The sequence below is a fragment of the Lacerta agilis genome, chromosome 11 (assembly GCF_009819535.1).
Source record: "Lacerta agilis isolate rLacAgi1 chromosome 11, rLacAgi1.pri, whole genome shotgun sequence".
Taxonomy (NCBI): Eukaryota; Metazoa; Chordata; class Lepidosauria; order Squamata; family Lacertidae; genus Lacerta; species Lacerta agilis.
The window spans coordinates 36,962,874-37,107,052 of NC_046322.1; the positions used below are offsets into that span (position 1 = coordinate 36,962,874).

The 144,179-nt window shown below is 43.3% G+C and overlaps 2 protein-coding genes across 5 annotated transcripts; one reads left to right on the forward strand and one right to left on the reverse strand.

Moving 5' to 3' along the window:
- The first annotated feature begins 23,431 nt into the window (after nt 1-23,431).
- On the forward strand, nt 23,432-63,157 carry RGMB (repulsive guidance molecule BMP co-receptor b). The gene is made up of 5 exons (XM_033163996.1): nt 23,432-23,527; nt 25,525-25,611; nt 31,738-31,976; nt 43,372-43,883; nt 61,522-63,157. Exons 2-5 carry the CDS (start codon nt 25,607-25,609, stop codon nt 62,185-62,187), a joined length of 1,422 nt encoding a protein of 473 aa, XP_033019887.1. The 5' UTR covers nt 23,432-23,527; nt 25,525-25,606; the 3' UTR covers nt 62,188-63,157.
- A 7,911-nt stretch (nt 63,158-71,068) lies between these two features.
- CHD1 (chromodomain helicase DNA binding protein 1) lies at nt 71,069-114,034 on the reverse strand. 4 transcript variants are annotated; one of them, XM_033164811.1, is made up of 37 exons: nt 113,938-114,034; nt 111,931-112,131; nt 102,749-102,950; nt 101,190-101,294; nt 100,608-100,675; nt 99,042-99,191; nt 97,511-97,773; nt 96,850-97,075; nt 95,803-95,903; nt 95,344-95,522; nt 94,754-94,881; nt 93,692-93,908; nt 89,931-90,020; nt 89,475-89,665; nt 87,893-88,081; nt 87,573-87,735; nt 87,013-87,165; nt 86,829-86,900; nt 86,299-86,448; nt 84,761-84,909; nt 84,056-84,152; nt 83,877-83,972; nt 82,872-83,048; nt 82,574-82,734; nt 81,567-81,608; nt 80,396-80,526; nt 79,485-79,623; nt 78,746-78,896; nt 77,521-77,643; nt 77,298-77,435; nt 76,315-76,572; nt 75,557-75,697; nt 74,569-74,747; nt 73,962-74,058; nt 73,755-73,809; nt 72,859-73,069; nt 71,069-72,135 (listed from the first exon to the last, which is right to left on the reverse strand). In XM_033164811.1, the coding sequence occupies exons 2-37, from the start codon at nt 111,981-111,983 to the stop codon at nt 71,790-71,792; spliced, it is 5,391 nt and encodes a 1,796-aa protein (XP_033020702.1). In that variant the 5' UTR covers nt 111,984-112,131; nt 113,938-114,034; the 3' UTR covers nt 71,069-71,789. The 4 variants fall into 4 exon arrangements, with proteins under 4 accessions (XP_033020702.1, XP_033020703.1, XP_033020701.1 ...); XM_033164812.1 differs by having other exon boundaries at nt 72,859-73,066; nt 113,938-114,033; XM_033164810.1 differs by having other exon boundaries at nt 72,859-73,066; nt 73,755-73,812; nt 113,938-114,033.
- Between the last annotated feature and the right edge of the window lie 30,145 nt (nt 114,035-144,179).

Genomic DNA, 144,179 nt, shown 5'->3' on the forward strand with positions numbered 1-144,179 from the left:
CATTGAATCCTGTGCCGGTGCAGCAGACGCCGTCGGCCTTTCAAGCCCCGCCGCGGACTGCCCCACCGCCAATCGCTCAGCAGTCATCGCAGGCCTTTTACCAGCCAGCGATTTCAAGTCAGCAGCAGCCGCGGACCTCGCTCCAAGCAACGGTCCCGCTTCCTCCATCGCAAGCCGCGCTTTTGCCAGCGATCCAGCAGCAGCAGCAGCAAGCAGCCTTTTTGCCAGCAAACCCTGCTGCCCTGCAGGCCGCGCTCAAGCCAGCAGCTCCAGTTTTGCAGCAAGCTGATTTCCAATCAACAGCAATCCAAGCTTCAATGCAAGCAGCACAACAGCAATTTACCAACCCTTCAGCACCTCCAATGCCAATGCAGATTCCAAGACAAGAGCAAAGCCAAACAATGATGATCCAGATGCCAGGACTTGCAGTACAGAGCCAACAACCTTATGCTCCAACTCCAAGTCAGCCATCTTGTCTTCATCCAACTTCAAGTCAGCCATCTTGTCTTCATAGTCAGCCATCTTCAAGGCATCCAGATGTCAAAGACTCTTTAGCGCCATCTAGTGGCTCGTCATTTGGAAAGCATCAAGAAGATTTAAACTCACTGATGCCACCTGCAGACCCTACAGCAATGCAACCCATTTGCAGAACTCAAGCTTTAGAAGCAGCCTTGGGACAAATAGACTTTAGTGCTGATCCAATGCACATCTTTCCAGTGATTCGTGCTAATGGAGGACAACCTGCAAGATATCAAGCCATCCCTTTTGAAACACTACGTGAACTGCGAAAAGCCATACGCGAAAATGGACTTCAAGCTCCTTATACTAGAAGTTTACTTGAAGGACTGTCCACTAGTAGACTTCTGCCATCTGATTGGAAGTTGATTCTTCGCACCTTCCTGTCACCTACAGATGCTCTTCTGTGCCTGCAAGAGTGGAAAGAAGTAGCAGCCAGACGTGCAACGCCACTTGCCACAGAAGATATGCTCACAGGATCAGGACATTACTCCAATCTCAATCAACAGCTAGCCATACCTGATGCCGCACTCGTCACCATAGCAGATATTGTAGTCAAAGCTTGGCGCAGACTACCCAATCGCACAGATGCTAGCTCAGTATCAGGATTCGCTGCAGTTAGGCAAGGTCCAAAGGAGCCTTATGGGGACTTCGTGGATCGCCTGATTGTTGCAGTGGAACGCCAGATAGAAGATCGTCATGCCAGAAACATGCTGACAAAACAACTTGCCTTTGAAAATGCCAATGATGACTGCAAGAATGCCCTAACAGCAGTTGCAGCTCGTCCAGATGCCACATTGACTGAGATGCTACGCGTCTGCCAGAATGTCGGTACCCACTCCTACAAAGCACAGCTCTTGGCAGCTGCGGTACAGATGCCACGTCAAGACAGCTCTACGCCAGTCAAGAAGTGCTATGGGTGTGGAGGCGATGGGCATTTCCGGTCGCAGTGCGCAACAACGCCAAGGCCTTCTGCCAAGCCGCCAGAGAGATGTCCCATCTGTCAGAAAGGATTTCATTGGGCGAACGACTGTCGTTTGAATCCACAAAATACATCACCTACCTCATCTCCAGTTCAGGGAAACGGTTCTGCGGGCCGCGCCCCGGCCCCGGTAAAACAATAGGGTGCAAGTTCAAGAACATCATGAAGGTCAATCGTCCCAGAAAGGTGAACAACGCTACTCCTTATCCAGGTCATCAGGAAAAAAGAGTGATCCAGAGAGATATCTACTCTCCAGATGTCCAGAGAAAAGATGTGACCTCATCAAGCATTCAGGTTCCAGAGGTTTCATCATCTGCCTTTCCAGTAGAGAACACAGCATTCGGTTCACCTTCTGTTGACCGCCCTTCAGTTCCTGCTGATGTGACCCCTGCTTCACAACAAGCAATCACAGTCAAGTCTTTGATCGCAGAATTGCCTTCAACGTTGAGAAGACATCCTACTGAGGTCAACCTTGCAGCACCTGAGCTTTACTCACCTTTGAGTCAAGGTCAATCTGTCATTGAAGGACATTTGCCCTTGATGAAACAGCAATATCCAGGTAGCAGCCCAGCTGATGATCACTTTCCATGTGGCCAAAGAATGCAAGTGAGTGAGACAGCTCCCTCTTGTGGAAGCTTAAACATCACTCCAGTTAACAATGTCCACACCTTTGTGTCGCCTCCAGCGTTCAAGCTCAGCCCGCCACATCCAAATGAATATCATGGACAACAACTTCAACTGTCTTGTGTCAAAGAAGAAGTTCCATCCTGCCAGTTTGATACACAACTGACTGGATGCCAACAGGTTCAACAGCATCAGCAACTTTTACCAACGGAAGAACCTCAAGTTTGCCAACTCAACGCCAAGCAGCTTCAGAGTTGCCAACTTCAGCAGTGCAAAAAGCCCGAAGCCAAAAAGATGTCTTCAGACACTGCCAACGAAGAACAAGAAGAATCTTCTGTCCCAGGTATACCACTCTTCTTAACAGAGGACTGTTACTTTTCAAATCCATGGTTTGCTCAGCAATTGCCAACATCCATTCGTGGTCCATTCCCAGACACCTCAATTTGCCTTATTTTGCCTAGGATGGATCGCCTCCCTGCCACAGTCACACTGACTGCAGGCCTAGTTCAAATCACAGATTCATCACAGTTGCTGATTCCAGGATTTTCAACTGTTCCTTGTGTCCTGACAAAAGGTTTAGAAATTGCCAGACTTTATTTGCTTACTTCTACGCCTACAGCTCCTGTAGACTCTTTGCCTCCTCAGGCAGCAATGGCGCTAATCAAGATTACAGAAGAACGCCCTCATCTCGTCTTAGAAATGGGTGGACGAAAGATCAAGGGTCTTCTTGATACAGGCGCAGATGTTACAGTGATCGCCAGAAAAGATTGGCCTGACCAGTGGGCAACGACTGTCACCCAGGAAGTCTTCGGAGTCGGAGGTTTCGAACCCGCCCACCAGAGCGTACATCCGATTACCTTCCAGTCAGACTCAGGCTCCATGGTGCAGCTCCGTCCACTTGTTATGGATGTGCCTATCACCCTTTGGGGTAGAGACTTATTGTCTAAAGCAAGAACTGTTGTCCATACACATTTTTGATGTGGGCCTTTGCATCAGCGCCAGTACATGCTCTTCCACTCACATGGAAGGAAGGACCCCCTGTATGGGTCGACCAATGGGCGCTGACGTCAGAAAAGCTCGCTGCAGCAGAGGCCCTAATCAAAGAGCTACTACACCAGGATCGTGTGCAACCCTCTAATAGCCCTTGGAACACTCCAATCTTCGTCATCAAGAAGAAAAGTGGAAAATGGCGTTTGCTTCAAGACCTGAGAAAGATTAACGAAAGAATTGTTCCAATGGGTCCCCTTCAATGTGGACTTCCTAACCCTAACCTCATTCCTAGAAACCATCAGCTTGCAATCATCGATCTCAAGGATTGTTTCTTTACCATTCCACTGGCACCTGCAGATCAAGAAAAGTTCGCTTTCACTCTACCTGTGTTCAATAACACCAGACCAGCTTCCAGATACTCTTGGAAGGTACTCCCTCAAGGAATGGTGAATTCACCGACTCTCTGCCAGAACTTTGTAGATAAAGCATTACAGCCTTTCAGAACACAATATCCAGCCTTAGAAGTTTGTCATTACATGGATGACATCTTGATCCATGGAGAAAAGGTCTCAGAGCATCATATTGAGCATCTTACGCGCATCCTGAACTCTTTTGGGCTTTGTATCGCCCCAGAAAAGGTACAGCGCACTGCTCCATTTCATTACCTGGGTCACAGACTGCTTCAAGATACAGCCCTGCCAGAGATGCCGAGCATAGTCATTCCAGAATCCTTTACTTTAACACAATTGCAGCATCTCTTGGGACAGATAAACTGGGCTCGAAAGTCTCTAGCAGTTCCAACATCTGAACTCTCGCCGTTGTTTTCTGCTCTTAAGGGACATACATCTCCTTCAGATGTTATTCCATGCACTTCTGAGATGCGTCTTGCTTTACAAGGGGTAAACACAAAATTGCACCAAATAGCTGTAGATCGTGTGCCAACAGCCAACTGCGCTCTTTCATGTGCTATCTTCACTACACCAAGATTGCCGACAGCAGCCTTATACGTTCCGGATACCTCCTCAAAGGTGGCAATCGTGGAGTGGATTCATCTTTCGCACACGCCTCAAAGGAATGTGTACCCCAGTATGGACGCTGTTGCTGATCTCCTTGTAAAGTGCAGAGGCCGTGCAATTCGCCTGAGTGGAAATGATCTACTTTCCATCTACCTTCCCTTTTCTCAGGAACAAGTGCTAACTTTGATTCAGTTTTCAGATAGTTTCCAGATTGCTATTGCAGATTTTGTCGGTTCATTCTTGTATAATCCTCCTAAGGACAAAAGATTCACCTTGTTGCAACAAGTAAACTATCACCTTTCATCCATGTTGGTGCTTCAACCTATTCCCACTGCAAAAACTCTGTTCACAGATGGCTCCTCTTCCTATGGTGTCCTTGCATGGCGGGAGGATGGACAATGGAAAACTGTGTTTACAGAGAAACAACTTTCAGCACAAAGATCAGAACTGGCAGCAGTGATTCTAGCCTTTCAAACTTTCACTACAGAAGCGTTCAACCTCGTTGTAGATTCTCAGTATGTATACAGACTGTTATCATCGCTTCCAGTTGCTTATCTGTCTCCGTCCATGGACGAAAATCTCTTTAATTTGTTCGCGCAGCTTCAAGAACTATTACAGAGACGTTCATTTCCCTTTTTTGCTGCACATTTGCGCTCTCATTCTAACCTCCCAGGATTCCTGGTGGAAGGAAATGCAGTAGCTGACGCTGCCCTCAGGACTTTAGCTTTCTCCTTGTTCGACAATCCTGTAACTAGCCATGAAACTTTCCACCAATCAGCAAAGGTTCTACACAAGACCTTCAACATTCCAATGTCACAAGCAAGGGACATTATTTCATGCTGCCCTTCGTGCTCCAAGTCTCCTATCTGCTTGCCATTTGATGCTGTGAATCCTCGAGGCACGGAGGCGAATCAGCTGTGGCAGATGGATGTGACACATGTCCCAGCCCTTGCTCCCATGTCTAAGCTGCATGTCACAGTGGACACCTTTTCAGGTTTCATTTGGGCTACAGCACTGAAGGGAGAAACTGCGAGGCACGTCATACAGCACTGCATGAGAACCTTTTCAGTTATGGGAAAGTCTCAAGCCATTAAAACAGATAATGGCCCGGCCTATGCTTCTCAGGCCTTTAGTGACTTTTGTGTGCAATGGAACATTTCCCTATCTCATGGGATTCCGTTTAATTCGACAGGCCAAGCTCTCATTGAAAGGACACACCTCACTTTCAAAACTCTGCTCCATAAACAAACTGCAGGACGTCACCTTCCAGCCTCGGAGATCCCTTTGGCAGTTGCAAAGGTGTTGTTCACCTTAAATTTTCTTCTCTTTCCACATAATAAGCCTCATTCCCCAGTGGATCTCCACTTCAAGAAAGAAGAACAGCTACCTCGACCTTTGGTCTCTTATCGCCTCTTGCCTGACATCGAATGGCGAGGACCAGTTCCACTCATCACTTGGGGTCGTGGATATGCTGCAGTCGCCCTTGAAGAAAAGGCTGTTTGGGTGCCTGCCAGGTGCGTGCGCCCTTGGAGAGCTAAGGAACCAAGTTGAGAATATCCACCTCGTTGTTTGACTGCACTAGTTTCCAGTGTCAAATGCAGCAACTCTTCCACTATCTTCAACCTATGCCTTTTGTTTGCCTCTGGGCGGCCTCTGGTTCCTGGCTGCCTGGATTTGTTCCAGTTATTCTCTTACCTGCATTCACTAGCAGATCACCTTGATTTGCTTGCTTAACCTTCTTTCTTCTACAGGTATCGTTGTTTCTTCAGAGCTCGATGTTTCAGTACTTTCCTGAGCTCCATGAACTTTTCCTGAGTTCCAGGACTATTTCTTCTACATGGTCGTGTGTAGTCGGAGAAGAAGACGACCGGCAACTCATTCATCGTCTTCATCCTCCTCTCCAACACCATTTTGCAGTTCTAAACCTGTCTTGTACTTTATATTGTACTTGTAAAAATTGCATATTTACCTTTGTATGCTTCTTGAAATATCCGCCTCGCATGTTACATGTGTTTTCCTTATAGCTTGGTAATTAATGATATGGATGTTTATATATGCAAAGCTTTTCTGAAATGGTTTCCATTTAGAGCGTCACAATTTTGATGATATGGAAATGTTTATGTAAGGTTAAAAACATTGTCTTTGTGCAGTTCTAGTCATAGACATATTCATGCATATATGTTTTATTTCAATGATCCTAAATCTCCTCGTTGTGCTTGCAAAAGTTGCAATTCAAAATGTGGTAACATTTATATACTTTATTTGAAATGATTTCCTTTGGTCAAAGTATTGGTCATTCTCAGATTTGTTCAAGATATATATGTCAAGTCTGGTGGTATCCTACCCTCTTGGTACCCCTTTTTCTTTGAAAAAATTCCCCTCTATATGCTACCTTTGGCAGTAAACCAGGTTCCCAGCTTTTCCCTTCACCTTGTTTCCTGCTGTTCATGGGAGACCTTTATGTAGTTGGTTTAATTCCCATCTCATTTCGCTGGAAACCCTTGCGTAGATGGTTTAAATCCTCATCCTGGCTGGGACACCTTTATATAGGTAGCTTAAATTCCCTCTAGTGGCGCAAACCACTTGTACTTAGGTGCCTTAAATCCCCTTTCTGGAATCGGACCCTAGTTCCCCGTTACCTGTGGTCGCTGTGGTAAGTCCAGAATCTGTCTTCCTGAAAGTTCCCTCGATTCTGTAGCCTCAGTGCCACACACCTTTTATGTTTCCTTATCCATTTTTCCTCAGTTTTCCAAATAAAAATTAAAAAAAATGGGGGAGGGGTCTGGGTAGGCTATATAGCCCCAGCTCTAGTTATATTTTAATTTTGGGTCCCGGATCGGGACCTCTCTTATGTTTGGGCAGTCGTTATTCGTTATTTTTAATTTTGGACCTGCATCAGGTCCTCTCTTGTGTTTGGGGAGTAATTTGTTGTTTTACGCTGCACGCGAAAGTATACATGTTTATGAGGTGATTTGTTGTGTTACATTACACATTGAAGTATATATTTATGCCTAAAAGGTTTACAGTGTATCGGATCGATCACTTTTTATGTTCGGCTAGTGGTTTGTTATTTTCATGACTTTATTGCTACATTATTGTACAAGTATTTCCTCTGATGAAGGGGATGAATATTGATGGTGTTGCTAGTGTTTATATCACAGTTTTGATGTGGACACTGTTGGCACTGTTGATGCTCTGCCCTTTCATGTCGAGTTCTATATCTAAACAAATGGTAATGTTTGTGTCAGATAAATGCTTATGATATTTCTAACCTTCCTTTTTATATAACTAAATCAAAAATAATTTAATTTAAAACAAAAAAAGAAAGATGATATGTCGGAATACGTTTCACGGATCCGCCATGGATTCATATTTATTTGATTATTTTATAAGTTTTTCGAGGTCTACTTTTGGTATAATTGCGCGTAAAAGCGAAAGTGAAAGCATGAATGAATAGTGTGGTTCACTTATGAGATTAATCCGCCTTTATTTTGTAGATCCGGTCATGTTCAAAGTTGTTAATGAGCGTTAAACTTGCTTCCCGCCTTTTTGGAGGGCAGCAACAGTGATTTTATTGGTTAAAGTACTAATGATGATGTCACGTTTGTTCCCTAATAAAAGGCAGAGGCACCCCGCTTAGGCAGGAGAAGTTCGTTTATGTCTTTTAGTTGGGTTTTAGTTGAAGTCAAGTTTAGTTTAAGGGGCTAGGAGCGGGCTGGACGGGTTGGATGGGTTTTTCTTTAGTTAGAGTTAGATCGCGGAAGATCATTCGGTTTTAGTTTTAGTTAGGTTCTTTTAGGTTAGCCTAGGGTTAGGCCCGCGGAAGATATTTCGGTTTTAGTTTATTTAGTTAGCCTCGCGGAAGATCGGGCGCGCAGGGTCTTTAAGCTTAGGAGAACTTAGCTTAGGGGACGAGCCTACGCGGGTTCTGCCGAAGCCACTAAAGATACAACCGGTGTCTGTCTTCCTTTGGGGTTAAAAGGGGGAGTAAAGTAAAATTTTTAATTTCTTTAATTGGGTCCGCCTATTCAGAGTCAGGGTATATATTTTATTTCACGAGGCAACTTTTCTTTTAAGAAGGCAACTAGGAACTCACACACCATCAGAGTCTTCAATTGGCTTACTCATTATCCTTCAGACTGTGAGGCTTGGCCGGCGACCGTGCTCAAAAGCACGCGGAACGCTGGCCGCTTTCCCCGCAACTGGTACCTCGTGCATAACCAGTCCAAGGCCGTGCACGAGGAGCTAAGAAGAAATGGCGGCAATATCACAGCAGTTCCAGTAGGTCAAAATACACAAGGAGGCCTTTTGAAAGTCAAATCATTGCCGCCGAGGAAATAGGTTTATAAACGTATATGAAGACTAACCATTCAAAAGGGATAGTTCACGCTGCAACTATTTTCTTTCACAGATGGTGCCAAAAGAACTATGAATATAAGAAGAAGCTGCTGGATCAGGCCGGTGGCCCATCTAGTCCAGAATCCTCTTCTCACGGTGGCCAACCAGATGCCTGAGGGAAAACCCTATGGTTTTCAGAACTGGTATTCAGAAGCAGAGCTGGCCCACCCATGGGGTGGGGTGAAATGGCTGCCTCAGCCCCACTGCTTTCGCCACCTAACCCCACTTACCTGGAAATAAGCCCTTGGGACTTCTAAGTAAACATGGTTACGGTCGTGCTGCAAGAGTATTAAGGACTGCAGCCTTACGTACTTAGGCTGCAGTCCTATACATACAGTGGAACCTGGGTTTTTGAGCATCTCAGAAGCCGAATGTTTCGGTTTTCAAACGCCGAAAACCCAGAAGTAATTGCTTCCGTTTTCGAATGCGCTTCGGAAATCGAACGGCTTCCGCTGCGTGTTTTTCAATTTTTCCAACTGAACTTGCAGCCAGCCCTTTGCGCCTCGGTTTTCGAATGTTTTGGAAGTCGAACAGTCTTCCGGAACGGATTACGTTCAAGAACTGAGGTACCACTGTACTTGAATTCTGTGGGGTTGACTTCTAACATGTATAGGACTGCACTGTTGCTTGCTTGCTCTGTCTTTCACACTGTCCCAAGGGCTCGGAATGAGTTAAACTTTTATAAAATTTAAAATATACTCAGGTTTAAAACAAACAAACAAACAAACCACAACCACACATCTCTGAGAAGATTGAAGATCGGGTTGGGGCTATTATCAGAAGTGTGTGCATATCAGAAAATGTGACACAGTTTAGAATGCTGTGCACAAGTGACTCTGGTTCAAACATCTGGTCTTCCACAACTATGTTACGGAAACCTGAAAATTGCATGTGGTAATGACAGATTATTTGTGATGAGGAATTCACTGTCAATAGTAGATTGCTCCTACAGAGCCATATTATCAGCAGGCATAATTAACGGCAACTCAGTTTATGCCTAAATCTCATACCTATCAGTCTGGCCTATAAGGCATTTTATCTTCATAGATATGACTGATAAAAATCTCTCTTTCAGCTTGATTTAGCACTTCTTATCAGCATTCAGTTTGCATGAGCTGCAAAGTTACTTCTTTGTATTAAGAAGTAGCAACCAACGGCATTCACCAAAATGATTCAGCACATATTGATGACAAGGCTTAGTTTGTGTGTCACTGATATGTGTATTTTAAAACAGCAAATATAATCAGTAGATGGATACTATCCAAACTTTCAAAGTTAAGTGTGCTATATCCCGGAGCTGTAAATGTAGAGATACCACTATAGCATTTGGAATAGTGCATTTTTACTATTTTCTTGTAAATGTAACATAGTGGGCCGATTCAAAACACATTTAAGTATGGCAAGAAGTGGCTTGCCCTTAGAAGGATATCATCTGCACATTGCAATATCATTTTAGGTTATGGTCTGGATGCGCAGAGAACTGCCTTAATGGCCACTCTTGCAGATTATGGGTTGATTCCCCCAATACTCCACTTGTAGCAATTTCTTACCATTCACAGTGCAATCCTCTGTTTGCCTATTATGTTGATTCAATGGGACTTACTCCCAAGAAAATGTGTATAGGATTCCAGCAAATCGTCCCATTTAAGTAGCAAAACTGCTGTTCCCCAATGCAAAAATTGTAGCAACGCCTCCAGGCTCTTGCCTTTTCTTTCCTAGCTGGATCCCTCTCTTCCTCCGCCTCTGATTTCTTGCTGAACCCTTTATGGCAGCAGAACCATTTTATGATGCACCTGGAAATGTTGCCTTAATGAGTAGGGTTGCCATATGTATCGAATTTTGGGAAATCGGCAAAACGGTCCGGGGAAAGCTCAACAACTTTGAGTTTCATTTACTAAAGAAAGCTCAACAACTTTTGTGTCCTGAATTTTACTTCTAGATATATGGCAACCCTATTGATGATTTTTGAGGCAACTTCCTACACTGGGAAAGTGCCATAGTTTAGCGGTAGAGCACATGCATTGCGTCCTAGGTTTAATTCCTGGCAACAGCCTCTGTCAGAAACTCTAAAGAACTGCTGCCTGTCAGCATAAGGGGCAATGCAGAACTAGATGGTCTGAATCGGTATAAGGCAGTTTCCTGTATTGATATCTTACGGTTGTGCTGGATACATATAAATAATCTGCAATGTTCCAGAAGGAGCCTACTTGAACTTGGTCAGTTTATCATAATCTTAACAAACTAGCTCACTTGTACGCCACAATTTCATTATTGATTCTTCCTAAATCGCAGGAGCGAGTTGCAAGTTAATAATCACAATTATGAGTTTAGTGATAAAAAAAACAGTTCTGAGCTAGAGTAAGAAATTCAATTTCAGAGACTTACCCATTCCTGGCCTTTGCAATTATGAAAAGCTCTTGCATTTCAAATCTTGAAGTCCCTCACTCAGCCTTAGATTATTCTGCCACAGGAAAACCCCAAAGACACATATCACTTTCTAACTAAAGTTGTTAATATGAAGTTGAAGGAGCTTTCTGCATTTAAATCAACCTGCTGCAGATTCCCTGAACCTCAATTGCTTTTGAATCCAGACAGCTGCAAAGGAAGGTAGGGGAGAGCAATCACTAACCAGAGTACAGGAATATTCTAAATTGCCAAAGCGTCCCATTTTCATTAAAATCTTACCATTAGCTGAGAAATAAATCAGACAGCAATCCAGCTCTGCAGCTGAATATTGATACGAACCTTAAAATGTAGCATGAAACAGCTGCATGAAAATAATGCTCTTGAGAATAAATCAAAATATATGTTCTAGTTAGTAAATCCAACTCAAGGCCTTTGTTCAAACAAAAAACCAAAAAAAACCAAATGCACCACATTAATACAAGGGAGGAGGGAAGCAGAAAATTAGACATTTGGCTTCTGCTTCTGGTATTCTTATACACATTGCAAAAATTAATCTTCACCCTTCACAAAACTCTGCTGATGTCATTGAAGTTTAACCTCAGGTAACCCAGCTATCACTTTCTAAGTGCAGTCTCAAGGTCACCCACCGTTTTATCTGTGCAATATGAATGTTATTTGAACTGCTGTCTCCTCTCCATAAAAGAATCATGAGAAGAAGCTTTCGGGTTGTTGTGGGTTTTTTTTTAAGAGAAGGATCATTCAAGTTTTATGGACTTTATGAGCAAATTAGATTGCATTGTCTTTAGTTATTGTTATTTCAGATCGTTCTGTTATTTTCCAAGCGACTGAGTTTTATGAACATTTTCATGTTTCATTACCGCTTTGGGAAGAATTTGGGGGGTGGGGTGGCCCTGAAGCAGTTCCCCGGTGATTCTGCATTAGCTGCAGTTATTTGATGCCAGCCTGAACCTACAGGGCCCCGGAAAGAACAGGTTCTCCATCATCCCTTGTATTGGTGACACAAGGCAGTTGGCACCCTCACCTTTGTGAGGTCATCCTTCCTTTCCTTCATAAATGTACTTAATTAATTGCTTTAGTTTATGGGCTGCTTTTCCAGCAGGAAGCTGCATCACTTTCACAGCTGATGCAACAGATTTTAGTTATCTATTACATTTATATCCTGCCTTCGATTCCCCCAAGGAGTTCTAGGTGGTATTCATTGTTAAGTATAAGCGATTTAATTCACACAGAAATGGAAAAAATATGCATGCTTATTGATGGTTTAAAATGGAAAATTGCTAAAGGGTTGTTAGCATTTTCCAGTCTTGTTTTCTAAAGGACCCTGAGCTCCTTAATGGGCTAATGAATAACTGTTGTTTTCTACTCTGTGCTGAGAAAGAATAATTGATCGTGTGATGAAGGTGTGGAGTTGCAAATGCGCCATCTTGCAAGGGTGGTGGCTGTCCGCCATCCGCACCCCGACCCCCTTCTCCCAAACTCCATGGAGTGAGGATGTAAATGAAGCTCTCCTGAAGGGAGAATAAACAGCCTAAGGCCAATGGAGGCAGGAATGCAGGCTGTGGGGAGAGACTGACCTCTGTTTCTAGGTCCGTTTGCATTATTTCTTATTTTCTGAGATGCTGAGCTTGTGTTGGACAGCACAAGACATTGTATGGCTTTTTTGGATGTATCTTTGATGGGAATAAGTTCTTATGCTTCCAGTCACTGTGCAAACTGTGCAAATTCATGAGCTTCACAACCACCATACACAAACTCTTATCAACCATAACAAAATCGAAAATTCTTTCTAGTAGCACCTTAGAGACCAACTGAGTTTGTTCCTGGTATGAGCTTTCGTGTGCATGCACACTTCTTCAGATACCATGTGAGGTAGATTAAGCCGAAAACTGGTTCATGACCATGTGCAGTACTCAGAACTAGCACTCAGCTATATAGCTGCAAATAAAAGCATTTTCACAGTGTTTGTGTGTGTGTGTGTGTGTGTGTGTGTGTGTGGATTCCACCCTTGTCTACTCTACCCACTGTACTACACTGACTGAATTATTCCCCTTCTCTCTAATTTATGAATGCCAAATCAGCATTGATAAGTAAAGGTTGGTAGAGCATGAGACTCTTAATCTGAGGGCCATGGGTTGGAGCCCCACATTGAGCAAAAGATTCCAGCATCACAGGGGGTTGGACTAGATGGCCTTTGCGGTCCATTCCAACTCTACAATTCCACGTTTCTATAATTCTGTTTTTTCTTACAATTAATAATACAGACTGATCCTGACATATCAGCTTGCCTAAGCCCCCTCATATTGCTTTCCCAGCAAACTAGTGGATGGACGGAGATTTGAAACCAGGACTTATTAGCTCATAGCTCATGATCTTATCCGCAAGGCCACATTAGCTTTCTCACCTTAATTGCTTATGAATCCATTTGAAAATCTTATCAAGGCATTAGAGATTTAAATTAAGACAAATAAATAAATAAAGATCAATCAGAGATCAATTAGTTGTGTGAGGCAGTGGCAACAAAAAGAGAATTTCTAGGGATGTAATTAAGATGGAAAATTCTAGTGGGAGGGCAATTAGGAATTGTTTGGCAACGGAGCAAAGAGTTGCCAGGAGCAGCTGCACAACTGCTATCAGTTCATACGTTTTCAAGGTTACTCCTGACACCCATCAATTTAAAATTTTTAATAGCAATCAAATTATGCTGCCATAGGGGGATAGGATAGATGACCCACGAGAGATCTCTTCCCTATCAAATGATATAATGGACTATTTGAGTTGAAATTAATGAAATGCTAACATTGTTGCATGAAAAAAAGTATTAATATTCATTGCTTATCTGACATTCGCAAACTGGAGGGGGATGGAAACTGTCTTTTTGAACACACTATCAATCTTCCCAGGTGTCTCCAGCATAACAAATGTATGCAGTACAATTTAGAGAAGAAAGAGAAAGTAAACATGGCTGATCCTGGATAGAAGTAATGCAACATGTGCTTCATCTTTCCAAGGAATGCAGGTGGCACTGTGGTCTAAACCACTGAGCCTCTTTGAAGGTCGGCAGTTTGAATACCTGCAACGGGGTGAGCTCCCGTTGTTCTGTCCCAGCTCCTGCCAACCTAGCAGTTCAAAAGCACGCCAATGCAAGTAGATAAATAGGTACTGCTGTGGCGGGAAGGTAAACGGCGTTTCCATACGCTCTGGTTTCCGTCAAGGTGTTCCGGTGCGCCAGAAGTGGTTTAGTCATGCTGGCGACATGACCCGGAAAGCTGTCTGTGGACAAATGCTGGTTCCCTCGGCCTGAAAGCAAGATGAGTGCCACAACCCCATAGTCGCCTTTGACTGGACTTTAACTGTCATGGGGTCTTTTACCTTTTACCTTTACCTTTCATATTTCCAGGTCAAATGTCATCAAGAGCTTGCAAAACGAGGTTGGAGGTCTCACCAATGTATTTCAATTAATAAGGCAAGGGTGGGGAACCTTTGGCACAGGAGCCCAATGTGGCCCTCAGGCCTCTCTCTATGGCCCTTGTTACTCTCCTTGGGTAGCACACCCTCTCTTCCCAGAGCACCCCACTTCATGATGCTGCTCCACACCCTTGGGTGCTTTTGCCTGCCTGGAACATGATCTGGTATAAAACTTATGTTTCCTCGATGGAGGGTAGAGGTATCTGTGTGGAACCCAGGTTGAAATGTAACCCGCCAAGATCAGAGTTGCCTCCGCCCACTTTTCCTTCTGGCCCCACCTACCTCTAAAATGGAGTCCTTGGAAGGCTGGCATCAAGGGAATGCAGCTTTGGAGCTTAAAAAGGCCCCTCACCCTTTTCATGAAGCATAGACCAAAGACAAACATCTTCAGCACCTCCATGAAGCCATGGTCAAGATACATGAGAGTTAGCAGCTCATTCCATGCACTTAAAAGGAGATATTTGAAGTTAGCAGTGATGTTCATTTTACAGGCTGGGTCCTGGGGGTGTGAAGGGGTCTCTGGCATCTGTGGGCACCTGGAAAAGTTTATCAGCAGTAGCAGCAACAATAGCAGATGGAACCTTACACTGGTTTCCCAACCACCTCTCACTTTTGATTGGGCAGAAGACTGGGCTCCAGGGCAACCAGGGGGCAACATAATTGAGCTCCTGAGACTCGGAGCATATTGCCCCACAGGGGAGCCGCAGAAAGAATGTACCGGTAGTTGGTCAAGCGAGCCATGGACTCAAAAAGGTTAAAAATTACTTGAACAAACATGGTTCCAACAATAACACTTGGCTGTGTTTAGGCTACATTTCGCAGATAGAGGTATCCCAAGATGGAGAAAAATAAATAAATACAGATCAAAGATAGGAATGGCTGAATTGAAACCACAGAGAGTAGTTGAAAGTCAACAAACCAACAAATTAAAAAAGGGAGCCAATCCAGTACAAGGGACTTTGTGGGCAGAATACCCTGAATTAAATAAATGATGTTTTTTGTTTGATAGGTATTTTTAGTCTTGTAAATTTTTCGGTTTTATTGTAGTGTATTTTTCTTTTTCTTTTTCTCTCTCTTTCTTTATTTCTTTTATATAACACACATTTATTCTAGATGTTTGATAATTTGATTATGTATACTGTAATAACTATCTTAAGTCTAGAAATATCCAATGTATGATTAGTTTGTGAGGTTTTTCTTCTTCTTCTTCTTTCTCTCTTTTGTTTTTTGTATGTAATATATGTTTGTATGTAATATATGGGATGCAGGTGGCACTGTGGTCTAAACCACAGAGCCTAGGGCTTGCCGATCAGAAGGTCAGCGGTTCAAATCCCTGTGACAGTGTGAGCTCCCGTTGCTCAGTCCCAGCTCCTGCCAACCTAGCAGTTCAAAAGCACATTAAAGTGCAAATAGATAAATAGGTACCGCTCCAGCGGGAAGATAAACAGTGTTTCTTGCGGTGCTCTGGTTCGCCAAAAGCAGCTTAGTCATGCTGGCCACATGACCCAGAAGCTGTACACCAGCTCCCTCAGCCAGTAAAGCAAGATGAGCGCCGCAACCCCAGAGTCGTCCGCGACTGGACCTAATGGTCAGGGTTCCCTTTACCTTTTATATGTTTAATAAAACAAAACAAAACAAAAAGGTTAAAAACCATTGCTATAGATGTTAAATGGCACTGGGGACAAATTGACAACCCCCCAGTGCTGCAGTCTAAAGCCAGCCCCCGATACTGTGTGCCCCCAGCTCCCGCCTCAGAAACCAGTCCTGAAGGATACCATGGTCAGAGAAATCGCCACGGAGAAATCATATAAGAGTAACAACCTCACACTTCCCCTATCCCTCTTGTTGGTAAAGGGCACCCAATACTGTGACCACGTTCAGATTCCGTCCCATAAAGAGGGCTGGACCAAGTTGCCTTATCCAAAATGGGTGCATCTGCAACTGGGTAGCCAACCAGAAGCAGTAGATCCTGCCAGATACCTAGGACCCAGCGAAATGCCTAAGGATGTTGGGTGTTGCCTCCAGGCCTGGTGTAGCTTCATAATAAAATGATGAGGACTAGAAGCAGGCACAGAGGGATTGGCTGGGGGATGGATGTGTACCCAATACAAATTTGGGAGGTGTGGCCTCATTAATCTCTTGCTGCAAAGTTGATCAAGAGTCTTCTGACCTTCTTAAAGACTAACAAATTTATTACGGCACAAGGACTAGAATCGTGATGTGGAAAACTTTATCTCATAATACATTTGTTATTCTTTCTTTTTTTGAAATCATTTTTATTTGATTTTACAAATATAAATTTATAACATTCCGAATGCATATCCACATATAGAGATTACTCTGAATCTCAAGACTCCCCCCCCCCAAGCCCCTCCATGGATCCTATTGTCAACATTTACAACTGCATATTATTCCATATTCTATATTTTAAATCAATCCATCTTATCTATAGTATTTGTTATATTACAAGTGGGTTTCAAATCCTGCTAATGTTTTCATGTGCATGCAGTGGTCTCCTAGATAAATTATAAAATTTCCCCATCCTTTTAAAAAAGTTTTTGTCCTCTTGGTTGCTGAGTTTTCCAGTCAGCTTTGCCATTTCAGCATAGCCCATCATGTTTGCTATTCTTTAAGGGATTCTCGCTGCTTTTATGGAAAACAAAGTTATCTTTCTTCCAAAACAACTCACCCTTCAATTCTGTACATCAGGATGTTGGATCAGCAGCACCCAGCAGCTGGAGAAATCTTTCTGCTTGCTCTCAACAGTCCACTGTGTACAGAACAGCTCAAAGAAGCCTGTTTATTATACCAATGCTAATGTCATTGTGGATTCCCCCGCCCCTCTCCTGCCTCTAACTTTGAAGGTTAGCCAAAGAAGATGGGCAGCTTTCATTGCATCTTCTGCAATGTTTCCAGTTGCTTAAAACCCAAAGGAAACCCCAGAGGGGATCATTCTTCTAAGTGTCAGAAAGGGCTGGAAATCAGACAAAAATCAGGCAAGGAACGGCTGCCAAAGCCAAGGCCCCTTGTGTTGATGATGAACTGAAGGGGCCAATTCTGGACTGAATTACAATGTGTTTATTTCATTACTGTGTTTATTTTAATCCTAACAAGCTAAGTACTTAGACATGCTGCCTAATCTTCCTTGAGAGAAGGGAAAGAGCGGGTTTTCTCCTTACTAGAGTTCTCTCATTTCCCAAGCCAGGGAAAGAAAGAAAGAAAGAAAGAAAGAAAGAAAGAAAGAAAGAAAGGGGAGAGAGAGAGAGAGAGAGAGAGAGAGAGAGAGAGAGAGAGAGAGAGAGAGAGAGAGAGAGAACCCTCATTCATGACATGATACAGGAAGGGGAAAGGGGAAGATGCTGGAACAGCATGACAAAACAGCCTCACAGGCAAGCTTTCTGGGATTGCTTTGAACTCTTCCTCATCATTATTTCATGCACAGGATAGCTTTTACGCTTATGAGAGGGGAGGGAGAGGGAAGAGAGGAACAACCAAAGTTGCCTTCAGGATTTTTTTTTTAAATCAAAGCTCCTGCTTTACTGATTCCTGCTGCAGTGAGTTTTCAGTCAGGGAGATGCAAGTCTGGTAACCTATACACGACAACTATTTTTCTTTACGTTTACAAACACGCACTGGGCCTGCAGGTGATTTATCAGGGACAACAGATATAGCTATCCTATTTCTGGAAGATAATCATGCATCTTGACAGTGGAGCGCAGGTCTATGCTCTTTGATCTGATCTTCTGATGTCACTCAGACGCGAGTGCCGTACACACCATCCTATGGACTATGGAAGGATGGTCATTCCAAATGTACTCAAGGGAGAATGGGATATTAATGGGGGTTGCAGTTTCCTGAGCTGCACCTTCAATAATTAAGGTGTTATTGGGGGGAGCAGGAAGCAGGTTGTTAAACAATGGTATCTTAGCTCAGTGAGCATGTGGCGATCACCGAATCTTCTGCCAAAGTGATTCCATCAGAGGTTGTATTTATTTAATATATTGCAATGCAATATACAATTTTAAGACCACTACAGTGGTACCTCTGGTTACGTACTTAATTCGTTCCGGAGGTCTGTTCTTAACCTGAAACTGTTCTTAACCTGAAGCACCGCTTTAGCTAATGGAGCCTCCCACTGCCGCTGCGCCGCCAGAGCACGATTTCTGTTCTTATCCTGAAGCAAAGTTCTTAACCTGAAGCGTTATTTCTGGGTTAGCGGAGTCTGTAACCTGAAGCATATGTAACCCAAAGTACCACTGTATACCTAAAAGACCACATTTCCCCATATAAATCTGCCCTGACCATGAGGAACTTTTCTGCATGCCATATCTGAGTAAGGCTTAAAGGTGGCAGTGAGAGAACAGGCTATTCCCCCCCATGCTGTCCCCCCCCAATGTTTTCAGGAATGCTGTCCCTGGGGAGGACTGCCTGGTACCCATATTATCATCATTTTGGCACCCAGCAAATGCTTTTTTGTTTTCCCAGAGATTTGAGCAGCATCAGTAGTAGGCTATTGCAGTATAAAATCTGTTCTTAATAATGTTTGTTTGTTTGTTTGTTTGCATATTAATTTTCTTTACTTCGGGTGTATGTTGATTGCTTTAGGACTATTTTCCGTGGGAAATAAAGTATAAACTCAATAGACGCAATAGATTATACTGTGATTTGTTTCATTCTAAAAGGAAAATGGAACCAGAGAATTAAAATATTGAAACACAGGCAATTATTTGACTATGTTTTATTAGAATATCAAATAAAAGACAACTAAAAGAGATAAATACAACAATTATGCCTAGGCACTGTGCTCCACAGATAAAAAGGAGATCGATACTTGATTCCTAGAATGAGAAAAAAAGTATTAATACATTTCTGGGCATTTGGTATATTTATTGAAGCCCCAAAGAGCTAAAATGCTGTTGCCCGGTTGAGAAATGTGCTGTTGCATTTTTAGGACACTTTCTTAAAGCACCATCACTGCTGGTTTCTCAAGCTGCAGAACTTCAGTGACCTACAAACAGATCAATTTTTGAACCTGGAGTTTCAGGCCTTTTATTAGGCTCCCAAGTGGCTTTGGATACACATATGATAAAGAGCAAAAGATCGTTGCTAGCCCCTCTCCTGCTGTCTTCCCTGCCCAGGTTCTTCTCTTCCTTGAACACTAAACAAGCAGCTCTGCTTGAAAAGGCAGAAGCTCCTCCTCTCCTGTTGAGAGGACATTTCTCCCCCTCCCCAATTATGCCCTCTTTGTATCAGGGGGCAGAGACATTTCGAAAGGCACTAAACCACTTTTATGAAAACTCCTGGCACACCAGCAATAAAGATACACGCCTTTCCAATTATGCTGAAAAAAGAAATCCTGCTTTAGCATATTCAAAACTTCTAAGAACGTTCCTATTAAGACCTATGGTGGCACCATGTTATACAGGGAGGGAGAGAAATAAGTCAAAAAGTAGATTCTGAGCAGGCAAGCTCCATCCCTCATATTGAACTTCCGAAATTAAAGAGCACCATAACACTAAAAATATTGACCAAGCAGATTCCCACCAGTTTTGCATCCAAGTAAGTATAGTTAAGACTGGAGCCTTAATTAAAAGTCTGTTTTAAAAGCCAAACTGCACAATAAATGAGTCGTTCATTTAATGTGGCTGCTTTTGCTTTTGGTAACCACCTTGTTTGGGGATCAAGGCCCAGATAAAATCCTCCCTTATCCCCCTTAAGCTTCTATTTATTTGCATTAGGAGAGAATCTCCAAATTGTGGCATGGGTTGAACCCTTTTCCCGCTCACTGCAGTCCCAATCCTGATTGCATCCCCCTGGTACAAGTGACCACACTTGGAATACTGTGTGCATTTGGGTTCACTGCATCTCAAAAAGGTGTCATAGAGCTGCAAAAGATGTAGGTGACAAAAATGATCAAGGGACTGGAGTGACTCCCCTAAAAGGATAGGTTACAACACTTGAGGCTTTTTGGTTAAGTGGGGGGGGGGGATGATGATAGAGGTATATAAAATTATGCATGCTGGGGAGATGGTGGAGAAAGAGAACTTTTCCTCCTGCTCTCAGAATATTAGAACCCTGGGGTCACCCAATGAAAGTAGATGCTGAAAGATTCAGACCTGACAAAGGAAGTCCTCATTTACACTGTATAGGATTTTGCTGTGGATGGCTTTAAGAGGGACTTAGACACATCCATAAGGAACAAAGCCATCAGATGTGGCTAGTCAATTTGGCTCTTTCTGCTCATAAGAAAGACAAGGCCTCCCCCTCCCCCCAATTAGGAAACAAGTGAGGTACAAACAGTGGCAGCATGGCATACTTCTGCTAAAGCCACTCCACTCCATCCGACTCCTTCTGGTTTTTCTTTTCCATGTCCACCTACTAAACTGTCATTCAACATTATTTGCCTAATGAGCATGTTCAGTTCTCATTAGATTGTTTTTTTTTCTGGATTTCTCCCGCCTCTCTCCATTTCCTCCCTCCATTTTACTAATGTTTTACTAAGTTTTGATATATGCTGCAAGCCGCCCAGAGTCGCTGGGGCAACCCAGTCAGATGGGTGGGGTAGAAACAAATTGTTGTTGTTGTTGTTGTTGTTGTTGTTGTTGTTGTTGTTTTCCGGGGGGGTTGAACACAATTGTGTCCAATCCCAGCTATATTAAATTTATCAAATTTATCCGTGGATGTCTATGGCCTGCCATTTCTTCCATCCCTGGGAACATTTAAAAATGGCTTGCCCAGACAATGAGATGGTTCTTTCTTCCACATATTTCACTCTATTTCCTCTCTCCATTCAATTGCCAGCATCCTCCCTCCTGCACCAAGAATCTCCCAGTGTTCCATGCCACTGAGTTATCATGGGGTTGTTTTAGGGCTTCCCCCCACCCACCCACCCAGTTTTCTTGTTCTTGTGTATCCCTTGAGGTTACCCTGAGTCTGTCAGTATTTCTTTCTCGTGCGTCACTGATGTGGTTTTGGCAACCTAAAGCATGAGAACCATGGGAAGAACTGAAGAAGTATTAGTTGTTCGGGGAACCTTCCCTGATTTGCCCTTTTCCTGAAAGTGGGACAATTTGCTTTGAACAATAGTACCGGTAACTGAGGAAGCTTTTCCTAGCACAATGGTAAAGTGATGGGGAGCGTCTGGTCTTGAATGCCTGCCTGCCATGCAGCTGATATAGATTACAAAACCCTGGCAGAAACACAGGTGGGCACCACAGATTTCATGTTGTATCAAAGGTGCCTTAAGGCATAATTCGGTACAGCAATCTGGATACTTCAAGTTAGCAAGCCAATTAACACACCTCAAGGCAGTGGAGCAATGAGGAGAATTCCTGGATACTAGCTATCCAATTCAGAGAGGAAAAGGAGTCACTGAAATGAAAACACAAAGCCGAAGAGAGGATTACTAGTTTAACATGTCGCAACTGGGTGCAAGTTATTGCCAAAGTTCGGCTTTACTCGGCTTGGAATACAGTACCCTGCTCATAATGCCCCTCTGCCCCCTGCTAAGAAAAAGAAAGAAAGAAAGAAAGAAAGAAAGAAAGAAAGAAAGAAAGAAAGAAAGAAAGAAAGAAAAGATCAACAGCACCAGAACTTATAGTTTCTATGATGCACACAATAAGGGTGAGGATACTCTGTACCTTCCTGACACCTTTGTGGTTGAAATTGTAGAAGCTGGGGAAGGCATTCCTATCCCACAGCACTCCTAGTTATTATATCATGTCTCAGAAATGTTACGGCTTTGTCTTCCAGAACATAACGAGACCTATGGATAATTTGCATGCCTGGCGTCTTATTCCACATACCCAGCTGCCAATCTTTGCCTGCTGGTAGCTGGCAAGTCTTGGGATACTGCATAGGTGACCTTGTGAGTGATCTGCCTCCTTAGGTAATCTGCTTTACTGGGGATGCCAAGGCTGATTAATATCTGGAAGAAGGGCCACTGAGATCCCCCATGTGAGCTGCATTGAGGAAGCCATTTAGGTGTAAGTATATAAAAAAAACCAAGGCTAAAATAAGATAACTGGGCTCTTTAACCCAGTCTGCACCGATTTCAAAACTATTTTTACATATGAAAATGCTTTTAAGCATATGGAATGGTTTTTATTGCTTGTATACATAAAATTATTTTTACATATGAAATTGCTTTTAATTGTTGCTTTTATTTTATTTTTTTCTACTGTAACTTCACTTCTTGAGTTATCTGTTTGTCCCAGATCTGAAGAGGGGGCACAGGAGAACTAATACTTCCTGTGAAATTCAGGAGTGACCTCAGATTCAAAGAACGTGTGGAGGGCAAAGTCTCTGCCTGACTTTCCCAGGCCGGTGAAGATGCCTTCTGAAAAATAAAAATAAAGAAAGTTTACTCCAACATAAGAAGCCCTTGTGAATTCAGGAAAGCTACCCAAGCGATGGTGGTGTGGGAACAAAGGCACCCTGGACTTTCCTTTGCCTTCCGATTCTGCCTTGCTGAAATATCGTTTATTTATTTATTTATTCATTCATTCATTCATTCCGAATGCAATCCGGTTCCAGAAATGAACTACTACTACTACTACAGGAGGCATGGGAATAATGAAACATCTGGAAATAAAAGAGGGACCCTGGAGGGTAAAAAAAAAAAAAAAGTGGCTGGCACTGTCAGCAGAGGAAAGAAAGAAAGAAAGAAAGAAAGAAAGAAAGAAAGAAAGAAAGAAAGAAAGTTGCAAAAGGTAGGCAAGAAAGTCGCTTCCTGTCTCATGGCAGGGACCAGGAGAGGCAGCCAGCTGATGGTCCAGATGTTCAGGTACATTCCAGCGGTTTTCGCGAAGGGAGGGGGCGGCGAGCGAGAGGCTGGGACTCGGAGCCGAGCCTGGGAGCGCTGCCTTCGCCCCCTTCATTTGTTTGCGGAGAGACCGTCGCGCTGTCGTTAAACGCACCTCGCCGCCTGCCTGCCTCCCTCTGTCTCTCCCTCCCTCCCTCCCTTTGTGTCAACGCTACGGAGCGCAGGAAGCCGGAGCGGAGCGAGCGCTTCTGGTGGCGGATCCGGAGACCCCGGAGGAGCCGCACCTCCTCGCTCGCTGGCAGCGCGGGGAACGTCAGCGATGCAAGTGACGAGGCGATGCTCGCGGTGAGTTTCTTTTCCCGCGGGGGAGGGAGCGGGAGGGAGGAGGTGGTCGCGGCGGGAGGGCGAGATTTACTTTCCCTGCCTCTCCTACTCCTTCGCGTCGGGGGGTCGGCCTCTCCCCCGCCTCAAATAGAACCTGGGAAATCACTTGTGGCGGGAATTCGCCTCGGGCCAACCTCACACCTGGAGTTTTCAGGCGCTGGCGGGAAAAAGTGCTCCGTCCATGCGAGGCTCGGAGCGGCAGCCTGGCTCTGTCTGAGCCTCATCCGGCGGCAGGGAAGGGCTGCGGAGAGACAGCCGCGTACCCGGGTCCTGAGCCACACTGCTTTCAAAGGGGAATGGGCGGTTCATTAGTGTTGTGCACGCACTTTACCTGGGAGCAAGCCCAGAGCACAGATTGGGATTTCTGAGTAAGCATTCAAGAGATGGTGGATCTCGACGACTGGGGTGATCAGGTCATGCCTACACAAGGATCCCTTTATACTGAGTGAACCAGAACGTCGTTGCAAGGATCCCTGTATAACCAGCGATCCCCAGTGCCTGCCTGGGTCGAGCAACCGGCACCTGCTGTAACAATAAGGAGCAGCAATCTTTTGTTATCAATAACTGAGATTACCCCCCTCCCCTTCCAAAGCACCTGGAAGAATTTTCTTTTTTTGTACTTGTGGGGAAGGCGGCGGGAGTCAGAGTAGCCAGCTTGCTGCGGAGAATGAAGCAACCACATCCCATTGGTTCTCACCTGTCCGTTTTTATCCTCAAAACAACCCTGAGAGGTAGGCTCGGCTGAGAGAGGCAGGGAGTGCCCACCCAACGAGCTTCGTGGCTGAACGCACCAGTGTGAAACCCGAAGTCCTGGCCTGGCCCTCTAACCACTATGCCACACTGCCTCGCTTTCCTCGGAAGCTGCCCGTGTACATTACCCTGGAATGTCATTCTCAAGGAACTGAGGTCGAAGCGAAAGCGCCCGCAGCTTTTGCTAGCCTTAAATCCAGTTTTCCTGGGAATAAAATCTAGGCTCTGGAGCGTCAGGCTGCGATCTTTGAATTTTCAGAGCGTGGTGATCCCACAGCCCGCTCCTAAAATACCCTTCCTCGCAAGGAGGAAATCTCAAGGATTTCAATGGGCTTCCATACTTCTAAGCAAAGCCGGAGGGAAGGGGGGAGGTTGGTTCCGTAGCACCCTCGGTCAATTGGCAAGTAAAATCCATACGTGGGTGGGAGACACTGAGACTCTTAATGAGGGTCATGAGTTCGAGCCCCACGTTGGGCGAAAGATTCCTGTATCGCAGGGGTTGGACTAGATGATCCTCGTAGTCCCTTGCAACTCTACAGTTCTGGGATTCTAAGAGTTTTCTGAGATATCTTTCTTCCAAGAAAAGCGCGACCATTTCCGCGGTTTCACCAAACTGGGAGGGGAACTGGTTTTTGCCTGCACTTGACTTGACGCTGGAAGGAAGGATGCACCAAGCCAGGAATCAACTGAGCTTCGCGGAGTAACTTGCGTCTGGTGTGTCCTTATCAATTTCGGGGCAGCTAATCTGCAAAGTCGGACCCTACCTTAAAAAAGAAAGAAAGTGCGGGGAACCCCCCCTCCACCCCCAGTCTTCCTGGCAGCCTTAATAACCCGTGTTTTTAGGAAAGCAAAGAGCCTGAATAACACATTAAAGGGCTCTGTCTTCCTTGCTGGAAAGCAAGAGGTTAAACTTTGTTTCGGAGGGACGAGCGTGCTGGTTTCCTGAGATAAATGGGCAGGAAGCAAATTGCTTCCCCTGCTCTCTGGCCAGCGGCTCCCAAATGCTTTTTGCACCTGCTACTCTGCATTTTTGCAGTTCGGCGCTGCAAAAAGAAAAAAAACTCCCCCCCGCGCGTTCGCATCACTTCCTTTCAGCCTGGCTCTAGCAGAAAGCCCCTTTCCCCGGGCCCCGGGAAGAAGGACCGTCTCGCCGCTGCCTTGGTTGTTTTTTTTTATTTACGATTGCTGTTGTTTTCGCTGCCGATCAGGTCCTGAACTGCCCGGCGTCCCATCCTCGGAGATGCAGGTTTGACGACGCCCTCGGTTCGCTCGGCGCTACAAGGGTTAAAGATGATGTAAGTAGCCAAGTATTTTTTTTCCTTCTTCTTCTTCCCCTGAGGCGGATTTATTAAGCGCTGCGTGGTGGGTGCGCGCGTGCGTTTGTGCTCAGACTTCCCCAGATGGCCGGAGGAGAGAAGCAATGGAGGGAGTTGGAATGGGACCCCGGGAGTTCTGGGTTCGAGTTTTACAACTAACCCCTCCGGGCTGAATTTGTCCACACACAGACCCCATCCACCAAGTTTCCAGGATTAAGAATCGTGTGCTGGAAAAACAGTTCTGCAAACGGAAATCGCATCCACAGGGGGGCAGTTGAAGCAGCTCACGTCCCTTCTGGGGGACTAGTGCTGTTTGAAGGAGAAGCCACAGTTTATTTCACTAACGTTCCTAGCATATGCTTGACACATGACCAGCTACAATATCCTTCAGTTTCACTTTCCCCTTCCCTCGGCTTTCTGTTTACATGTTGATGCCTGCTTCCTAGACAGTAACTGCTGGATCCTAAGTGTGAAGGAAGGCTGACTGGATCCCCTGTTTTGCCTTCATTCATATAGGGTCTCCCAGCCTAGCTGGGCAAACCAGGAAGGTGTTGGTGACTGGCTGCAAGCCACTTTCAGGTGGAAAGATTTCACCCCTAGATACTTTAAAAGCATCTACTTTCAAGGGAATCTGTTCCCAAAGAAAAGTGCCCCAAACTGGGACCTTAATGCCTCTTTACTTGTAAGTACATTTGAGGTGTACTTGCCGATAAACTTGCAAATAAACAAGATTATGTTGCTCCTGGCTCTTGCCATTTGACCTCCATCAAGTACTCAAACAAGTCCGTAAGGCAGTTAAGGATGAGAGGCAAATAACCGAGTGTTCTTGTTACAATTTAATGGATTTAGTAGGAGTCTGAAGTGCTCTAGTGCTTTCTGTGGATTTAAGCTAAAAAGCATGTGCAGATCTGTCTTGTTGATGGCAGCGTTTTCTTGCTTTCTCAAAGTCCCGGCCTTATGCAAAGGATGGAGACGCCCTCAGATGGAGGCCAACTCCTATCATCCCTGACCATTGGCCATGTTGATTGAGACTGATGGGAGTTGGAGTCCAGTAATATCTGGAAGGCCACAGGTTCCACATCCCTGTCTTAAAACACACACACATTCTTCTGAGTAGCCATATTTAGGCTTGAAACTGGTAAGCCACACTGAATTAAGTAGGGCCAACTAGTAAGGTGAAGATGGCATTTCCATTCAAATGGCTCCTGCCACAGGAACATGGTCGGTGGATGATGAACAGCATCTACTATTGCAGCTGGTAACATGTGGAACACATGTGGTCCAAACTTAAGGGGGTCCTCCTTCAGCATAAGGAGAAACTGAACTGCTCAGTGATTTATTTCCAGTTTATGGTTTTGTTGGAACTTTGCAAACACATGCCAGCACTTCAAAAACCAAACTTTTTCGTCACAACAGATCTAAATAAGACTTCATTAGTGGATGTCTTTTTTTTATTTAAGTGGGGGGAGTAACCTTTTTAATTCAGGGGTATTATGTTGGCACCAGCATATTAAATAAATAAATAGAATGTATATGTAGCACATCTGTTAACAGTGGCATTTATATCACTGCAAAAGATGCAACTGAAAAGCAACATTTCCCAGCCTCTCTACAACTGAAGGAACAGTCAAGCCCCCTTTGGTGAGATGTAGCTTCTTTTAATGAAAGCTGTAACATTTCATGACCTGTGTGTTTACAATAACTCAAGAGCGCCCTCTACAGTGTGAAGGGCTGCCATGCAGTAGAACGAGAGCAGAGAGAGCCTTTTCCTCAAGTGTTTCTTTTCTCTTTTTTAAAAAGTAATTTTCCTGCATTCAGTGATGGTCTTCCTGTAATCTATGCTGAAAAGTCAACTGCCCTGAAAAAAAACTTGCATTTTATATACTTATATAAGTTGACATATTGATTTTTGCCAACTTCAATTCATTCATCGGTTGGATTATTTCTGGATTTGAACTATTTTCTACATATACCCTAGCCTGAATCTAGTACATGTTACAGGAGTTAACAGAGCTTTAAATAAAGGTAGGGCCCCAACTCTTCCAGTGGTCATACTTTAGAAATGCATAATTGTCTTAATGCAGGTGGAAGTATAGCCAGTGTCTCTTTATTGCTTAATAAAATTACCAGAGAAAAATGGTTTGTGAATCTCAGGCAAAACAGATATTTTACTATTTAGGCAAAGTCATAGCTGTCAACTTTTCCCTTTTTTAAGGGAAATCCCCTTATTCCGAATAGGATTCCTCACAAGAAAAGGGAGAAGTTGACAGCTATGGGCAAAGTGCACTCCTAGGCATATTTACTCAGAAGTATGTCACTGAATTTAAAAGGAGTGACTCAAAAGTAGATGTGTATATAACTGCGGATTCAGTTCTACTGAAGTCTGTGGGACTTGGAATGAAACAGGTGGGCTGTAAACTAGCTAAAATAACAGTGATTTTATAGGATTTTATGGTGATACTAGAAATTTGTACACCTTAAGTGGTTCACTTTGCCTCACAAATGTATCCAATGAATGTGATGACTTTGTTGAGAAGCACCTGGTTTTGAGGCAGTAATTAAATACACTCTGTTTAGTACAGTTTGGTACATATTTACTCAGGAAGGAAGCCCTGGGTTCAATTGAGCTTACTTCCACATAAGTGGTAAAGAACTGAAACAACAGGTTCTCTGTGGGAGTTCATGCATCCCAAAGGCCACTTTTGCTAGTCATTATAACTTGATGGATGTGCAGTGTGTACTGTCCTCAAAACTAGATTAGGGATCTGGAACTAGATGTTGTCTTCAGTTACCAACAGACCCAGTCAGCAGAGAAAATGGTCAGGGCTAATGGGAGCTGAACTGCACTCCAATGTTATGTGCAGGTTCCCCATCCCTGCTTTAGATCTTGCTAGACCACCAGCTGTTATATAAACCACCTGAGTGTTGACTGTTGGGCAATGTTTGTGTGAACGGAGGTGGCTGGTGCCCACTGGGGTTGGAGGGGCAGAATGCGGCGCTTGAGCCAGTTACAGACAGAGTCGACTATTTTTAGTTTCCCCATCATCCTCTTTCCTGCTAAATTATACAAGAGTTGCTGAGAATAAGGAAGAAGTTGATGAGTTCTCCCACTTCTCACTGCACTAGTCATGAGAAATAAGGTGGACAGGTGGGGGCTTATTGGCAAGGCACCGTCCCACTTGCCCCAATGAACCAGCCCCTACTGTTCATGATTCCCTGCCTGTATAGGTAGGTTTGCATTCTCTTATTGGCATGGATATAAGCAACGGGGGGTTGGGGGGACTTCATCTGCTCAACTTGTGAAGTTCAGATTTTTGCCAAAGGCACAGGAACAGCATTGGTTAAAACAATTACAAAACAGATTGCCTGGATTGCTTGCTTGAAATATGTGACTATACTGTTGTTTATAAGTGAAACCTCAAACACTCCCCTCAAATCACTCCAAAGGCAAATACAGTAACTTTAGAATTATGGTGGTTGAGGGCACCTGTTTAACAAGGCCCTTGTGCCCTTACTAGAGAGTCACTGCCCTTGAACTCAGTGGGGGGGTACAGGGATGCTGTGGCTACACTAACAGCAAGTTATTGCCTAAATCAGGTACGTCCAACAGGTAGATCGTGATCTACCAGTAGATCACTGGATGCCTGTGGTAGATCACTGGTAGATCACTGGCTCCCCCCAAAGAAGCTCAACAACTTTGGATTCCCTAAAAAAAAAACTCATTTTTTGCCCTGCACCCCCCCCCAAATGGGGCTTTCCTTCTCCCTAAAAAAAGGTCAACAACAACTTTGATCTGAAAGCCTAAAAAACGGGCCTTCCTCCTCCCCAAAAAAGCTTAACAACTTTGACCTGAACCCCCAAAAGGGGGTAGATCACTGCCAATTTTTAACTCTGTAAGTAGATCGCAGTCTCTTGGGAGTTGGCCAACCCAGGCTAAATGACTTCAGGATTAGGTTAAAGTAGGATCTTCAACATTTCTTCTGGCTCAATTCCAGGCCTCTCATTTTTGCATAACAATTCTTCCAAGAAACAGCCTCTATCCAGGTTGGGGGAAAGAGGGTTAATTAAAAAGAAAAAGGAGCCCTTCTGACTGCCCCAAGGAGATATGCATGCGAGCTGATGAAAAGGAAAGTGTATTCAAGTGTTAAAGCAATTCGTGAAGATTAGAGTCCACTTTACACTTACAGATAAGGAAACTGGATGCTGTTAGACACCCCCCCTCGCTTCCACGTTGTGTATATCCCGCCCCTCTTCGGCAGACTCCTTGTCCGCGTGCCTGGCAGCAATTTAGTACACTGCCTTCAGCCTCTGGATATGAGAGAGACAGAAGCAGCAGCAGCTCAGTACGAGATCAGTGCTGCTAACGTTTACATCACAATCCACAAACTATTTCAATAAGAGCTGCCCTCCTGCCAATAAGTGATTATTCTATAGATGCGGGTTAGTTTCCCTTTAAGTTGCCTTGTCTCGCTTAAGCCGCTTTAATGCACCAACCGTACACCACTTGCTTGAGGGTGGGTGGGGTGGGTGTGCGTATAGCCCTCTCTCCCGATCTTTCTTTCTAGAAAATACGCTCGAGCTAAGAATAGGCAGGTTGCTAATTATAGATTCCCCCCCCCCCCCGCGCACGGTAATATATATAAGTGGAGCTTCCGGTCTCGCTTGTTGTTCTTTACAATTCACCAGAGAAGGGTGATTGTTACGGATTAATTATACCAGTTCAAACAAAACAACACCCTTTTAAAATGAGAACTGGAAGTGACCAATTGGAGGATGCCTCAGTCCTAATGATGACTAATTTCAAAGCATGCTTGCTTAGGATGGCAACATTAAAGTCCAGCCCTTTCTTTAGGGATGCCTGAGGAAGTCGTATGCCCCACTTTCCCCACCTAACAAATAACTTCGCTGCTAAATCAAGGACACAAAAAAAGTTAACAGGGAATTTAACTTGAAGCTGAATCTCTACTGGGAGAAGACACAGCGCTCTCTCGACCCCTTCAGGCAGAATCCTACGGGCAAGCCCCACCCCCTACCTTCCAAACATATTGCTGAAAACAAGCAGCCTTCAACCTTGTTGCAGGGTTCCAATTTGGAAGCTTTGCCTAGTCAACGTTCCAGTGTTAAGAGTATGGGGCTGCGCTGTGCCGGGAACGTGATTGGCCGCTTAAAAAGAAAAAAGAAAAAGTTGAATCACGTGGGAACCCCCCCTCCCCTCGAAAGAACAGTTTAGATTACATCAAGCCAGCGCTCACCGGCCGGATCTCTAGTATAGTCTCGGCAGGAATGTGTGTGCTGGGAGGAAGGAGACACGGCCCGGGGGTGGTGCATAGAGGCGCAGACTTCCCGGCAGCGGGGGGGTGGGGGAATCATTGGAGTGTGTGAGGGCTCCGCAGTAAAAACAAAAAAAAAGTCTCTTCCAGGCGGGCCGTTTCCTCCTAGACGTGTAGGGTAACGAGACGACTCTGCACTAAATCTGCAGCCTGCTTTCCGCTTTTGTTTTGTGCAATTGGCCCAGAGCAAAATAATAATAATAAATAAATAAATAAATACCGATAGCCAGCCATTGCAAACACCTAAGCAATAGTACAGGCTCCTTGGAGGAGGAGGAGGAGGAGGAGGAGGAGGAGGAGGAGGAGAAAAATCTACTCCAGAAATTGGTTTAGTTAGGTGGAGGAGGGAGAAGGAGGAGGTAAGTTCCGGCCTCCTATGAGGGTTGCCTTTGTTTGGCTGAACGGGCTCTCTGAGCCAATGGGAGCGCGCCGGGAGGAGTGGGGCGGGCGGGCGGGCGGGCGAGCCGAGTGTGTGTGTGTGTGTGTGTGTGCAGAGCCGAGATTGCTTCCAGTGGGAAGGGTGTCGGTCTGCTTTTCTGCTGCCAGGTCTCGCTCCGCTCGGGAGTGAGGACGGGGCCGACCATCTCCGGGGCTGCTCGGTTGGCTTTCCGCTCACCCGCTTTGTGTCTCTGTTCTTCTTTCTCCCCCTCCTCCTCCCTCCCTCCATCCATCCAACCAACCAACCGCCGCCTCTCCGCGATGCCGCCCTCGCTGGCCTCCTCGTCTGCTCCCGTGTGGCCTGGCGGCCTCTTTCCGCCGTGGGGTTGATCCGAAGGAGGAAGAAGAGGAAGCGCGGAGGCCCGATCGCCTGCTCATGCAGCAGCCCCATCGCCGCCGCCGCCGCCGCCGCCCCGCCGTTGGAGTCCCGCCGAGCTGCATGGACGGGCATGGGGAGAGCGGCCCCTCTCTGCGCCATCGCCGCCGCCGCCGCCGCCAGGGCTGAGCAGCAGCAGCGCCGCCGCCCCCCGCCTGCCCTCCTCGTCCTCTTCAGCCTGGGGCTGCTCCTACACACAGGTACCGCCTGGGCCCCTCTTTGGACGGGGGTGGGGGGGGGTGGTGGAAACCTCCAATAAAACGGGCCGGGATGGAGCGGGCAGCGACGCCCCGACGGCTGCGGAGCTATGTAGTGAGACGTGTTTGTTCGCGAGTTGTTGGTTCGGGGGTTCCCGTTTTCTTTTTCTTTTTTTAACGGGACGTTTGGTGGGCCAGCTGGGCTGCCCAGATCCGGAGTTGACTTCCTCGGGAGCAAGTTGAAAGCCCGCGATCGCGGAAAGTGCGCGCGTATATGTGTGTGTGTGTGTGTGTGTGTGTAGAGGAATCCGAAGTTTTTGCGCGACCCACCTGGAGCGTTGCAGGCGGGGCGGACGGCTCCTTGCTGAAGGCGCGTGGTGTTCCGAGGCTGTTCTTGCAAGTGGGAGCCGCTTGTGCCAAAACGCTTGTTTTACAGCCCGGAGGAATCTGACACACACGCGAAGGCTTCTCTCTCTCTCTCTCCCTCTCCCCTCCTTCCTCCTCCTCCTCCTCCTCCTCTCCTTTCCGCGGTCTCTGCTTTTAAAAAGCAAGTCTGCGAGCCTTCTCTCCCCAGCAAGGCGGCGGGGAAAGGCGCGGAGCGGGGGAGGGGGCTGCCGTGTCTGGGTGAGTTTGATTGGCACCGCTCCCTCCCTGCCCGGGTGTTTACTAAGTCAGCTCCGAGATCAGGTTTCTCTTCTCCTCGTCGCCGCCGCCTCCTCCTCCTCCTCCTTCGCGACTCAGGAAAGAGAGCTCTCCTAATCTGCAGCTGGCGTTGAAGGATTTTGGGAGGAGAAGGCGAGGCGATCTCGGTGAAAAGTCGTTGCTTTCCCTTCTTCCCATCGGCTGAACTTTGAATGCGGATCTGTTTGCGCGGCTGGAATTCTCACTTTTTCTTTTATTTTGGGGACCCGTGCTCCAATGGTGAAACCTGATGAGTTTTGTTTTCTGCAAGATGCCTCTGTCTTGTCAGCTGTCATGCTCTTTTTTTTTAAAAAAAATGGTATTTCTGTTGGCCTTCCTGTAGGAGCCCAAACCTTGCTGGGTTGTAGCCTTCTCCTTTTCATTTCGCCCAGGGAAGCTTGCTGGGCAAAGGACTCCTCCCGCTCAGGCAAACTCATGAACAAAGGTTGGGTTTGTAACATGGCTTGGGTGGGTGGGGGGGACTTTAAGAAGCTAAAAATAAGTTTGGTGTGTATGGGGAAGGGCAGAGTCTGGTTTGTGTGCAGCAGGTCCCGGCTTCAATCCTTGGCCACCCCCAGGTTAGGGATGGGAGAGTCCGAAATCCCGGTGGGATCCTGCCAGGCAGTGCAGACCTAGATGGACCATTGCCTGACTCTGTATAAGGCAGATATTTCTTCTGTTCTTCCTAGCAAAGCTTCTTACATCAGTGCGTGAAGGGGATCTGGGTCCCCAACTATTTTTCTGATAGGGCTTCTGTGCCTTTAACACTTTTGCTTACAAATCAAGGAAGACCTTTTCCTGTCACTATTCACACACCATAGCAATTTTCAGCTTCTGAATGTCTTGCTTTTAAAATTTTTATTATTGCTTTTCTTTATTTTGGAGGGAGTGGGAGCACCCTAGAAGTTTCCTAAAAATGAAAAGTATCTGAAATCAATAGGATTTTGTGCTGTGGTGTTTGGTCAGGCATACACTTATTTTAAATATTTGCAGGCCACCTTTCTGGACAATGTGCTCCAAAGGTGACAGCAGTGATATAAGATACAATATTAAATTAGAAACTATTTAAAACTACAACAGTTAGTAGCAGTACTTGAAAATATTGTTCAGTCAGTAGAAAGAAACTGAGAGAGGCCCACTCTTGGTGTTCCTTGGTGCAAATGCAGAGATCAGATACTGTACAGGAGTCCCAATGAAAATCTACACAGACATATTTTGTGAAGTTCTAGATTGCACAAAATTATATAGTAATACAACCTTGGAATGCTGTGAGAAGAGCTTACTGGAGACATTTCACAGAGTAACCAGAAAGTGTGAGAGATTTGTAGAATTGTAGAGTTAGAAGGGGTCAATCATCTAGTCCAACCCCCTGCAATGCAGGAATCTCAGCTAGATCATGCATAACAGATGTCCATCCAACCTGTGCTTTAAAATCTCCAAGGAAGGAGAATCCACCACTTGTGGGAGTCTGTTCCACTGTCAAACAGCTCTTGCCACCAGAAAGTGCTTCATGTCGTTTAGTTGGAATATCCTTTCTTGTAACTTGAATTGATTGAGAGAGGTCCTAGCCTCCGGAGCTGGAGAAAACAAGCTTGTTCCATCTTCCATGTGACAGTCCTTTAGATGTTTGAAGGTGGCAATCCTGTTTCCTCTTCAGTCTCTTCTTTACCAGGCTAAACATACCCAACTCCCTCCACCATTCCTCTTAAGGCTTGGTTTCCAGACCCTTGATCATCTTGGTCACCCTCCTCTGCACACATTCCAGTTTGTTGATATTCTTCTTAAATGGTGGCGCTGAGAACTGGACACAGTAATCCAGGTGTTGTCTGTCCAAGGCATAAGAGAGTGGTATTACCGTGGTTGTTTTAAGGAAAGGGTTGATTCTAGTTTTGACCCAATATCTCATTGCCAATGAGATTTAACTATATGAAACTGTATTATACAGCTTCTGATAGAACATACCACTTCTTGAAATATTAGAGGCTGACATTGCTTGAATTTTAAGGAAGAGTGTGTTGACAAATCGGCTCCTGTCCCAATCTGAGAGCAGCACCAGCTAAATTTAGGATTCTGGGTGTAGAATAGCTTAGCTTTCAATACGCTTCATGCTCTCTGTGGTCCATTGAGAGAAGCGATTGCCCTTAATCGAAAGGGAACTCGTGTTTGTCACTTGTGATTCTTATCTGTAGGTTACCAACCTGGCAGCTATAGAATGTGTGAGGTTTTTGTTTGCAGAAGGTGTAGCAACAAGTCAGTACTGAACAAAGAACAAATTCTCTTTGTGACTTCCTTTATGAAATATTCAGAAATATTGTTTCTTTGGATCCAGAACTTCTCTTTCTGTTTACAAAGAGGCCCTAGAGCAAAGTCCTGTCTCTCTTGGAACTTTGTAACAAATACTATGAACCAAAACAATAAGGGAGAGTTCATATGGTGTATTTTTTTAAAAAAAATCAGTTTATTTATTACACTTTAGGATCATAGAACTGTAGAGTTGGAAGGGCCCCTGAAGATCTTCTAGTCCAACCCCTGCAATGCAGGAATATGCAACTGGATCGAACCTGAAACATTGGTGTTATCAGACCACGCTCTAACCAACTGAGCTAACCATATTCCCCCTTCCCCAAGGGGTTAAATGTGGTGTACATGGTTCCTCTGCCTCCATTTTATTCTCACAACAATCTTGTGAGGTAGGCTAGACTGAGAGATGGTGACTGGCAGTGGCACAAGGTCATGCCGTGAGCTTTATGGCTAAGTGGGGATTTGAACTCTGGGCATCCAACAAACACTCTTAAATGTACACCACACACTTGCTGCATTCAACAAGTGTACACTCTTATGTCCCATTGGTACACAGTAGTTGAGTTGTAAACTCAGTTACATACAATATTCAATGAGAGTACATCTCCAGTATGTATATACGTTTGCTGCCAGCAAAAGGAAATGGCTTCAGTGACACTTATTAAGTGCATCACTGAAGCAATTCCTTTTACTGGCAACAAGGCAAGGCATGCTGGGACTGCTACACTTCCTGTTCCCTACCAAGATTAACATTCAGTGGAAAGAGTTGTGGTAGAAAGTTGAATGTAGTTCTACCCTTTTAATCTATTCTGCATTTTCTTAATGTTTAACCAAAACACCAGTTTTTAAAATGAAAAACCCCAACTTCTGTAACATCATAATTTTACTTATTAAAATACTGTAAATACATAATTTTCATTGTCTGTTATTCCTAAAAGTATGTATGGCTTTCTTTAATTTACAGCACCATCCTATACACATCTACTCAGATGCAAGTCCTATAGAGTTCAGTGGGATTAATCTGTATAACTGCAGCCTTAAATGCATTGAATATTTACATTTCGAGGAGGATGAGGCTGCAACAAAAACACCAAGCTGCTTAAAATAGCATTTGAACTGGAAATTATTTTTCCAACATGGTATCTCTGATTCCCTCTTGGGGGTATGTTAAATATACAGAACTGCATCCAGTTCTGGGTTGGTGAATATTTAAAAAAAGTACATTAAAGACACCAGGAACCCCTGTTAAGATTTTCCAACTGGGACCTGCTGAGAAATCCTATGCTAAGGTTGCAAATCGAGGCACGTTTACCTGGGAGTAAGTCCGATTGCATCCCAGGAGATCTGATATACAAGTAAACAAGTTTTTACAGATAGCACTGTAAATGAGAACGTGTACAGAAAGAAGCAAGATGTTGACTGTGGCTACTCCAAGACGATGGCAACTCAGTGGGTTGCAATGGAATGAAGCACCTGTGAGGTCAAGGCTGGTTACATTGCCATCTTTGAACTGGTAGGCACACACCTACAAGTTGCGCACCACCTCAGCCCAGTGCCACTGCAGCTCTGCCCCCTCATGTGCCACGACTGATTAGTGCCACCAGTTGTTGGAAGAACTCCATGTAGGAAAAGTACAGTATTATATTCATAACATGTTTTGATTTATAAAAGAACCCAGCATTCGAATTTAGCCAGGCGCCAAGCACGTTTTGTGACCATGTGCAGATCTCTGGATGCCAGGTTGGCAACTGACATCTCCATCTGGCTGGCCCCTCCAGCTTTCTTAAACAGAACTTATTTTTTGCATTTGTGCCCCATCTTTTCCTTCAAGGGCTACATGGTTCACCCCCTCCTCAGTTAATCCCTACAACGACCCAGTGAGGTAGTCTAAGAGGTAGGTGACTGGCCCAAGGTCATCCAGCGAGCTTTATGCCTCAGTGGGGATTTGAACCCTGATACCCCATGTCCATATAGTTAAAGCTATGGTTTTCCCAGTAGTGATGTATGGAAGTGAGAGCTGAACCATAAAGAAGGCTGATCGCCGAAGAATTGATGCTTTTGAATTATGGTGCTGGAGGAGACTCTTGAGAGTCCCATGGACTGCAAGAAGATCAAACCTATCCATTCTCAAAGAAATCAGCCCTGAGTGCTCACTAGAAGGACAGATCCTGAAGTTGAGGCTCCAGTACTTTGGCCACCTCATGAGAAGAGAAGACTCCCTGGAAAAGACCCTGATGTTGGGAAAGATGGAGGGCACAAGGAGAAGGGGATGACAGAGGACAAGAAGGTTGGACAGTGTTCTCGAAGCTACCAACATGAGTCTGACCAAACTGTGGGAGGCAGTGGAAGACGGGAGTGCCTGGCGTGCTCTGGTCCATGGGGTAACAACTAAACAACGACAAACAACAACCCCATGTCTTAGTCCAGCACTCTAACCGCTATGCCACACTGGCTCCCTAGAGTACTTCTGCCCTATAAATTAAGTAGGCAAATAAATATGGGGAAAGCCAAATGTCCCTTAGAGAAGGATCTGAAATACTTTCCTTGGACGCTTGAATTTATTATACTCTGGATTGTTTTATTTGATGTTTCAATGTGTTATAGCTCAAGCAGAAAGGTAGGTATGCTTCAGGTTTTTTCATACATGGGGATAAGGGAGTAAGGATCAGGGTGAGTAGGCCACCTCCACCTAATTCTAACCCCCTTCAGGCAGAGCTTCTTTCTGCTTCCTGAGGCTCAGTCTCGCAGGTCTTCCAGTTGTGACCTGCTGCTGGCCTTGTCCTGTACTTAGTCATGAAGTTGTAGGCCTGTAATATTTTATTATTTTCAGTACACACCAGGGGGGATAAAAATCAATGATATATGATTTTTTATGATTTAAATTGGATTTATTTGATTTAAATCAGATTGGATTTTTAAAATAAAATGCTTTTGGAGGAAAAATCTTTCTAAATATAGTTTTCTATTTAAGTTACATTATAGTCCAAAGGCTGTTCATCAGGAAATAAGGAATTGTTTTAAGTTTTTCATGTGTGCTAAAACTAAGTCTAAGGTTTGTTTTTTTCCTAATTGTTTAACCACATCAGTTAACAAACATGGATACATATGCTGTAATGTTATTGTTTTAGTTAAATACCTATCCTTCACTGCCTCCCGCAGTTTGGCCAAACTCATGTTAGTAGCTTCAAGAACACTGTCCAACCATCTCATCCTCTGTCGTCCCCTTCTCCTTGTGCCCACCATCTTTCCCAACATCAGGGTCTTTTCCAGGGAGTCTTCTCTTCTCATGAGGTGGCCAAAGTACTGGAGCCTCAACTTCAGGATCTGTCCTTCCAGTGAGCACTCAGGGCTGATTTCTTTAAGAATGGATAGGTTTGATCTTCTTGCAGTCCATGGCAGTCCATGCAGGACCTGGGAGACCAGGGTTCAAATCCCCACTAGACCAAGCTCCTAATTTCCCCCCCTTCCTTCCTTCCTTCCTTCCTTCCTTCTTTCTTTCCCTCAAATCTGCCCCCTTCCCCAGTTTCTTAGAAAGCAGATTCTTCTCCGAAACAAGTGCTTTTATTGTCATGCAATCAGAGACTGGCTGTTTCTTTATTTCTGTTGAGGTAACGAAACAGGCCGATCTATAAATCGTAATGCAGAAGGACATGAATCCGGCAACACTGATTTTACTTTCCCAGTGAACAGGGAAACCAACGACAGCAACAAAACCCCTCAACGTCGTGCTTTACCCTTATTAGGGTTTTTATTCCCTGGTGCACTTTTGTGTTTAATCTGAGTTTGAAAACAAGAGCTGTTGCATTCTGGTGTCCATGGAAACCAGTTAATTAAAAGGGGGGAATGAATGCTATTGTCATTTATTTCGGTTGCTTTCTCCGTTTACAACCAAATACAGACGCCTACTGTTTCTGTCTTGCGCTTCATCTTGGCATTTTGATTAGTTGGGAAATTGCTTACTAATGTGTGCACAACTGTTTTTAAGCAGAGTTTGGATGGCCATCTGTCATGGATGCCTTAGTTGAAATTCTTGCATTGCAGAGAGAGTTTGGACTAGGAATTGTATGGTTCTACAGTTCCCAAGACACCATCCTTTCTTAAGAGAGCAAAGCACATTATGGCACTACTTTGAAATGCTCCCGTGTGATGCTCAAGCAAAACTCATGGTATATGGCTTAGAAATAGCTTCTGCTAAATGAGCATATCCTTAAAACAAATGCAAGGCAATTTAATATGGCTAGCTTTTCACTGGGCAATGTAATTAAATCTGTTTTGAAAAATGGCAAGGCTTTGTGTGTGGAATGCTGTTTTAGACTCTTCAGAAGTTTATCCTGGGTGGAATGCTGGAGAGTATGAAAAGACAAGTGTTCAAGATATTTGAGACTACACCCTTTAGCTGGGCAGTGAGCATGCAAAAAACTGGATTTAATTATGTCAGTGCATAGAACTTCTAGACTAGAGCACTTCTCTCCTTTCTCTCTCCTCTAAACTGCCTCCCCACCAACCCCCCTGTAAGGATGCTCAGTGGTTGCTCCTGAGAAATCAGCCAAACGCGGAACTTCTACAAACTAAGTTCTTTATTGTGCAGTTATTTACAGTGGAGCAAAAGTACAAACGTCTATCTCATCCCTCTGCAGAGTCCGGGAATGAACCCTTCCGGTTCTTTGTCCAACAAAAGAGGCGCAGGATCCTGAACCCCCGCCTCCCCCTTCCATGTCTTTCCTGTCTACGAACTCGGGGCGCAGGAAACTGTCCCTGTTCCCCGCTTTCCCCTTGGTGCTCAGGCTCTGCGATCCCTTCAGAGCCCCTGCACCAATTTCCTGCTTCCAACTCCCCCTCCCCACTGGAGGAATGGTCGCTTCCGGAGGAGGAGGGGGATGACGAGCTGGTGAACAACGGGGTGGGTTCCCTGTACTGCAAATGTTTCTGGGAATCTGCCTGCCGTGGGGTGGGGGGTTTCCTGACAATCCCCCAAATGTGAAAAGCTATCTAACTTTATAATGGAGAAAAGATAATTTTATTCCTTCCCTTCTCCATCATAAGTTTGTATGTGTGTTAGCCAGCTTTATTTTTGGGGGGTTTGAAGATAAATTCCCCAGGTGTAGAACATTCCGATTTCTTTTCAAGTATCCCTTAAAAAAATTAAACATGTCAGAATTGCGTGTGTAAAGTTTGCAGAAGAACACCCTCAAGATTTCATCAGTTTGTGGCGGAAAGCTTAATTCCCTTGCAGCCGCCTTTGGTTTCAAATTAGCATGATAAATTATCTTTTATTTTTAGAAGGGCATGTTCTTAATTCTCTCCCTTCCCCCAGTTGTGGACACAGCCCATCAAGTCTTGCATCTGCAAACTGGTTTAACTGAAACGTGTATTCAAGTAACATGATAAAAGCCCTAAAATTTATGACAAGTGAGCCATGAAATTATATTCTTTATCATAATTAAGTACTTTTTAAAAAATCTGTCTTTTAAAGCTTATGCATAACATATCTCTGTGAGCCCCACAATGAATGCCTGCTTTTCTAAATTACTTAGCTTTGGATCAGTACTTTTATTCTGGGGGGTACTCGAGGGTACGCACTGTGCTATTTTTCTAGAAAAAACTCACCATGAACTCTTAGAATGGCAGTGAGGCTCTAAGTTCCGGAGAGTCCTGGCTGGAAAAAAGCATTGGGTACGCAGTACTAGTATCTTTTTTTCTACAAGAAAAGCATCATGACTAGGATTAAATATGGGCACTATGTATTTTTAAGGAGGCGGGAGTTGCCCCAGCATCCTAAAACGAGTTTTGTACTTTTATTGTTTTGTACTTTTATGTCTAGGACAATGTGTGATGTTCCTTCCCTGCTCACTTTACTATTTCATGTATACAGTTGTACCTTGGTTCTCAAACTTAATCTGTTCCGGAAGTCCGTTCCAAAACCAAAGTGTTCCAAAACCCATAGAAAGTTGTGCAAAATGGATTAATCCATTCCAGATTTTTTTTTTTTTAAAAAACAACAACACCTAAAACAGCAATTTAACATGAATTTTGCTATCGTAACGGGACCATTGATCCATAAAATGAAAGCACTAAGCAATGTACTGCAGTCACACAATCAGTAGCTGAACTAGGTTCCACACAGTCACAAGAACAAAACAAAAAAAGCCACAAAACCGCAAAATAAATAGCAAAAACAGACAAACCTCAGCGTAACACTCAAAACAGAAGTGTGGCACTCAAAAGGGAACATGTTCAGCTTCTGAAAAAAAGTTCGCAAACCAGAACACTTCTGGGTTTGCAGTGTTTGGGTTCCTTTTTAAAAAAAGTTTTTAATAATTTTTTTTATTGATTATTTTAGTTAAACAAAAAAAGAAACATCTTAATCCGACTATATTGTATGACATTACAAATGCAGTGTTTGGGTTCCAAGTTGTTTGAGTACCAATGCGTTTGAGAACCAAGGTACCTCACTTTTCCTGCAAAGCGCTCAAGATGGCACACCGCTCTCTTCTCTTTCCCCCTCCCCACCCCTCCATTTTATATTTGCAACAACCCTATGAGGTGGGCCAGGATGAGGCCCCGCTAGGCCAGTTTTGCTAGGCTACATCATTAGGGAGTGAGCAAGATACCCACTAGCATTAAGCACCTCTGGAAGGGCAGCTAGAAAACTAGTGCTGTTTGGCTGCAAGATTTCCTTGCTGTTCTGTGGCTGAGGTACATATTGTTAGTTGGCTTCTTCCATGCTCTTGGCTGCTTTGCAGCAGGCAAACGTGCTTTAAAGAAGCATATACGCAACAGGGGACCTCTGTCGGGACGGGAGCTCCCTTGCGCATTATGGTTTGGCCATGTGCTCTGCATGCGCCTGTCGGAAGCATTATGTGCATAGCGGTCCCAGAGTGGAAATGGAGATGGCCTATTGTGTTGATTTTACTAGGGCTCTCCTGGCTTGTGGGCTTTCAGTTGAATTAGAGCATGGTCCTGATAATGTCAAGGTTGCAGGTCCAATCCCTATGTGGGACAACTGCAAATTCCTGCATTGCAGGGGGTTGGACTGGATGACCTTCAGGGTCCCTTCCAGCTCTACAATTCTATTATTCTATGAGTTTCCTTAATAACTGAGAATGAGAGGGAGAGAGAGAACACTTTTCCAGGCACTTACTGAGCCAGACTCCTGCCCCCCCTCAAAAAAACCAGGCAGTCATGAAATAGTGTGAAGTTGGGAGAGTCTGTTTTTTTTTTTATTTAAATGTGAATTGAATTGTTAATTTACCACCTGCATTCCATAGCCAGTCTCCCCCTTAGGCTAGCCAGGCGTAGCTGCAGCATGTGGTTTCCGTAGTTAACAAATATTAAGTGTAGTTTTAAATAATTATGGGACTGTGGTCGATAGGGAAGGGTGGGGCAAAATCTCTGTAAAAAAATAAAATAAACCCCAAGTACTCAGCTTTCAGCCATGAAGGGAAGTAAGACTAAATCTGGACTCTCCCAAATAAAGAGTGTGACTTAACAGGTTCTTTTCTTTCTGCTTTGTAGAATATGTGCAGGTTATGTGTACCGTCACATTCACACCATACGTTTAAAACACTGTGACGCCACTTTATTCAGTCGTGCCCCCGCCAAATTCTGAGAGTTGTTGTTTGTTAAAGGTACAGAGAGCTCTTAGGAGTCCCCTGTTCCCCTTGCAGAGCAACAAATTCCAGAGTGGTTCAGTAGTCATTCTCTCTTTCACAGGGAACTCTGGGAATTGCATCTTGGCCAGCCTCCAGCCAAGTTGAATATTAATAGAATCGTAGAGTTGGAAAGGAACCCCAAGGATCATCCAGTCCAACCCCCTGCAATGCAGGAATCTTTTTGCCCAGTGTGGGACTTGAACCCACAGCCCTGCGATTAAGATTCTCATGCTCTACCGACTGAGCCAGATGGCAATGGAAGCTACAACTCACTCATCTGGAGTTAGTCTCACTGAAGTCGCTGGTGTTTTCTTCTGACTGAGCATGGATGAGATAAAGCCCTTTTTGAGCATGCTCTCAGGGAATAACAAAAAAAAGTTTTGCTGAAAGTCCTATTCATGCGTCTGTTAGAGCATATCATATATAATCCGAGGGCCTTCTGGCGGTTCCCTCACTGCGTGAAGTAAAGTTACAGGGAACCAGGCAGAGGGCTTTCTCTGTAGTGGCACCCTCACTGTGGAACTATTTGACTTTTAGACGACATCTGAAGGCAGCCCTGTTTAGGGAAGTTTTTAATGGTTGATGTTTTATTGTGTTTTTAAATATTTTGTTGGCAACTGTGCAGAGTGGCTGAGGCAATCCTGTCAGATGGGTGGCATATAAATGTTGTTGATGATGATGATGGGTGGCATATAAAAAATGTTGTTTGTTTGTTTTGTGAAAAATGAATCACTCCCAGTAACGTCCGCTCTCCTTTTGCCTAGGCGATTGCCAGCTGCAGACGCCGTGTCGAATCCAGAAGTGCACCACGGACTTTGTGGCGCTGACTTCCCACCTGAACTCTGCCCTTGATGGCTTTGATTTGGAATTCTGCAAAGCCCTGCGTGCCTATTCTGCCTGCACCTACCGCAACTCCAAAGTCTGCCGCGGGAACCTGGTCTACCATTCGGCTGTGCTGGGGATCAGTGATCTCATGAGCCAGAGGAACTGCTCCAAGGATGGCCCGACATCCTCGACGAACCCCGAAATCACCCACGACCCGTGTAATTACAGCGGCCGCCAGGGAGCCGGCGAACTTCGCGGGGGAGGAGAGCAGACTCCGCCCACGTACTTTTTCTGTGGCCTGTTTGGAGACCCACACCTGCGGACCTTTAAGGATCACTTTCAGACCTGCAAAGTGGAAGGGGCGTGGCCCCTCATAGATAACAACTACTTGTCAGTGCAGGTGACAAATGTGCCTGTGGTCCCCAGATCCAGCGCCACTGCCACAAATAAGGTGCGTACAAAGGCCTTATTTTCTGCTTTTAAAAGTTACAGTGGGATTTGAAATTTATAGACAGTGGGATTTTGATGAATTGGGATATGGAAGAAAGGACAAGGCGCGGAGTTGTGCCAGGCAGGGAATCCCTGAGCTGGCTTATACGAACCAGGTGGAAGAGCAAACCTGTTAGCATGACAAAATGGGTCATCCCAGAGGAATCCTTTGGCCTGGAGAGACAGATGTTGCCAAGGTGATGGGGTGTGTTTTTGAGGTGACAGGAAAAGAGAGGTGTTGTTTTTTTATAGCAAGGTGTTCTGGGAAGAAGAAGGGAGAAGAAAGACTGGGATCCATCTTGGGCAGGCTGGCTTCACTGCTGGGGGGGGGGGCAGGCCCCTCTTGAAGTGACCATGCTTTAAGATCTGGGCTTCCTCCATGCAGATTGAATTGGTAAATAAGTGAATAAACCAGATTTCTTAAAGCCAAGCCAGTCTCTGACGTGTCTCAGTTCTGCAAAGGAACACCAACCCTGGGTGAGTGCCTGGCACCCCCTGGGATCTTGCAGAGAGTGGTGGTGGTGGCAGCGGCACACGATTTTTGTAACAATATTTTAAATCCGAAACTTTCCTCCCTCCCCCTTTTTGGTGATGGTGGCGAGAAAGTGGAGTTGTTGCATGTGAATGCATGTTTGATTCTTTCAAAAAATGGCTGGCGTGCATGCCCAAGATGCAGACCACCTACTGGGGACATCATGGAGTGGAATGGAGAAGGCACGACCAGAGGGATGAATGGGCAGTAGGAAGCCCAAGTGGCAGCATTTGTGTAGCCAGTGGTGGTTGCACATGGGGAGACTAGAGAACATGTAATCAAAGCATGCTCACGGATAGGTGGCCAAGAGACAACTGGTTTTAAGGAGCAGCTCACCTGCTATGCTGTGCAGAGAGAGACCAAGGGAAGGTCTCTTGTGCTGTGGGCAGAGAACACTGGCTGAGAGTTGATGAAGAATGGAGGGTTTATGAGCAGCATTAAAGTTCTCCAAATCCTGAAGGAAAGGTGTGGTTGGGAATAACTTGGATGGAATTGCATTGCGGTGAAGCACATAATGTTGGTTTACAATCTGTAAACAAGGTTTGGTGGAAAGGAGATCGAGCTCTACTAGCCAGTTTTTGATTGGCTGTGTTGTGCCTGGCGGCTGAGTGCAATTGGAGATGGATTTTGACACGATAGAGCATGGTGCTGATAAGGCCAAGGTCGCAGGTTCGATCTGCGTATTCCTGCATTGCAGGGGGTTGGACTAGATGATCCTCAGCGTCCCGTCCCAGTTCTGTGATTCTACAAATTATTCTGTTCTTTAGCAAGAGTACATACTTGGGATCACACGACAGAGATGTGTTAATTCCAACTGTTAAAGAGATCCTGAAAACGCACTCTGGTAAATGTAAAGTGTGCTGGGCTATGAGAATGTTAAGTTTTCTTTTTAAATGTTTATTATTAGTATTATTAATAAATACATTCTAATTAAATTATACAGTGCTGATGCTAGTGGGCTAAATGGCACTTCTGGCATCTATTGTCTTAAATTTTGTGAGTAGTAGGATTAAAACACTGAAAAGGGAACCCCCCCCCCACCCCCTGTTACGAGGAATATTTCCGACCGAGAAGAGCTGTATGAAAGACGTGACTTGTTTGTATGAATTAAAAAGGTGGAGGCTCTGGGTCACTGCTCTTGGCAGATTTAGTCTGACATTATTCTATTGGGTGGGGGAACTTCCCTCTTGACTCAAAAGATGGCTTTGGCCCATATTGAGCCAGTGTTGCAGTCCATTAAGTACAACGAATCTTAAGAGGCCTGAGTTCAAATGCTAAGACCCGCGGAAGGATCTTGGCAGTTTCCAAGTAGGGGAAAATGGAGATTTGCCTTAGAAGTTGCTTCTGAGAATGACTTCATTAAGGAACCGCTGTTAGTGCCTCTGGGCTTTTGGGCTAAAGAGCAATCTGAAGTTCAGAGTGGTTATTAAAAAACACAAAAGTGACGTAATGCTGCTTCAGAGTGCCAGTGGAAGCATACAATTAGCAATTTGTAAGATAAGTATTTTGGGAAGAACAATATGCTTGGTACTTTTCTATGCATAATTGACCCTTGATGCCCCCCTCCCCCCCCCCGCTTCAAAAAAATCCTGCCTGCCTGCATATCAGCTCCAAGCTGCACACACAATTTGATCTGGGGTGTGTTAATTTTTTAAAAAAAACAACAAAAAACCCTCATGACCTTCCAAGGTGCTTTTTTTTGTAGCCATGGAGTCATTTTATGACCTAACTATTCAACATGCTATCAAGGCCAGTTCAAGAACTTATTGGTGACTTGCTTGGAACCCAGTTATCCCAAGGCCCTCTTCTCATTACTCTGGCCTGTCTGGGATTAATGATCTACTGGGAAGGCTCTTTCCACCATCTCTGAGTGATGCTCATAGTTCAGCAACTCGAGAGAGGCCTTCTCCTGGGTGGTACCCAAGCTGTGGAATGCCCTCCCCTTTGAAAAATGGCTGGCACCAATAGTATTTAGTGTTGCACGCTGGCTACGAACTTAACCTTTTCCACCAGGTGCTTATTTTGTCAGGCCAGCAATAGTGAAATTGAGGAAGAGCAGTTGCAATATTTGTGGTGGTTGTTTTTCATAGAATCGTAGAGTTGGAAGGGACCACGGGGGTCATTTAGTCCAACCCCATGCAACGCAGGAATCTTTTGCCTAACGTGGGGCTCGAGCCCACAACCCTGAATTTCTGTCCCACCATTTCTCAAAGCACCTTAAGGCACTGTACACCTCCCTCTCTCCTTCTCTCTCTCATCCTCACAATAGCCCTGCAGAGTAAGTTAGGCTGTGAGAGAACGATTGACCCCCAAATCACCCACGGGGCTTCATGGCCAAGTAGGAATTTGAAGCCTGGTCTCCTCAGCTCTTAGTTCATCACTCTAACCCAGGATTTCTCAAACTTGGGCGTTCAACTGTTTTTGGACTACAGTTCCCATCCTCCCTGACCATTTGTCATGCTAATTAGGAATGATGGGGGTTGTAGTCTAGCAACAGCTGGAGACCCAGGTATGGGAAACCCTGTTCTAACCACTGGCTTTCGGTAATTTTTTTTATCTTAAACTGTGTCACCCACCTTGGGATCTTTTGCTGACGAAGGCTGAGCTAAAGGTGAAATAACAATAAATAAATTTCCACATGACATTTCGTTCCCTTTGGTGAATGGATAAGAGAGGTTTGAATAAGTGAGCTGTCAGATACCGAAGTGGATGCTCTTCTGAGTGGTGCTGGTCTTTTGTTACTACTTAATGTGGTTTTGAAAGTTGCATTGCCCAGGCTCACAATCCTGGGGAAAAGCGCTGTGTTCAACACCCTTCCTTTTAACAACAGAAGCCAGCAAGCACAAAAAATGAAAATACCACCGTCAATGTTAAGAGGTGATTGATCCAAACCGTCCATCTGTATCCACAGGGATGTTGAAATAGGCAGAAGCAACTAATGGGATGTGGGTGTGTTCATAAAGAGAATTTGACTGTAGGATGTCTGAAAGAGGTTTCTTGGCACTGGTGATTCTATTGGATGCTACACAGACCTTGAGGTTTTGCTTCCATTGCCAGGCAATTAAGGCTTTTATCAGAACACCTTTGTGCTGTCATGGAAGGCCCTGCATGACATACCTCTGAAAGCCTTAATGCATTTACTTGAAACCCTTTTGAGTTCTGTTGCTTAAACATTCCCCTTTTAAAGATGTGTTATTGAAAACTCTTCCATTTTCTGTACAGTAGTTCTTTTCTCATGTTTATCCATGCAAAGTTCCATGAAGCGCCCACCATTTTCAGGGTGGCCCTGTACCTAGCTTAATGACAAGAAGTCAGTCACTTCTCCTCTTTTTAACAAGACATCCCCTCCCCCGTGAAATCTCCCCCCCCCCCTTTTTGCAGTCAGAAGTAATTTATCCAAACAGGACACCTAGTGAGTGAGAACTATCACCTTTTGTTTGGAAGAACAGACTCTTTGAAATTAAAGTCTGCATATTGCAAGTTCTGCTAAGCAGTATGGATTTCTCATTAAAAAGAGAACAGGCTGAATTTAGATTGGAATAAATATTCCCCACCTCCCCCAGAGCAGACTGCTCACTTTGGTTGTGGTTTTAAGCAGCAGGAATTTCAGCAGCGTTCTGAAAGCAAGAAGAGCCCTCTTTCAGCATTAGCCAAGGGGGAACGTATTTACCTAATCTCAAGGAGGGCAATACCATTTTAACTATCTGATAAAAGAAACAACATACACAGTACAGGCCGCTCCCCCCCCCCCTTACGTGGAGGTTACTTCCGTGCATATAAGTGAAATTGCATAAAGTGGGGAGCACCCTTTAAACTCCCCCTCTGCCCACCCTCTCTCCAATCCAGACCCCAAATACTGTATCCAAAAATACCCACAACTAGGATGGAAGCTCTGGGGCTGGCTGGAGACAGCACAGGGAAGCAGTGGCTGTTGCTGCTACGCTACTCCACACATCAGCTGTTAGGCGGGGAGGCTGAGCAGCATAAACAAAGCCCCACTGAACCTCTGGTTTCTTAGGGGCTTTCTCTGCCCTCAATGACGTCCTCTTTGGAGGAGCATCTCCTCGCAAGCTGTGAGGACTTTCCAGCTCTCTCCCGCTATTTACGGGTTTGAATTGAACTAGTTAATTATTTCCCAGCGACGCGCATATATGTGGTCGTGTGCAAGTCAATCACGCGTAAGTGAGGCTGGGCACCTGTATTGCACACTGAAATGAATTTCGATGTTTGGTGACCTTGGAGAAAATAGGCGGGAGCAGTAATTCACATTGTCTGGAGATACGACAGATTTAACCAGGGTGGGGAACTGGTGGCCCACGTTTCACATCTGACTCATAAGGCCTTTCATTTGGACTTCCTGATTCTCTACGAAGCCCCACCCGATGTCTTGAGGTGGGGGTGGGGAATGCCTTGCTCTACTTAATCAATATGCACATTACAAATCAGGAAGCGCAGAATGAACTTTGCAAGTGCTGTATTCCCATAGGCACCAGTGTGGGTTTTTCAGTAACAACTGTGGAATCTCTGAATGTGCTTCTGATCTGTGGTGCTGGGTTTTGGCTGGCAGCAGAAGATCTTCAGCGGGTAGGAGACTGGACTTAAGTTACTCATCTCCCTGCAAGAGTAATACAACACTACTGATTGCCGTGAATTAACACAGCATTGTATAGAAACCTCTTCCTTAACACCCTGTTGTAGCTTTGATGATCTTATGCTTACTTCCCACATCAGGGAAGGTTTAAGAGGTCAGCTCCATTTCCTTTGCAAGGTTGGCAGTACCTTGCAGCAGATGCAGCCATCTAGGTTGTAAACAATCTCAGTTGCAGAAGAATTCGCCTTTCTCGTGGTCTCCTTTGTTGCCTTTTGCTGACTGGCTCTGACTCTTACGGTTTGGTAAATGGCTGTTTTCGTGTCCCTTCTGTGGCAGTTTCTTTCATTTTCTGGGCAAATGTGCATCTCTCTGATAGGAGGCAAACAATTGGCACTAAGAGTTCTTCTTCCTTAGGTGCAGGTTGTGTAACATTGTTGAAATAAAGGAGATTCTTAATCTCCAGTTATGTTCCACATGCCCTTTTTTATCTGTAGAAGACGAGCGTATCTGGTTTCAGGTCAAGAGTGTGGCGGCTTAGCTCAACTTTTACAACAATTTGTTCATTTTCATAGAATTGTAAAGTTGGAAGGGATCCGAAGGGTCATCTAGTCCAACCCCTGCAATGCAGGAATCTCAACTAAAGCACTCATGGAAAGAGGCATGAATTGCTTCTTTTAGTGCCTGTTTATGTGAGTTGCAGTGCTTGGCAACTAGTAATGGAGGCACAATTTACTTAACTGGTTGAGATGAGCTTTGTCTTCTGGTTTCTGTGACATTGAGGCCAAAGAGTTGCGTATTATCCACTTTCTAGAATTCACCTTTGTCATCACTTACTATGTTTCTGTGCAGTATTTAATTTTGAGGAGAAAGGTTGAGCTGTCTCCCCAAAAGCTTGAATTGCTGCTTTCTATGCCGCAGGTGAGGGGTGCAGGTGGCGCTGTGGGTTAAACCACAGAGCCTAGGGCTTGTCGGCGGTGACGGAGTGAACTCCTGTTGCTCGGTCCCTGCTCCTGCCAACCTAGTAGTTCGAAAGCACGTCAAAGTGCAAGTAGATAAATAGGTACCACTCCAGCGGGAAGGTAAATGGCATTTCCATGTGCTGCTCTGGTTCACCAGAAGTGGCTTAGTCATGCTTGCCACATGACCCAGAAGTTGTACGCTGGCTCCCTCGGCCAATAAAGCGAGATGAGTGCCATAACCCCAGAGTCATCTGCGACTGGACCTAATGGTCAGGGGTCCTTTTACCTTTACCTTTATGCCGAAGGTGAACCCAGCAAGATCTTTTCTTGGCAGCATTGTAAATCTAGACTTCTTGAAATCTACAGGGCAGAGCACTAGATCTCTCTGACCTGCTTTCCTGCATTGCTCTGAAGAAGTTAACAGATGGTTCAAATTGATTAGATCTCGCCTGGAATCTACATAAATAGGTAGCAAAAGAACAAGAGAGAGGGGGGAGGGAAGTGGTGGCACTGGCAAAATAAGAAAATAAGTTTGACCTCAGGGTTACCTTCTCTGTCCTTATGTTGGTTTCACTTCCTTGAAGAAAAAAAAAAGGAAATTGGTTGTCTAGTTTCACGGTGTCATTTGAAATGCCAGTTTTGTAATTGCTCACACCTGTGTGCAGTGAGTCACTGCCATATCTTGATGGGATCTTGTTCATTTCCATCCTTCCTCACTTTTCGCTCTTCTCAAGGGATTGCTTATTTCAGGTAAATCCAGGTAACCATCTATTCTGATAAGTAACACCCGTAGGTTCTGTTCTTCAAAAATGGCATTGGGCCACAAGCATATTTCCCCCCGAAAATATCTGTCAGAAAATGCAAGGAGTAAAAAACACACAAAAAAGTTGTATGTTGAGTCAGAGGGCCATTTCAGCATGCTGCATGACGACTGTGCTTTTGAAAAGATAGATAGATATGCTAGCTAGACAGACCTGTTTTGGGATTGCCTTTGACTTGCATGCTAGTCACATTTCCGGAAGAGAATTTGGTACAGTAAAATATACAGTAGGCCTTCTTGGGTATGGCGAGAAAACACCTTTGTGTTCATCAGCATGAAAATGAATTTGCATTGCTTACCTACCTCTGTACTTAGAAAATGCGCCTGGATTTAGGCCTTGTGTTGATGGGACAATAGGGACGCAGGTGGCGCTGTGATCTAAACCACTGATTCTCTTGGGCTTGCTGATTAGAAGGTTGGTGGTTTGAATCCCCGCAATGGCGTGAGCTCCTGTTGCTCGGTCCCAGCTCCTGCCAACCTAGCAGTTCAAAAGCACGAAGTGCAAGTAGATAAATAGGTACAACTGCGGCGGGGAGGTAAACAGTGTTTCCATGCGCTCTGGTTTCTGTCACGGTGTTGTGCCAGAAGCGGTTTCGTCATGCTGGCCACATGACCCATAAAGCTGTCTGTGGACAAATGCTGGCTCCCTTGACCTGAAGCGAGATGAGCACCGCAACTCCATAGTCGCCTTTGACTGGACTTAACCATCCAGGGGTCCTTTACTTACTTTACTTTTGATGGGACAATATGCTCCACTGCATCTCAGGGCAGCAGGTCACTCTGCCCTCACTCTGCCCCTCAGCAGGTGCATGAGATGGCTGCCTCTCTCTTTTCAAGTTTGAGTGCAAACTTACCTTTCTGTAGCGATAGGCGAGGTGCTGCTGGCTCTTTTCTATGGATGCCTGGAAAAACTTAGGCAGAGGGCCTTCTTGGTAGTGGCGCCCTCCCTTCACATGTCAAGGAAATAAACAACTACCTGACTTCTAGAAAACATCTGAAGGCAGCCCTGTGTAAAGGTAAAGGGACCCCTGACCATTAGGTCTAGTCGCAGATGACTCTTGGGTTGTGGCGCTCATCTTGCTTTATTGGCCGAGGGAGCCACCGTACAGCTTCCGGGTCATGTGGCCAGCATGACTAAGCCACTTCTGGCAAACCAGAACAGGACACGGAAATGTTGTTTACCTTCCCGCTGGAGCGGTACCTATTTATCTACTTGCCCTTTGATGTGCTTTCAAACTGCTAGGTTGGCAGGAGCTGGGACCGAGCAATGGGAGCTCACCCCGTCAGGATTCGAACCGCCGACCTTCTGATCGGGAAGCCCTAGGCTCTGTGGTTTAACCCACAGCACCACCCGCGTTGCAGCCTTGTTTAGGGAAGTTTTTAATGTTTGATGTTTTATTGTGTTTTTAATATCCTGTTGGGAACCGCCCAGAGTGGCTGGGGAGGCCCTGCCAGATGGGCGGGGTATAAGTAGTAGTAGTAGTAGTAGTTGTTGTTATTATGTTGGTTTTTATCAGCCCTGAGTCTTCCCTAAGCAAACGTCAAGCCTTCCAAGGAGGGACCTGACAACAAGGAGATCTTGCTGGCGGCAGAACAGTGGAGGATTTCCAGGGCTGTGTACACACTGTTCATTTTTAAAGCGCATGAGTTTCCTCCAAAAAATCTTGGGAACTGTAGCTTAAGAGTGCTGGGAATTATAACTGTGGGGGTAACCTACTCTTCCCAAGATTCTTTGGGAGAAACTTTGTGCATTGAAGCTGTGGTTTTGTACGTAGCCTATGTCTTGCTCGTAAGATCCGGGCACTCGTAAATGTACTCAGGAGCTTCTCGGTCATTGCTTTTCAGAGCTAATGTCTCCTTGATTGTAGTTGTGAGAGGTTGCCTTATGTTGAGGTAGGCAATTAGCCCATCTAGGCCAGCACTCCCTGTTCTAATGGGCACGGTTCCTTCCTGCTGCCTGATGTTCCTCCTCGGTGAAAAATAGGAGCTGGGACTTAAAAGATAGTGATGTACCTTGGAGGCGGGTCGCAGAGTGGGCAGCTTGTGCCCATGAAAATGGCAGTTTCCTAAGGGCACAGGAAAACAAAAACTTTCACCAGGACAACTTGTGTGTTTCATTTTTTAGAAACAAAACACGGGCGTTGAGACTGTTGGCTTGCATGGATTATGTAAATATAAGCAAATTTATGGAAAATTTATGTAATTTATAGTCTGATTCGACTACTGATGTGCAGGGACAATGTGCTCCGTGGGGCACTGGAGCTTCAATCTCTGGCTACTGGGAATCATGCACAGACCCACCTGTGGCATTAGAAGTTGCCTCTGTATTGTCAAAACATATCTTTGAAACCCATGAGGCCTAGAAACTCTTCAGTGGAAAATTGGGGCTTAAGGGATGCTGAATTGGTGTCCCAGTATCCATGCAGTAGGAACATACATGGGTCGTATCCAGCTGACTCCTTCCATCAGCGCAAGAATTTTCCCTTGCACAATAGAGCTTTTCTCTCTGTCCTGAGGTCACCCAGTGAGCTTCATGCTTGAGTGGGGATTTGAACCCTAATCTCCCAGGTCCTAGTCCGACACACTAACTACTACACCACACGGACTTCATAGAGTACTTCTACTATGGGGCAGCTCTATATATTGAGTAGGTATATAGGGAAAGCCAAATGTCCCTTAGAGAGAAGGATCCGAAATATTTTCCTTGAAGTTTGAATTTGTTTGATTCTGGATTGTTTTATTTGATGTTTTGATGCATTGTAAACCACTTCTGAGATTCCCCCCCCCCCTTTAAAATATAAAGCGGTATAGAAATGAAAAGATTATCACTAACAGTAAAAAATTAATACTATTGGTGGGAAAGGTGCCTAGATGGTCCATTATGGCCACTGCAACCAAGGTTTACGGTGCCATTTGGCGATTCGTTTATACAGTGGAACCTCGGCTTTTGAGCGTCTCGTAAGCCGAACGTTTCGGTTTTCAAACACCGAAAACCCGGAAGTAAATACTTCCGTTTTCGAACACGCCTCGGAAGTTGAACGGCTTCCAAGGCGCGTTTCTCCGTTTTCTCAGTGGAATTTGCCGGCCACCCATTGTGCCTCGGTTGTCAGACGTTTCGGAAGTCGGACGGATTATGTTCGACAACCAACGTACCAACGTGTATCTGAGATTCAAACACCGTTTCCTAGGTAACCTTTGACAGGCTGAGAGCGAGCGAGGTTGCTTAGCGCCGCCCAGTGAGGTGACACCGAGTAGAGCTTTGAACTTTGCGCCTTAAGTATAGGACTCGGGTGTTTGTGTGGCGTAGGTTGTCTTAGGAGAGCTGGGATTTATGGCAAGTGCTCCTTACTGGTGAGCTGAGAGGAATGGAAGTATTAAAAATGAATGAGCCAAAGTAGTTTGGAAGGAGAGTTGGCGGGGGGGGGGGGGGAGAAGAGGCGAAATGTTTAACAAAGGCATTGATGTTTTAAATGCACAACAATATTACCTATTAATAATAAATGGTGTGGTAAGAGAGCAAATGTGCCAGAGTAAGTTATTGCAGTTTATGGATTAGGTCAGAGAAACAAGTAAGCAATGCGGATGGTGTTTGGAGGTTTAGTGACTAAAAAAACAAAAAACATTTGCACAAGCCTCCTCAAGGTGGGCCGGTGTGGGGTGTGGGAAGAAACCTTTAAGGGGCAGTAATTGACACAGCAGCTTAGTTCGCAGCTTGGATGGGGTTGTCCTGAGGGGATATCTCCCCCACTCTGCCGAAGACTAGTGTCCTGGGAAAAAATGCATTTGCAGTTCCTGTGTATTGCAGTTACATCCAAGATGGATGTGCTTGCTTAGCTCGTCTAGGGCCGGGCCTACTTGCATTGGGAGCCTGCTAGCTAAATTTGGAAAGCAGTTAGTGTCCATTGGAGAACTTTGAATGCTACGTAAAGTTACCCCTGAACGTTAGGTCCAGTCATGGATGACTCTACATGGAGAGCAGTAAATCATGCCTTGATTCTCTTCCATAGCAAAGACTGAAACAGCACGTTCTGTTACAGCAGTAGCTGGCTGCCTCTGCCAAGACCCCATACCCTCCAACATTTCTCTGATGAAAATAGGAACGTCCTGTTCAATACTACTGCTATTACTAAGTACTACTACTAATATTCATACTCCACCCATCTGACTGGGTTGCCCCAAGCCACTCTGGGTGGCTTCCAGTCAAACCTTGGATCCTGAACACCTCCGTTTTGGAACGTTTCGGCTCCCGAACACCAAAAACCCAGAAGTAAATGCTCCGGTTTCCAAATGTTTTTTGGAAGCCAAACGTCTGACACGGTTTCCGCTTGAGTGAAGGACGTTCCTGCAACCAATCTGAAGCTTCGCCTCGGTTGTCGAGCATTTCGGAAGCTGAATGGGCTACGGAACGGATTACATTCGACAACCGAGGTTTGACTGTATATGAAAATATAATAAAACACTAAACATTTAAAAAACTTCCCTATACAGGACTGCCTTCAGATGTCTTCTAAAGGTTGTATAGTCACTTATCTCCTTGGCTCGGGGGTCCCATAACTCCATACCCTCCAACATTTCTCTGATGGAAATAGGGACGCCCTAAGAAAAAGCAGGACATTCCAGGATCAAGTCAGAATCTGGGATGACTTCTGTAAATCCTGGACTGTCCCTGGAAAATATGGACATTTGGAGGGTCTGAGACCAGCCTCCTGAAATGTTGTTGGACTATTTATTTATTTAGAAAGATTCATAAGCTGCTTGATCACAAAGCTTTCTAAGTAAAAAGATTGCAGCCAAGCTAAAATAGACAAAGCTGTTGAAAAAACAAATATACATAAAATCACTGTCTGTAAAGCACAGATAAAATCAGCAACACCCTTAAAAACTAATCGAGGTAACTACTGTACATTATATGACTACAACTCCTGTCGTCTCTGACAATTGGTGATGCTGGCTGGGGAGTCTGATGTGTGTTGACCCAACAACATTGTGTTGAGGGTGCAGTGTTGGTGAAGGTTGTTTTTATGGTCTAGTCTGAAGCATCCTTGCATAGAAATAGAAACTGTGATAGGATTGGATGTTGCAGTTGGTTACTAGACAATGTCCAATGTTACTTGGAGTAGACCCGTTGAAATGAATGGCCTTAAGTCTATGGTTTTCAGTGGGTGGTATTCTGAGTGTGATTGATGTTGGACATTGCTCTGAAGCAGGGATGGAAGACCTCAGATCCGGGGGCCAAATGCATCCCTCTAACTAACCCGTGAATTCTCCATATGTCATATCCCTTACCAGTCCTCCTTTGTACCTTCCTTGAGAAGTTGTTGCTTGGCTAGAATGCCATCTTGAACTCTTATAATGCCTCTTCTTTTCCTGAATAGAGGATAGGAGTGTCTACTGTAAAGGTAAAGGGACCCCTGACAATTAGGTCCAGTCGTGAACGGCTCTGGGGTTGCGGCGCTCATCTCGCTTTACAGGCCGAGGGAGTCAGCGTTTGTCCGCTTCCACAGACAGTTTTTTTTCCGGGTCATGTGGCCAGCATGACTAAGCCGCTTCTGGAAACCAGAGCGGCGCACGGAAACACCGTTTACCTGCCCGCCGGAGCAGTACCTATTTATTTACTTGCACTGCGTGCTTTCGAACTGCTAGGTTGGCAGAAGCTGGGACAGAGCAACAGGAGCTCACTCAGTCATGGGGACCTTTTGATTGGCAAGCCCAAGCGGCACAGTGGTTTAACCCACAGCGCCACCAGCGTCCTTCTACTGTACAAAGGTAAAAGTTATAAGAACATAAGAATCAGCTGGATCAGGCCAAAGGCCCACCTGTTCCAGCATCCTGTTCTTGCAGTGGCCAACTGTGGAAGCCTTGTAGGAAACCCACAAGTAAGACCTGAGCACAAGAACACTCTTCTCTGCTGTGGCTTTCAGAAATGGTATTCTCCAATCCATGGAAGCACAGCCTAGGCATCATGACTAGTAGCCTTGGCTAGCCTTCTCTCTGAATTCGTCTGCTCCTCTTCAAAAAACCGTTCAAGTTGGGGACCATCTCAGCGATTTCCATAGTTTAACCACACTTCCGCTTCTGGCCCCATTGTCCACTGGCATGTGGCTCCTGAAAGATTGCTTAGAAGGGAATGCTGTCCTTGAGCTGAGAAGTGGTTAGCAAGCTGAGTCTCAATCTGTGACTTCCCTAATACCTTAGGGCAGTTTGAGAATATTCTGTAGACCTGTTAATAATGGAGTTCTGCACCTGATTGAAAAGTTAAATCCATGAAAGATGATTGTTTATTTGCTTGATCCTGGCCTTGCTGGAAAGCAGCAACTTAAAACGTGTGGTTTAATATATTTTTTAAAAGGTCCTTATCCCAAAGGTGGGATGCTCAGCCAAGAATACTAATACGTTTCAGATTATATTGCATTATGGTTTCTAAATTGAGAGAGAGATGTTTACATTGCCCTTTGTAATGCATCCATTTTTTTTTTTTTAAAAAAAAACCTACCCCACTTAATACAGACTTTGGAAAACTTTGCTGCCTTTTAATAGGAGTTGTGTGGCCTGTAGAGACGAGCTGAGCTGCGGAGCAGTGCTGCACTCAGGGCAGCAGGAAGGCAGACAATTGCTTGGCACCTTTTCAAGGCTAAGTGGTCTGTGGACAAAGCTCTACTTCCCTGGGTCTTGTTTAGGCTTAATTCTCACCCTTGCATTTGTTGGTGCATACCAGGAGTGGGGAACATGTACTCCTCCTTGAAGTTGCTGAACTCTCATCAATCCTAGCAGGCATGGCCCAATGGTTGATGGGAGTTGTAGTTCAGCCAAATCTGGAGGGCCAAAGTTTCCCTTTAGCTCATGAATAATAACAATAACAACAACAACAATAACAATTTTATTATTTACACCCCACCCATCCCTAAACAGGGCTTCCTTCAGATGTCTTCTGAAAGTCAGATAGTTGCTTATTTCCTTGACATCTGATGGGAGGGCGGGCACCACCACCGAGAAGGCCCTCTGCCTGGTTCCCTGCAACCTCACATCTCACAGTGAGGGAACCATGAGAAAGCCCTCAGAACTGGACCTCAGTGTCCGGGCAGAACGATGGGGGTGGAGACGCAGAAACCAAAAGAGAGCAGGTGACCTTTTATTTCCTTCTTCTCGTGGTACATGCATCCCCCCACTTAGTGGGACTGCGGTGCTAGGATGTTGGACGAGATCAGTGTTTTCTCAACTTGGGTCTCCAGCTGTTTTTGGACTACAACTCCCACCATCCCTAGCTAGCAGGACCACTGGTCAGGAATGATGGGAATTGTAGTCCAACTGGAGAGCCAAGCTGGGGGAAACACTGGACTGGATGATCCTCAGGGTATCTTCCAATGCTATGATTCTACCCTTCTGCAACCTGGTGCCCTCACTATGTTTTTGGCCCAGCCTGCTTCACCAATAGTCAGGAAGGATGGGAGTTGTGTTCTAGCAACACTTGGGAGGGTCACAGTTTCACCATGCCAGCCCTATTAGGCTAATATTGGGCACAACTGTGTTTGGGTTTTTGTTCTGTTTTTACCCCCACCACCACCACCCCAAAAAATTATTATAAACCAAGTTCCTCCCAAGGATAGAACTAGCTGATTGACAAAACAAAACAAGCCCCTTTCTGTGATTTCTCGGAGAGATGTTCCCCTTCATCATGGCTGTTGTCAATTTTATGGCACTTCCACAGCGAAGATGGCAGTGGGGAAGAGAGTTCTGTCTCTCATTAGAAGTAGTTTGTCCTGCTAATCTCTCATTTCATTGTGAGTAGACTTGCATTTATTTCATCCGGCCAGGCAAAATTAACTTTCCCTCGCTGGGCGGCACTAGCGTGGCTGCAGAGAAGGGTCCGAAGTCATGTTGCTTTTTGTGTTTGGAGCTGCTAGATCATTCCTCTTCCTTTTTTCTGGGGAAAGCAGCTGTTTTCAGATTGCTCTTTTTCTCTCTTCAGAGAGAACTCCTCAACAGAGGAGTTGGCTACACAACAAATTACTTGAAGAGACAATCTCCAGCATATCCTCCCTCAGGGTTCTCGAACGGAGCTTTAACATGATTAATGCCAAAAGAGGGATTGCGAGTTGCTCCAGTGGAGTAGAAAGCGGCTGAATTCATGCTGCAATCCAGACAACACTCAAAAGTCAACTGCTTTCTTCCTCCACCACCACCCCCCCCGAAAAAAAAATCCCCGCTGGTCTCAGCTGTGGCCCACGGCTATGCATTTAACAGATTGCTTGGCTGCAGCTGGTCTGCAGATAGCCGTCAAAGTGATTAAACCGAAGGAACCGTTGGAAAATTCCAGTCACCCAGCACCGGTGGGAACATGTGGTGCTGAAATAATGAGGGTGTGTGTTTTGGGGTGGAGAGGAGGGAGGGGGTTTGGTGGGGGGGGCAGGGCGGATGTCAGGGCAGAGGGGTGTTTAAAACTCTGCTGGTGATTTCACATTTTACTTTTTTCAATGTCCCGTCTTCTGCAAAGGCCTGGATAAGTTGTGCAGACTGATAGGCAACCTAGTTGCATTTATCTTGTGCCGAGGACCTACCTTTCTTGTAGCACAAATGAGGTGGCGAAAGCAAAATGGGAAAATTTGGTCTTTCGTGGAATAAGGCTTTTGTTTTAATGTCATGGTGGGGGGCCCCTCTTGCGTACCTCTTTCCTCGATTTCTTTGTAATCTTGCCCTGGAATGTGTGTGTAGGTCTGTGGCCTTCCCACGGAGGAGTGTTCTGTCTTCTGAAGCCATGTTGGACGGCTAAGGAGGGGAGGGCAATAACAGAGAACAGCAAAGGCTCAAAAATAAGAAAGACTTCAATGGAAGGATCTGAAAATCTCTTTGCCCCTGTGAAAAGGCATAGGCTTAAAAGTGGAAGGGCATTTTGTAACCTTCCGTTTCTGAGTTGGAAGGTTTGCTTCTTCTCCTTTCCCCAACTTTGGCTTCCTGGATTTTGGTGGCACCCCAATTCCGTCGCTTTCAGTGTGCCGAAATCGGGCCTGCAGGCCTGGTTTGGGACCCTTAGGCATTGCAAAGTCTGCATGTTTTTTCAGAGTGCTTTTCCTGGGGTTCCTGTGGGCTGCGTCTCTCTCTCTCTCCAGGCAGCGTATTTCAGTGCAACACGTTACTTGCCTTCAACATTATTTCTCGGTCTCCCACCATCTGCTAAAGTTCTTACTACTGCATAGCTCTCTGAGAACTCCGGGTTCAGGCAACTTGTCTGCATAGGAATACCTGAAGGAGGTTGTCTGCATAGGAATACCCTAAGCTTTAACGTTCAAACCAGTACTTCAGAAAGAACGAAGAGCTTCCCAGTCCACTTCCCCAGGGATGCGTTTATACTCACAGGAGGACATCATAGAATTGTAGAGTTGGGAGGGGCCCCGAGGGTTATCTAATCCAACCCCCTGCAATGCAGCAATCTCAGCTAAAATAGTTAAAGCAGAAGCCCCTCCAATTGCTGCTTAAAAACCTCCAAGGATGGAGATCGTCCACAACCTCCCGAGGGAGACCATTCCACCATTGAACAGCTCTTACAGTCAGAAAGTTCTTCCTGGAACCATTTATGGCACTGGGGGGGGGCTGTCTCACAATAATTGCAGAGAATCTTGCTTTGTTGCTTAGCATGGGACAGGTGGTTGCCCTCAGAAAAATACTTGCTGCTTCATCCCTCAGTGAGAGCCAGTGTGGTGCAGTGGTTAAGAGCGATAGACTCGTAATCTGGGGAACCGGGTTCGCGTCTCCGCTCCTCCACATGCAGCTGCTGGGTGACCTTGGGCTAGTCACACTTCTCTGAAGTCTCTCAGCCCCACTCACCTCACAGAGTGTTTGTTGTGGGGGAGGAAGGGAAAGGAGAATGTTAGCCGCTTTGAGACTCCTTCGGGTAGTGATAAAGCGAGATATCAAGTCCAAACTCCTCCTCCTCCTCCTCCTCCTCCTCCTCCTCCTCCTCCTCAATGTCCCCAAACTCTTCCGGCCATAGGAGACAACTCTGAAGGGATGTTGTTTTTCCTACAGCAGACTCCTGGCCAGTAGCAAAGCCTGAGTCTTCACTAGAAGCACACTAATGCTCATTTATTTCATGCCATTCTTCTTTCCCTCATGAACTGCTCCGTCTTGGAGTAGGAATCCCAAACGCTGGGGATGAACCTTTAGAAAGGTTGCGTGTTAACCTGCTTGTGGTTTCTAGAATTTAGGACAGCCTTCCTCAGCCTGGTGTCTGCAGTCCAAAAAAATCTGGAAGGCATCAGGTTGGGGGAAAGGATAATCTGAAAGTGTTTTTCAAACTTGGTTGTGCTCCTGTTGTGGGACTACAACCCACATCATCCCTGGCCACTGCTCTTGCTAGCTAGGGATGATGTGAGTTGTAGTCCAAAAACAGCTGGAGACCCAAGTTTGAGAAACGCTGGTAGAAGATGTTGTTTGCACCGTGACATACAATTCAGATACACCATTTTTTGATGCTCCAAGACTACTTTGGGGTAAGGTTGGTTTCTGTTTCATTGAACGTTGCATGCTGATAATTGGACTGTGCTAATGGTAGCATCCTAGTGGGTGTTGTGTTTGGTACCCGGCGGCGAATGGAGTCTTTTTGATTGGATTTTAAACGGCTGTACGTAGCCGAGAGGTATGTCGTGTTGTCCCCTGCTCTAATTCTGCTCTTCTTGGCTTCCACCCCCCCCTTTCCTTCTGCAGATCACCATCATCTTCAAATCTTACCAAGACTGCACAGATCAGAAAGTGTACCAGGCCGTGACTGACGATTTGCCTGCCGCGTTTGTTGACGGCACGACCAGCGGTGGCGACGGCGACACCAAGAGCTTGCACATCGTGGAGCGAGTGAGCGGCAAGTATGTGGAGATGCACGCCCGGTACATTGGGACCACGGTCTTTGTGCGCCAGCTGGGCCGCTACCTAACTCTCGCCATACGCATGCCGGAAGAGCTCGCCATGGCTTATGAAGAGAGCCAGGACCTACAGCTCTGTGTGAACGGCTGCCCCTCCAGCGAGCGCATCGATGACAGCGGACACCTCCCTTTGCCCGTGATGGGGCAGCTCCTCCCTCCGGGCGCTTCCAGCCAGACCCGGCCCGTGTACACCTTGGAGAGCGCCACGGCGAAATGCCACGAGAAGATGCTTCTGAAGGACATCTATTTTTACTCTTGTGTGTTTGATTTGCTGACCACCGGCGATGCCAACTTCACGGCAGCTGCCCACAGTGCCTTGCAAGACGTCGAGGCTTTGCACCCCAGGAAGGAGCGGTGGCACATCTTCCCCGACAACGGGGCTGCTGGCCAAGGGCAGCAGCTTTTGTGTCTTAGTCTTGGACTCGTGTGCTTGATGCTTGTTGTGTTTTTGTAGGGTTGTGTTGGGTTCCCCCATCCCCGAGAACAAAGGTTTAAAAATATATATTGTCATAATATATTGACTTAAAGATTATATATGTATATACCATGTATATGAAGGGATGCTTCTGCCTTTCCCACCCCCCCACCCCCCTCCTGGGACACCCAGCGGATTGTACATATTGTGTTAGTTTTTCTTTCCTCATGTACGTTGGATGTAATATTCTTTTTTTGATTGTAATAATTTTTTGCTTTGCAGTTGGTGAAATGTTTTATAATGTCCTTTCATCAGGACCCGATAGAAAGCACTTTATTTTTTATATATTGAATATTTATGTGTATCTAGGTAATATGTAAAGCATTTAGCCACGTGTACATATATCATATCCAGTGCTCCCTCTTAAGTATTACCTAGTTGGACTCACGAGCTTCTGCGGTCCTTTCCCCCTCCTCTCTCTGCTTCGCCTTTTGAGGCATACCCCAAGAAGTTGGCTGGAGGGGGGAAGATAGGTGCAGGCCTGGGATGAGCTAATTCTTCCTTTTGGACCCTGGGCCAGTAGCCAGCCTGTGTTCCATAAGAACGAAAAGGTCCTTTGGTGTTGATCTCACAATTGGAACCTCCCCTTGCTGCATCATTCCTGATGCAGGTGATCCTCGCCCCGTCCTTCCCCTGAGGACTGCTTTCTTGTGTGTGGTGGGGAGAGGTGATACTTTGTGCTCGGGTATTGACTCGCCAAGTGCAAAGTGCATCTCTCACCTCGGTCATGAAGGGCACACACGTAGAAAACGGTGTCTCTGTCTCCTTCCCAAACGTACGCGTGTGAAACCCAAAACTCGCTGAGGTTTTTGGGGCTTGGTCTCTTAATATATATCGATTATATGGATATCTTCAAGTGGTTTGTATTAAGTGTGTTCCCTATGATAGTGGTAGGCCTCACTGGGTTAATCATGTCTGATTTCTCTCGCTCTCCTTCTTGCCCCCCACCCCCAAATGTAGGAACCTTCAGCCTACCTAAATAAGTTTTTTTGCAACAACTACCAAAAAAATCCCAAAGCTTTAGAGATAAACCTTTTAGGATTCTGACTTAGGTGTTTGTCTAAAAAAGGAGAAAATAAGGGAACCCCACAATTCGGTACGAAAAGCTTGCTTTGCCAGCCTATATTTTACATTTGGAGCTTGAGCAGCCCAAGTCAACAGGAGCATTTGCTCGGAGGTTGCCTGGTCATCGTTTCCATTCTTATTTTTTTTGCAACTTGCAAAAAAACAGTAGCTTCTTCTGTTACAAAATTCAGACACCGACAGAGAACGTGGAGGAACCTTTAAAGATCTGGCTGATTTACCAGATTGGTGGTGCATGCGGTAACCCACGAAGCTGCAGTCCACCTTAAACATGTCTGGATTCTACCTCCCACCATTCCTGACGTCGGCCATGCCGGCATAGCTGTCAACTTTTCCCTTTTCTTGCGAGGAATCCTATTCGGAATAAGGGAATTTCCCTTTAAAAAAGGGAAAAGTTGACAGCTATGCATGCCGGCGGAAGCAGATGGCATTGCAACAACACCTGGAGAAGCGCAGCTTTTCTGTCTCGGGGTGCAGCTATGAAAGTGTGCGCCATGTTAAGTCTTTGCGGTGCCCCAAGATCATTACTTTCATACAGCGCAGGCAATCGTATACACATTTCATGTTTATAATGGTTCATTTGTTTTGAGGCTCGATTCCCGCTCCCTGTGGCATATTGCAGCTGCAGTTGGACCTACACCCAGCTCTTTTTCAAAAGGCTCTCTGCCAACTGAGCCATGTTCCCCCCCCCATGCTCTCTTAATTATCCTGGGGGTGAGGAAGCTAAGAGTACTCCCTCCCTCTCCCTCTTTACCTAGGAAAGCCCACTGGGACACATGGGAGAATCTTTGAGATCTAGGTTGGCATCTAGGCGGGTAGCAAAACTCGTGTAGGATCAAAGTGTCCACCTCATTCCGGATTTAGTGAGCAGAGGGGTAGCTGGAATTGCTAAGTAAAGTAAGGTACAGAGCTAGGGCTTAGCTGAAACTTCTCAAAGTATCCCTCCCCCCAAAAAAAGTAACCTTTGGGACTATTGAATTTTTTTGCTTTCTTCTGGATAATTTTTGGCAAAAGGACCTGGTCCTAGATGAATGTGAAGAATTTTGCCCAGGCCATTTTAACTGGAGTACCCAGAGGTGCAACCTGACGCTGACCTGTGGCTGCATCCACCTGTTTCTTTGGCTTTTGGGGTCCTGGGCCACTTGTCTCAGGGCCAGATTTCCTCAGTCTGAAATGCAGATGGCAACAACAAAAGGGATGAGAGTTGTAGTCAACAATGCTGGGAGGCAGCCATGTTGAGTAGTGTTGGGTTAGCCTAGGGCAGTGTTTTCCAACCTTGGGTCTCTAACTGTTTTTGGACTACAACTCCCATCATCCCTGGCCACTGGTCCTGCTAGCTAGGAATGATGGGAGTTGTAGTCCAAAAACAGCTGGAGACCCAAGGTTGGGAAACACTGGCCTAGGGGATACAGGTGTGGATTGCCTTGTTGGGACAAGGCTAAATGGCATTTGTTCAGCAGAATGATCAGCAAACCTACTGACGCCCTTGGACAAGATGTTCCTTTTTAGATTTGCCTCAAATCTAAAATGTGGCCATAGTAATATTGGCCTGCATTGCAGGACCAGTTCAGAAAGTTAAGAAGTACTGAAATAAAGCCAATCGAAAGCTTCATAATATTGGTTTCCTTTGTGGGAATCCTGATCAGTTTTGGGAGAAGAATATTTACATCCTTTTTTATATAATTGTGGGAAAAGTTGGAAATGCTTTCGGGAAAGTTCCTAAGAGAGGTGAAAATGCTGGCCGCTGTGTAAATGAATTGGGCTGGCGCTCAGGAGTATAGCGCTGAATTTGCTGCTTGGTCCTCTTTCCCCACTGCCAGAATGGTTTTAAAATGGCAGTTTCATGTTAAGCTGCCCTTTTTTTGTTGGTTAGGGCAGCACAGAATTTGAAGCATAACCTCCCCCCTCCCCCTGAATCTTGTCTGGAGAGAAGCATTGATGGTCTTAGAATAGGCGGATTTCCCCGTTTTTTTTGTGTGCCAAGTGGAAAGGTATTTGTGAAAGAAGGCCCGATAGACAAGCTTAGAGGTGTAACTGCCGTGTGAACCCATCGTAAAGAGCAGCTGTGTGCTAGCTTAATTTCCTGTGTTCCCAAGCCCCGCGAGTATCTGTGTACACTAATATCTAAATCATAAAGTCCAGAGATAAGTAATATTTCAGAAATGTTAGAACCTGGAGTGTGTGGGGTTTTTCTTTTCTTTTCTTTTCTTTTCTTGTTCCTGCTGTGGGATTTCTTGAGAAAATGTTATTTGCACATGTTGGCTCTCGAAGTCCATCACAGTCAAGAGAGCTTTGGTTAATGCCAAACATATGGATAGTTTGAAGCGAGCGAGTGGTGTCTGGGGACAGCTTGCGCTTAGAAGGAACACTAGTTTTCACAGACACTCCGAACGGCTGGCTGTCTCTCTCTCCCTGAAGGCTTCAAACTTATTTTTATGCTTGAAAGAAATGGGGGGGGAAGGAAAGAAAGAAAGAAAAGAAAGAACCCACAGTGTGCCCAGTCTTTGCAAAGCCCCCTTTAGATGTGGTTCATGGATATACGAATAAGTATACATTTGTGTAAAAAAAGAAAAGAAAAAGAAAGTGACCATGCAGTGTACAAATACTTTTAAATTATTATGATAGAATAAAGCTACATACCATGTTGTGGAATGTTTGTAATGTGGTTTTACTGACCCCTGGTGGATGCTAGTATATGACACGCGAGACGACGGGGTAATGTTCACAAGCTCTGTGTGATGCGGCTGGGCTACAAGGGTTTTTTCTAGAGCCAGCTGCATTGTGCCAAGGCAACAAAGCCTTATCCTGAGCCAAGGCATCAGGCAGTTTTGTTCCGCACAGGATCTCAATGGGTCTTGTGATCCCAGGGATTTGGACCTGTTTTTTGTTTTGTTCTGGTGTGCAAAGCATGTTCTCTGCTGCTGCACTATGGCCTTTCCCAGTAAGGTAAATGGTAAAGGACCCCTGGACGGTTAAGTCCAGTCACAGGTGACTATGGGGTTGCTGCGCTCATCTCGCTTTTCAGGCCGAGGGAGCTGCCGTTTGTCCACAGACAGCTTTCCGGGTCATGTGGCCAGCATGACTAAAACACTTCTGGTGCAACGGAACACTGTGACGGAAACTAGAGCGCATGGAAACACCCTTTACCTTCCCGCCGCAGCGGTACCTATTTATCTACTTGCACTGGCGTGCTTTCGAACTGCTAGGTTGGCAGTAGCTGGGACAGAGCAATGGGAGCTCACCCTGTTGCCGGGATTCGAACCGCCGACCTTCTGATCGGCGAGGCCCAGTGGTTTAGACCACAGCGCCACCCGCGTCCCTCTTTCCCAGTAGCGGCCACCTTTCCAATGCGATTCACTGCTGAGCATGTCGGAATCTGTGTTATATAGAGTCAGGGCATTGGTCATTATGGCTTAGTATCGTTGACATTCCCTGGCAGTGACTGTTCAGGGTCTCACTGATGCGCAGCGGGAATTATTTAAGCAGAGTTTTCATTGAAACAAAAAACTTTTATTAAGTTTAAAATAAACTTCTTCTTTAAAATAGATCACATATAGAACACAGGCTCTTTATACTGGCACACACTGAGAGAAACTAGTCACCACAGACAAGGTAAGTAACGCACACAACACTGAAAGACAGCTACAGACCAGAATGGCAGTTATGGCAGTTAGGCAACAACAGCTGTTCCTGCTCTCATGCGTCTTTGTCACATGACACTAATACGGGGATCTTTCCCCAGCCCTACCTGGAGAAGTGGAGAATTGAACAGAACCTTCCCATGCAAAGGGCCCCACCACTGAGCTACATTGCCTTCCGCTACAAATTCATACAATGTCTCGCTATAAAGGTCAGCACACTAAAGTAAAAAAGTTACTGCAGGTGTCAGCAAGCGTTACAACTCATCCTCAGCAGTAAATTGCTTTTAAAAATAAATATACCATAATTCATAGAATCATAGAGTTGGAAGAGACCACAAGGGCCATCCAGTCCAACCCCCTGCCAAGCAGGAAACACCATCAAAGCATTCCTGACAGGTGGCTGTCAAGCCTCTGCTTAAAGACCTCCAAAGAAGGAGACTCCACCACACACCTTGGTAGCAAATTCCACTAACGAACAGCTCTCACTGTCAGGAAGTTCTTCCTAATGTTTAGGTGGAATCTTGTAGTTTTATTTTTCATGGTTCCAAGTCATTCTTTAAAAACAACAACAACAACCTGACATGGACTCACTTTGATGTGTCTTTTGGTTCCACCTTTAGAGGCCTCCTTTCTCAGCAAACCTTTTTTTTGTCATAAAGATGTTTGAAACAAGGCTGTTATCTTGAACATACTATACTGCAAAGAAGAATGGTTGAAATTAAAGGGCTATGGCAGCATACAGCCTCCATATTCATAGACAATAACTCATTTATTTGCACTAAGGACAAAATGAGCTTTGCCTTTATACTGCTTCAGCTAGGTCTGCAGAAGGCCTCTCTACATGTGCAGAGAGAACATGGTTCTCTGCCACAACTCATTGGGATTGAGACAAGAAAACCTGCGATTTGGGCTTTCCCCATGCTCTCACTAGACTGCCTGAACAGAATAGGATTTAGCTCCCCCATTAGGTGATGAGCAGATTGCTTGCTGGATTCCCACAGGCATCTGGTTGGCCACTGTAAGAATTAAGATGCTGGACTAGATGGGCCATTGGCCTGATCCAGCAGGCTCTTATGCTGTAACCCTGGACAACAGTAAACATGAATGTATGCTCAACGTAATGTAACACAATTTTTAACACATTCGGTTGAACAAAGTCTTGGATTATACCAGGGGTCCCTCAGACCTTTTGGGGGGCCGGGTTATGTTTTTTTTGGGGGGGGGGAGAACGAATTCCTATGCCCCACAAATAACCCAGAGATGCATTTTAAATAGGACACATTCTACTCATGTAAAAACACGCGGATTCCCAGACTGTCCGTGGGCCGGATTGAGAAGGCGATTGGGCCGCACCCGGCCCCTGGGCCTTAGGTTGCCTACGCATGGATTAAACCAAGGACTGCCTCACATCAGTTTGCAGAGCACAGGCCTGCTCATGCCAGTTGCCTCTGCCAGGACTAGGTTCAGTCACTAATTCTGCAGTCATAGTGAAGCATCAGAAAATCCTGATATTGTGCCGAGCCCTTATACAGGTTCCCAATCCCCACTGCCTTATATATGAGGATTGCCTGGGTTCAAAAGCCCAGTGGCAACCAGTACTACTGCATCTCAGACGGACATAGAATTTGGGTTCCATAGCATTGTCTCTTGCAACAGGAAAGAAGAGAACAATGCCATTACTCACTTTTATCACCTTTGCTTCTAAAACATTTGTAGCAATTCAGATCATTTCCCCAACGTCCACTTATAGTTTGATGTAATGCATGCTTTAACACATCTGTGACTCCTGTTGTTTTTGACTCTGTTCAACAGCATTCCGCTCAGCAAGAACACTGGATCCCTTCGCATTCTTACAGATCGCAAGATCTCCCGGGGAATCTCCAATTTCACTTTGCAATAATCACATAGCGCTACCATCCAAAGTTTGCATTCTTGCCAAATCATAACAACCAGCTTTTCAGTTTGGACTCATAGAGCAACGTAAGAATCTAAAATCAACAAAATTATGAAAGCAAGTAGAAAAGGGGGGGTCTTTAAAGGTTTGGGCAAATAAAATGCTCTTCCCCGGGTGATTAAAAAACGCAGAGTTGGCAGAAAGGATTTCAAAGATGGCAAGCCACAGCTTAACTGCCCTATCACTACTGCCACCTGTTCTGCTTTTGACACTACGAGCAAGTTAGCCTGGGCTAGTTTCATCCATTCTCCGAACAGATGGAGAATTCTTGGTGCCATCTGACAAACCGTCCTGCAGCCAATTCCTTGTGTAGCTACTCGCCTTCAGTGAACTCCCCAAACAACCTGTCCTCTACATTCAAGGTGGACAAGTTGTATAAAATTGACTTCAAAATTACCTGAGTTGGTTTTATGCTTTTCTTCGCAGCTTCTCTTTGTTCTTGGTTTCACTTGGATAAATCATTTTGATATCCCAGTCCCATCCCCCCCGTCCCCAGTCACGTTGCTGAATCTGTGCTGAATTTACCAAAGATCACCTGTTGCCAATACAATCATAGCTCATCAAACTGCAGGTCAATGAAAAACAGTTGCTTGCAAGAACCTGTGAATCCTAAAGGTAGGAATTTTGAGTCTGAATAAATCAAAATTTGCCAATTAGTCTCAGCTAATGAAAAATATTTTCAGCACTCAAGAAATTCCATCCATCCCATCAGCAGTGGCTGAGGAACTGAATGAGGCAACTCCCTCACTAAATCAGCAGTTAAATTAAAATGCATCAACAGTAGTAGAAGCCAAACCTCCTTCAGTAGCTTGACAGAACATTCTGAATCCACACCTATCAGCCAATCACCCATTCCCACCACCCTTCTGAGTAATACCCCTCCCCACTCTCTCACTATATATAAGGGTCTGGTGACTTCTGTTTCGGTGTATCTGAAGAAGTGTGCATGCACACGAAAGCTCATACCAAGAACAAACTTAGTTGGTCTCTAAGGTGCTACTGGAAGGAATTTTTTATATTTTTATATTATTCTGAATCCAGCTTGCTGCATACATACTCCATGTGCATTAAGACACAGGGACAACTCAGAATGGTATGTCATCTTATATTCGCTTGAGTCTCCATATTTATAGCAGAGTATTGAAACATCTGGGTTGTAGTCTTCTCCTTGCTCCAGTACAGAAGTACCATGAATTAAATTAACCAGTTAATTCTGGAATGTGCCTGCTCCATAATGGTAAGCATCTGTCAGCTGGGACCATATGCATACAGGAAGCAGCGTGCAGATAACAGTTCCTTGGCCTGATCCAATATTTGGGGGCTGTGTGCAAGTGGTTGTTTTAACCCTTCAATGGTTAGTACTTTGGCTGGATTTGATTTTTTTTTAAAGAGAAAGCCACACACAGCCCTAGCTGCTACATCCCCTTTGGTTGAATTAGTGCCCCAATTTAATTCTTTAAACTGAAACATTTAGAATTAAAATTATGGATAATCGAGAAAACCTTTCCATTCAAGCTGAATTGTAGCAATGAACAGAGCCCTGAAAACAGCACCCAAGAAATTGCCCAGTTCAAACGGCAGTAAACGAAATTACTCACTTCCGTACTGCTTTAGATTACTACTACTATGGTGATCACATATGCTTTTAAATATTCAGCTGACCTTCAAGTAGCATGAATATAGTCAGTACTGTACCAACCAGTAAAATTGCTGTATCAGACCAGAAAGCATATTTGTAAATTGATACTGAGGGTAAAGTAAAAACATTAGCTAGGGTCCTCTGATTCAGCATACATTTCAAAGTTGAATTTTGGTACTGAACAAGTTGTCAATCTCAGTCCTTGGGGAACAGCACAAATAGAAATCTAAAATAACTATGTACTGCTTAGTCTTGCTAAAATGAATTATCTCTAACTAATTGAAATTGTGATGGCCAATGTTTAAACTGATGAAATTAATTGAAATGACTATGCATGTGCAATCTTCAAATCCATGCTCACTTAGTGAGACTTGTTTATGTTATAAAAACAAAATCCAAGCATCACTCGAAGTTCTCACAGTACAACATCAAAGAAGCAGAATCTTAGTTTTTAAAAGGCCAACCAATAATTTAAATAAAATCTCTTATTATATAGCTATGGTAAAGAGGTTCCTTTTTCTGAGTTTTAGTCTAAACAATGACTCCGCATCAGATATTTTATTTTAGAAATTAATACTTTTTTCACATTTGAGGAAGGTAGGCTAAGTCTGAACGGAAATGTCTGGGGGGGGGGAGGAGAAGCTCATTTAATTAATTTACAATAATTTACAGCCATTTTGTAAAAGGGCATTACAACTGATCAAACTGGGGAACATGTGGCTATTTTACAATTATAGGTACAGAATTTAAATATTCAAGCTTGTGATGAAAAAGCGGCAAGGTGGTCGCAGTGTACAATGTAAACAAGTAGCTTTGGAAAGTGAACAGAGTCCTTGAATCTTTATTTTTTTAAAAAAACCAACAACCTCTTGATTCTTTCCTGAAATATGATCACAGGTCAACATGTAAATGCTCATCTAAAAACATAATTTAAATTGTGTTCAGAATAAAACCACTTCGATGAGGAGGAGTTCAGATTAAGATCCAGTCTGAGTGGGGCAGTGTTGAGGTCCCTGTAAAAAGTAAACATATTTTCTTTAAAAAAATGCGCTACAACATTTGTAGCACAGTGCAGCATTAAAACTTTAAATACAAAAATATTTTCTCTTCTGTTGGGATAATAGACCTAGCATACTGGAAAGTAGTAACAATACTGCTACTCATAGCACATACGGTCCATGTCTTTCAAGTCATGTAAGGCAATTGCTGTGTTAGTTTATTGTGTATGGCAAAAAAAAAAAAGTCCAGGAAATGTTAGTCTTTGCTATGTCTTCCGGCTACTCCACATATGTTCCGGTGTACTTTTGTGATCTGATGAATGTTCAAAAGGAGATCTGTGTCCTAAGGGAGATCTGGAGTCATAAGCTCTCTGATCTAATGGTGACCTAGGACCGCTGCTGGAAGCTCTGTGGTCCATTTGCCAGTCCGAGTGATACCTATAGTCCCTCGAAGATTTATGATGGCTGTAGTCTGAACTGGATCGATGGTCTAAGTGTATCCGATGATCTGAGTGTGACCGACTGTCTTTTAAGCTTCCTTCCAGACTGGACCTGTGATCTCTGTTCCTATGGTCATCTAGCTTTCTGTGCTTTCCATCACTGTAGTATCTGAAACACAAAATAAATACTAGTAGAAGCTATCTTAAAAGAGTAGACCTTGTAGAAATGCAACAGGATTTTTTAGAACAGACAAACACACACACACACTCGCTCATTCTTTGAAGAACAAAACAATAAAAGATTCCTGAAAACTAAGGGGAAAAACAAAATGATTCTAGCATCCTGTTGTGGACAGGATAGCACATCATAGCATTGCATCACTTTTCTCTCTCAGCAATGCAACTGTGAACCAAACTACAGGTGACATTAAACTTTCCCCTGCACCGGACCATTTGAAAACTGCTATGGGAGCTGACGGCCCTTTTAAAGTTATATCTGCCTGTTGCTGAAATTGTAATGTACTATGTATGACATTTATTCATATTTTTACAGACATGCCACAGATTGCCTGAATGAACCACAGTTCGGGGGCCCTTGCATGAAACAGATCTTTGCATCTAACCTGATCTTTTAAAATGCAAACTGCATCAGTTGTGGGGTTTGCACACCAACAAACTGCAGCCCTATCACACTCCTGGCCACCCCTTTCCGCAAATATAAAACCGAAAATAGCAGATTCGTTCAAACATGTATCATCATACGTGTTATTGTCCTTCACACAGCCAACAGTTTCTGAGCAAAGAGTCCTAATCATCTCATTAGTAAGAAATATTGCACAAGAATTATGAAGTAATTGGGCAAACAGGGTTCCGTGGATAGCTGTCACGAACTCACCTATCCTGTTTATAGTGATCCCAATCTCTATGATCTTTCCCATTGCTGAATGTGGAATAAGGCCTTTTCCTAGAGTCACTTTTCTTGTAGTTATCACTGTGAAGTCTGTCTTTGTGATGATCGTGATATTGTGATAAGTGTCTGTCAGAGGAATAACTGTCTCTGCTACTATCGTCATGATTCGTATTCTCTTTTAGGCGTTCCACATCTGCTTAAATGAAAGTACAGAGATTTGTTTAGCTGTAAATAGGCAACATAAGTTACCAGCTGCATGTTTTTGAGATCAGCAAATGGGCTGAAAAAGTGAAGAACTAAAGAAATGTATTTAAATAATCCCTTTAACAACATTTAAACAGGCTTTTCCTTTTCCCACACATTCTAAGCCTGATTCAAAAGCACTGAAACTTGCAGCCTGATCTTTAACACTCTTAGTTGGAAGGAAGTCTCACCAATTCCCAATGTTATCATGGCTGGCTGTAATAAACTGAAATTCATGAGATCCACCAATCTGCATGCATTTTAATGATTTGAGTAAATTGCAAGCTAATCTCAAGACTTGTTGCTCAAACAAATAATTTATACATGCCAACTGAGACAGCAGCACATCACTACACACTGATATGCATGTTTAGGCTAGCTTCACTCACATACACATATGCATGTTTAGGCAGCTCTTACAGTCCCCCAGGTTTCAGGGACTACTCCTTTCCCTCAGTCCCCCCCTCCAGTCCCCAATTCTTTGGGGGGTGGCTTTGACTGCTGCTGGGGTGAGGAGTGGGAAAGTCAGTTTCTAGCAGCTCCATTCATGCAATTTTCTCTACATCCAACTTACTACCTAGAACGGGAACTATTGGTTTATTGTATAAAATTTAGCATCCCAACGCTGAGGTTCTTACCTGGATTTCTAATCAAATGTGTATTCACACTACTGCTGATATTCTGGTCATTGTGCTGCTGGAAAAAAAGGAAAAAATTTCATTACCAAATTAAATCGAAATAATAAAGTTCCAAATATGTCTCGTTCCATGAAGTACTAATACCAATGTTAGAATAACACAGGTGAAGGTTTATTTGTTCTGTACTACTTGGCGGTCTATTAATACCTGTGTTTCTTGGCGTTTTTTAATTGCATGTTTGTACAATTTGTGTAGCTTTCTGGCATCAAATTCTGTAAACTTGGAAACAAAAATCCACAGGTTTCTAGAATTGGAGAGAAAAAGGAAGTGGTTTAGTTTTCTAAAAGATCATTATCAGGTCACGTTCCTGGTTCTACGATACACTGTTTTACTTGTACGGCACTATCACTGTTATTGCTTTTATTATTATGGAATGAATTGCATCATATTAAAAACAAAACATAATTTTATTAATAAATCTGCACAGCGAAGTATACCTCAAGCTAGTCAGAGATATAACAGAATTGAGCCTCCATCTAGTGGTTAGTATACAGACTGCACTATGATATAGCACCTATGTAGCTCTGTTGGTTCACATAACTTTAAAATTAAAATATAATTCAGCTGTCATCTTGCAATCTGTAAATGGGCTGAACACATTTTCTGCAATCCATATTTACTACTTTTTCCTCCACGTGGCCATAAAAGGTAGACAATTAAAAAGGAAGTGCCTAGGCATTAAGAAAAGATTTTTTGCAAAATAAGAGGTTTTGCCCATAGGTGCTAACAGGGGCACTTAGAAGAGATTACTTACTTTCGCCACTGCTTTATTTGTTCAGGATTTGTGTACTCTTTTAGACACTCTGTAATATGATCTCCAATTTTGATAAGACACTGTCTAGTATGTTCTAGTTGTTCCCTTTCTGAAAGACCTTTCTCTGGTCTATCCAGCTGTTTCAGTGCTGCTTTGACAGGCCTCATTCTTTCTTTACACTGTAAAAATAAAGAAATATTCAGAGACCTGACATTCTGTCAACGTAACATGACATTTTTAAAAACAAAATTAAAAATTAAAAAATTCCTTCCAGTAGCACGTTAGAGACCAACTAAATTTGTTCTTGGTATGAGCTTTTGTGTGCATGCACACTTCTTCAGATACACTGAAACAGAAGTCACCAGACCCTTATATATAGTGAGAGTGGGGAGGGGTATTTTTAGACATTTTTAGACACTAGACATCTATAGTATGAAGATTCTGCCCACCACTCTTGCTTTTACTGTGTTTTCTAAGAAAATGCAATTTAATTCCAATTTAGCCTTCTGGTAGTGGCGCCAACATTGTGGACCGTGCCCTCCCATCAGAGGTTAAGGGGATAAATAACTATACAACTTTTAGAAGACATCTGAAGGCAGCCCTGTATAGGGAAGTTTTTAATGTTTGATATTTTATTATGCTTTTGTATTTGTTGGAAGCTGCCCAGAGTGGCTGGGGCAACCTAGATGGATGGACGAGGTACAAATAAAATATTTAAATTTTATATGGAGCATCAAACTAAATAATCCATATAAACATATAAAGGATCGTCTACAACTTTTAAAAGACAGTTTGCAGAGTACAAACTCATCAACATTTAATACTGTTATTAAGCAGAGGTAGCCAACATCTTTCAGAAGCCATATTTAACCGATGGCCTAATGAATGCTTTTTCTGCTAACAGTGAATCACAAGCCTCATGCTAATTAGTATGACCAAAGGAAAAAATATTCTTAAGCGTTCACTGTTAGAAATGAAGAAGTCTTACAATACTGAATGTCTTCTGATCCAGTTCTTCAGATTCTTCAGATATAGGAACCGGCTCACTACTTGCTGTTATATGAACAGGCGTGTCTGCTGAAGGAGATTTCTTGCTTTTGTCTTTGCTTTCAGATTTGGACTCATTCATCTAGAAATTAAGAGATTCAAGATTTCTGAAGTGATGTGCTAAATATTCACTTCATAAAAAAAATCATATATAGTACTGCTTGATTGCAAAAACAAACACACACAAAAAACAAACACCCACCATTGAAGCATTAAGGTACATTAAGGTACAGCAGTATTTCACATATAACATATATAGACTGGGTACACCAGGGGTTGTCAACCTGGTCCCTACCGCCCACTAGTGGGCGTTTCAGGATTCTAGGTGGGTGGTAGGCGGTTCTATGGCACAAGCTGAATCCTCCTTCCATTCAGCACTGGTGGGCAGTAAGGAAATTTTACCATCAAAAAAGATGCATTTAGTGGGCAGTAGGTATAAAAAGGTTGACTACCCCTGGGGTACACAATGATGTTACTAGAGAGCAAAATGAAGCATACAAGACTTCCCTTCCTTTTGAGAGCTTAGTCACAATCCATGTGAAGAATACGGGAGAGCAAAGATTGGGGAGTTCCACCTGGTTCTGAGTTCTGCGTCAGGCCTACCTCCCCTTCAGACCCCACCCCTGCGGGAGAGGAACTAAAAACACAGTATGCTTATTATGGGCCCGAGGCGATCTAATATGGCTCCGACTTATTTACCTTCTCTTCTTTTACTTCTTTTTCTCTCTGCATGTACTCCTTTGCTTTACTTTCCTTCTTCTCTTTTGCATCTTTTTCCCTTAATTCTTTTTTGTCCTCTTTTTCTTTTCTCTCCCTTTTCAGCTCCCTCTTGTTTTCCTTGGCCTCTCTTTTGTCATCAGCCTCCTTCTTCAGGACAGTATCTACATCAGATTTTTCTTCATTTTCTTTTTCCGCTTTTATCTTTTTGCTTGGATGTTTTACTGCAGCCATTTCATCCTGGAGCATACAAAGCATGTACATCAAAATGCTAATTTAAGAAGTTCAGATATAAATATTAGAATCATTTAGTACTTGGTCATTCCTTTTGGCGACATATCCCTCCATTTAGTTCTATTGCCAAACTTTTGTTTGCCACAGCTGCTCCTTTTTCACCTACACATTCAATGGAGCAGAGGTAGGTGGGAAAGGAGAGCTTAAGCAGACTGGTGCACCCACTTTCCAATTTAAATTCAATGTTCAGTTTCTTCCATTTACTGTCGGTCTCTCATGGAAGCCTCCCAGAGCTGGGTAAGAAGAAAGGCAGAGGTTGGAAACTTTCTGCCTCATGTGGGAGGCAAGGCCCACTCGTCTCCAGAAAGGTGGGGGTTCTGGGGTTGTTCTGGCTATGCGTGGTTTTAGCTGTACGCTCAATCCCTGGAACCTAATTACCATGCAAGTTGCCTGTCATTTGTCCAATCAATTATACTCTGGCCATATTGTTGCTACTGGTTCAAGTCAAGAGAGCTACAGTAGTTCACCAAAGGGGTGAAGTCATGAGATGAAATGTCATCTGAATTTGTTGCGGTCTGAGGAAAACCACTATTTTCTCCACTACAGCCCCCCCCCGGCTGAAACATGGGGGCTATCTGAATGATAAAATTTAAAAACGGCCAATCAAACAAATAAATCTAACGCTTAAAAATTATTACTTTTTGAACAAATTCAAACTTCTAGATATTCACCTTACTATCTTCCTCTTCTTCATCCTCAGACTTATCTGAAGGTGGTGGTGATGTATCACTCTTTGTCTCCTCCTTAATTTTTGCTGCTTTTATGGTCTTACTCTTCTTAGTTCTCATTTTCCTTCTTTTTGAGCCTCCCTGAATATCAGAAAGTGCTATGTTAGATATTTATTCAAGTTCAAGCAGGTGCACTTAAAAAGATAAAATAAAGAAAATAACTTACTGCCCCAGATAGTCTTTGTGCTTCCTTCCTTGCAAGATCCTTACTGAGTAATTTTATGAGGTAGTCTGCACGGGTCTGCAACTGTTTGGCTTGGGGTTTCTTATCTGGATCATCTGGTAGAATCTGAAAGGGCAATTTAAGATGCTTTTTTCCCCCAAGTACAGAGAGTTTTATCAGCTTGATAGATAAGAAAAAAAATCACTAAACTGGGAAAAGCTGTCTGAATCTAGATTCTTTCAGCACAACTTCTTTTTCTTACCAAAAACGGAACACAAGAGTTCTTAAAAGGCCTAGTTTTCACCTGATCCCTAAAGATATCTAATGAAGGCGCCAGGCAAGGCTCCCGAAGGAGAGCATTCCACAAACAGGGACCCACCACAGAAAAGGCCTGTTCTCGTGTTGCCACCCTCTGCACCTCTCATGGAGGAGGCACACAAAGAATGGCCTCGGCTGATGATCGCAGGGTGAGTCAGTTCATATGGAGAGAGGGGGTTCTTGAGGTACTGCGGTCCTGAGCCATTTAAGGCTTTATAGGTAAAAACCAGCACTGGAAGCTGCCAGTCCAGTTGACCCAGGATCGTGGTAATATACCCAAGAGCTGCCTAGGTGAGCAACCTGGCTCACGAATTCTGCACAAGCTGAAGTTTCTGAACCATCTTCAGAGACAGCCTCACATATAATGCATTGCAGTAATCTATCCTAGAAGTTACCAGAGCATAGATAACAGAAGTTAGGCAATCACTGTCCTGATAGGGGTGCAGCTGGGCCACTAGCTGAAGAGGCCACATAAGCCTCAAGCAACAGCAATTGATCCAGAAGTACCCTCAAGCTACATACTCGCTCCTTCAGGGGGAGTGTAACCCCATCAAGAGCAGGCAACCTCCCATCCACCCTGTCTAGGGAACCACCCAATAAGTGCCTCAGTCTTATCTAGATGGAGCTTCAATTTGTTGGCTCTCATCCTGTCCATTAGCAAGGTAAGCCAATAATAATGAACCAGTAACAAAGGAAGCCCCCTCTAAATTTTTCCAGGGATACCATGGAAAAACTAAAAATATAAAAGACTAAAGTGGGAATGCAGTGTGTGAGAAATGAGATACAACATTCAGTCTCATCTACATGTCTCAAAACAGAATACAGTCCACTTGGCTACCACCATAACCATTCAACCAGCAATTTTTGATCTCCTGAATAACATTATGTTCAGACAGACAGCAGGACTTACCTTGTGTGTCAAGTTGAGATCTGGGTCCATTTTGATCATTTCCCAACTACCGTATCCATATTCATAGATGCCTATTAGAAGATTAGAGTCATCTTCCTTGCCCCAGTCTATATCAAAATGAGCAGCCTTAGTGTGACAAGGAACGGTGTATCTAAATGAAAAACAGCAAGTTCACAAGTTATTTGTATTACCTCTACTGGCAGCTAGATACAATATAATCATTTAAAAAGGAAGCGAAACATAAGTATAATGGCAGTAGTGACCCATGTGTGGGGCAAGCCATGGAGGTACCTTCTGGTACTGCTGCAGATTACCTGGAAGGGCTGGGCGGGGGGGACAGGACGTAGTGACGAAACTGTGAAGGCACACTGGTGAGAGTGCCATACTGGCTCTGTTGGTCCATCTGCATAGCCTTGACCTCGCCACGCCTCTGCCCAACCCCCTCCCAGGTAAGCTGCAACAATGCTGGTATCAGAAAGGGGGGCTCTACCAAACAGGTGATGAGTTTCTAAACAGTCAGGCACTCTAACCGCTATATGACACTTGCTCTGTTCTTCATAGGTCTCACTCCTCAGATCTGTGCATAAGAGTGGCTAGAACAGGAAAAAAGCCACTCCAGCTGTGGCAAAAGCAGAGGGTGCTGTTATATGAATGGAGATATTCAAACCTCTGAGCAATGATGTGGTCAGAACTCCCTAGCAACATACCCCCCCATCAAAATAAAACAAATGTAACAAACCTCTTCCTCTCCTCTGGATCAGAAGGAATGGATTTATGCAATGGTTCCAGCTCTTCTTCATGTGAGATGACTAGTTTTGCATTTACCTGCACTCCTGATATTCGGAACGTTGGGCCTTTAACTTTTCCAAGTCTGCCCCCTTTCAAATAAGAATATAAGACAGGTAAATGTTAGATTAGTTTTATGCATCACTGTTCCAAAATGTGAAGGAACAAGATGCTCTAGTTTTTAAAGTGCCTATGAAAACAGTTGATCTATGGTTTGGAAACAGTTCAGGGACAGAAGGATCTGGTCTCTCTGCAGTTAATGGAGGGCCCTGCACCCCATCTCTTGCTCTCTACTATGCAACCTAATGGAATGGTTGTTGTTAGGTAATAGTTGAAGAGCCAAAAGCAGTATATCTTTTGGCTAAGATCAAGTGTAGAAATATACAGTAACAATACCAAGCACAAGCCATTACAGTGAAATGAAAGCTCTTGAGCAAATTGTCTACCCCAACCCTTTTCATATTAGGGTCACTTAACATGTTTTCTGTCTGTGTCCTCAGGAATGGAGGTTTTTAATGTTTGAGGTTTTATTCTTTTTTTAGTGTTCTGTTGGGAGCCACCCAGAGTGTCTGGGGAAACCCAGCCAGATGGGTGGGGTATAAATAATAATAAAAAATTATTTTTATTATTACAGTTATGAGTATAGCTGGTTTGGGACTAGGAAGAAGCACCATAACAATCATGGGAACTACTGCCAATCCCATATCCCTGCTCACAGGCTGTGTTTGTCCACTCAGGATCATGGCCAAGGAAGGTTGGGACTGCTTGTGTGGGTTAAAAAAAGAAGTTTCACAGGAGCTCACTTCTTTAGTTCTTGGCATGGGTTATAAAGCAACAACTCCCTCCAAACTCTGGAAACTGTACCTGCTCTTTCTTGTCCAGATGAGATATCCTTTAAAGCCTTGATACATCCATTATGTACCAGCTCTCCAAGCCGTCTGAGGTCTGTTTCAGATTTATCCACTAATTCAGCATCTCTTGCTATGGCATCTAACCTGCAACAGAGCAAAAGTATCATAGCTCTCGTATCAGTATGTGAGAAATGAAAAACAGAATATGCAGAATATGCAGAAATATGCTAGATATTTATACAACCTTCTTAATGAGGAAATTCAAGACATCAACCCTCCCCAATAGCCTCTTGTAGTAGCACTCCCTGGTGGTCACAGCAGGCAATAGATGCTTTTTTTTTTTTTTTTTAAATACCTGTTATACCCTAGCCTCCACAAGTGCTCTAACAAGGCACACCTGTTAGTTGGTCATTCAGCATACTGCACTGGCAAATTCCTTATCCATTGTTCTGGCAGTGGCTGATCTACCCTCAGCAATGAGTAGATTCCTCCCACCCAAAGTGTCTAACACACCCAGTGGGAGACCGCTGCTAATTTCAGAGAAAGAGGGTTTGATTATACATAGTCCTTGCTAAGTGAGTAATGTAAATTAGCTTTAGGACAATTTTTCTTTCTTTCTAAAACACACACCTGCTCTCTCTGTGTTAGAAAAATATCACGTTACTGAACATCTCAGGTGTGAATTATGCTTCTGACTTTGCTTGCTGCCTCTTACATCTTTGGAGTGCAAGTCTCCTGTTATGTCCAAACATGGCAACTATGGTCACCAAGCTCAGAACAAGCCAGGGTCTTCAGCCAACTTCAAACCAAGAAATAGATTTCCTGATTTATCATGGAGGGCCAAGCAGAAAGAAGATGGCATGGTTTGAGGCAAGGCTTGTATTAAGCTATGTTTTGATTGTTTGAACCGCACCACTCAGTTTACTGACTCCCCCCAAAATTGCAAAACCACCTTATCTGTGCTCCTTGAATATGCAAGGAGCAGTATTAATAGTTATACCTTCCCATGAACAAATGGATTTTAATACCTAGAATCATATTTGCACAGGAAAAGTCAATCCATCGCCATTTCAATGAATGATCACTGAAACCTCAAAGCTGCTTTTGGCCCTTTAAAAAAATGCAGTGCAGGAATACTTCATTATAATTTAAGAAGTTCCCAGCTGCTAGGTAGGCAAGCTTACCTTTCAAGAGGTCCCCCAAATTTCTTGTAACTCTTGATAAACCTTTTTTTGTAAAAACAAAAGGCGATATGTTAAGTACGTGGTCTTTATATCATATCTTTTTCAAGATAAACCAGTAAAATATGCATGCAAGAAAAATACACTAGGTAAAGTTAAGAAGGGAAAATATTTGGTAACTTCAGTGAATAAAGACAACCTATATAGGATATTCTACTGAAGTTAGCGTGTCCATAAAGAATCTTTGTGAGAGAATATGATGTGTAAATACAAAGCTAAGTTTCAAAATTCTTTTTAAAAATTTGTACTATTTTTCACAAATAATACAAAAAGTATCGATCTTATATGCATTTACTCAGATGTAGGTCCCAATGAGCTTTTTGTGGCTCCCTCATACAGGATTGTGGCTCCCTCATATGGGATTGAAACCAAAGTCACTTCAAAAACCGATGTTTTAGGTTGTCAAAATATGGCAATGGAGAATAAGAATACATTTTTAATTATGAAAGTAACGAGATTCATGTTTACTACAATAAAGTGTCTAATATGTCAAAATAGATTCTATTAAATATTTCCATACACTACCAGATGCCATGCAGAGAGAAAGAGATGCTGGATTACAACCTTCTCTATACTGAATTGCCATTATAGATTATATAAATATTAATTTATTTCAATCCAAAATCCATACTATTTGGCAATACAAGCAAAAGAAAATAATTTTATTTTCTTTCTAAAATGGATTGTAGAACTTTAAATGGGGTGGGGAAGATGCAGGTACTGCAATATAAACCCAAAATTCTGTAAATGTAACCTCTCTATCTGAATTTAAACAAATATGTACCCTCAATTTAATAACTTAATAGAAACGTGTGAAACAGTATTTATCAAAGTAATTGAAAAGGAAGCATGATTTTTAAGACATGTAACATACAAGCATTTCAAGCTTCCAATGAAGAATTTTCCTATTACTTTCCCCTTGTAGATCTTCCCTCCTCCCCATTTCTTACCGCCGAATCTCTGCATCACTAAATCCTTTAATGTTTTCCCGTGGAATAGTCCGTGGTCTTCCACGTTTTTTGGGTCGTTTTCTTTCTGAGATGGAGTCACTATCTGATCCAGAATACCTTCTGTTTCTACAACGTCTGCCTTCGCTTCCGTTGAAGCTGATCTATTTTTTAAAAAAAAAAACAGTGCAAAATTTAAGTGTTCCATATGTGAACCTAAAGCAAATTTCAACATTTCAAATGCAATTTGTTCTAACACAAAACTCAATGGGAAGGAAAGCCTCTCAAAAGTAATCATTACCTGTTTTGCACAGTTTCTCATTCTGGGTAGCATATAAATTTCTTCCAATTCCTTTTGCCTTTCCTCTTCTTCCAATCTTCTCCTATGGACCTCTGGAATGATTTCTTCCCAGTTCCTTGAATTTTGTTCAGGCTCCAGTTCAATGTCATCTTCATCCATATTGGAGAAATTTGCCACCTGTTAAAATGGTAGTTTTGATAAAAGTAATTACAAATGCACACTCTCTCACTCTCTCCAAATACAACATACAGGGCTAACCTGAGCATCATGACCTCAATGGTTCAACTCTAAGCATGATACTCTGGGATCCTATCCTTTGTGCACTCTTCCCCAAATGTGTTTCGGTCATCTTTTCTGATTGTCTGTGTTAGAGAACCTAGCATAAAGTTACTGAGGGCTTGCTAACTTACAGACCAATCTTGTGCATACTAATGTGGAAGTTAAGTTCCAGCGAGTCCAAATATTTACTCTCAAGTATGTTCACAGGATAGCAGCCACAGTGTCAGATGATTATATATTTATTTGTACGCACTATACCTCTCCAGAAACTCAAGGAAGTTTCTAACAACAGTAATAAGCTTTCTTCTTTTCTCTCTGGAGTACATAAAGATAGGACCGTGCAGAGTTTGTCTGAGGCCCAGGGCAGGAGTCTTGCTAGAATAAAGTTATAAACTCGAACAAAAAAGCAGCTGGTCCCTGGTGGGGGGCCCTTGCCTGCTTAGCTTTCCGAGGCCCAGGGCAAGTATACCTGGCTGCTCCCCCCCCCCTGCATACAGGAAAGAGGCACTAAAGTTCTTAGTGAGCTTTTTTAAAAAACAAAAACAAAAAACAAACCAAATCTCAACATTTAAGTGTTTAAAAAGGGACAGAAGTGACTACATTCTTCTAAGCAGATTTTGAAAAACTGTGTCCTGATGAAAAACTTGGAGCTTTTAATAGAAAACATTTCTAAAATGGAGTTGTTTTTAATACTTTTTGGAATTATGGAATGAAAAAGTATAGTACCTTAAACTGGGAAAGCAATTCATCTCCTACACTTAATGGGCCAGTTTCATTTTCCCGTGTTTCAGCCCTCTTCAAGATTTCATCTATGTCCATTTCCTGAAAAAAATAAAATAAAATCTTACCAGTGAAATGTTGATTTGAATAGACCAGCAAATCAAATACAAGGATGTTAACCTTACTTGTGGCTCCTGTTCTTCACCTTCCAGTTCCTTAAAAAGTTCCTCAGCACCAAACTTTAAAATAGCTGACAGCTCCTCTTTGTTAAAAGGAGCAGAGCTAAAAATAAAGGGAACGTGTTACTCTTTTACTCAGCACAAGGCACAAAAGTGTGTGTGTCTAAGATACTAGATGCCCACAGACAATGAGCTGACACATTTAATCAATAACATAAATTCAGTGTTTCTCCTAGAATTGTGTCTTGGTTCCTTAAGCTTCTTAGGTCACCGTAATCCACAGCAATAGGGAAAACATCAGGCAGAGGGATTCTCTTCCTTTGGTTACTGCCCTCCTTTCTTCAACCCTCCCCCATGTTTATCTTTACATTATTATATTTTTCAGCAGTTCTGGGTCAATTCAGTTTGGTTCCTTCAGAACAGTTGTTCCAATAAGGGAGGAAGGAATCAATCTGAAGCCATTTTCTATCATTTGAGAAGGGCAGAAAGGACTGCATGATGGGAAAGCGAGTTTTATCTCAGGTGATGCCTATCTGTTAGCATTAGGAGCCAGGAGATTTAGCCCTGGCATCCTGAGGGAAAGAAGATGACTGGCAAGTTTTGTAACCTTGGCCAAGTCAACACAACTCCCTTAGCATTGTGAAGGATTATCTGCACATTTTTGGGAAGTTGTCTGTTAGGTATGTTTGCAGTTCATCCCCAAAGGTATACCTAGAAGGTGCAGAACCTGTGTGCAGCACAGTCTTTCCTGTAGTGTCCATTCTCTGAATGACAAGGTGATCTAAAACCATTTTCTTCTTGGCTCTTTCCAGGATATCTTCCTCTACAGATCCTTTAGTGACTAGCCGATAAATGTTTACCTGTGAACAACCAAACAAAAAATAAAGATTTACGGGAATCACTAAAGTAATAGGAAATAATGTGAAGTTTTGTCACAAATACAATCATACCTCAGCTCCTGAATGCCTTGGGAGTCGAACGTTCCAGCTCCTGAATGATCGAAAACTGGAAGTGATTGTTCCGGTTTCCGAACTTTTTTTGGAAGCTGAACGTTCGGCATGGCTTCCGCTATTGTTTCCGGTGCGCCTATGCAATAGGAAACCAATCGGAAGCCACACCCTGATTTCCAAGCATTTCAGAGGCTGAATGGACTTCCGGAATGGATTCCGTTCAACTTCGATGGTACGACTGTATATTAAATTTAAAATGGCATTCATATTTTTAACTCCTCTTAATTGTGTAATGTGCTTGGAGCAATTATGTGACAGTCTTTTAGAGGTATTTGAATGAACAGTATATTCCAACAAGAGAGATGTTTCTACCTCCAAGGGCTGCAATCCAACAAGAAACCATGCAAGCCCTCAATTCTGCAGTGAGAATCCATTTCTGCTCTAACAACACAGGGGGTAGTGACCCAGGAGAGGATATTCTCTGTGGCAGCCCCTAAGTTGTAGAATTCCCTCCCCACAGAGGTGTGTCTGGCACCTTCAATGTACAGCTTCTGGTGAACACCTTATTTTTGTGATTCTAAGTTGTTTTAGTGTTGATATTGTGCTTTAGTGTTGCAATCTGCCCTGGCACCTTAGGGTGAAGGGTGGGCAAAAAATAAATAAAATTTCATATGTGAGTGCTGTTGCTGCTGTGAAACCCAAATCTAGTTTCCTATGGCCTTGCTATCAGCACTTTCCCCTTTTGTGAATTATGACTGCATAGGTCCAAGGAGATGTCAGGCTGATCACAGTGGTGGAACATCTCCAGAATTCCATGGCTAGCCTGAAAGCTTTGTGCATAGTTTATGGGGAGCAGAGCTCCTCTTGTCTCTGTGGAGATGGGGGCACACACAGTTCACTGCTGGTGGACTGCAGCCAAGGTATACGAAGTGTACTTGCACTCTTTTAAATATACTCTATGATAAACATTTATATGCTAGTACTGTTTGTTGGAGTCAGGCTGCTAGTTTTGGGAACTGGGCACAGTAAAGTTGTCTTTCTATTAAAAAGTTGAATTCTTTAGTTAATTGTAACACACACACACACACACACCAAACAAACAAACAAACAAACAAACCACATATTGATAAAGACAAGTAAACTAACACATCCATAAAACATGACCCAGACATTCAAACTACATCACTTGAGGGGCCGGGGGAATAAACACAGATAAACACACGTATATATGTAAACTGGATTTCATATAATTTGTTCCTGTCCCCAACCAAGTATCTAAATCAAACAAAACATATGTACCTGTTTCTTCTGCCCAATCCTATGAGCTCTAGCCTGTGCTTGCAGATCATTCTGAGGGTTCCAGTCAGAATCAAATATAACAACAGTATCTGCAGATGCCAAGTTTATACCTAGACCTCCTGCTCTGGTAGACAGTAAAAAGCAGAAGTCCTGAAAGTAAGAGAGATGGGAAGACAGAAACAAAAACTGTAAAAATATACCTAACAGGAGAGTTAACTGATACATTTTGACATTCAAAGTACTGTATACATTAAAATTGTTTTAAACTACTTAAGAATGCAATTACTCTAAAACTGCCCAAAACTGTACCAAAACATTTGTCTCCAACACAAACAATGTTGTAAAATAAACTGCTAACCTTAAACAACGTACTACAAATTCCATTTTGTAACATAAAATCCTGGATTTCACTATGAAAGTTTTTATTATAGCTGTTTATAAGATGGTAAATATTCTTTTCTGCTGCTAGAAACATAACACATTCCTTAAAAGATAAAACAAAACACAAAACAGGCAAGTGAACACACTACCTCAGAACCTTCTGCATTAAAATGGTCCAGTGCCTGTTTCCTCAGTTCTCCTTTTATTGACCCATCTAGCCTCTGGAGGGAAAAAGACCAATTAGACTAAGACTGTGCAAGTGTGTAAACAACATGAGGCCAATAAATGTAATAAATGTGTGCACAGTGATATAATTTAATAGTTAGCTCTTACCTGAAAGGGAAACTGACGATATTTCAAATATTCAGCAAGGATGTCCAGCATCCGCACCATTTGAGAAAATATAAGCACTCTGCTGCCACGTTCTCGTAAGCGAATCAGCAGCTTGTCTAAAAGAATGAGCTTCCCACTACTCCGGATTAAATTCTTGAAAGAAAACACAAGATATAAAAAAATCAACGACTGCATGGAAGATTATGTCTGTACATTAACATTAATGCATTTTTCCTGTATATAGAATTCTTAGATTTAAAAAGCGACTACGCATTCAGAATATTGCTATGAAATAAGGTGAGGGAGTGGGCAAGCAGGGGGAGCATTCTCAGCTGCAGCACCATGTTTGTGGAACTTCCTCCTCAGATATGTTTACCTGGTAGAAGTAATTATATATATATATATATATATATATATATATATATATATATATATATATATATATATATATATATATATATATATATATATATATATGATTTGTTTTATATACAAATTTGTTTTACCGGTATATACAAACAATATATGCAGAGCAGTTTTACAAAGACATGAAATTTTACCTGTAAGGCCTCCTGTTTAATATAGAATTCATTATCATCTGGTGGTTTAATGAGGTAGCAATGATTGCAACACTTTTTGAGCTCCATCATGACATTCAGAAAGCCAGAGGTACTCCCCTTTGAACCTTTACTTAAGGCTTTGTAATTCCTAGTTAGAATCCACCTGATATTTAAAAAAAAGTGTATTGTCAGTAATGAAACTGTGGAAAACAGAAAATTTTAAAAAATGCTTGCAGGCAGGCAAACTCTTTACTGTATGAAAGAAACCTGCTCACTTTTCACTGTATGAATTATTTTGACAGCCACAATAAATTACTTACTTATAATATTGCTTTTGCAGTGCACTCATCTCCATTCTTAAAATTTGTTCAACCTTGGCAGGAAGAGATTTTTCTACGTCCTTCTTAACTCTCCTTAATAGAAATGGTTCGAGTTCTTTGTGAAGACTTGCGTAGCCAAATTCCCTTCCTTTCCCATGTTCCTCTTCAAAATCTTCCCAAGAAGAAAACCTTCAATACAAAATGTAACATTTATAATTGTGACAGATTTTCAAAATAAACATACATGCTATGCCAGTAGTCTTACTGTACTTTTATACATGACATCCTGGACATACACACAAGTTTTCCGACTTGAGAAAAACAAGCATATAATAAGCCAAGTTAGTAAGCCAATAGAAAATCTGAATTATGAAAAATAAATTACCCTTGTTTTTAAATGTTGCACTAAGTTCTATGCTACTTAGTTTTAAAGCAGCTTAAGCACTGTACACATTCCTATACACACCTACTTAGGAGTAAGTCCTACTTGAATTCAATGGGACTTACTTCTGAGTGACACGCAAAAAAAGCTCAGTTAATTTATTCTCCCTTCTTTTCTGACAGTTCATCCCCATTTTAATTTCCTTCCACTTTGTTCATATTTGTCCATAAGAAAAATATGGGCAAGTAGCAATATTTCTCAACATACTGAAGGAAAAGTAAAAGGCGAACAAACAAGACTTTACTGGGAGAGATATAATATATTCTACTGGCAGAGACCATACAGATACAAAAACCCCCACCCCTGCCTTCAAAGGGTTCTCCAATAGTCCCCAGCAAGATTCCTAGTACAGCGCCGATGCTCAGGTTTCTATCTTAATAAAGATCTGTATAGTAGAGTTAGTAGAAGTAAACAAATAATCTGAGCCTTTTCAGCAGCTTTCTGTAGTTACACAAATTTACAAACTGCTAATGTAAGCACCCTTTAAAATTAAACTGGTCTAAGTGACTCTATTTAATTTATTTAAATTGGCTGTTGCTGTTTGAGGTGTGTTTTTTTAAGCCATATTAGTTTTCTGTATTATTAGAATAATCATTACTATCATTTTAATTTTAACTTCCTGTTTCTTATTATTTTGCTTCACTACCCTAAAAACAAATCTATGTGGGGTTTACATAAACAAATAAAAGTAGCCAGTATATCAGAAGACCATTATTTACCTCTATTGTGAGACTATATTGAAAATATACAAAACAAAGGGTTGTTCTCAACTAAATTCTACTCTGAGTAGACCCACTGAAATTAGTATACATAGATCAGGCATGCCCATTAATAGCAGAATTTAGCTGGACACAAGCCAAAGCAGCTAAAATAAATAGGTGACCTCTGATGGCTGTCACCATTATGCTCTGCCTGTAAGCTTCCCAGAGGCATTGGACTTTTTGTTTGTTTTTTAACATGGTTCCAGTGTCACATAAACAGGTTAACAACATAAACAAATGAACTCTCCAGACATTGTGCACCAAAACAAAGCGAGAGACAAACCAGCAAAGCTGTAGTCCCTACCATTTTTCAAGGAGTGATAGTTAAATAATTACAGTATACTGACTATACATGGTTAGTATAGTAAGTTTTACCTACTTATCTGGCATGATGAAGTGCAGCAAGGACCAGAGCTCTTTCAGGGAGTTTTGCAGGGGTGTTCCAGTGATAAGGAGGCGATGATTGGACTTGAAGTCTATTAACGTCTTGTACAGGAGGGAATCATCATTTTTTAATCGATGGGCTTCATCTACTCCTATAAATGCCCAGTTCAGACCACCAAGGAATGACTGTTCAAATAAAAAAAAAATGAATGACCTTTTGTTTCAGAGATTAAGCATTTAAAATGGCAATTTAAGTGGTGCGGTAGAAAAATGAACATCTAATCTATTAAAAACTTTCTACCTCCTTCCACAAAATTGAAAACGACTGCCTTTTTCAGTAATAAAATTCACAAGTCACTTCTATTGAACCTAAGAACTGTTGACAGGCAAGTCTAGTTCCTTCAGCATTCTGCTTTCATTTTGAGAAGTGAGTGGTGGTCTAATTACTTACCTTATCCTTCAGTAAAATTTCATAAGTTGTCAGAAGAATGTTAAATTTCAATCTTTTGGTCTGCAGATGCATCCATTCATGTGTTCTTATCTGCAGACAAAGTTGGTGAGAAATTAAGTTATGAAATATTTCTGTAAATTCTGATATTTGATGGTGTTAGCTTCTAAACATTACCTGACACACAAGCCAAGTGCTCATAAATATGCAAGTGAGTAAGTGGGATCAGATTAGAATAGCTGCACAATCATTGCAATATACTTCTGCACCAGCGCAGCTTAACCTGTTTCTTTGTAACTGTCTTGCAACTGTTCCTTTGCAGCTATGTTACAAAACAGAGAAACACAAGCCATTACCTTGCTCATTCTAGAGCCTTTATGGAAGAAAGATCCATGACACTGCAAGAATGATGTAACCAGAGGCAGAAGCCAGAGAACTAGCTTTTATTTACAAGCACATTTCACAAAAGAAAACACATATTCATCATTTTATTTACTTGTAAATCTCTATTTCCCTTGAGGAACAACATAACAGCCCAGACTGTGGCAAAGTCATTCCCTCTGGGATGAGAGGAAACAAGATTAAGATGGATGAGGGAATGGCTTTCTCTTAAGTCCACTGAATGAAAAGTCATTTATTAATTTATCAGCCTAACCTTTTCCAAAAGGTTGTTGTGAAGATAAAATTGGAATGGGGACCAGAATCAAGTAGGTTGCCCAGACCTCCTTGGTGGTATTAAAATACTGTATTATATCTATTTATCAACACATATTTTATATCCATGTATCTCTACCTATGTAAAACCTGTATCTAACTATCTGTGGAAGTGTGTGTGGGCTCACACAGATAATGTATAACTATATGAGAAGTCCATAAGTAAAAAAAACAACCACTACGTTTTCAAGATGCCAACCTAGGAACTGTGCCAAATAACCTAATGAGACAAGTTTCTGTTGCTCAACTGCATGCTAATATAAACCTGTAGTACACCTGTTTCTATGAATTAGGCCTGTTTATCTGCCAACTGATACTGAAAGTCCAGGAGACTTAACAGCACTGCTTAGAAGAAGTGTGCATGCACACGAAAGCTCACACCAAGAACAAACTTAGTTGGTCTCTAAGGTGCTACTGGAAGGATTTTTTATATTTTTTATTTTGTTTCAACTATGGTAGACCAACACCATAGTGTGACTAGCACTGCTTAGAGTTCAACATATTCTTTGACTCAAATGAATTCTGAGGAATTCTATGGAATTCAAATTGTAACACAATTTGCCCAGCCAAGTGGTGATGAACACAGCAGTGGACTTCTGTTATATCTACAAAGCAAGGAAATATCTTGGTTGTGCTGCTGTGAACTTCAGCATCCACAACTTGGAGCACCTTTTCTCCAGCAATTTGCTGAAATACTTGAGAGACAGAATGGCTCGTTTCTTCCTATTGGTTTCCAGCATGGTGAAAAAATATGCCCAATGCCTCATGGGCTGGAACCATTTCTAAAGTTTGAAACTGAAGCAGATATGACCGGTTTTGTACAAGTGCCTGAAAAGGCACTTCAATCATGTACTGGGCACGAACCAATTTCTAGATTAGGATCAGCACTCTTATCATGCACTGCAGGATCAACTGATCTGATGCTGTCATCTCTCAGATTGCAAAGGTTATAAATGACTGCCCACTTACAAGGCAGGACAGGAGGGTAGTGCCACTGGTTAGAAAGCACACTGAGATACTTAGCAGGGTCTTGAAAAACCCTTTATCCTCTGATACCTGAAGTTGCTACGCTACTGCAACTGCAACCCCCCCCCCTTCTCTTCAGACAATTAACATCTAATCCAGATTATGCTATTGGGCCTTTAGGAGAGTTGGGTCCTATGGCGTGATGGGGATCTGTAGGGAGACTTACATGAAAACATTTCATTGGTTCGAAAATGGGTATCTGGTGAGTTGGGAGATCCTATAAACAGGTCCTTCTAAGTTTAGGTGAGTACTGCCTGAAGGCTCAAACATGATAGTGACAGACAGGAGAAGTTCTGTGGAACAGGATTGTTTTTGGCAAGACATAGGGATGCGGGTGGCGCTGTGGGTTAAACCACAGAGCCTAGGGCTTGCTGATCAGAAGGTTGGTGGTTCGAATCCCCGTGACCGGGTGAGCTCCTGTTGCTTGGTCCTTGCTCCTGCCAACCTAGCTCTGGCAGGAAGGTAAACGACGTTTCTGTGCACTGCTCTGGTTCGCCAGAAGCGGCTTAGTCATGCTGGCCACATGACCCGGAAGCTGTACGCCAGCTCCCTCAGCCAGTAAAGGGAGATTAGCGACGCAACCCCAGAGTCGGACACGACTGGACCTAATGGTCAGGGGTCCCTTTACCTTTCCTATAGTTACTACTGCTACCTGGCTAAATATATCTTACCCCGGAAGAAAGAGGAATAAAGAGTAACAGTTAATCATGTTCTTGCCTGAATGGTTTGTTCCTCAGAGTAGTCATCTGCCCCACCCCACACCTGCCCTGTTTTACTGTACAAATGAGGAACTGAAAGATGGAACTGTTATTCTGCAGTTCTTTTTTGTTTCCTAGCTTTTCTTCCTTCTCTCTTCCCCTCTCTTTTGCTCCAAACACTTCTTTCTCTTTAGAGGCAGGAAAGCATTTCACCCCTGCAAATGAATTACTTTGAGAATAACTTGTCCATCTGAATCCTGCATCCTGCCATCAAAGAGAGACTGACTTCAAAGTAGCTCAAACTGTTGCCTTGTTCCCGAGAAAGAATTAAAGATCCTCAGGTACCGGAGTTAAATGTGCTTAACACTTGATCAGTATAACACTTTACTTCTTGATCAACTAGTTTATTTTAACAAGCAACAGCAAAAAGCAGTCAGTGAATTTTATTAAGAAAAAATGTAAATTAAAAGACTGTGTTAAAATATTGCTTAGTTGAAGGGTAACAAAGAAGATTAAATCAAAATGATTGGAAGTATTTTCAGCTGCATTTGTAGTAGATTCAAAAGAACTGATAAGCATAATGTAAATTTCTCATACAACATTCTAAGACCTATAGTTTCATGTTTTACAGTCCATTTCATTACTGAATAAAGCTACTATCTGTACATACCTCTCTAATGAAAGTAATCAATTATTACATTTTAACTACTTGAGTTCAGCAAATTGAAACTTGAATGAATACTGCCTCTTGGTTAGTTGGCCTTCCTCTGCCTTAGCAGACAATGGAAGAGTCTGTGCCATTTCCTAGATAGCAGCAATGTATTTGGCAAAAATGAAAGGCTAATATTTCTCTGTTATTCAACCAAGTATCAAAATATTGGAGAATACACACTTTATTTTACTTACAAAAATATTAAATATTACCAAAATGAGTAACTCTTTAAAATAAATGTGAAATTTGGTTACAGTGGTACCTCGACTTACGAGCGTCTCGACTTCCGCATTTTTCGACTTCCGAATGACCTCCGGAAGAAAAAAAATGGCCGCCGCTTCTGAAATTTTCGACTTGCGAAGGGAAAGCGGCGGCACGATACCTCGACTTACGAAAATTTGAATGCGGTTTTTTCGACAACTGAAGTTTTTTCCTGTTCCGAGATGGCGCCTTCGACTTACGAAGATTTCAACTTACGAGCGTGCCTTCGGAACGGATTAATTTCGTAAGTCGAGGTACCACTGTAGTTTTAATTTTTCCAATACCATCTCTGTATAAGCACCAATTTCGGATCTACTAAGAATACGGTGACACCGTACAATTTGATTACTTACCACATTTCTGCTAGTAATATCCCCCAGATAAACTACAGCATTCATCTGGGGAGCCCATATCTCGATTTCTCTTTGCCAAGATGTCAAAGTGGAAAGTGGCACTACCAGCAAGAAAGGTCCATATAACTGGTGTTCATGAAACAAATAATTCAGAAAGGAGATAGTTTGTATTGTTTTGCCCAAGCCCATTTCATCTGCAAGAATGCAACTGTTGCTCCTGTAAAGTGAGGTATATAAAACATGGCAAATTTCAGAATGACAGTTGCAGTATTTCTCCCACAAGAGCAGATTTCAACATTTTGCAGTGGGTACAAGAGGAATCATTGGGGGGGGGGGAGACAATAGTTCCCCAGGAAAGACTGGAGGGGGACATTTCAGAGCCTAGCAAGGACCCTGTTGCCCCAAGGATTTTGATAGGGGCTTTTGATAGGAATTTTGGGGATTAAGCCTATTTCCCCCGGGATAACAAAATTTCATCACTGCATAGTGTGAAAGGGTGGCAGAAAAGGCCAGACCCTCAGGAAAGTCTAGTGTATGGAAATATCATCCCTCAGTATATGTCATTGGTGGGGTTAGGTCATGGGCATCTGTACCATCGGACAACGGGTGCAGCAAAGTGATTCAGAAGCTTAGGGAGTCACTGACAGGACAGAAATGCTTTGTTAATGGCATAATCTGACCTAGGATCTGAGAACCTTCCCCAAATTTCCCCCATTCAACTTGTAATTCAGGGTACACACAGAATCAACGCACACCGCTCATTTAAACACTCATATTAAATAATAAAAACTGAACCACGTCAGTTTAACTCCTACCTTCAGATTTTAACTAGAATACAATTTTTGATAATCATGCTTTAAAAAAGAAGAAGTCTGCATGGCAATAAGAATGGGATAAAAATAACTATTTTTGTACAATCCATTAAACATAACTACCACATGCACACAGATATTTATTAAGTGGCAAATGTGTATGACTTGTGTTCCTGTTAAGCTTGTAAAATAAAATAAAAATACGCATGTGTATTTAACATATAATTGCAACATTTTATTATGTACTTACTTGCACCAAGAGTGAGCTAACCAGTTCAATCCATTTAACTGATAATCTCTTAGCTCTAAACCTTCATGCCCTCCAATGTAAGATGGTTGTTTCTTTAGGGCCACAAACCTTGGCCTCTGCTTTAAAACCTGGCAAAAGAGAGGTGGTGAGAATATCACTTCTCCTTCCAATTCAAATATAGAAAATTAAAACAATCGTTATGCAAGTGAAAAACTGAATCTACTACAGCCAAGGACCAACTTCCACCCTAAGCATCATGCTTAAAAAAATAGTTCTTAAATAGTTGAAATCATTAGACCTTATAATTCCTTTTGTTGGATTAGATTTCACATACAGCAGATGAAGTGGTAAAGCTATGCCTAGCATCATTCAGTCAAATGCTCCTCTATGCAAAATAATTCTCTGACAAAGAAAATAAGACGTTGGGAAGAATGTTAGGCTTAATCCCTTATTCCTAACCAATAGTATTCTATGCAGGTTTCTTCTTTTTGAATTGAGCTACCATTTGCAAAATGGAAGTGGTATAGCCTGACACGGGATACAACTTCAACTGAAGGAGACATTATTAAAAGAAACACGAATGTACCCACCTTACAGTCCTTAAAAGGAGTTGTCTTGGATTGATTTCTGCTAAAATACTCGTCAATGCGTGACTGGAATTTTTTTGCAATGAGAGCACCATCTTCCCAGCTGCATTCAGAGTAAGGGAGACCCTGCCATTTACAATAATAGTCTGGATAACCTGCTGCTGACTTCTGATTTGAATGAGCTGTGGAAAATATATGTTTAAAATGAAATTTAACACTGTACTTTCTTATCCAGATGACACATAATTAGGCTCAAATAAGGCACTATGCTGAACAACTCATGAATAGATGAACAACGTATGGATATAGCTGTACTAACATGTACATTGAAAGTCTTTAAAATAGTTTATAAAATACGATGAGATACAACTTCTTTCCAACTACATGAACACTGAAAAACTTAAATGCATGCATTATGCTGGTATATCATCATTATTTTCAAATTCAAAATCTGTCACTTACCAATTATTCTTTCTACTATTTGATACTGTTTGTGCAAATCATCTGTGAGTTCTTGCTGGCAGTTATAATATTCCACATCTTCTGGAGAAGCATTTTTTAACCTGGAATGAAATTACACAACGTTATAGCCCTGTAGAATGCATAGTTTATTCTTCTTCTAACTTTCAACAGAAGTACAGGAAGACTGATTAGAAACTTTTCCTGAGGGGGTGGGGGGGGGGAAGGGAGGGACAAAAGGTAAGTAAATTGGAAATCTATAAAGAAATTTAGAAAGCACAACCTGGAGGCAACATTCTACTATTCTCCTCTTCCTCTTTTTATCTTTGCAACAGTCCCACAACATAAACGAGGTTCAGTTGATATATGTACATAAGAGGTTCTTGCCAATAGACTGGGGGGTGGAGATGCAGAGGGCTCAATCTGCATTCAGTGAACTGCACCCAATGAATCCTGTTGGCAACCCTGACAAGTCAGTAACTACTACTAGTGTTTTGAGTCGAAAAAATATAGTGGAATCCATATTTTCACTAATTCTTTTTTACCCAATGTAGCCCCTCCACCCTACCAAAAGGCTATTGGTCCTTCTGGAACAGTATGGAATATGGCAGGGACAGCCTACATGGAGTGGTCTCCAAGTGCTGTGGACTACAACTCCCATTACCGCTGCTAGCATGGCCCAGGATGATATGAGCTGTAGTCCAAAACAGCTGGAGGGCACCACACTGTTTATCCCTGTAATATGGCTTAAAGGGCTGCAATCAAGACTGGTGAAAATGGGGTACCTCATCTTGTTGTAGTGGAAGCGTTTCTGCTGGCACAAAGCCACAACTGGATACAGCACACAGTAACTATTAAGAATCCTGCATAATGCAGATCAACAGTACTATAGTACTTTGATTTTTTTCAAACATTATGAATGAATTACATCTGCCTTATTCAGCATTCTGCCAATCATGTTCACGCATGAATAAAGACACGTGCCAAATGAATACGTCAATAATATACAATATGTGCTTGTATTATGCTTTTACGATAAACAATACTTGCCACCGTTTTGTTTCTTGATCCTTTTTCTTATAGTTGTCCAGTTTCTTCATTCCTCTAACATTCTGCTGTTTCAGGGTTTCTTCAGTTTCCCAAGTGTTATGAATGTGAGACCAACCTTTCCATTTAATCAAGTACTGCACGTCACCAGGTTCTGTTGCTTTATCAAATCCTGCATTTGGATCTCCATCAGCTTCAACTGCATAGATAGTGGTTGTAGCACCAGTTGCTGAAAAAGAGCATGACAACAGCATCAACTACAATACTAAATGGCTTTAGTTGAGCAGCAAACATTGTTAGATTGATTTTAGATGACAGAAGCATCTGTAATCACTCCATGAAGACTAGAATGCTGGTACATCGCTGTGCTATTTAAAAGTTCAATACAAACTATATTAATGCCAGAAGTATATGTTAAAACCAACATATACAGCAAAACTACAGCAAATAAAGAGAAAAATAGGACAGCACTGAAACAGCATATATAACCAAAATATTTTGTAATACATACAAAAAACTACGGTAAGTTTGATTAACAAGGTTGTTAAAATATCTGTTATTTTATTATTCACAACATGTATTTCCCATATATTTCATCCAATAGAAATAATCTGAAACATTATTCATCAGCTTGAGAAGTTTTACAAATATAAATCTGTATTACCTCCTTTTCGTCCAATGCGGCTATCCATAAATTTTTCAATTGTCTCAAATTCATCTTCTTCAGGTTGTGGGACATCTTCTCCACAGACTTCCAGCAGATCATCTGAATCTGTCTTTGCTTCTTCAGCTTCTTTGTAACTAACATTTACTGTTGCCTGGCGGCGAGATCCTCTTTTATCATAATCGTCGTCGTCATCATCATCTGATGAGTCAAGCTGCCTTTTCTTCTGCCCCCCACTTTTCTTTCCACTTTTTTGCTTTATTCTTAAACATTTGAAGAACAATAAAAGAAAAACAGACTTTCATAACACTCATCAGTAAAAGCCCTAGAATAAATGGCAAGCAAAGATGCTCAAAACCCTGAAGGTTGTGCTGGAGCACCAATTTTTATTAACTTCCTGTAGTAAATCTCTGAATGTGCAAACTATCAGATTTCTAAAGCCTTCGTCACCACATTCTAACCAGTTGACTTTGCCACAGCCCAACGCTTTCTGTACCCTGGTCACTGCCACTCCAGTCAATCAAAAGGAATAAAATATATTATTGACAGGATCCAGGAATGCATTTGAACACTGTAAAATAGAGAATTACAGTGGTACCTCTGGTTAAGTACTTAATTCGTTCCGGAGGTCCGTTCTTAACCTGAAACTGTTCTTAACCTGAAGCACCACTTTAGCTAATGGGACCTCCCGCTGCCGCTGCACCGCCAGAGCACAATTTCTGTTCTTATCCTGAAGCAAAGTTCTTAACCTGAAGCGTTATTTCTGGGTTAGTGGAGTATGTAACCAGAAGCATATGTAACCTGAAGCGTATGTAACCCGGTGTACCACTGTAGCTTATATGTGCCTTCTCCTTCTGTCTCATCTTAAAATGATCCAGACACAGGGCGATATCTCTATAGAATAGAAAGCAAGTTCTTTAGAAGATAAAGTAAGCTGACGGCTGAACTAGGAAGCATCTCCCATTAGTGTGTTTTAAGGACGCACCTTGTTTTTAGAGTTTTAAATTGTTTTAATCTAATGAATTGTTTTTAAAAGTTGTTTTAAATTGTTTGTAGCACTGTGACCCACCTTTGGGTAATAAACCACCACCCTAATCATTACCACAATCATCATAATTTTTCCTAACTATCTTCAATAAAGGAGGAAGACAGGCAGCTGTAAAATTGACCCCACCTGTCCTTGGATCACAAAAATTGCAAGACAGAAACTCAGCCCAAGTAGGTTCAGTGCTCAAAAAGATTTCTACCTTCTTTCTTTCTAGTTTGCAAACAAAGACAAGCTTTGGCCTAAAGCAGTCTAAACTAGGTAGCAGATCATTCTGCAATGGAGGCAAGAAAAATAGTAGATATATGGAGAAAATGGGAGATGCCTCCTCAGCCAGAAGACAACTTTTTCCCTTCTGCATCCCAGTGTACAATGACAAGCTCATCTACTTACTGGACTCCTAGATGGCAACGTGTAGGGAGGATATTTATATATTTTTATCCAAACAAGGGGGACACTTTAGAATCAAAAATATTTTTCACATACCTGCTTGGAGGCTTCCTGCTCTTGACTTTGTTTTTTGGCTCATAGTCAGATTCACTCTCTTCACAACTACTTTTATCTCTGCTTTCTTCCAAATCAGAATCTGAAGCAGTTCCAGAGACAGATCCTGACCCAGACATTTGCCAGTCTTCACTACATAAATTAAAATTACAAAAAGAACATTTATATACCTAAATATAGATCAATAGAAGTAAGAATCTTACAAAATCAAGTTTTTTAGTATAAAATTTTAAATGGAGTGTGCCACTATCCTGACACATTTTGAAAACAGCAATGTTGAACAAGTGAAATTAGCCGAAAATTTAATGTAGATGGAAGGTGTTACAGGAAAAGGGTTAAACCTTTAACTTTACATGACTAAAATGAACAGTTAATGATTTACAGAAATTTGTGAATATTTCAGTAAGTAGTTATTTGCCACTTTCTTTAAAAATTCTATCTCTACAGCTTTCACACAATAGGAGAAATATCTGGGATAATTCCAGATTCATTAAAATGAACTGCTAACTATACAGATATTACACATTAATGACCTTTTCTCCCTGCCATTAATACTCAAACCTTCATATATTAAATAAACGAAGCAATATGTAAATTCTAGGAAAAACTTTTAAATGAAGCAAATCTCAGTGAAGCAAGGGGCTACTTAAAAAAAACCAAATATGAATTGAATATATGAACCTTTAACTTAATGAGACCTGCTGTGGTCCACAAATATGTTAGCAGCACTGGCCATAATCCAAATTCTCCCTCAACCCTGATGAGCCTCAGCCTTCCTTCTAAGTCTGTAGCTGGAGGTAGGGGATCATCCTTATAGTTGCACTGCTTTCTGGATGCACTATGAGCCCCTTATAAGTAAAGCACAACTTTGGACAATCCAAAGGACAATTCCTTGGGGTGGATAATTTCTAAGGTTAAGCTCAGTAGAAAGGACAGTGGGAAAGGGGGCAGGGGCAAATTCCAAATTCAAGAGGATGGTTGGAGCTCCTTCAACATCAGATGCACTTCTGAAAGCTTCAGAAGTGCAGTGGGGCTGCAGATATGACTACTCTCTCTCCCTTCAGTATCAAGCTCAGGAGGGAAGGGGCATGGAATTGTCCTGACCTAGTAACATGCTTTGGGTGCATTATATGAGTATATATAAAACAGTGTGATGTCAGAGACCAGATCTGCCTCAGTAAGAGAATGATGGGATGATAGAAAGCAAACATTTTGATTGGCCAACTGCACAGAAAACATTCACCAGATTATGATTAAAGGGCTTTGACCTCTTGAAAAGAAATATGTTCTGGTCAATTAAACTCCTAATACTGTTGCAGTTGTCTGTTTCTAAAATGAGAATGTTTCCATGCAAAGATCTTAAATACTGTATGCAAATCCTGACATGTCACTCTTTTAAAACCATGCAAGTATACAGATAAGAAGTAGCTTATTCACTGGATACTAAGCAACAACTGAGATAAAATAACATTGATAACGTCATGTGCTCTACTTATCAGATAAATTTAAAACACACTACATCAAGCTACGTAATACTTAATTTCCTACTCTTTATGTTTCTTCCTCTTGATTTCACTGGATGAGTCATCGGCAGAATCTTCACTACTTGATGAGTCCTGCATAGAAAAACAAAATATAAGGTCCATAAAGATGTAAACAAACAGTCATTCTCTTAACACTGCTATTCCATTTCAACACCGAAGTTACAGATAATTTTGCAGGTAAGATGAGGAAGGATGGCACATTAAGTTTGGATGGCAAGGGACATTTGAAAAGTTGATCCTCAATCCAGCTACTGGTTGCCTCATTAAAGCTGCTTGTCAAATTAGCTCCTGAATTGGTCCTCCAGCCCATTTGAACTCAACACCTTTTTTCTTTTACAAGGGAATTCAAATACATATTTTATAATCTTGTGAATACTGAAAGCAAGTATGATGTACAGTCTTAAAGATACTGTGCTGGCCCCAAGAAAGGTAACAGTTTGCATCTACAGTTGTATACAAGTCAATGATTTGAAGGATAACTTTACTTAAAGGATACTTTGACTCAGATTTCTCTTTTAAAATACTGGCATTGGCTAGTAAAGATCTGTGTTTACATTTACATTTAAAATACTAGCTAACTATTCACCTCTTCTGAGCCACTGTTTGAGGATGCTGCTTTTGACTGCTGCTGCTGTTTCCTGAGCATTGCTGATCTCTGTACAGCCAGAATACTTGGGTTTGATTTCCAAAACTAAAGCAAAATTCAAATAAAAACATTATGTAGTCACATAAAACACAAGCAATAAAATACATTCTTCAGTAAAGTCCACAAACTTTACAAGTAACAGGTAGATCCAAAATACAAGAAGTTATCTAAATCACTGTCCAGAAGCCTTACCTTAAGAAACAAATGAACACAATTGAAATATATCTACATTTCTTCCACTGACAACATAGACATAATAAATTAATTTCAAACTGCAACACCATTAAACACTATCTCACCATGCATGCTATATTGGAGGGTCTATTGTGAACTTGATTCCATTGTTTGGTTGCAGGCACATCTAATATGGGCTTTAAAATATCCGCTCATCTGGGACGGGGAGGCATCATTTGTTGCATGGAACGGTCACAGCTGTTCCATGGAGTCCCTCTGAGACAGCCAGGGGGGGGGGGGATGGCCACCTGGTCCTGCTCACCTTCAACTGCAGGCCTTCCAGATGAGGGACAGGCACCTCCTTCTGGGCCTATCAGGGGCAGAGGCTTGGGGACTGCACGTAGCCTAGCCCTAGTCTATATAAGGGGGAGGCCAGATGCAAGCCACCCCCTTCGCAGATTTTGAATGGCTCAGGTGAAACACCACAGCATGATACACCAAATTCAAACCACTCCAACTAAAATATGCCATGCTGAATTTGTGCATGCTTTAAGGCGGGGTGGCATGGGGACTTGATTCAACAACAGAAAGAGTTACAGTTGTATTGATATGCTAAGGATATCATGCCATCGTCAAAATTATGTGGCAAAAATTAGAAACGATTCTTTAATATATTATTCTGTAAGTTTCTTCTAAACTTAAAGGAGACTTTTACTTAAGGGTTGCCAGAAACATCCAATGTATTCACTGTTGCATGAACTGAGTTCCACATGTGGTACTTCTCTTTCCTCTTGAATCCTTGCACCCACCAGACCTGCTATGGAGGTTGTTCCAATCCTCTGGAGCAGATTTTGAGGGTGCATCGAAGAGGAGGGGGAAGTTGTGCAAGTGCAAGCCTGCTACACAAGTGGAATGGCAGCAGTGAATACAACACACATTGCTAAATAACCCAGGTAGTGTTAATGTCAACACTGGGTATTTCTTAGAAAGGTGAAAGTTTGGCACTGCTGCCATCTGATATTTTTATCAACATTTCCAATGTTTCATATATTGTATATTCCGGCATATAAGACGACTGGGCGTATAAGACGACCCCCAACTTTTCCAGTTAAAATATAGAGTTTGAGATATACACAGATTCTCCACCTGGCGTATAAGACGACCCCCGACTTTTGAGAAGATTTTCCTGGATTAAAAAGTAGTCTTATACGCCAGAATATACAGTAACTAAAGTATTTTCTAACTTACACTATTTATGCAGATGCTTACTTAATACAACAACCATTTAAATAGAGTCTCTCATATGTGGAGAGAGTCCACCTTACCTCAGCTCCATCAACCTTTGGAGGTTTAGCTTGGACTTTCTTTTCCTTAGATGTATCAGACTCAGATTCTGATTGACTGCCAGACTCTGAACCAGAGTCTGAATCGCTGCTTCCCGATTGGCTGCTACTTCCATTGCTACTGCTTCCAGAACTTGACCCAGATCCAGAACCTGATGCTGAACCAGAATCATCATCTGACTGGCTGCAATTTTAAGTTAAAAGTAAATATTATAAGAAGGTTGAAGAACAGATTCAGGTGTGCAGTCCTCATTTAAAAGCCCCTTAGTGTTAGCCTTAGATAGTAAATGTTGCTGCTTCAACAGTATGCCCAGCTGATTATCAGTCTTTGCAGTAATGCCTGCATCTGCAAGTTGGAGTTCTCCCAATAAATCTCTCAAAAGGAGAGTCAATGAATTAAGGAGCCTTGAATATGCTTTTTTTTTTTTTGGAACACACATACTTAGAACATAGGATAAAGTACAGAATGGAATGACCTCAGACATCTAGTTGCTAGGTAACTGAACACTGCATGCTGGACACAGGAATGTTAATGTTTCCCCATCCAGATAACAATTGCTCAAATGTTAATAACACCCTATCAAGACCTTGCCACATGCTTTAGAGCTATGGGCATGCAGTTGCATGCTTTTGCGTACATTTGCACACAAGCAGCTTCCTCCAACAGACAGACAAAAATGTGTTTTAAACTTCACTCATATATTTAGAATGTAGTTTTTCTAATGGCTTGTGTTGTGGAGCTTGGCAACCAATAGTTGATATATTTCAAAGGGAGAGATACACACAGATCTCTGACTGGTTTGAGGCTGACATTAAGGAAATGGAGCCTGTTATTGCTTGCAAAGTGAGAGCTCTTATGACCTACAAGTGTGCACCCTGCGAGAAGATGCACTAAGACAGGCAGGGAGTGATGCCCACTGAATTGCCAGACAATGTGCCAATGACTACTGTCAGAGCATTCAACTTGCTGCTGTCAGTGGCAACACTTGCAAAATGTACACAGACATGAAGAAAGCCTTGTACAGTCAAGAAAACTGCACCACTGAAAACCTAGTTGGGAGAGATCATCACAAGCTGCAACAAGCAGATGAAGCAATGGGCAGAGTACCATCAAGAACTGTACACACGAGAAAACATGGTCACTGACACAGCAGTTGACAGTGTCCACACTCTGCCTGTCTTGAAAGAGCTGGATGTTCCTCCCTTGATGAGCAGAAGAACACTATAAACTCCCAGGAATGCAGTAAATTTGAAAGAGAAATAACAAACTTCTAGTACTCCACTCTGGCTCAGCATCATTAAGTAATTTTCTGACTTGGTCCTGTTTCCATTTATACTATTTTTAATGGGAAAATAGCACTGCAGAAAGGTCTCCATTAATAATTATTAGTGACAATAGCTATTGGTCATATGAATCTGAATACCTGTTGGTGGAGAACATCAAAGGGTTAAGGCTGTTGTTGTCAAGGGACATCTAGTATGCCACTGTGGAAAATTGGAAGGTGGCCTATTTTCAGTAGGTGCTCTCTTTACGTTATTATGACTGTTATCACACCTACAAATCCAATGGAAATGAGGTGTCCTCCTAATGGTCGTTTGAATAAAGTAGGAGCGCTCTCTCTCTCTCTATATATATAATCACCACAGTTTGCATTAGTAATGTTTATAGGTATCAGGTAGTATGCAGAGTACTTGAGAAAAGACCATTCCATTTATGATTTCCAGTGATTTCCAAATACTAAACTGATTAACATCTTGGAAACAATGATTTTCTTCAGGTCAAGGAGGGGGCTATTCTACTGATAAGCTCCCTAGGTCCATTGATGCGAAGGTTTTATTTTATGTGTTTTTTTAAGCTTTCACATCTGTAGCAGAATAATCTATTCATTACTATTTGCTACATCTCAACTTCTCCTATTACCGGTATTTCAATATGCTTTTTTCTAACTAGATGGATGTGATTTCCCTACTAAAACTTGATGTTTAGTGATATACAATTTCTATATTGGCTAGGATCCATTATTATTCATCTGTTCCCAAGCTAGCTAAGGTGTTGATTTAATCAATTTGACGATACTACACAAGTGCCTCCAGATTGAAGTATCATTCCCCCCCCCATTGCATTTCATTATCAGCTTTCAGTTTCCTGTTCACCTACTAATCAGTTAATAAAAAGCAATTGTGTAAGTATCAGTTAAATTTGTAAGTGTTTCAGACAAACTAATTAGACATCAGTGGGTTCATATTTGAGTATAAGATTGCATTCAGATGATCACATCTTGGCTTAATAACAAAAAAACCAACCAACCAACAAACACACATAGACAATTTGTTCCTTCCTTCTCACAGGTTGGGAAATAAGCCAGGAATTCTCTGGATCAGTTTTACTACTGAACTAGAAAACTATGGCTTCTAAAAAAAGTCAAGATATAAAGTCACAGTTTAAAGTTAGTTTCATAACATGGCTTATTTGGAAACCATTAACCTGTTGTGCCCAGTTTGGATATAGTGAGAAACTATAGTTAACTGAAACTTCCTGGCTTTTCATTTGCTCATACAACATGAAATAGCTGCATTGGGAGGAACAGGTCTCATTCATATATCCTCTGAGATATGATCATCCAAGCATGACAAGTATGTTGCTATATTTACTTCATACACTATCAGAAACAGTATTTTAAATTAGCTAAGAATTGACTTTTTTGGAGCAAGCATAATATCCAATCCTTAACTTTAATATGAAAACTCACGAGCTCCTCAATTTTCTCTAAAGCATTACATGCAATTTTGGTTCAAGTTTGTTCTGCTACTTTCAATAGGTGATATTCAGTCAGTGTTCCCAGTACTGGTGTGTCAGAAGTGGTTAACCACTCACTGAAAAAGAGACAACGTGATTTTTGCCAATTCCCCTCCCTAGGCAGCTCCTAATACCACCCTCAACATCAACTCAGGGTTCAGAATATTTTTGGGGGTGCTGCTACTGCTAGGATGTTGGGAAGTGGAACAAAAATGGCCCCTCATCTTCCCTGAATGGACATATCCTACTGGATTAAAAGTCCTTGTACATATACAAGGGTAACAACTGGATATTACACAAAGCCCCAATACAAATATGACAATTTATCAAAGTTCTGCATTACAAGAATGAGCAATGGTAAGTCTTAGGTGTCAGGGAACCGCCACCTGCCCCGCTGAGGGGAACGGAGGGGCTGTTAGCATACAGAGAGCCCCAGCACCAATTGAGCAGCCGTACCTCTTCCAGTGGGGAAAGCCACCACACCTCCAGTGGGGATGAGGGAAGGAACCAGCCTGGCAGGGAGAGGGCTTAGGGATGCCACTGAGAGCCCCAGCACCTCATCTAGCCAGGAGCGACAAACAGGGAGCCTGGCGGAGAAAGGGCTTGGGGATGTTGCTGGGACCCTGCGCTCATCTCACCCGGCTGGTCAGGACGCCATTTCTGTCACCCCAGTTGCGCAGAGGGGTGAAACGCAAGGAGGGTAGGAGGAGACCAAGATTTGCTGCATATTGTTATTATCTTTTTTTTTTTAAAACACAGAGTTTGATGGTAAAACAGGCCTTTGAAAATAAAAACATTTTAAAGTAACATTGTCTCAAATGAATACGAAGTACAACTAATGGTACCATTTCAGAAAATAGTAGGATCTACAATGTTACGATACATTTCAGTGCCACACAGTGAAAGCGAAGAGCTAATGATTTCACATACTAACACCAACAAAATTAAGTCTCAATAACCTCAAGGTTAAAAACCTTTTGTTCATAAAAGCAGAACAGCTATATTATTATTATTATTATTATTATTATTATTATTAATTTTATTTCTATACAGGCCTATACCTTAAGGTCTCAGGGTGGTTCACATAAAGGATCACATACATAAAATCAAAATACAAACAACCCAATAAAAAAAAAAACCTAAAAAGAGCCAGCATTTTAAAATCAGGTCAGGCAAAGGCCTGGTTAAAAAGGAATGTTTTTGCCTGGTGCCTAAAGGTGTATAGTTGAAGGCGCCAAGCGAACTTCCCTGGGGAGAGCATTCCACAGATGGCGAGCCACTGCAGAGAAGGCCCATTCTTGTGTTGCCAACCTCCGGACCTCTCGAGGAGGCGGGACATGAAGAAGGGCCTCAGAAGATGATCTCAGGGTCTGGGTAGGTTCATATGGAAAGAAGCGGTCCTTGAGGTATTGTGGTCCTGAGCCGTTTAAGGCTTTATAGGTCAAAAGCAGCACTTTGAATTGGGCCTGGAAACTAATTGGTAGCCAGTGCAGTTGAACCAGGATGAAATGCACATTAAATAAGTAAACCAACAGAGTCTACTTACTATTTTCAGTCTAAAAATTATGCCATGTTAACCTTTTAAGTTCAGAAAATAACTTTTGTTTTAAATTCAAAACTATTTCCTGTATGTGTATTGGCACTTTTCAATAATCCTTATTAGAGAATTTACATTTATCCAAGTTTCACAAGTTAAGAATTTTTACCTCCCACAATATGACCTCTGTGACTTGATTTGACTCCTAAAGTCCTTAAACTGACCTTTGAAGCCTAGCTTTATTGTTCTGCCTTGCAAAGAACTGAAGTACTACCAAACTAATAAATCCTGTTCAATGTATTAGTTGAAAAAAGTACTCAATGCTTCCCAGGCTCCTGTGAAAATCAAATTGGCTGAATTCAAAGTAGTTTTGTATCTACAGATGTCACAGCTCATTTGGATCATAGCAGTGTTGAGGCAAAAGGACAGTGTACCAATAAAAAAGCTGATTTATGATTTATAAATTAAGTTATAATTAAAACTGGTCTCAGACACAAGAACTAGAGACAGTAGGCTGCAATCTGTTGATTCCAGGGAAGATTGAGAATGTAGAATCAGTTTTGAGTATATGCGCCATGTAACATAAAACAGGCTCTACACCAACAAACTATTTGTTGGATAGGACACATTTACTTATTAGTAGGGCTGTCAATCAATCAAGAAATTCTATTCTTTTAAATATATTTTTAAAATATGCTGCTTTGATTAATCAAATGATTAGATCATTTACTAAACAATAAATTGAGATACCAAATGCTAAACCCAGATTTGACAATTTTTCATTATTTTAATTAAGGATACTTCTAAGGATCAGCGTGGCAAACCCAGCAGGGAAAAGGTAGTATCATCATGCTAATTGCTAATAATAATCACACACATTTATAATGTTCTTTAGTCTCTAGAGTGTTTCAAATACATACATATCAGACTATTCAAAAAGAAAAGAAAACCCTATAAGGCAGGTTGTTGGAATTGCCCTGCTTTCAAAAATGGTATCTAAAGAAGTGTGCATGCACACAAAAGCTCATACCAAGAACAAACTTAGTTGGTCTCTAAGGTGCTACTGGAAGGAATTATTATTATTATTGTTGTTGTTATTATTATTATTATTATTATCATTATCATTATCATTATTATTTTGTTTTGACTATGGCAGACCAACACAGCTACTTACCTGTAACTTCAAAAATGAGGATTAAGACAGAGGGACCATCTTATGAATTCATGACAGAAGAGACATTCAGATGGGAACATGTATTTTAATGCGGTAAAAGCAAGAGTCAGAACCAGCAGCGGAGCATGCTTTAATAGTGCCCGGGGCACACATGCGTGGCAAAAGGAGCTCACTGTGCACCAGCCCAGCCCTCGCGGCAACTGGAGCAACAACAGCCCTGAGCCATTTTGCGAGGCTGGAATGATCCCAGCCTCACAAAGCAGCGCAGGGCTGGTTTGGGGAGGGTGGTGTGAGCAGCAGCACCCCTCCCCTGAAAAAATGCACCCAGGTCAATCACTCCAGCAGCCCTCCCCCAAGCTATGCCCCTGGTCAGAACCTATTTCCCCTACCACATCCCTGAGTACATGCATCCTACATTCCTTTTCTCCTACAGCCATATACCTCATGCTTTTCTTGTTTCCCCACCACTCCACAGACACTGTTCCAGCCTCCCTGTATTTCATTCCCTCAGCCTCCTGGCCTCTGTCTGTTAACTAGCCCTAGCCCATGTCTCTCCATGTCATCTTTCCTCCTGTCTTACATAGCTACAGTTAATCCTTGGGTATCTAATACACATTCCCAGTAGAATACAAATAGCTTTAAGAATACGAAAGTATGGGACTGAAGTGGTAGTGGCTGGCAACATCACAAAGCCTTCTCAGGCTGCCTTAAAAGTGATTTAACTCAATGTAGTTCCCTGAGGGAAATAGACATTTTGGCAGGGTTTTGAAGGGACACTTCCACAGCTGTGAAGTCAGATGCCAGAAAGACACTATTGCATTCCACAACTTTCTGACCAAAACATTCCCACAAATGCAAGCAAAGCTGTTAAGAACAGCAAGTAGACAGGCAAACTTGATTATTCAGTCATATAGATCATCTTTATAAAAGATAAGAATGGCTTGATAACAAATTTATCTTGTTTCATATTAGTCTACCAATGAGTATGACCTGGTAATCTCTTTTATATTCCACTAATTTGGAAAATATATAAATTATTCCACCAAATACACTTATAGAAAAGCATACTCAAACTATCAAAATTCTTAAAACAGAACATAATCTGACAAGTTTATCTGCATCCCAAGTTTTATCCATATAAGCACAATTATACTGTCTCTCAAGCACTACTTCCAAGTCTCCAATATATTTCCAGATGTATTATGAGAAATGACAAACTACCAATCTGTAGTCTGCAGGAGATGAAGGCTGGGGTGGAAAGCGGGAGCAATTCTGGGTAGCTTCTGCTCCACATTCCACCAGGCTGCAGAAACAGGCAATGCTAAACCTCACTAGTAACTGCAGGCTGCTTCCACAACTAGTACTGATGGGGATCACCTATCTACAAATCAAAGAACCATCTTTGTGACACAGCTGTTTTTGCTATAATAGCTATGACTCAAATGACAGCTGCCCTTGAGTTTCCATACTGCAATAAAAATGGAGGGTCACATTATTTTTCTACCAAAACATTATCAAATACAGAATATTCATGGGAGTGTTAGGACAAAGGGAAACCTTGTAACTTTAATCTACAAGAACCATGAAAATAATTGGGCTGTTCCTCACATTTTAAGTTCAGAGTGGTAGTAGGTTCAAGAGAGAAAACAAACTACTTATTCCATACAACACAATTTATAGAATTCACTGCTGAAATTTGGTGTGATGTACACTACCTGAGATGGCTTTAAAGGATTAGATAGTCATGAAGTACAGGAATAAGGAGCAAATGGCATTGTGTTCTCACATGCTTATGAGAAACTCACAAGCAAGCTATGAGCATGATAGCATTATTCTCACTTGCGTTCCCCAGCAACTGGTATTCAGAGGTATGCCATCAATATACGCTAAGCAGTGCATGCAGGTTCAGAGGCGCAATGATACTAAAGAGCAGTTACTGGGTTGTGGGGATAGGACTATTCCTTTCATGTCCTACTGGTGGGTTTTCCAGAAGCATTCACTACATATAGCCACACTGTGATCAGGATGCTGGATTAGAGCAGGGCTCCTCTTACAGGGACACGGGTGGCGCTGTGGGTTAAAGGGCGCCTAGGGCTAGGGCTTGCTGATCAGAAGGTTGGCAGTTTGAATCCCTGCGATGGGGTGAGCTCCCGTTGCTTGGTCCCAGCTCCTGCCCACCTAGCAGTTCGAAAGCACGTCAAAAGTGCAAGTAGTTAAATAGGTACCACTCCGATGGGAAGGTAAACGGCATTTCTGTGCGCTGCTCTGGTTCGCCAGAAGTGGCTTAGTCATGCTGGCCACATGACCCGGAAGCTGTACACCGGCTCCCTCAGCCAGTAAGGCGAGATGAGCGCCGCAACCCCAGTCGGACACGATTGGACCTAATGGTCAGGGGTCCCTTTACCTTTTTACCTCTTACTTTCTCCAAAGCTTCCAATTTATAAACATGTAGTGTTTTCAACACACATGAACAAACAAACCTATCCATTTGTTTTTTTTTGGAATCCCTTTAAAGAACAAAAAGAGACACATTAAGTGGCCTTCTAAGACAGGCCTTTTTATAAGAGGCAAGTCCAATTTTACAGCTAGCTACTCAGGGAGTGTTCTGATATCTAGCTTGTGAGATTCACTGCTCAAGACATCCTACAGCACATAAGATATGACCATACAAGGAAAACTACATGATATATAGAATTCAATTCACTATAGTACAATTCTCTCTCTCTCTCTCTCTCTCTCTCTCTCTATATATATATATATATATATATAAGGCCGGGTAACACACAAGTGTTTATAAGAAATCTGCTGGACTGGGCCAAAGGTCTGTCCTCAGTGGCCAACCAAATGCCTATGGGAAGCTCACAAGCAGAATTTGAATACAACAGCACCCTCCCCACCTGTGATTTCCAGTATTCAAATGCATACTGCTTGCAACAGTGGAGACTGAACATAACCCTCACTGGTACAAGTCCCAAAATACTATGTGCTACCGGTACTTCAAATGGGTTTACTCTGAAATAAGGTTCAAATCCTAAGATGATATAGAATTGGATTCAAGTTTATTTAACCAGGTAAGGATGGAATGCAGAAATTAGCTACTCCAGTTCCAGCACTCAATCTAGATGAAACCATTCCTTGATTCCATGCAAATATGGAGATGTTACTCCCTCCTCTCAGCCCTAATCATAAACACAACACAAGGAGGACATGAAATACCATTGAGACAGAAAGTGAGAAATGCAAGTGAGAAACTTGATGCTAGAGCAGGAATCTGTCTAAGATATGGTCACAAAATGTATCCTATGGAGATCACTTAGTTCTGTGTAATCAGATACATATGACAGGCTGGGATAAGCACCCTATCTAAACCATTACGTATACTGTTGTTGCAAAGACATGCATATTTGAGTGTTGGTTAACCATATTCCATTACTGCCTGAGGCACACCATTAATGGATTCACTAGAATTGGGTCCCGGTCCTTGTGCACACTCTGATTTCTAAGTAAATTCAATTAGTTTCCAGAGTCCTTATTTGAAATAAGAGTGCTTGGTCCAATACTTCAAAATAAACAATTTAATTATGGCAAAGACTTCACTTTCACAAAAATGCAAGGAAATTTTAAGATTTACCAGAGACAAATCTTTAAGTACATACCTTGATTCTCCACTACTGTTCCTTGCACTTTCTTCATCACTGTGCCCATTCATTGTAAATATTCACCAAAATAAAAAATATAAATAAAGTTCTTCCAGTTTGGAAGCTGGATATGAAATGTCCACTTAAGAAAGTTGTCTTCCTCGCTCTTCAGATATTTCACATGTAACTTCAGCGGTTAATTGTTTTCCCCAAGTTACCCTAAAAGAATGAATACATAAATAATAAAGATGTGAAATGTCTACAAATCTGTAATCTATTTGAGGATACTGCAGTAAACTAGCTACATATGAGCAAATTATCAGATTCTTGAATTATTTGTTACATTTATAACCCTGCATTCCCACCCCCCAACCATTTTCTAATTACACCAAACCCATGAGATAGTGACTGGCCCAATGTTACTTTGTGGCTGAGTGGGGATTTGAACCGGAGTCTCTCCAGTCCTAGTTTGACAGTGAACACTCATAATGAGTTCTCTCAGTGATCTTTACCCTGTAAGTTCATTCAGCAGGGTCAGTGTTATTCTTCAGAGGCTAAGTAACTTCATACAATGGAAAACCCAATTTGATCCTTTCTGAAGCATTTTGACATTGATCTAATTAGCAGTGCCATTAGTGGCAGTGCCAAGGGAAAGCAAGGGAGTAGTACTGGTGCAGGCTGGAACTTTTTTCTTCTGAAAGTAAAGCTGCAATCCTAAACCAACTCACTAGAGCATGTCTATTATAACAATTCATCTGACTTCTGAGTAAACATACATAGGACTGTGTTGTAAACAACATGCATACATGAACCATTTTATAAATTTGCAGCAGCAGTAAAATGCAGCTTGCTCACTCCAGTTAAGATTACAGTCTCCTGTCTGCTTACTTGAGAACTGAAACTGCAAGTAAACACATGTAAGAATGATTTATAACAAAATTGTTTTCCTGACCCACAGCGAATGTACAAATCAGATTCCAATTATGATTTCTATGGCACTGCCCCTTTCAAAATCCTATACTATGGCCAGCTCTGTTAAGTAGCTGGAGTTACTCTTGTGCTGCTAATTCTTATTGCCACCAGCACAAGAGTAATTTCTAGCTACAGTACTTAGAAAGTCAGCGTCCTTTGGGCATCATATAATATCACAACAGCAAAGATCACCCACTTGGTCTCAATCAACCCAGATATATACATATATATATATATTTTAAGGGAACCCAAGCAAAAGGCGGGGCCACTGATCAGAGCAGCAGGAAGGCACCGCACCGAGTCCCTGATAGCCAGCCTGTCAGCCAATGAGCAGCGGGCCTCGTGGATTTAGTGGGTGCCAAAACAAATGGGCTTTCTCCCCTCCCTCCGGTTCCCCCCTTATCGCGGCGGGTGTCTCCCGCTGCTCCTCGCGGGGCGCCTTTCCCACTATTACTGCCGCCGCCGCTGCTTCTTTTTTAGGCCGGCCGCGGTCCTCCCGCCTTTCCCTTCCTCGCCCCGCTTGCGAAAGCCTCGCTGCGTCCTGCATAACCGCCTCTCCTCGGCCGCCTGGTAAACAAAGAGAGATGGCGGGGGAAGCTGGAGGGGGAAAAAAAAGAGACAACCAGCAGCAGCACCGCGGTCGGCTCCTGCGAGCCTCTATATGGGGGTGGAGGGCGGGGGCTGCGAGTGAGAAAGCGAAGGCGGTCGGACAAACGGACCGGCCTGAGGCGCAGTAGCTTAACAAAAGCGGCGTTTCTCCCCCTCAGCTTGCCCTGTGTCCACCCGCTTTCCACACAGAACCGAACAAAACCGCCTGGGCCGGTCCCTTTCCTTCCTTCCTTCCTCCGGCCGGAGCCTCGGCTCCCAACTCCCGTCTAGCCGGAGGCTGGCTGGCTGCCTCCCTACTTTCCTCTCCGCCCTTCCATTGCCCCACCGCGGCCTACACAAGGCGCCCAGGCCGGGTATGGCGCGCCTCTCTCCGATCCCCACAGCCTGCCCTCCGCGCGCACTCGCCTCCCCCTCCTCCTCCGCTCTCCGCCGGGCCGCACTTACCGCCAGGCCTGCCTGGGCCTCTCCTGAGGAGCCAGCGAGGTGCGAGGGGGGAGAGCGCTGCAGCCGGGCCTCGAGGAGGCAGGAAGGAGCGCTCCGGGGCCTGCCGGGATCTCTTCCCTCTCCTCTCCTTCCCTCTACCGCTTCTCTGGCCCTCCCTCTTGGCCTACCCGAAAAAAAGGAGGGAGGGAGGGAGGGAGAAGCAGCGCGAGCCCCCTCAGAAGCAGAGAGAAGCGGTTTAATAGGGAAGATCGCGGCGGGAGGGAAGAGAACGGGTTAAAAAACCACCCCGCGAGCCCGAGGTGAGCGGGCGCGCGACGCCGTTGCTTTAAGCCCTCCCGGCCGCCGCCGCCATCACGCTGCCGCAGCCGCTCCGTACAACGTCCTCCTCCTCCTCCTCTTTCCTTCACCCCCCTCCCCTCCCCTCGTCCGATGGAAACCCCGGGCGTGATGTCAGCCCTGGGACAGAGCGGGAAGGGGAGGGAGGAGTCACGGGCGAAGGGAAGCGGGCGGCGCGGCTCGCGCAGGACGGCGGCGGCGGCGGCGGCCGCGAGGAGGCAGGAGGAGGGAGAAGGAGAAGGAGAAGAGGGCCGCGCCAGACCTGCCGGGAGGGAAGAGAAGAGGGAGCCTGTGGCGCGCGCGGAGTGGTCACGAGGAGTCTGTGGGAATTGCGGCTCCGGGACTCGTGGGGTGAGGGAGGGCGCCGTCAGTAACTCCACTTTATAAGCCCACTTCGCTTTTGCTGCCCGCGTGTGTAAATACTCTTCTCCATAGCAGCCGACTCCTAGGGGCCGAGGGGGTCTTCAACCTACCAATCATTTTTTTTTAAAGGGGCTGAGCCCCTCCATCCCCAGTTGATGGGCATTGCCATTCATATAGTTTGTGTGCAGCGCGTCATGTGATCGATTATGTGGGGCGGGGCTTACCTGGGAGCCCCCTCTCCCATTTTTTAATATTCAAGTTCGCACTGCTGCTTTTCTCTGCCCCAAAACTTACGATCTCTCAAATTCACATTACCTCGATGAGGGGTTACGCAAACCTTGTTACGATGTTGGAGGCAAAGCTGTGTGAGGAAGAGAAGCAGAATTTGTTGCTGTTTCTCTCTTGCCTCCTCCCCCCCCTTTTTGTTTGGGTTTCTACATTCATCATCCCCCTCTGGCAGGCAGAAATTCAGCAGGTGGGGAGGATTTCCTTTCACGATTGTTGTTGGAATGTTTGCTGTTACAGTTTGAACTTTGCTTCCATTTGATCATTGTAATAGATTGCTTTGAAATCGTTTTTGCACTTTTAAGTCCCCCAATCCCCCACACAACTTGTCTTTTCTTTGCATTTACTCACTGTATTTACCACCGACTTCTCGGCTGCTTGAGAACTCAGTAGTTGTGTCCTACTGCCTTGTAGTAGTTTCAGGCTGCAGTTCTGAAGTCAGTGGCTGTTTTCTTCTAGAGTAATCTTGCTTAGGGAAGGCTTCCGTACTTGCTGAAAGTCCCCCCATTCATATGCCTTTAAAGTGTATGTGCTTTATAACTTTGAAAAAAATGTAGTTGCTGCTTGTGCAAAGCTATATTGCCCCCCCTCCAGTTGGAAGGCTATGTGCACTGGTTTTCAAGGTGGGAAAACTGCTCAAACTGTGTATTCCTCAGAGTAGCTGAGTAATAGGAGCATTATGTAAGACTGTGAACTGTGGTTGAATTCATGGAAGCTGTGATTAATACTGGGACACAATTGGGAAATCCAAAATATAGCCTTCTACTGCCAGGTTTGTAAAACAGCTCAGTTCACAGCCACATTTCACATCTGGCAAATGCTTGTGGTAGGGAAGGCTGATTTCAAGTGAGATTTCAGAATCAGAATTCAAACTTAATTTCCTGCTCTTAATTATCAACTTGTGTTTCTTTCCCCTTCTGAGACAAACTTTCCGTAAAGCACATTAACAGTTTTCATCTCTCAGATCAAAAATGGGCTACGAAAGAGAACTCCACGCCAGCAAAACGTGTGTTCTGTCCAGCTTCTTCCGTGTTTCTTCCTGCCTTACGTTTTATGGACATTGTCATCTCTAAAAGCACAGCTGTCATGAATATAGCTATGCTTCCAGCACATCTCCTGACATTTGAAGATGAAGCAAACACGTGGTCATCCCTCATCCAGTAGAGATCCGTTGCTCTCTACAGCACATCCAGTCTTAAGGCATCTGTATGCTACCAACTTTGTTTTAACTAAGATCAATTTGGTTTCTTGCAGTGAAATCTGAGAACTATAGGTTGTTCTTTTTAAAAGTTTTGGTTAGAATTCAGTTTTATAGATAGTAAAATTGTGTTCAGGGCTGCTAGATTCCTTCCTGCTTCCTACACTTCAAAGACTCTAACTCCAAAATTCATTGGAAAGAATCTATGGCTGTTAAGTTTGTTTGTAGCATAGGTCTTAAGGCTGGAGTGGGTAACCTATGGCCCTCCAAATGTTGTTTGACTCCCATCAGCCCCAGCTAACATGGCCAATGGCCAGGGCTGAAAGGAAGTTGTAGTCCAGCAATAGATTGTCCATCCCTGTCTTATCACTGCAAATCACAGTAGATTTCTAAGAGAATACAGGGTGTTTGTTGAAGGGAATAACTCAATTCTTCCAGGTACAAACTACAAAGTTTTCAGATGTTCAAGAAGACGTTTCTCAAGAAGGCATTCTTTTTTCCTTATTTATACTTTCCCCCTTGTTTATAGGGCAGAGCCTGACAATATGCAAGATGTCATGACATTGCATAGATGAAAAAGGGGAGAAATGCTGCCTATGGGAAGAACTGTGTAGCAGCAACATAACGGGTACCTGCTATGCTTTGCTTTGTTCTGAAGGAGGTAGATTTGGTACGGGAATTGTATTGTCGTGCCTTTGCCAAAGCTATGAGAATAATCTTGAAATGGTTCTTTATTTTTAATTACTGGGAAAGTGCACATTTGAATTCTTAGAAAGATCCACATCATTTTGATACAGTAAATGCTTTGGAACACTTAATCATAGGATTCAGTCCAGGGTTGCATCCCAAGGGGTGCCCAAGATCTGATGTGAGATATATGTGCTGTCAGACTGATTGGAAACAGTAACCACAGTGCTAACAAATATGTAAGTGGAAGGCATAGCCACATTTAATTTCAAAGTAGAAAAACAATAATAATAAAATGAGGAAATTGGTTAAAAGGGAGTGTCAAGAGGGCCAATTCTCTTTAGGATGCATGGAAGTTGTTTAAAACCACAATAACAGAAGCTTGGCTAGCATGTATGCTACTGATTGAAAAGCTGCAAACAAATCCAAGAGCTTGTCAATATGGTTTACAAGTAGAGTCAGGGAAGCTGTAAAAGTTGAGAAGGCTTCCGTGGAGCATGGAGGGCTTGCCCAAACAAGGAGAATGAAAAGAAGCAGTAATACTGGGAAAAAGAATTGCAGGTAACAATAAGTGGGAGGGGAAAGAAATTAATAAATATATGGTGAAAAAGATAAACAATAAACACTGCATTAAATATATCAGAAGCAGGAAACAGCTAGGTATTGGACTGTATGTGTCAACAGTTTGGGGACAACAGTTTTGCTTATGCCCAGCCATGTATCCTAGAACTCTGCTTACGATTGAACCTGTACTTGGAGCTGATGCTAAGATCGTGTGGTGATTTTATCAATAAAACTTCCATGATTTCCTGACCTGAGAATCATGAATCTTTCATCCATGAGTGAAATCATTAAGTTACATAGGTTCCTCACAACAACAGTAACAACAAAACTTTGAAAGGGACGTGAAGCAACTGAATGATGAGCAGATGTCGACATGTATAAATGTTGCCATTTTCATTGCTTAAAAGGTATACTATCATGGTATATGTTGCACTAAATGCCAGGAGAAAAGCAGCAGCAGTGTCACAGAAAGCTAAGAAGTCATCGCATATTGTGAGAGACGCACATAAAAAGCATTTAAAGTGTCTGCTTTCGTTGAGCAGTCCATAATGAAGAATAAAGAAATTGTATATGGTGAACATACACAAAGTACATTGCTTTGTTGTCTGAAATCTACCAAGGTAATTTTGAAGACACAGCAACTGTGTGGAAAGCAATCAATTAAAAGTAGTGCACATCAGAGTTGTCTGAAGGTGGAACAACTGGCAGTAAAAAAAAAATTACTTTGTGTTGTTAGGGCAGGGAGCAGAGCTGCTATTTAATCTGAATGCCTACTTATGCTCTACTGCATTTGTTAATAAGAGAAATGTTACAAAGTTACTATAAGTTCCAGTGCTTTCTCATCCAAAGGAAATGACCCAATAGCTGCTGGCTGAGAGCAGCAGGGCTTAATTGAACGATGCAACTGGTGCTGGATCCACAGAAGATTTGCGGGATGTGGGGCATGTAGGAAAAATGCTTTGCTGTGCCAGCTGTCAGAAAAACCCCCGCAATATTTATGTATGCCACTGCAGCAGCTCAGATCTTGTAAGCCCCAAAAGGGGGGGGGGGGTGAGTGAGGTCCCCAATCAGGAGGATTGGCAATAAAAGATGATAGAATATGTAGAGTTAGCAGGTCTAACAAGGAAAATAAGCGAGCAAGAAGATCAAGTACAGTATATAAAGAAGGGGGGGTTGGGAGTATTAGGAAAATAACTGTAAACAAGTGATTAAGGTAAATTCAACTACGTAATATATAATGAAGAATAAAGGGAGAAAGTGAACTAAATGGAAGAGGAAAAAGGGATGTCATTTAATATTTCATTATAAATAAATATATTAACGGTGGAAATGTATATTTGAATGTGAATGTGATTTTGGAAATTGTAAAAATGAAAATTATATTAGAAAGAAAAAGAAAGAAAGAAAGAAATGAAAGAGGATCTAGCAGGTTCTGTGACAACCGAGCCCTGAAACAATGTTCTTTGCGGTGTAATTTGAAAGACCATTTCTAAATGATTGAATCTTAAGAAAAACTGCTTGTGGACATCTGAATTAACTTCTAAGTGTTCAGTTTTTTAGATTTGAGCTACCCATCCAGTCTGCAATATCAGAAAAAGCTGGGACGCATGCTTGCCTGCACAGAGTCAGTGCAAAACTGGGCAATGGCATATCAGTCAATGACATTAAGAGAAAAGCATGAAGGTCAGTCATCTGCTGAAGTGAGCATACCGACAGGCTGTTAATTACTGATCTTCCAGCTGAAGAAAGGAATCAAAATAATACCAAATAAGTAAATGTGCAGATGAGGTGGAGAAAAGATTGACTCAGTCATCCAAACCATGTTAGCTGAAATCATTATGACAATTTATGATATAAACATCAGTTCTGATTATTTAACTTGATCAATGCTGTTAAAACGTATGTCAAACCCACCAAAAGTTACTGTTTCATGGTTGTTGGGGTGGTTGTTGTTTTTTTGCTCAAGTATGTATTTCTTTATTTTTTAACAAAAACTGTAACAGAACACAACATGTAAGTGGATGTTTTCTTGAAATGCAGTAAGTAGTTAAATAATAGCCCATTTTTCAACAAATTTGTTTGTTGTAGAGAATATATTATTTTGTTGGTAATGGAACTTTTCAGTGTTTGTTCTACAGCAGCCGTTCTTGATTATTATTTCAAACGGTATCAATGAAATGACTGCAAGATCCTAAACTTGTACAATAATACCTCAAGGACTTGCCAGTGTTATTAATGTGGATTAACCGGTAAATCTGCCAAGATGTGAATCAAACTAACTGGAGAAAGTCTGCTGCTGCCTCAGTCTCAGAATGGGATAGCAATACCAAGCAGAATGCATTTTTAATTGAAAAAAGGAGATCCACATTCATACTAATAATCATTTTGATTCTCAGTGTTGCTCTTTACGATGCCAGAATAGTGCCATCAAGGCATAAAAGGGCTTGGGAGAGGACGCCAAAGTTTACATTGTATAAAATACCTGTAGAATAAAACCGCTTAAGGGGAGAACCCCAAAAGTAGCCCAGTGAGGACTAAGCATGCTCAGAATTCTCACTTAAAATCATAGAGTTGGAAGGGAACACGAGGGTCATCTAGTCCAACCCCCTGCAATTGTGAGAGAAGCTGGAATGGAATGGAGAATCTAGAATCCTGCAACCTTAGAACTCCAACAGCAATATTTGTCCCCATTGTACTTGATCATAAAACTTACACAACAAGTTCATTACATTTGGAAATGTGTCCTGAGAAAAGTGTAGACGTGCCTCGTCCCATGCAACACCTTCAAGCTCTTCTAACCTTTTAATTACATGTTCAGGTTACAATTCTGAAATTAAACTTGAGCTCATAAATCGTAACGGTTAGCTTCTAATTTTATAGGCTCCTAAGCAGTTTCATAATATTGGGGCTTGCGAGCTGTAAAAAAACACATGAGAGGAACATAATTCTGTTTGTGGCTTAATAGTTCTGAGTCATTGCAGATCCTGACTCTCTCTCTAATGGAGAAATATGTGTAAGGATAAGCTGGAGATAGGAAAGAAGGAAATTGTCCCAAGTTAGTTGAAATACAGTACACCAAATATCGATGTATAAAATGCTTGCATGTGAGAGGTCACATGTAGAATTTCATAGCTATATGTGAAAGCAACACATTCCTACGTAGAATAAGGAAGCTGTTTATAAGACTCCACTGCTAGAAATGTTGATTTTTATCTTCTTTTTTGAGTGCCACATGGCTTGCAGGGATCAGGTGTAGTGAATAGAGATCAGAACCCCTCTCCCAGAAAGCCTTGTGCAGAAAACCGTTGAGAATGTTAAGCCCCATTTGCCGCCTGCTCTGGTTTGCTTTTCTTACGATAAATATATATGAACGCAATAAAGACAAAGCTGGGGGTGTGTGGAACTGAGTTTCAGTACAGAGGAATGATAAACAAGCTTAGGACAAGGTGGTTAGAATAGGTGCTCCCTGGTAATTATCCTACAAAAAGCCTAAATCCATGTGTCTGAAGTTCAGTAGTATCTGAGGCACTGCTCCGACAAAGGCTTTGGCTTAACAGAACAGAGGAGAAAGGCTTCTCCAGGCATTATCCGCAGCTCCTTTCTTATAAGATTCAAAAGCAAAGGTGGGCTTCTTGTAGTTTTACCTGTGCTGAACTGGTTCAGTCAGGTTCTGTGACATTGCCAGCTCAACATCCGGGGAAGAGAGTGGTTATGAAATTGGTTCTACTTCCTCATGTGAATTGCATAACTCTAGCTGCAAACTGAGTTTACAGCTGAGGTGATTTGGGGATCAGCCAGTTTCAAGACTCCCTTCTTCATTCCATCGTCTGTTGAGAAGTCCTATGTTCCTAAGGCCATCCATTTGGTGAAGAGAAGCTTTTCAGCTGCTTGGCTGTAACTTGTCTTTCAACTCAAAGTCAGAAAGCACAGCGGTACCACTTTGCTGTTCCTACTTCTCAGCCCCCAACACTTCTCGTGCTTGATATGCTCTTTATGGAGCAAATAAAATTCTGACTCGGGTTGCTAGATATCAGACAGGGATGTACCTGTGAAGAAGGAGACTGGGGCAGTAGAACACCTGTCCTTTTCATCCTCTAGGCCTGGACCCTTGTCCCCACTTCCTGTTGTAGGCAGGGCTCTAATTTTGCCCTACAGCAAAATTAGATGTATTAGGAGACCGGGAGGCAATTCTGGTGGCCAGAATAACAACAACAACAACAACAATTTTTTATTTCTACCCCGCCCTTCCCTGCCAAACCAGGCTCAGGGCGGCTAACACCAATAAAATCACAACAAAAACATAAAACAATTCATTAAAATACAGATTAAAATACAATTTAAAATTTAATTTAGACTGCAGTCTCATTTTTAAGTAGCCCACTAATCACACCAAAAGAATGAAACATCAGGGCTAAACTGAAACCAACCCAAAGGCCAGGTGGAACAGCTCCGTCTTGCAGGCCCTGCGGAAAGATGTCAAATCCCGCAGGGCCCTGGTCTCTTGTAACAGTCCGTTCCACCAAGTCGGGGCCAGTAGTGAGAAAGGCCCTGGCCCTAGTTGAAGCCAACCTAGCATCCTTGTGGCTCGGGACCTCCAACAAATTATTATTTGGGGACCTTAAGGTCCTACCCAGGACATACCAGGAGAGGTGGTCCCTTAGGTACGAGGGTCCTAAGCCGCATAGGGCTTTAAAGGTCAAAACCAGCACCTTAAACCTGACCCTGTACTCCACCGGGAGCCAGTGCAGCTGGTAGAGCACTGGATGAATGTGGTCCCGCGGCAAAGACCCCGTGAGGAGCCTCGCCGCGGCATTCTGCACCCGCTGGAGTTTCTGGGTCAGCTTCAGGGGCAGCCCCACATAGAGCGAGTTACAATAATCAAGTCTGGAGGTGACCGTCGCATGGATCACTGTGGCCAGAAGAGGCAGTAGCTGCATCCTTTCTCCCATTGGCCCTTTTCCAAAATATGTATCGCCATTAGTGGATTGGGCATTTTGTAATTTCAACAATAAATTCATCAGTTGTATGTTTCTCCTCACCTGCCTCGTGGAATCCCACATCTTAAGCGAGAAGAAAAGGCCAATCATCCATCTTCTTAGGAGGCTAACAACAACAACTGGTTGCAATGACTTCTTCAAAGGCTAGTCCATTCTGAAGAGAATTGCTGACCTGAGGTGAATTCTACTCATTAATCCCCAGGAAGTTCCCTGTGTCTTGGTCATTAAGGTCTAATTGCTAGGTTAAGCTTAACTATATCAATATAATTGTGTGTCACTTGTGCTTTTTAAGTGAGAGGTTAATGGTCGTGCTCCACTAATTTAAGGCACATGGGATTTTGTTTTGCTCATAAGATGCAGATTAGCTGGCTAGAGCTCCACCAGAGGAATAATATTGCCGTAATGAGTCTGCACGTGGCCCCATGCTGACATTACAAGTCTCTTTGGGATGGCCTTGGGCAAAACACACACACAAGGGGTCATTTCAGAAGATGAGCAGGTGGAATAGACTGAGCAATTTGCTCTTACTGGTAATGGTCGTTTGGGGAAGCGTGGTTTTATTTTTGGTTCCCTTTTCCTTCCCTAGAGTTTTCTATGGCACTTTAAAAAAAAAAAAGTAACGGTAACAAATGATAAATTAGTTGCAGACACGTTATCCAGCAGCCAATAGCCATCTCATTAAACTCCAGCTTTGCAAGCAACTGCAATAGAGAACCTTATGTCAAGCATTGTTGAGCTTGGGCAGCTAAGTTTTCAGTTCATTGTGATAATGGCCAAAATCGAGGAGCATTTGGTAAATCACCTTTCTCAAGGCGTATTCTAATATGTGAATGGGTGATTCCAAGGGACAGTGAAAGGTTGCCTGGATAGCCCAGTTGGTTAGAGTGTGGTGCTGATAACACCAAGGTTGCATGCTCGATCCCTGTATGGGACAGCTGCATATTCCCGCATTACAGGGGGTTGGACTAAATGATCCTTTGGGTCCCTTCCAATGCTACAATTCTACGTAGCTGGTATAAGTGCTGGTAAAATTTTTTGCCACCCCCCCTATTTGCTCCACCATCCTTCAGCCCAAGTATATGAAGGTTTTATGCCACATGGATTAAACACTTGCTTCTTTCCAAGTTTCCTTTGCCACCCTTTTGTCTCCCAAGCTAGTTTTTTCCAGAGTTGACTGGATTATTAAAAAAAAGAATAGTAATTGCATAATAATATGCACCAAGTACATGGGTGAAAACTACTGATGGTGACAAATTTCAATATTTCAGAACTACCCACATTTGAGTCCAAAATGCTCAATCCAGAATGCCCAAATTTATTTCAACATGTATACTCTTTTTTTTAAATAACAGTTTTAAAGGCTTTGTAGGCCTGTAAACCCAGGGGTATCCACTGCCACAAGCATGGGAATTGTGGTTTCCAGTTCCACTCAGTTTCATAAATTGTGCTGGTAGGCACTGAAACTTACAATTCCCATGCATCTCCTTGACAAAGCCCTTGGGGGTGAGCCATATGCAGCTTCTGCTTTCTCCAGCCACCAAGATTGCCAGCACATCCGCTTTTGCAAGAGCAAGTTTGCTTGGGGAAATGACAGATTGGCAGAGAAGTCTGGAGACAAGCTCCTCTGGGCTCAATGGTCAGGGAGTTGTATCCCAATAACATTTGGAAGATGGCAGGCTAGCCACCCCCTTGGTATAGAGGATTATACCGATGGAAGAGAAGCAGGAGGAGTTCTGAGAGCTATACATGGCGAGGAGCTGTGGAGAAAAGGAAGGAGCGACATTGGTTTGAAATAATCAGGCAAATTTGTGGCCTCAGATCTTTCGCAAGGATTATTGAGCACCACATCCATTTAAAATTCTGTATAAATATTTCTAAAGATGAGACATTATCCCTTGCTGTGATCTTACCAGTGGAAATCAGCTAATCGTAAAAGATGGCCACAACTCAGCAAAGAGCAGTCTGCACACTTCTCTCCATGTGACTCTTGCCTACTGCATACATACAGCTCATACATAGCTCAGTTGGTTAGAATATGGTGCTGATAATGCCAAGGTTGCAGGTTCGATCCCCAGAGTGGGGTAACTGCATATTCCTGCATTGCAGGGGGTTGGTCCCTTCCAACTCTAGGTTCTATGATTCTATCATATGCAAGAAGGTGCTGAAGAGGAAAATGGGGCATTGACCAATGTATCTTGCATGGGCACGCTGTGAGGTTTCCAGAAGGCTGTGTGTACCACTTTGCATGCCCTCTTTGCCTGGCAGGTGATGGATGTTTGGTCATTAATAAAGCACACATTTTTTGTATGTGTAAGGTCTCAGGTTCATCCCTTGATATATTCAGTTAAGAGAATCTTGTGTATTTAAGCTACAAAAGACCTGTGGCTGAGACCTTACAGCTGGTCAGAGTATGCCTGATAGGATAGATACACCAATGGCATCATCTACATGTGTGCTCTTTTCTAAAAATAGCATAAAATGAATTCTTGTGAGCTACATAAACACTGCAATGTAAGCCATTCTATATATTTACTGGGTTGTTATAATTCTGCTTTTGTTTTGTCTTGCATAGCTAATCATGGCAAGGGGGAAATTGTGCTGCTGGATTTTGAGATTTCTGCAAGCGTTGCCCACATAATTTCAAACTAGTTTTTTACCCTCATGAGGGCTAGAGAACCTTTTGGAAAAAATGAAACCTGAGCTTCTCAGGAAGCTGATTTCCCTCCCTTCCCTGTATCACTTCCTGCACTGCTGTGGAATAATAGCTTATACACATTTCTAATTAAAGAAGCAGCTCCTTATACCTGTTCTGTGAGCTGCTTTATAATTAGGAATGTGTCTATGCTAGGATTCTGTGGATTGGGGTGTTTGTTTTTAATGACATCACTGCTGCATAAGTATACGCATACATCTGCATTTCTGATATGTAGGTAGACCATGAAATGCCAGTACATGTTTTATTTGAAAATTGTGCTAGACAATATTCTATCATTTTAATCAATGTGTTTTTCAGGATTATAATTTTTCTCTGAAAATAAATATGTATGCTCCATTTTGCTACTTGTGCTTAAAAACACACACACAATCTTTTTCCAGATTTGCCTGAGGCTGTTAAATAGCAACTAAGAGTATTATTAATGATTTACACAGTGAAAGCCTCCATTCATCTAGAAAATGAGCCCCTATGCAAGGCAAATAACTGTTGCAGGTGTGAGATTTTAGGATCAAAATACAAGGGTTATTGATTTTATAATAGCTATAATTAAGCAGTAATTGGGTAAATCTCTATGTTGTTATCGACTCAATCTCACTGGGGTAACTTCACATGAACAATCAACTCAAATAAAAGTAAATATAAATATTCAGACTGTAGATCTTAGCAGGTGCGTGGACTTGCGTGCTTACAGTTCTATTACTCCTGAACAGATGGTGTGTTGCTGATTGTTTGCTTAGGACTTTTAAAGTTCTCAGAGGTGCAGTAATGGGTTAGAGCTAGACAAAACGGAGGATGTAACATTGAAACCAGACATTGCAGGCCTGTTTGGATGAAAATGGCTTCTAAAGTGATTTGACGGAAAAGTGATTGTGGGGGAAATGGGATGATGGGGGAAAACTAACAAAATTTAGGAAATGGGTAACTATTTCAGTTAAAATTTATATATATAAACTTTTCAAATCAGGTCCATTCGTGTTCTGAAGAATGTCTTCTAACAAATATATGCAACTCACCCCAAAGAACAGCCAACATACTTGAGAACTGGAAAGTAGCCAATGTGAGACCAATTTCTGAAAAGGGATCCAGTGAAGATGCTGGAAATTGAAAGACAGTTAGCTTTATGGCTCTTCCAAGAAAACAGACAAGGAGTATGGTTGAAGATAAACTAATGAAGTACTGTATTTTTCGCTCCATAAGACACACCTGAACATAAGACGCACCAAGTTTTTAGAGGAGGAAAGGGGGAAAGCCCTGTTTTTTTGAGCATCAGCTCAAAGTTGTGCAGCTTCTTTTGCAAGGAGGAAAAGCCCCATTTTTATGGGGTTCAACTCACAGTTCTGCAGCTTCTTTAGGAAAGGAAAGGGAGCCGTTTCTACAGTTTTCAGACAGATAATCTAATCAGCCAGTCACATGTCACTGGGGAAACAAACAGCTTCCCTCTGCAGAACATTCAACAATGGAGGCCTAGGCAAGGGGGCGGGGCAGAAAGGGAGCCTTATCTCTCTCCCTATCGCTTGCTGATCAGCTGTTCAGCAGCTTCCTTTCAACACACCCCTCTCTCTTTGTAAAAAAAAAAAAAGCACGATCTGCTTTTGGCCCCTGGGCAATTCAGCTCTAGGGACCACCATTCGCTCCATAAGATGCACAGACATTTCCCCTTACTTTTGGGGAGGAAAACAGTGAGTCTTATGGAGCGAAAAATACGGTATATGGCAGAATATGCAGGTGCTGAAGCAGAATCAGCATGGCTTCTGAAAGGACAAGTCCTGTCTCATTAACCTACTAAGAGTTCTTTGAGAATGTCAACAAGCATATAGTCAGAGGTGATCCTGTTGGCATAGTGTTCTTTGAATTCCAAAAAGTTTCCAGCCAAGTACCCCACCAAAAACTCCTGAATAGGCTTACCGGTAATGGAATAAGAGGAGAGGTCCTCTTGCACAGCAGGAACTGGTTAAGTAGCACGAAGCAGAGAGGAGGAATAAGTAGACAGTTCTTCCAGTGGAAGGATGTAGAAAGTGGCACCCATCAAGTTTTAGGACAACTGCTTTTTAACTTTAACAATCTAGAGTTAGGGGTGAGCAGTGAGGTAGCCAAGTTTGCTGACTGTCCTAAATTCTTCAGGGTTAAAACAAACATGGATTGGGAAGAGCTCCAGAAGGATCTCTTGAAACTAAGTTAAATGTGCCTAAGATATGATCATACGGATTAATCAGCAAAAACCTCTAAGCACTTTATATACAACAATATAAAATGTTCAAAACAAATACAGATAAAATCAATCTTTAAAAACAAATACAGATATAATACACATCACTATATGTAAAATCAGCAGTATCTATATATATAAAATGCAAGTGTCTCTGCGTCCAGTCCGTGTGTCTCTGGGTTTGCGCTACTGCGCATGTGCCCCAGGGACACAAGGATTGGACGCAGAGACATCGGGCCGCGAGCAGCGTAGGCAGTTGAAGCCGGTGGTTGGATCAGAACGCCGGCGCTCCAGAGGCGAGAAGGGAGGCCACGCTGCTGCTGCTACAACGAGAGCCCCGAGGCCTAGCGGCCCGGGAGCGGCCCAGAGCAGCCCGCCCTGCGGAGCGCCGACGCTCCAGAGGCCCCCACTCGCTCGCAACCTCCGCTTCCACCAACACCCCCGGCTTCCCTCTTTGCTCCGCTCTAGCAGGCCGCGGCCTCTCCTCTGCCGGAGCCTGGGAGTCGCGGCGGCTGCGCCCCCCCGCCGCCATTGTGCAGCGCGCCATACACTCGCCTTTTGTCTGCGATGGGGTCGTCTGGCGACGGCCGTCGGTCAGCCAGTGGTGGCGATGGGAAGGCGCTCTGCACATGCTCCTGAGCCCCCTTTCCCTGCCGCTTCACCTTTCGGCCGGCGGGCGGGGCGCGTTCCGAGGGGAGGGTGCTCTGCACATGTTCAGAGCCCTCTCCCCCCCTCCCCACACCCCCGCTCTCTCATTCTTGGGCGCTGAGGAAACAGGTTCCGGGGACTAAGCCCCTCCAGCCCAGAGAGCAGCGGGAGCGGAGGCGGCGGAGGCGCCGGCGCATGGAAGACAACGAAGAAGCCCGGCTCCAGTCAGGGTGCCTCCGCCGCCGCTATGACCGCGTGTGCTGCTGGCCGGGCCCGCCCCGTCCTCTTCGTCGTGGGGCAGCCCGGGGGCGGCAGGGACGCGAGGCGGGAAGACCTTCCCGGCGGAGGTGGGTCCCTTCGCCCCCTTTCCCTCTGCAGGGCTCCACTCGGAGCCCCCAAACAGCCAACAGGCCCCAACAACAAGCGGCAGCGATGGCAGGGCGCTGAGCCCTCCCGCGCCGCCCGCATCCATTTTGGCCGCCGAGCGGCCTGATCCCGGTCTCCCGCGGCCCGCTAGGCCCAGCTGGAGGCCCCAACGACCCGTGGCAGCAGCGGCCGGGCCCTGAGCCCTCCCGCGCCGCCCGCGTCCCTTTGGGCCACCAAGCGGCCTGCGAGGCCCAGCGGGAGGCCCCAACAAAAAGCGGCGGCGGCGGCAGGGCCCTGAGCTCTCCCGCGCCGCCCGAATCCATTTTGGCTGGTGAGCGGCCTGATCCTGGACTCCCGCGGCCCACCAGGCCCAGTGGGGGCCCCCAACGAACCGCGGCGGCGGCGGCGGCCGGGCCCTGAGCCCTCCCGCGCCGCCCGCATCTGTTCTAGCGCCCGTTATCTTAATGGGCTGAAACCACTAGTATTGAAATAATTTCTTAAGTCAGCTTTTTGTCCCAACAATAAGTTTTATTGTCCTTTCCCCAGTTGTATGAGCCTCCATCTCCAGCCTTACGTGGTCAGAGGTGAACCAAGGTCTGTGGGGGTGGGTGAGGGCCGCCCACCCTGGGTTTCATCCCTGAGGGGGGTGACATCACCATGGGTGGCGCCCCCTGGAATGCTCCCTGCCGCCAGCGCCCCCACCTGGGACGCACATCGCCGCCGCCAGCTCTGCTTCTGCCCATCCCTATGGGCACGGCGCGGCATGCCCCCTATGGGCACCGTGTGGCGCTGTGTGCCCCGTCCCTATGGGTGGTTCGCCCTGCCCCATAGGTGGTTCGCCCCGCCCCTGGGTGCACCACCCCAGGTGCCCGAAAGGCTTCCTCTGCCACTGTATGTGGTACAGCTCAGAAATATGCTCTGCTGTTTGTGTCTTAGGCTGGAGTAGTACTATGAAGTGGTCATGTGGTGTGTGTGTGTGTGTGTGTGTGTGTGTGTGTGTGTTAGCAGTGAAGGCCCAGCATATTCCCTGATCAAGAACATCTCCATGTGGAAATAGATCATCTTCACTCTGCCAGCTAATCAGCTTCTGGGGAAGGGAAGCACACAATACTTGGACTCCCCACTTGCCCTTCAAACAGGGAGTTTCTATTGGCAGGGTTGATTCATTCAATAGGTGTGCCAGGGGCAGCCTGCCCCATTTTATCGCCTGAGGCAGAAGAGTAAGGTGTTCCACCCATGCCCCCCCCCAGCAAGCCTTGCTTACCAGAGACATGTGGCCGAGGTGGTTGCTTCTGGGTTCTAGCAGTGGCCCACTACCACCACAGGAGAAGTGACAGAACCTGGAAACCAGTGCTGCAGCTGCTTCTCCTGCAAAGGCAGGGTCAACACATGGGGGGGGGGGGCGAGAGGAGCTAGATATGCTCCCTTCCATGTTTCTGACCAGATTGCAGATGTAATAATTCAGCCGGGCTCTTCGCTCTGTTGAAAATGAATTAAAAATTTGCAACCAAAGAAAGCTCTTTGAAACCGAACAGTTTTAACTCGTCTATCGATTTAAACAATGCATGATGAAATTGGGATCTTCCCCCTCACACAGCCTTTGCTCATGATGGGATGTATACCAGTTACTGGCAGTGGTTTAGTACGTGTGTGGGACAGCACAGGGGATGGTTGCCCCAGGTGGAGAATTGTTAGGGGTGCAAAATTTTCAACACCCATTGCTGCCTCAATATAGCTCAAAATAGGTGCAACCCAATAGTCACAATAGTGACACAATAGTGTTGGTGTTGACCTTTAAAGCCCTAAACGGCCTCGGTCCTGTATACCTGAAGGAGCGTCTCCACCCCCATCATTCAGCCCGGACACTGAGATCCAGCACCGAGGGCCTTCTGGCGGTTCCCTCACCGCGAGAAGCAAAGCTACAGGGAACCAGACAGAGGGCCTTTTCGGCAGTGGCGCCCGCCCTGTGGAACGCCCTCCCATCAGGAGTTAGAGAGATAAACAACTACCTGTCATTTAGAAAATACCTGAAGACAGCCCTGTTTAGGGAAGTTTTTAATTTGTGACTCTGTATTGTATTTTGGTATTTGTTGGAGGCCGCCCAGAGTGGCTGGGGAGACCCGGCCAGATGGGCGGGGCATAAATAAATTATTATTATTATTATTATTATTTGACTTGACTTAACCATCCAGGGGTCCTTTACCTTTTACCTTTATAGCTGTGTGCTTCCATTACTGGGCTTCATTGAAAACTGCTTATCCATGTGAAACAGGAAATGGCCTCTCCAGACAACGGAGCAACTCTTCATTTCTTATCTTAGTGGCTGTGATCTCCTGTGCGCCACGGGCACCATTAGGCAGTTGAATGTGCATGCATACTCTGTTGTACTTCAATTTCACTCGCAGGCTTACTATAGGCATCTTGTTGGCTACCATGAGAACAGGCTGCTGGGCTAGACAGGCCTTGGGGGGCAAATCCAGCAGTGTTCTTCTTCTGTTCTCTATAGGGGAAACCAACAAATGAGTATAATAAAAGATTAGTGCCCTGAACTGCAAAATGATTGGCCAAAAGGCAAATTTAGCAATGGAGTTCAGTTTGTAAACTTAAGACCTTATCAGAGATTTAACTGAAGTTAATGACCAAAGGAAAAGAGCTTGCTCTTTCTTCTCTCGCCAGAGTCCTATTTACTGAAGAAATAATTCTCTCCAGCTGTCAGTAGATGTCCTCAGTGCCACACTTTATCATCATGCTTACCTACTCAAAACAGCTCTGTCCTCAAATTACAGTTTGCCTGGTTTTTGTGTTACACATTTCACTCCTTGTAATTAACCAGAGTACCTTCAAATCATGGCTTGCGGAGGTTCCTTTCAGGTGTCATAAAGCCCAACGGAATTAGCAAGGTGCTCAGAAAGATATATATATATCGCACAACATGAGCAACTCCGGGACTTGTCTGATTGGCACCAACGAGCAAAAGGGCAAGGCAACAGAGAGGTGGAAACATACATGGGCTGAAGTAGGAATGAAAAGGTCGCGTCAGTTGGATTGAAGTATTGTGGGTAGCCTCGCGTTTACCCTCCTCAACTTTCTCAAACTGCTACTTGGGAATTTTTTGAAAGTTTGGGTCAGGAGACTTTGAAAACAAGAACTGAGGCTAAGGCAAAGCTGACAATGAGTGATTGTGGGAGGTTGAGGGGGGCACTTATATCAGCTAAATTAAGATGCCTTTCAAGGGGGTGGGAATGGGATTCTGGCAGAAATAATAATTTGTAATTTCTTTTTTTTTACAAAACCAGTCCTCTTGCACTTCCATGGGGTGCTTTTAAATTTGGAATAACTTTATTTGAGTTCTGCACTCTTGTTTTCATCTCTGAACTGCGACTGTGGAGCTGAAGTAGGGCACACTTTGCTTTCTTCCCACAAGTTAGGAGCCAGTGGGAGTTAGTACCCACTGCCACCTAGGAAGATCATCACATCAAGAGGAAAGACTAGTCTGGCTCCATCCATTGTAGAACCCCCAAGTGTCCCTATTTCCCAGGGACAGTCCTGAATTTACAGAAGCCATCCCAGTTTCTGATTTGATCCAGGAATGTCCCGCTTTTCCTTAGGACGTCCCTATTTCCATCGGAGAAATGTTGGAGGGTATGCTATTGGACAGTGAAGAGGCAGTTGCAGGATGTTTGCTTCCTCCTCCCAGGGCTCACAGTTGCACAGGGAACCCTTTTCTATGCTCGTGGGAGGATGGGGGTGAGGGATGGAGGTTGTGCTGCAGCCTCTGGCTTCAGCTGGCTTTTCTGCTCCTCTCCCTCTTCAAAATAAACACATAACGGCCTCTGCACACTTGAGCTTGTCATTTTCCCAATTGTTAATGCTGCTGACACAACCCAGGCAAGGTTTCATCACTTTGGACTGAGAGCTCTAAGGGTAGATTAGTCAGCTCGTGTTTTTGGCAGTCCATCCAGTGCAGTCAGAAATGAAGTGTCCCTGAAAAAATACAGACACCTCCCTCCCTGCGCTAGGAGTGGGAAGGTGCAAAACTCTGCATTCACAGTCCTGTCGCTGTGAACTGGTAGAAACCAGCACGGACTGGCCTTTTCTTCTTAGAGGTTTTGGGAACAGAACAGGTCCACAGTGACAGCAATCCACCCCCCCTCCACCCTTGCGACAGTTTCATCTGTTGAAATGATCCTCTGAGAACTGCAGTTCGGGGTGAAGAGAAAGAGAATATTTTCAGTGCTTGCTCTAATTGTCTCTTTGGTGATCAATCTGAGGTTTTATAATGAACAAGTTTTAGCAAACTGAATGCATTTCTTGAAATGCAACCCCTGGGCACACTTGAAACAATTCTCTGCTTCAATCATACATGGGATGTTTGCATAACAGCAAGTAATTTGTTTTTTTTTAATAATAAAAAAATAACACCGCTCTTTGTTTTTAGGCAAAATTGCCTATAGATGGCTCCCCTTTCCCTCTGTTTCTGAGATCCATTGATCCCCCAAAATGTGTACATGCTATTTTTGCTTAGAGAAGCAGAGTCGTCCCCCCCCTCCCCATTTAGGAAACAGCTTCCCCTTGGAAATGGAATTAGGGGTTTGTTGTCATGGCAACAAAGATTTCAGCACTTCTGTTTCCTACAACATATATCTCTCTGGGTTGCTGCAGTTCTAGTGCTTATCAGTGTTTTAGCCATTGTGAGTGAGCTTGGTGGTGCTGACATGTAGAACAAACTTCAAAGCAGTGACCTAGGATATTCTCTGAGGATCAGAGCAGCTGTCACTATATCCCAATTATATGTTTTTTTTTAGCATTGTGTCCAGCTCTTGAACAAAGTATTGTTAAACTACCAAGCTTGCAGTGTTGCTTTGAAAAGTGATCTTGATGTAAAAAAATGAACTCAATACCTTTGTGTATTAAGGGGGTGGGTAGGGAAACTGATTGGCTAGAACCACCAGTAAATACTGATAAATTGTGACACAAAGTTTGCCTGGGGGGCAGAATAGGATAATGATGAAGACATGGGCAGCAAACTTCAAAGAATACTAGGTGCCCACTTAAATCCTGTATTTGAAAATGTAGCAGTTATATAGAGAACACGAACATAATCCATGACCACTTTCTGTGGTGTCGTCGGAGTAGCGATTCCAAAATTGTGTAGGCCACACCATTTGACATGGCAATTGTGTTTGCCGTGGTTCCACGAGTGCTTCTTGCAGTGCTTCCATGTGCATAATTTGTCAAAGGCACATATTTGTCACAGGCCCCCTTTGCACTGTACATTTAAAGCAACAACATACCACTTTAAACAGCCATGATTGCAGAAATCCTGGGAACTGTAGTTTGCCAAGAGTTGCTAGGTGATTCCCTAATCCCCTCACAGAGCTACAGTTCTCAGTACCCTGGGAAGAGGGATTGACTGTTTAACTATTCTGGGAATTGTAGTTATGTGAGGGGTATAGCAGTGGCAGAACTTGGAGTCTCTAATTTCAGCAGCGCCCTGTAAAACACCAAAGTTTGGCGCTCCCTGCCTCTCACCTTCCATTCTACATCATAGTTGCAGCACCCCCTTGTTGCACACCCTGTGTGACCAAACCAGTCACATTCTCCTAAATCTGCCTCTGGGAATAGGGATCTCTTAGGACCTCTCAGCACACTTAACTAACTACTATTCCCAGAATTCTTTGGGAGGGGAAGCCATGACAGTTTAAAGCGGCATGATCCTGCTTTAAATGGATTGTGAAGATGGGGCTTTGTACACAAGGAGGTGTGTCAGGCAGCCTAGATGAGCTAGAGTTCTCTGCTTACAACTCTACAGCATATTTCACGCATTTGCCTTTCATGCTTTAGATCTCTTGAAGGAAACGCCAGTTTTACACTGCTGCAGTGTGGCAAATAACTCAGTCGTTTTACATGGTGTGTGAAGAGGTCATCTTGAGGCAAACCTTAGCTAAGTGCCAAAATTTGACAGCGGAACCACAAGCTCTTTACAGACCCCCTTGATGGTAGTGTGGAAGGATGATCCCACAGCTGTCCTAGATGAGATTCCGTGCTGCCCAGCTTGCCCGCTTGCTAAGATTTGGGGAAAACTAGACCAAACTGCAACCGAGTGTCCATAGAAAAACAAACTTCAATGGCAGAATCTTTAACCTATTTCTGGAGTTCAACCTATTAAATGTATGAAATAATATTATGTGATTCATCCTGAATCACATCATTCCAAAGGGCCCTGAAGTTCCATGGAGTTGGAGAGATTTGGATATATTTATCTGGTTTCATGTTGTCATGTTAGGGAATGAGCATGTTCTAAAGGCCAGAAAGAAGGCAAATTCTAGTATTTCCTGCTATTTCAACATGGCCTTTTTACTTCAAAATAACATCAACCTCTACCCAGCATTTCTTTAGCTGTGCATACAACAATATCAAGGAGGGGAGACTGTGTTTGTAACTACAGGACTCCAGATCACACTTTGTCGTATGGTTCCCTTTTTCTGGGTGTTCCCTCCTCCCACATTGGTTGCCTGCTCCATTCCATCCTCTGGAATGGAAAAGGGTTTTAACTCGGTGGTAGAACATCTGCTTTACATGCAGAAGGTCCCAGGTATAATCCTCTGCATCTCCAGGTAGAGAGCCACTGCCAGTCAGTTTAGACCAGATGTGGGGAGGACCTTTGGCCATGTTTGCTGGGGCTGATGGGAGATGTAGTTCAGCAACATCTGGAACACCAAAGGTTGTAGACAATTCTGAGTCAGATGTACCAGTGGTCTGACTAAGTCAGTGCTCTGTGTTTCTATCTAAAGCCTATTTTCTTCCTAGGTCAGTACAGACTGACATTGTTTATACATCAGGATAAACCAGAGGTAATGGCATATCATGGTTTATTGAGAATGAGCAGTGTGCTCATGCAGGCTGCCTGTTTTCACTTTGCCTACTGTGAATACATACCCTACAAGTGTCCGTATATTCCAGGGACAGTCCCAGAATTACGAAAACCATCCTGCCTTCTGATTTGATCCTGGAATGTCCCTATTTCCCCCACCAGCACCACCGTCGGTGAGCTTAGGGAAGAGGATAATCTGGTACTTGTCCTGAGCATCCTGTTGCCTCTCCATAGCCACCACTGCCGGCCAAGAGGACACAGGTGGCGCTGTGGTCTAAACTACAGAGCCTCTTGGGCTTGCCGATCAGAACATCAGTGGTTCAAATCCCTGTGATGGGGTGAGCTCCCATTGTTTGGTCACAGCTCCTGCCAACCTAGCAGTTCAAGTAGATAAATAGGCACCACTGCGGCAGGAAGGTAAACAGCATTTCCATGCACTCTAGTTTCTGCCACGGTGTTCCGTTGCACCAGAAGCGGTTTAGTCATGCTGGCCACATGACACGGAAAGCTCTCTGTGGACAAACACCGGCTCCCTTGGCCTGAAACCGAGGTGAGCGCCGCAACCCCATAGTCGCCTTTGAGTCGACTTAACTGTCAGGGGTCCTTTACCTTTACCTTTTACTGCTTACCTCCTCCCTCCCTTGGGCAGCTCATAGCAGCTGCAGGAGATGGGCAAGGAGGTGGAGAGGCTGCTCCCACCAAGGCTTGACATGCCAGCTCTAAGGGGCAGGCAGAGGGCAGGGCCGCCCTGGACAGGAAGAAAGGGGAAGCAGAGCATGAGGCATCTTGATTTTTAAAAAATGCTTTGTGAATCATGTCTAATATTGCTCCTTTCTAAAATCTATTTTGTTGGGGCTTTTGGTTTTAACTGGAAAAGCCTCAAAACCAGTTTAGCACTTGGAGTGGTGTCCAGCAACACTTCCTGCTGCGTTTTCCTGCTTCTCCAGTGCTTTTGCAGAGTTGTTCAAACTTCAAACCTCTTCTTGTGCAACGGTATGTGTGCCTTTCTTGCCAGCAATTAAACTCCCACAAAGTCTACCTTGTTTCAAGTCAAGCAAGCTTTATTTACAGGCATATAAATCACAGACATTCTTTCCCGGGCTCACAGAGGACATCTCTGCTCCGCTCCAGTCAAAAGCGAAAGTAGGACTGACCAGGAAATAAACAGTGCGTCACATAAATCCCATAGGCTTAGCATACAGCAGATACCCCGGATGTTGTGACACATCTTCCCTGTGGGAGGCGCGTACTGTTGAGCTTATTTAACCCTGAAAGCTCCAAACCTCACATATTTATTGGTGTGTGTGTGTGTTTTCCTTTTTGTACACCTACCAAGTAAAATAAAATAAAATTGTGATTAAGTTGTTTTCTCAGGATGGCGGACAGTGTGTGTGTTGTGTCCTGTTGAAGTAAACGGGGGTGGCACTCACCTTCTTCTGATAGGAAATGCTCTGCAGGCAGGGGGGATAACAAAAAATGGGGGTTGGGAGCGAGAAATGTCACTATATTCACCTGAGGAATGTTGGATGGTACGTGAACAAGAAATACGAAACAGGAAGCCGGTTAAGCTTCCTAGGACATATAAATCCAGGATCGTGGTTGTTTCTCCGTACAATCCAGGAGGAAGAAACCAGGACCCCACATTCAGATGCCGTGAGAAGCCTGGTTTGTTTCTCCCCATCACACCAGGGAAAGAATGAAGTTGGGGTGACTGGGCAGTGAACACCAACATGCTGCTCTTTCCAAATCAAACACACTAAGCCAGCAACCATGGAATCTTGTGACATGCAGTTGCGACCCCTAAGTTCTACGAGAACAACTAGGATGCATCAGAATTATCTAACTTCAACAGATAGTGTTGTGGTGAGGAGGCCAATGGAGACAGGACTTAATGCAGAAGAACAGAGGCTTTGATATTTTTCAAGTTATTGCATTAAATCTTAATAAGAAAATGTTTAAAGGTTATATAGTGGGTTGTTTTACAATGCCCTAGCGCAGTGTTTTTCAACCTTTTTGGGGCAAGGGCACACTTGTTTTATGAAAAAAATCACGAGGCACACCACCATTAGAAAATGTTAAAAAATTTAACTCTGTGCCTATATTGACTATATATAAAGTAATTTTCTTGAATAGGAATCAAATAAACACAATTTTTCCCACGGCACACCAGGCAACATCTCGCGGCACACTAGTGTGCCACGGAACAGTGGTTGAAAAACACTGCCCTAGCGATTGTGAGTTATCCCTGTGCTTTTGCACTCATTGCACGAAATACTGGAAGCTGAAAGCAACTTTGCTTCTTAGCAGTCAGGTAGTATATTTGCATCCAAGGTTATTATATGGGTTGTTACCAGCCATTTCCCTCATGCCAAAATGCGTTGCTGAGCCAGTTCCATCATGCCCCATCGCTGCACTGATTCAGGTGGTTGGCGAAGACCTGGCCTATATTTTTTTTTAAGTGTCAAATTTAACAAAGAAACAACAAATAACAAAGATAGATTTTTTTTTAAAAAAATGGGGGGATGACACACACCCAACAATAACAATACACACTGTGAGTTCATTTGAGAGTGTAATAGCCACAAGCTTTTCCTTCTAAAATTAAACATATAAATCAATATAAGCCTCCTAGATGTCCAAGCAGGTATCCACACAGAATTGGTATTTATTAAAAATATGTATGTTCAAATGCCGCAAGGGGGGTGAGGTTCTCAGACCATTGCACAATGGAAGGTGGGTATTGATTCTTCCAGGCTCAAAGTGCAAGTCTCTTGTCAACCATAAGGGATTCCAACATCCACTTTTGTTGTGCTGCTATTAATCCCCGTACTGTAGAAATATAGTTTAAAAGTACATGAAGATCTGGCTACAGGTGGGTAGCCGTGTTGGTCTGCCATAGTCAAAACAAAATCGAAAATTCTTTCTAGTAGCACCTTAGAGACCAACTGAGTTAGTTGCTGGTATGAGCTTTGCTAACAACACGAAGATCTGGCAGTACTGAAGATTTTGCTAGTACACAATTCATATGGATAACAATTTCAGGCTAGGAAGAATATATCACAGGATACATCATATGCCTCAATGCCTTTTTACCATTAGACCTCCAGCATATAATTATTAGACAGTGCCTTCCAGTACAAACATTGTGGACTCAAATTGAGACTGGTGGATCAGTATCTTATCCATCCATCCATCCATCCATCCATCCATCCATCCATCCATCCATCCACTTCATTTATATACCACCCTTCATCCATGGATCATAGGGCAGTTTACAGTATAAAAACACAAAAATATTTAACATAAAAACAAACGAAACAATACCCTCCCCCGACATTTCAACTCTAGAGAAATCTTCTGTGTAGATTCCGAAACAATTTCCCATTGTTTAGTTTGTACAGCACATTCTGATTCCCTGTTCCAGAACTCTCATAAGTTCTGAATAAGCAACAGTCATGGTTTCAGCTTTATTAGGAGATCCAATAATTCACTTAAATAATTCAGGAGATACAGAAGCACTCAAAGCAGATGTTCCATAAACAGGCATTGTAATAGGCTTTGTCATTGAAAATATTGCCATTCAGCACTCGGCGGTAAATGATATTTAAACCACAATATGGAAAATGACAAAAAAAATTACATCTGGAACTATGAGCTGATCTAATGTACTGTATATATCCCACAATTGTTCCTTCTACAAAAAGCTGCCTCCCTATCCTCAGATCTGGATTACCCCATAAAGTGATTTTTCCCTAGCATATGGGCTGAATTGTAATTGATCAGACAAGATACACTATGTCACTCTAGTTGCAAAAATTGAAGGTGGCATAGGTCCTTTCCTTTTATGTACTTAAAAGCTAGCCATCCTGGGAAGGGTGCTCATGCAATCATCTCTAAAAAAATACTATGCTGCAATGTGAATACAAGAAAGAACTCGTCCATTGTTTATGTTAAAAGATACGCCTTGTGGTATAAGCTAACATCTAGAAAATGAAAATCGTCTTCCTATACTGGTAGTTGCATTCTCTCTGGTGAGAAGTGAAATGGAGAGTTATCCCAAATAAATTTCCAAAATATACCACTGATCTTTGAAAAATATATTCACTACACTGAAATATCATCACACTACTTCAAGTGGTTGGTGAAGAATCTCGCCCTCCAGCCCTCAGCAGTGTATATCTTGCTGGTTCCCTTCCATGTTATGTCTGTGCTGCTGGAATTTGTTCAAGACTTTTCATATTGCTCACCTCCAGACTGCCCATATTTTGCAGGAGGGATTAAGTCACATAGGTTTGTGCAACTAAAGTGGATTAAAGCACAAACCCACTAAAAAAAACAAACAAACCCAGCCTGACTTTTTGTGATTAGGAAAGTGACAGGTAAATAAATATATGTATGACCACCATGTAAGCAAATCACAATGAACTCAGGATGAATGCTCATTGTCATATAATGTTTGTGAGAGCAAGCAAATCAGAGTGAATGCTCCATAAAACTGGACATTGTCTAACCTAAGTGTGTTGTTAGCAAATCAAGACAAATCTTCAATAAACAGGAGGAGCACATTGTTACCTTATTAGGTTCAGTGTACATTAGTTTTTGTTTCCAAGGAATTATGTTTCTTTTCTTCTGTTTGTTTGGAGAAACAATTCGGATTATTTCTTTTAAAATAACAACATTAATAATGGTGATGTGTTTTCTTCCAAATCGTTTTTACCGATACGCAAAATTCTGCTTCATCATTTCACTAAGATCCCTTTAACCGATCCGAGTCTGCAATCCAGGCACCACTTAACTGGAGTAAGCCCCATTAAAGTCAACAAGACTTACTTCTTAGTAGGCATGGTTAGGCTTGTACTGTGGTGTTTAGCTTCGTCTCTGAACATCAGTTGACCTCCGCTTTTCTTTGTTTACTGTCAGTGCCTATGCTTATAATCAGTTGCCTGTTCTAAGTTTAGAATACCTGTGCCTCATTAACTGCTCTGAGAGCTTCTTGCTCATCTAATGGTGCATGAAGAACGTTTCTCCCCATGAAGGAGGTGAGAGAGCATCTTGGTCTTGTTAGAGGCTGAAGTAGGTTTACAGGCTGATGATGCTTCAGTTATAATTGGTTTTGTAGCAATTTGCCCTTTAGTTCTTCCTTCTCTGAAAATAAGGGCGGGGGCGGCGGGGGAGAGAAAATACATTTTTTTAAAAAAAGCTATAAAGAAAAACAAGTTGAGGGATGTGTCTTTTCTACTTTCATACTTTCCAATCTTTGGAACGTGAAAGCTGTATTATTAATTACTTAATGAAAATTTATAACCTGATTAAGTAATTAATAATACAGCTTTCACTGTATTTATAAAAAAAATAAAAAATAAAATAAAATTTATAACCTGCCCTGTGAAAGCTGGATGATGATGATGATGATTTCAATTCACCCAATGCAATGCCTTTTTAAAATGTGTTGGGGGCATTATTGGGTTGTTTTATTTTTTATTATGTATTGCGTGTTTTTCATATTGCGATTTTACATCGCAACCGCCCCGAGACCTGCGGGTATAGGGGCAGTATACAAATTTAATAAACAATAGTAATAATTTGTAACTTGCCCTTCCTTCCCAAGGAGCCCAGGGCAGCAAAATGTTTAATAACAAATATCATTTAAAAAACTCCCTAATAATCATTCTAGCAAACCCTTTGCTTTAGTGCCTCTTTTCTTGCAGCATGTGGATTCAAATCAGAATACCAAGTCATGATATTCAGAGTTTTTGCACGTACACTTTACAGGTATAAATGAATGGAAAGAAGAGATGGAAAGTGTCCTGCTGCTAAGGTAGTGCAGGGGAGCAGGGGAATGGCTAAACTTTATATAAAGACTGTAATTTAAAGACTGTAATCTGCTCCTGAACAACTTGTAGCTTTACAGCCATGGAGCGTAGCTGACCAGGTGCTTGAAAATACTTGGATTTCTACCATTCAAGGCAGAGATGAAAAACAGGAAGTTTATCAAGCCCCTACTGAGCCAGCATGTATGGATTCAAATTGGGCAGGCGTGCTGTAAATCAAGTGTATTCCAGTGCAATGCAACCGTCGAGGAGTTTGTCCTACATTTGGAGGTGTTTGTTTGCCATGACTGAAAAATCGAGTCAAATGGGAGCCATTCTATTCCGTTTCCATTGGTTCTGAAATAAGAAATGGAAACTCTTTCATCATTCACATCTATACTAAGTTTCGTATGAATGGCTGGGCTTACCTTCTGTGGTGGCAACGGCTGAGCTGATTTGGGGGAAATGCTGCTGGAGCTCGTATTTTATTTTCTTAGAATGCCCCTGATATTTGTGTGTCTGGCTATCTGTGGAATCCAACGCATACTTTTCAATTTTCAGAAAACAAAAATGGGACACTGAATGTGGACAACGGCCCCAAGTTAGGGGTGACACCGACCTAAAGTGAGATGTTCCAGAAGTATGACATGACATGTGAAGATACAATATGGTAGTTAGCAAACAGTCACTTCCAGGTTTGCGGCGTTTGGGAGGTACAATTGTAGAGCCTTCTTGCTTAATTGGAAATGATGCACCTGGAAATGCAGTTCAGAAATGTGAAACAAGGAGTACAGAGGAAATCATGTAGGAGCAGTTTTCGTGTCAGGGATGCCTCCACCTGAATTTTGGAGACAGGAGCAAAGGGTGTTGCATCCTTGTGTAAGAGTATCTCATAAAAAGGAAGGTGGGGGAACATGTGGCTCTCTCTATATTGTTGGATTTTAGCTCCCATCAGCCATAACCAGCATGGCCCGTGGCCAGTGGTGTAGAAAGCCACCTGGGCACCCGGAATGGCAAACATGATGTGCACCCGGGGGCAGGGCGTGTATACGTAGCTCACGTGCAGTGTCGCTACGTACGACACATGTGCCGCTACGTAGCGACGCCGCACATGCGCGCTACGTAACGGGTTGCTGCCGGTGCCGGCAAACTGCGAGCAAGCCACGGAGCGGGGCTTTTTACTGGGCAGCTTGGGAGGCGCCGTTGCCCCGCTGCCCAGTAAAAAGCCTCACTCTGCAGTTCGCTCGCTCACCTGCTTTGCTTCCTTCCCGCTCGGGCTCCAGGCAGAGGGGAGGGGTGGGAGAGAACGTTTCTCTTGGGCTGCTGACGCCCCTCCCTGGCCCAGCCCGGCCTGCCCCTTGCCTCTGCCCGCAGCCCAAGTGGGAAGGAAGCAAAGTGCTGAGCCGGTGAGCGAGCAAGCCACAGAGCGAGGCTTTTTACCAGGTGGTGGGGCAATGGCGCCCCCCGCCTCCCAAGCCTACAGTGAGCCTGGGGAAAGGGGGAGAGCTTTGCCGGTGGCCCAGACAGGTCGTCATGGCCGTCGCTCACTGTAGGCTTAGGGGCTGTGGGGGGCACGCCGAGTGCCACCCCCCCAGGGTGGCACACGGGGCGAACCGCCCCATCACACCCCCTTGCTCCACCCCTGCCTGTGGCCAAAGGTGATAAGAGATGTAGTCCAACAACATCTGGGAGCCACGGGTTCTCTACTCTACTCACATATTAAAACAGTTTTATTTAATGGCTTCTCACTCCAGACTCCTGGAATATTTTTTATGGGGCTATAATAGCAATAGAATAAATAATGCATTGAGCTCATCAATAAAGCTACATATCAACCTAAGCAATTTGTAACATTGGGTATTTTTATTTATTTAAAATATTTGTATCTCCCCTACCAAGCAACAGTTCACAAGACAGCTCTGTAGAATGCCTGATGGTTGCCCGATGATAGCTATGCCTCCTGACTGCTGAACATAATGTGTGAGTTATTTCTTACACTTAAAAAAGGCAGACTAAGAAATGTGGGGCTAGATGGCTTCTATTTCTTTACGCAACTGGGCCATTCCATGAAAAATGAGCCTGATAAGAATGCTAGATGAGCACTGGACTTTGGTGAGGAAGATTCCAAATGTGCAGCCTAACCATTTTTTTTTAAAAGCTAAAGACAAAAGAAGTTTATTTTATGGACCTTCTTTTCAAAAGTCCACCCACGTAGTCTTCACAGAAGTGTTCAAGATAAAAGTTTTCTGATGATTGTCCCACCCGTGACAGCATTTTTTCCTTAATTTTGTATCGTTAAATTTCTTAAACTTAATTCCTGATTGCATAGTTGTAACCAATAAACATTGATTTAAACAGATATGCTGAGTTTATCATTGATTCACCTCCCAACTCAGAGTTTTTCCATAAATCAAACTTATCTCAAGCTCCTTTTTTTGTCCCACCCGTGACAACACTTTTAACATTTAATAAAATTGTCAAAAATATCCATAAAAATAATAAAAAAATAGTAAAATGTTCAGTATCTTATTAAGAACATAGTTTAAATTTTGGTTGTTAATTTTTATGTATATTTACATAGTTACACATGTGTGAATACCAAAAAACATGGTCAAAGTGTCCCACCCATGACAATGGAATGGCCCGACTGATTCCACAAATGCTCAGATAAATTCTTCTGCAAGTATTGAGAGTCACTCATTTTTGCAGCATAATCTTTGCATTGGCACTTAAAAAAAAAAAAAAAGACGAGAGAATTAGGATCAGATTGTGTTGACTGAAGTTCGAGTGCTGCTTTGCAACAAGTTCTGCAAGGGAGTAAAAACCAAAGAAGCTGGAAGCACAAACCAATTCACTTGGGTTTCAATTTCTGTTGCACAAAGTAAGATATCATTTGTAGCACAATGTGATGCTTCTTCTGAGCTGACAGAAGGACCAGAGCCCATTGAAAGAATATAAAATAGGTATTTCAGAGAGATCTCTCTGTGTGTCTGTGTGCATTAAGTATGTTATTTAACACAGTCCTGAAGGCTTCTACAGTAAGGGCATCTACACAGGACGTGGTTGCCAGGTTGAAGTCATTTTAAATTGCCTCCTGTGGTAACAGGTTCTGCGTGGCAAGTTACCTGCGTCCAAGCCCACCCAGGGATAGCTGTGGGTGGGATTCCTGCATTGCAGGGGGTTGGACTAAAT

Coding starts and splice junctions, on each gene's coding strand:
- RGMB (XM_033163996.1), top strand. Junction 31,977..43,371: donor GGGGCTGCTCCTACACACAG/GTACCGCCTGGG, acceptor CCTTTTGCCTAG/GCGATTGCCAGCTGCAGACG. Junction 43,884..61,521: donor GCGCCACTGCCACAAATAAG/GTGCGTACAAAG, acceptor TTCCTTCTGCAG/ATCACCATCATCTTCAAATC.
- CHD1 (XM_033164809.1), bottom strand. CDS start 111,983: ATGAATGGGCACAGTGATGAAGAAAGTGCAAGGAACAGTAGTGGAGAA. Junction 77,436..77,520: donor CACAAAGACTATCTGGGGCA/GTAAGTTATTTT, acceptor TCTGATATTCAG/GGAGGCTCAAAAAGAAGGAA. Junction 75,698..76,314: donor AAGAAGTAAAAGAAGAGAAG/GTAAATAAGTCG, acceptor CTTAATTTCTAG/ATGAATGAGTCCAAATCTGA.